Genomic DNA, 144179 nt, shown 5'->3' on the forward strand with positions numbered 1-144179 from the left:
CCTATCCATACTCTCCAGAGATGACAATAGACAATAGGCAATAGGTGCATGAGTAGGCCATTCGGCCCTTCGAGCCAGCACCGCCATTCACCGTGACCATGGCTGATCATTCTCAATCAGTACCCCGTTCCTGCCTTCTCCCCATATCCCTTGACTCTGTTATCATTAAGAGCTCTATCTAACTCTCTCTTGAAAGCATCCAGGGAATTGGCCTCCACTGCCTTCTGAGGCAGAGTTCCACAGCTTCACAACTCTTTTTCCTCATCTCCGTTCTAAATGGCCTACTCCTTATTCTTAAACTGTGGCCCCTGGTTCGGGACTCCCCCAACATCGGGAACATGTTTCCTGCCTCTAGCGTGTCCATGGTGCCTGACCTGCTGAGTTACTCAAACACTTTGTGTCCTTTTGCGAACTAACCAGCATCTGCAGTTCCTTGTTTCTCCTACTGACTCAATGATAATCCCTTATTCGGTTATAGTGGACAATCGGTAATAACGTACACCATCCACCCCACCCCCTAAATGCTCCATTATAACAAGGGTTTACGCTATTTACATCAAGGACACAGTGTGGCGTATACAACCCATTCTATGTGTACATACTCATGGTCTTATTGATACAAATTATGATATTGTAACTTTTCTAATGAAGTCTTTTCATGTTTCTGCTCTTTATTTCACCAGCTTGAACTCTCCAATTTCAAGTTAATAACATGATTGTTTGCTGCTACACAGGGGCAGTCATTTAACTCCCCGTAAAGATCACCTTATACAAATTTAATTTGGATCCTCATCCAATTTCAACCATGCCAGGAACTAAAGGACCGCCAGCTTTAGTCATTCCTAACCTCACTTACACTGATATCATCTGGCTACCTGGCAGAGGTTTCATTGAAAACCAGAACGGTGCACAGGCAATAAAATTGCCAAAGCATTGAGTACAATTGGGCAAAATAGTTATATTTACCAATAGACTCTATCTTGGCAAAGATCCATGAAAATAACCACAGGCCTGGAATTAAACTACAGACCTTTCCGGTGTAACATTTCAATACATTTTAAATTATTTGGGATTGATTCAAATAATGTGTTTATGCCGATATGTAGCAGTGTTTAAGATCGTAAGACATTGGACCAAACATATGCCATTTGGCCCATTGAGTCTCCACCAATTGATCATGGCTGATCTATTTCTCCCACACAACCCCATTCTCCTGGTCTTCCTGTGACCTGTCACACCTTACTAGTTAATCATTGGGTGGTGCAGCAGTAGAGTTGCTGCCTTACAGCGCCAGAGACCTAGGTTCGATCCTGACTGCGGGTGCTGTCTGTATGGAGTTTGTACGTTCTCCCCTTGACAGTGTGGGTTTCCCCCAGGTGCTTTGGGTTTCCCCCAGGTGCTTTGTGTCGGATAGTACTAGTGTATGGGGATCGCTGGTCAGCACGGACTCGGTGGGCCAAAGGGCATGTTTCCTCGCTGTATCTCTAAACTAAACTAAATGAAACCTATTAACTCCGCTTTAAAAATACCCAGTTCATCATCCTCTGGCTAAAGAAATTCCTCCTCATCTTCATTATAAAGGAATTTATTCTGAGGCTGGTCCTAGACTCGCCCACTACTAAAAACATCCTCTCCACATCCACTTTATCTCGGCCTATCAGAAATCTCTATGTTATACTGTCATTGCAAAAGCCTCTTTGCTAAATCCAGTTACATGACATTACTCTGTTGGATTTATCCTTATGGAATTGTAGATGAGAGTCAATCAGCTGCCAATATTCTCCTGCGGAATCAAGAGTGAAGAATGTTGAATTGTCAAATGTATCGGCAATGGCACAACAAAATTCCTACTTGCTGCGGCTTAACAGGCCCTTAAATTAATTAATAACAGTAATACCAGGTAACCATAAGAGTGCAAAAACCAACATCTGTAGTGCAACCAAAGACAAAGATCACATAAGGTCATAGTTGCTGAGGTTAATGTTGTGTAGTGTTCAAGAGCCTGATGGCTGCTGGGAAGAAACTGTTCTTACACCTAGTGGTCACGGTAATAACGGCTACGATTTTAAGCCTGCACCTCCTGTAGTCTCCTTTGATGTGACAATATCAGTAGATGTAATGCATTGGTCAATGTCTACCGCACTCAGTTATCTTCTTCACTCTTGGGCCAAGGCCCTGATGCAACCAGTCAATAAGTCATAGAGTCAAAGAGTGATACAGTGCGGGAACAGGTCCTTCGGCCCAACTTCCCCACACATGTCCCAGCTACACTAATCCCAACATGTCCCAGCTACATTAATCCCACACGCCTGCTTTTGGTCCATATCCCTCCAAACCTGTCCTATCCATGTACCTGTCTAACTGTTTCTTAAATGTTGGGATAGTCCCAGCCTCAACTACCTCCTCTGGCAGTTTGTTCCATACACCCACAACCCTTTGTTTGAAAAAGTTACCCCTCAGATTCCTATTAAAACTTTTCCCCTTCACCTTGAACCTATGTCCTCTGGTCTTCGATTCCCCTTCTCTGGGCGAGATTCTGTGTATCTACCTAATTTATTCCTCTCATGCTCTTATACACCTCTATAAGATCACCCCATATCCACCTGCGCTCCAAGGAATGGAGTCCCAGGCAACTCAACCTCTTCCTATGGCTCAGACTCTCTAGTCCTGGCAACATCCTCGTAAATATTCTCTGAACCCTTTCAAGCTTGACAATATCTTTCCTGTAACATGGTGCCCAGAACTGAACACAATACTCTAAATGCAGTCTCACCAATGTCTTATACTAACTGCAACATGACCTCCCAACTTCTATACTCAATACTCCGACTGATGAAGGCCAATGTGCCAAAAGCCTTTTTGACCACCTTATCTACCTGCGACTCAGCCTTCAAGTAACCATGCACCTGCACTCCTAGATCCCTCTGCTCTACAACACTCCCCAGGGGGCCACCATTCACTGTATCCACGATCTGTAAGAACACTGCATCTATTTTGTGGACGCTGTATGCCCAAGTTGTTTTGATGTCCATGCTAACAACATCACTTATTATGTATACTTGGCGATGCCAGTATATTTAATTTGTGTCCTGGAAACATCTTAAGCCTGAGTCTTTCCATGGAAGGCAACTAATGCTGAGATCCACATAATAATAAGAGCAAGCTTATATGCATTTCAGACTGTTCAATAAAAAGTGTCAAAACATTTTCTCTGTTTTGCCAAAGTGCTTTCACTGACATGCTCCATAAAGTATATTTTTCAATATGCTTTCAGAGGGCATGATCAATTTGTGCATATCGTAACATCTATTTTACATGTCAGAAAAGCAAAGCTTAGTAAGGCGATGTATTGACACCTGCAATACAGCCACTGTATTTTCTATGATAATTTCACCTACAGTGTAAGTTCAAAGTCTAACAATAAGTGACAAACTGTAATCTTAACATTCTGAGATATTCAAATATTTATTTCAGAATTTTATACAAATAATACGGTTACAAGTGTAATGCTTTTTTTTTAGTGCGTTTGAATAACATTGCTCAGACCTGTTTGTAGCACTGAGCATGCCCATTGCAAGAGGGCTCATATTACCCATTATCTAATCATGCAGCATAACGAATGGGTGGAACAACAGGATATCCTTCTGAACAAAATTGCACACACAGACAGTCTGAAAACAAACTCATTGACTGAACAAGATCAGCTAAGATTTCATATGTTCATTTATTTCGCAGAAAGACGATTGAACACACAAATTGGAATTTAACAAACAAATTTCACTTTGAACTCGCTGAACCGTAGAACTCTCCCCCGAGAACATGAAAAATATTTGCATCACCTCTGTTAATAGAATCAGTATTTCTTTTTCTGATCTGATTCTGGTTTGAACTTATGAACTTATGGGAACTCTCAGACTGGATGAAGAAATTTCTTCTCAGGTACGTCAGAGTTTTAATCAAGAGACAAGAGTGTTTAATTGTCATATGTACCGAGAACCGAACAATGAAATTCTTACTTGCAGCAGTATAAGGTCATACGGTCGTAAGGAATAGGAGTAGAATTAGGCCATTCGGCCCATCAAGTCTACTCCGCCATTCAATCATGGCTGATCTCTCTCTCCCTCCTAACCCCATTCTCCTGCCTTCTCCCCATAGGGTATTACAGGCCCCTAAACACTGTACTCATAGATTACATATAATAATCACGTGGCGGCGCCTAACGGCAGCGGCTGACTAGCAGTCTGTCCGTCTTTTTTTTCCCTTTTTTTGTTGTGTGTCGGTGTTGGGATGGTTTTTATATATTTTTTTTGGTTGTGTATGTGTGGGAGGGGGTGGTGGTGTGGGTGGGTGGGAACTTTTCTCTTCCTCACGGCGCGGGGTGCGGCTCGGCTGCGGGGCCTAACATCGCCCGGTGCGGCTTGGCCGCTGGACTTTACATCCCGGTGCGGCTTGGCCGCTGGACTTTACATCCCAGTGCGGCTTGGCCGCTGGACTTTACATCCCGGTGCGGCTTGGCCGCTGGACTTTACATCCCGGTGCGGCTTGGCCGCTGGACTTAACAGTGCCCGGTGCAGCTCGGCTGCGGGGCTTAACATCGCCCGGTGCAGCTCGGCTGCGGGGCTTAACATCGCCCGGTGCATCTCGGCTGCGGGGCTTTTCACCGCTGGTGCGGCTCGGCTGCGGGACTTAACATCGCCCGGTGCGGCTCGGCTGCGGGGCTTAACATCGCCCGGTGCAGCTCGGCTGCGGGGCTTTTCATCGCTGGTGCGGCTCGGCTGCGGACTTGAGATCGCCCGGTGCAGCTCGACCACGGGACTTAGCTGCGCAAGGCTTGGTCGCGGGCCTTTCATCGCCCGGTTCGGCCGCGAGACGTTTCAGCGCCCGGTGCGGGGACTGTGCGGGTCGGTCGGGGACGAGCTGTCTGTCCGTGGGCGTGGGGAAGAGAGTGGAAGTTTTGTTGCCTCCATCACAGTGAGGGGGTGTTTGGAGTCACTGTGATGGACGTTTGTGTTGGGGTTATGTGTCTTGTGTTCTTTTTTTTTCTATGACTGCTATGTAGTTTCGTTTGGTACTTCGGTACCGAACGACAAATAAAGCTCTGTTATGCTGTTATAAACAAAAAATAAACCCCCAAAAAAACAATAAATTAAAAACCCCAATACTAATGCAAAAAAGCCCAAAGTCCTCAGAGTAACTAAAGACATTCCACAGTTCCTGGTGTGGTTAATGTTGTGCAGTGTTCAAGAGCCTGCTGGTTGTTGGAAAGAAGTTATTCTTGAACTTGATAGTCACGGTTTTCAGACTCTATACCTTCTTCTTAATGGTAGGAGTGAAATGGGAGCATGGCCAGGGAGATGTTGGTCTTCGATGATGCTGGTTGCCTTTTTGCGGCAGTATTTCCTATAGATCCCATAGATGGTGTGGAGGTCAGTAAACATGATGGACCAGGCAGTATTCACCAATATTTGTAATCCCCTTTGTTCTTGGGCTCACGAGTTATCAAAACAGACAGTGATGCATCCAGTTAATATGCTCTCTATTGTATACCAATAAACTTAATTGCAAGTCGCTGAAATTTTAGTTTAGTTTAGAGATACAGTGTGGAGTCAGGCCATCTGAGTCTGAGCCAACCAGCGATCCCGTACACTATCACTATCCTACACATTAGGGACAATTTACAATTTTTAACTGAAGCCAATTAACCTACAAACCTGCATGTCTTTGGTGTGTGGGAGGAAGCCAAAGCACCTGGGGAAAACCCACGCGGTCATGGGGGGAACCTACAAACTCCATATGGATAGCAACCGTAGTCAGGATTGAACCCGGGTCTCTGGCGCTGTGAGGCAGCAACTCGACCACTACGCCACCGTGGTGCTCAGAACATTTGAAAGCAAGAATCTTCTGAAAAGCTAAAGCAAAGGCTGCAAATCCAAAGTAAAAGCAGAAAATGTTAGAGATAACCTACTGGTCGGGCAACATCATGGGTGAGAGACTCATAGTAACATTTCAGAACTAATAAAATTTATAAAGTAGTGAAAGGGTGAGGGGTAAAAATTACAAAGGGAAATCTATGATAAGGGTGGAGACCAGGAGAAAATTAATGACACAGATTGTTGTTCGCTGAGAGAGGGTGGTGAAGCTGCACTAATGCCAGCTAATATCTCTGGAGGAGTTGCAATTAGGAGCAAATTAGAGGAGAAAGAAACAAAAAAATAACAATGCTGGAACTGTGAATGCACAGAAATCTGAAATAAAGGAAAATGCTAGGAAGGTACAATAGATCAGACAGCATCTGTGGAGAGAATAAAATAGCTACATCGGAACTGACCAGAGATTGAAAAACAATATACTGAACATGTATAGGAAGGAACTGCAGATGCTGGTTTACACCGAAGATAGACACAAAATGCTGGAGTAACTCCGCGGGACTGGCAGGATTGAAGTCTAAAGAAGGGTCTCGACCCAAAACGTTACCCATTTCTTCTGCTGAAAATGCCGGCAATACTCAGAAGGCTGGACAATATACATGGAGAAATATACATGGAGTATGCTGTACACCTACAGCCACCACTGACGGTCATAAAATCAAAATGCCAATCCTACCCTCATCCCCACCTGCTGCTTCAGCGTTTCATCTGTTACCTACCAAGTGAATTGTCCTGATCCTTTTCTTAGACTATACTGAGGGAAGATATCTTGGCCTGCATATATTTGAATAGAACGTAAAAAATAGAAAAGCACAGCACAGAAGCAGGCCCTACAGTCCACAATGTTTGTGCTGAACATGATGCCAAAATAAAGTAATCTCATCTGCTTGTATATGATCCATATCCCACCATATCCGTGTTCCTATCTAACAGCTTCTTAAACACAACTATTGTATCTGCCTCCACCACTACCCCAGGCATCGCCTATCATGTAACCACCCTCTGTGTAAAGAAATTGCCCTGCACATCTGTGGTAAACTTTTCCCTTTTGACCATGAAGCTGTCCTTTAGCCTTTGACATTTCCACCATAGTAGAAATGTTCTTCCTGTCTTCTTCTTCTTCTTCTTCTTGCGTTTGAGGCAGCATGAGTTATGAAGCTGCTTCTGCTTCTGCTGTCTCTGTTTGTTGTCGTTCGCCTGACTGAGGTCAGTTGACAGGGCTCACCACGGGGAGGTCGACAACGTGAGCCCCTTCTTCCTGTCAACCCTGGCTATGCCATTGTCTACCCTGTCTATGCTGAAAGAAACATATTTATCTCAACTGCTTTGCATTTTTATTAAATATTTCCCAATACACTGAATAAAGCACTCCAATTCAGACTCTTCATCCACGTCCTACTTTATATTTTCAGGTTTTGCTTTCCCCCACATTTAACTCCTTAGGATTACAATTAGCAATATCAACGTAGTTTACATTGGGATCCCTTTCTGTAATACAGCCAGGATGCCAAAGGGTGATGGGGGCTTTCAATCTATTATTCAGCATCGATTGTTTCCATTTCCCGTCTGGTTACAACACACAAATATGAGCAGCAGCATCTGCTATTATCAGGAGGAATGATTGTCAATTTTTTGGCAACGCTCAATTATCCAAAATGACTTTATAGCCGGCAGTCAAGGAAGTGGTCTGCAGGCGGAGATTGCCATTTGTTTATGCAAAAGAAAGAATCTCACTGTGACGTGTCACATGGCATAATGAAGTATCATTCATTCATATTAAATACTTTGGAAGTGTTGTCACCCTGTGCACTATCTGGACACAGCAGACATCACAGTGGCCAGAAAATTAGTTTTGTGATGGTGATTGGAGAATAAATAGAATTTATACCAAGACCCCATTTGGATTCTTACGTACACGTAAGTGATTCTGAAGAAGAATAAATAGGATTTAATCTTACGTGTACGTACGTGTACGTAAGAACCCAAATGGGGTCTTGGTATAATGCGTCTTTCGGTAGATGTACCTTCAACAGTGCAAAGCTCACTTACTCTGGCAAAAGAAGAGGCCCCTGAGGTCTGAAAGGCTGCTAAAAATTATTCTGTCATTTGAAAAGGGAAGGTATAAAATGTGTAATTACAAGTCAGTTCATTTAACTTCAGTGGTGAACAGAATATTGGAACAAATTTTAAAAAGCCACAAATCTATCTAAGGCAGTCAGCATCATGTTATTAACCTGACTTGATTAACTTGATTCTTTTTTTTAAGGAGACTACAAGAAGGGTTGATAAAAGTATTCGGTGTCACCTGCATTAGTTTTAGCAAGTCTTTTAAGATTCCACTCTGATCAAAAAACAGAAAGCCCAAGAGAGAGTGAGTCCAAAATTTGCTCATTATCAGAAAGGGGTTCCATGGGGCTCAGTATTGGTCCGTTGCCTTTTGCAAAATATATTAATAACTTATATTGAAAGAAAAGGGACTTGTTAAAGGAGTTTGCGGATGGTACAAAGTTGGTTTCCAATGAGAAGAAAAGCTTCAGATTGCAGGAATGTTCTTGTCTGAAATGGGGGTGGCCCGAAGCTTGAACTGCCCTTTTTTAATGTATAACTGTACTTTCTCCCTTCACGGTATTCCAACACTTCGATACCTCCCCGATAACCTGTGCCAAAATATTACAATGAGAGAAACGTTGCCCAGATTTTGACAGTATACATTACAACTTTTCGCCACGTAATAAATCGAGGACAAACTGCCTGGTCCCAGTTACATGGCATCTTGACCCAACCCTGCCTTTAATTTAGTCCCGTCACGGCTCACATCACCGGTATCTCTTGCATCGCCACTCCCGCAGGCTAGTTTCTTCCACCTACCACAATCTCACAGGCGTTGTTACTTGTTCTTTCTCACCCTTTCCCCCTTGATTGTAAAACTGACGTCGTCTTTAATCATTCCCAATTGTGAAGGAAAACCATCGACCCAAACGCCTCTCCAACTCTCTCTCTCTCTCTCTCCGCATGGACGCTGCTCGACCCATTGAGTATTTCTAGCACTTTGTTCCGTCTTCACCTCTGCTGAAAATGATTGCAGCCAGAAGGGTCTCGACCCGAAACGTCACCCATTCCTTCTCTCCCGAGATGCTGCCTGACCTGCTGAGTTACTCCAGCATTTTGTGAATAAATCGATTTGTACCAGCATCTGCAGTTATTTTCTTATACTAATGATTGCAGCCATGACGGGCTGACATCTGCCAGGGAGGGGCTCCGCCAGTTGGCATTGAGTTGCACTCGGTGGGTTGTTGCAAGCAGTGGGTAACTGTTACAGGCTAGTGGGTTGTTGCAGGCTAGTGGGCTGTGGCAGGCTAGTGGGCTGTGGCAGGCTAGTGGGCTGTGACAGGCTAGTGGGTTGTGGCAGGCTAGTGGGCTGTGACAGGCTAGTGGGTTGTTGCAGGCTAGTGGGCTGTGACAGGCTAGTGGGCTGTGGCAGGCTAGTGGGCTGTTGCAGTTCAGTGGGCTGTTGCACGTGAGTAGGCGGTTACAGGCCAGTGGGTTTGTTGCAGGCAGTGGGTTTGTTGCAGGCTGGTGGGCTGTTACAGGCTGGTGGGCTGTTACAGGCTGGTGGATTCTGACATGCCAGTGGAGTATCACAGGCTAGTAGGCTGTTGTGGGCAGAGGGTTGCTACAGGCTAGTGGGCTGTTGCATTGGTGGACTTTTGCAGGCTTGTGGGCTATTAGAGGCTAGTGAGTTATTGCAGGCTAGTGGATTTGTTGCAGGCAATAGATTGTTGCATACAGCGGGTTTGTTGCAGGCAGTGAGTGGTTAGCTGCAGTGCAATGGGATTTGCGGGCAGTGAATTGCGAGCGGCGGGTGACTGCAGGCGGTGTTTCACTGCAGGCGGTGGGTGGATCGATTGCCCCTGTGCACATTGCATGTCCTGCTGCACACTGTGCTGCCTGCCACGGCGGGTGATGCATTGTTTTTGGCAGAGTGTCGGGTGTGTCCTGCCTCGCCGATCGCAGTGCCGAGGGTGCAGTACTACCTTCTTCCTGCTGCAGCTTGCCTTGACGCTGAAGTTGAGTGAGACAGGTATCCGGGCCCAGCTTGTTGTCCGGCTCCAGGTGGCCATTGGAACCAGTCGCCGCCGAGGCAGGTTGTCTGGTGCGAGGCGCCGCTATGGACACGCTCCGCGCTGCTCCGTAGACTGGGCCAGGGGGGGACATTCAGCGAGAGAGAGGGGAGAGGCAGGCGGGCGGCTTCCCAACACCTTCCTGCTGCAGGTGAGTTCTGTCAACCCCCTGCCCTGGCTGGGTCCAGCTGCTGGGCGAGGCGCCTGCACCGGGGGGGCAGTGGGGCTGACACTGGGGTGGGGATGGCACTGGGGTGGGGATGGCACTGGGGTGGGGATGGCACTGGGGTGGGGATGGCACTGGGGTGGGGATGGCACTGGGGTGGGGATGGCACTGGGGTGGGGATGGCACTGGGGGTCCGGTGGGGATGGCACTGGGGGTCCGGTGGGGATGGCACTGGGGGTCCGGTGGGGATGGCACTGGGGTGGGGATGGCACTGGGGTGGGGATGGCACTGGGGTGGGGATGGCACTGGGGTGGGGAAGGCACTGGGGTGGGGGTGGCACTGGGGGTAGCACTGGGGGTCCGGTGGGGATGGCACTGGGGTGGGGCTGACACTGGGGTGGGGATGGCACTGGGGGTCCGGTGGGGATGGCACTGGGGGTCGCAGGTGGGGTTGACACTGGGGTGGGGATGACACTGGGGGTCGCACTGGGGCTGACACTGGGGTGGGGATGGCACTGGGGGTCGTACTGGGGCTGACACTGGGGTGGGGATGGCACTGGGGGTCGTACTGGGGCTGACACTGGGGTGGGGATGGCACTGGGGTCGTACTGGGGCTGACACTGGGTCGCACTAAAGCTGACACTGGGGGTCGCGGTGGGGCTGACACTGGGGTGGGGATGACACTGGGGGTAGCAGTGGGGATGACACTGGGGGTAGCAGGTGGGGATGACACTGGGGGTCGCGGTGGGGCTGACACTGGGGGGTCCGGTGCTGAATCCGCAGGGCGACCGCTTTTAGAAACAATTAACCCACAACGGGAAGTAAATCATCTGCCAATGAAGGGTACGTGGCCGTGGTCGGTGGTGAAACACGGACCCGTGAGCCGGGCCGGGCCGGGGCGGGGCGGGCCGGGGGACAAGCCGGCACCTTCATCAAAGCTGCTCTACAAACCAAAGTGGAATTAAACAAGAGATGTTCATTTCTTTTTTAAAATACTTTCAGAGCCTGGCGTTTGCACACACGGTTATGTGGATTTGTGACTTGTGGCTTTTGGGAACGCTCTTGTATTTCCCGTAGGGGTCCGTCTAGTTTGAAACATGAAACATGAAACATGACCAAGTAGTGTAATTTCTCTCGGAAAGAGACCAATCCGTGTAACAGTGGGCTGGTGCGATTGATGCTTCCGACTAGCGATGTAATCTCCCCCCTGCTTCCCAAATATACTATTTTTATTTTAAATGTTAGCCTTGAAACCAGCGTTTGCGCGGTAGTTTAATCCTCAAGTCGAAATTGTGGTGCATTTGTAAAATAGTGATGACTTTTCCCTTTGTATCGCCGGTTGTACTTGAATGCACATTTTACTGAATGTAAATAGACTCCAAAAGCTGGAGTAACTCAGCGGGTCAGGCAGCATCCCCGGGGAGAAGGAATGGGCGAGGTTTCGGGTCGAGACCCTTCTTCAGACCTGAACGTAAACGTGGTATTGACTTTCACACACGTACCTGCGGTCGGATGGGATGGGAGGGGAGGGGAGAGTCAACAGTCAACAGTCTTTGCAGCGTTCAGGGGAGGGGACAAAAAGAGCTGGTGATTCACCCAGCTCTATTTATTTTTTATAGGCTCTCAGGTCAAAGTACCTAGATGATTTAACGTGGATGTTTAAATAAGGCTATTGTCTTAAGAATAAGGCTGCAGGAGTAGGCCAACGTTAGACTGTGGCAGGTTTTGCCACTCATCAAGAGTCCAGTGTTTTATTGTAATACTGGACCAAGTGGACCCGTTGGGCCCAAGCCTCTCCTGCATTGGTGCAGCACCCTCCCTCCCCTCCCCTCCCCTCCCCCCTTCTCCTTCCCCTCCCCCCTTCTCCTTCCCCTTTCTCCTTCCCCTCCCCCCCTTCTCCTTCCCCTCCCCCCTTCTCCTTCCCCACCCCCCTTCTCCTTCCCCTCCCCTTCTCCTTCCCCACCCCCCTTCTCCTTCCCCACCCCCCTTCTCCTTCCCCTCCCCCCTTCTCCTTCCCCTCCCCCCCTTCTCCTTCCCCTCCCCCCCTTCTCCTTCCCCTCCCCCCCTTCTCCTTCCCCTCCCCCCCTTCTCCTTCCCCTCCCCCCTTCTCCTTCCCCACCCCCTTCTCCTTCCCCACCCCCCTTCTCCTTCCCCTCCCCCCATCTCCTTCCCCTCCCCCCCTTCTCCTTCCCCTCCCCCCCTTCTCCTTCCCCTCCCCCCCTTCTCCTTCCCCTCCCCCCCTTCTCCTTCCCCTCCCCCCTTCTCCTTCCCCACCCCGTCTCCTTCCCCTCCCCCTTCTCCTTCCCCACCCCCCTTCTCCTTCCCCACCCCCCTTCTCCTTCCCCACCCCTTCACCTTCCCCTCCCCTTCACCTTCCCCTCCCCCCTTCTCCTTCCCCACCCCTTCTCCTTCCCCTCCCCCCTTCTCCTTCCCCTCCCCCTTCTCCTTCCCCTCCCCCTTCACCTTCCCCTCCCCCTTCACCTTCCCCTCCCCCTTCACCTTCCCCTCCCCCCTTCACCTTCCCCTCCCCCCTTCACCTTCCCCTCTCCCCCTTCTCCTTCCCCTCCCCCCTTCACCTCCCCCTTCCCCCCTTCACCTCCCCCTTCCCCCCTTCACCTCCCCCTTCACCTCCCCCTTCCCCCCTTCACCTCCCCCTTCACCTCCCCCTTCCCCCCTTCACCTCCCCCTTACCCTTCTCCCTTCTCCTCCCACCTTCTCAAGGTGAATCTTCCTTGCACTGCATATGAACCCTTTGCTGAGTGAATGGGGGTTTTTTGGATAATGAGTGCAAAACTGTCGGCAGCACTTCAAGTGCATTCTCACCAATGTACTTACTTCAAAACTGAAATCGACTCATAATAAAGACTAATATGCCAAAGGGCACAAATAAGATTGGTGGAGTAACTAGGCATTCCAGGCAGCATCAGTGGGGGTAAATGGACAGACGATGTTGCAGGCCACGACTCTTTTCCAGACACGAACCAAAAGCATCGTCTGATTATTTCCTCCACAGATGCTGCCTGGTCTGTTGAGTTTGTCTAGCACCTTGTCTTTTGCTCTAGATTCCAGCATCTGCAGTCTCTTGTATCACCAGCATGCCATTTACCTTAGTAATTTCTTGGAGCACTAGCACATTAGCTTTCGGTGACCTGTGTCCCTTTGAACATCAACTTTTCCCACGCTGTCAACATCTAAAAAAAACCTTTTCTCTTTTATGCGTTGAAGTGGACGACAATTTTCCTCGATTCAGACAAACCATGATTATTCAGCATTTCAATGACCGGCACACTTTATAGAGTCATACAGTGTGGAAATAGGCCCTTTGGCCCAACTTGACCAACATGCCCCATCTACACTAGTCCCACCAGCCTGCATTTAGCCAATATCCTACTAAATCTATCCTATTCAATTGCCTGTCTAAATGTTTCTTAAACATTGTGATTGTATCTGCCTCAACTGCCTCCTCTGACAGCTCGTTCCACATAACTACCCGCCTTTGTGTAAAAATGTTACCCCTCAGGTTCCTATTAAATAATTTCCCCCTCAACTTAAACCTATATCCTATGGTTCTTGATTCCCCTACTCTCAGTAAAAGACCCTGTGCATTTACCCTATCTATTCCTCTCATGATATTATACACCTATATATAATCACCCCTCATCCTCGGGTGTACTTCATTTGACATTTGTCTCATGGACCAGGTCTAGCTTGCAGCCCAACAGCTTGAACATTGATAGGCCCAGCGCAAATTGGAGAAACAGCACCTCATATTTCGCTTGGGCAGCTTACACCTCAGCGGTATGAACATTGATTTCTCTAACTTCAAGAACCCTTGCTATCCCTCTCTCTCCATCCCTCCCCCTTCCCAGTTTTCCGACCAGTCTGACTGTCTTCCTAATTACATTTTATCCCTGTTTACTTTGTTGTCACCTTCTCTTTTTTTTGAGATAAATTTTTATTGGAGATAGGTACATCTTTACAGTCATACATTTTTAAATTGATAATATTGTCAATTATTATTATATTGTCTCCAATACCTTTTGCCCCCTTTTTTTAAAAAAAACTAGATAGAACTAAAGAAATAGATGAAGTAAAGAAAGAAAAGAGAGAGAAGCAAAATAAAAACAAAAACAAAAACAAATTATAAAGATAAGGAAAAAGTTAGTTAAAGAAGAATGGAAAAATTTATTAAAATAACAAAAACTTCATTCGAGATATATACGTACATTTCAAAGTATAGCATTTCATCCATTCTTTAGTCCGAGTGCTAGTCAGGTTCCTGTGCTGAACCATTCTGACCCTTTAAGTAATCAATAAAAGGAGACCATATTCCAATGAATAATTCCTGTTTGTCCAACAGGGAAAATCTGATTCTTTCCACGTTTAAGGTCTCCGTCATTTCTATAATCCACATTTTGATTGTGGGGACCGTAGGGCCTTTCCAAAATTTTAGAATTAATTTTTTTCCCGTTATTAAACTATAATCCATAAAGTTTCTTTGTGTTGCTCTAAATGTTTGATTTAATTCTAATATTCCGAGTATAATTAATTTTGGATCTGGGTCCAATTGTGTGCTGGTTACTTTAGATATTATGCTAAAAATATTTACCCAGAATTTTTTAATTTTTATACAGTTTGCGAACATATGAAATAATGTAGCTTCTAAATGTTGACATTTATCACATTTAGGTGAGATAAGTTGGAAAATTTTATGTAGTTTTGTTTTTGAATAGTGTAACCTATGTATTACTTTAAATTGTATTAGAGAATGTCTGGCGTTTAGTGAACACTGATGTATATGTTGCAAACTTTCTTCCCAAGTATCTTTCGTAATTACTTGGTTTAATTCTTTTTCCCATTTTTGTCTGTATAAGTCCGTGGAGGGAATGTCACTGTCTAATAAGATATTATATATATAAGATATTAATTTTTCTGTATTAGGATGTTTGTTCCAACATTCATCAAGAATTTCTGAATTTCTAATTCGAAAATTTTGGGAGTTCGATTTTACATAATCTCTAAGTTGAAGATATCTGAAATAATCATTTCCACGAAGACCATAAGTCTGTTGCAACTCCTGAAATGTCAGAAAGGTGCCTTCCTTATAAAGTTGTCCCATATTTTTAATTCCATAATCCTTCCATTGTGTAAAACCCCTGTCTACCCATGAAGGCTTAAACAAAGGATTATTCACAATTGGAAGAAAAAGTGATAAATTATCTAATTTTAATGTCTTTTTTAATTGTTTCCAAATTCGTGTAGCACTAAATATTATAGGGTTTTCCCTATAAATTTTTTTGTTTAATTTAGACGTAGCAAATAATATCGAACCAATATCAAAAGGTAAACAATCTTCCTTTTCCATTTTTAACCAGTCTGGTTGATGATCTATTTCTTCCAACCAGAAATTCATATTTTTAATATTAACTGCCCAGAAATAAAACAAAAAATTGGGTAAAGCCAGGCCTCCATTTATTTTTGATTTACACAAGTGTCTTTTGTTTATCCTATGATTCTTATAATCCCAGATAAAATCATTAACAATAGAGTCCAATTTTTAAAAAAAGTTTTTTGTCAGATATATCGGAATTGTCTGAAAAAGGTATAATATTTGCGGTAAAAAAATCATTTTTATGGCATTAATTTTGCCAACCATTGAGATAGGGAGTGTTTTCCAATATTGAATATTCTTATGTAGTTTGTTCAATAATGGGGGGAAATTTGCTTTAAATAATGATGTATATATCTTAGTTACATAGATACCTAGATATTTAAATTTTTCATTTACTATTTTAAATGGAAATTGTTGTATTATCTGTTTATTATGTTCCCTTATTGGCATAATTTCGCTTTTATTCCAATTTATTCTGTATCCTGAAAATGAACCAAATTGGGTTATTAACTTTAATAGGTTTGGAATACTAATTTCTGGTTTTGTGATGTAAATTAATACGTCATCTGCGTATAGAGAAATTTTATTCACTGTATCCTTTGTGTTATATCCATGTATTTCCGGATGCCCCCTAACTCTTTCTGCCAGTGGCTCAATAGCAAGCGCAAATAATAATGGGGATAACGGGCATCCTTGTCTACAACCTCTAGATAGGCTAAATTTCGATGACAACCTTTGGTTTGTAAATATTCTGGCCGTGGGATTTGTATATAACAGTTTTATCCATGTACAGAATTTCTCCCCTAGCTGCATATTTTCCATCACCGAAAATAAATAAGACCATTCAACCTGATCAAATGCTAACTTTGATCTATTCTACATTTTCCTTGATCTGCATCTCTTTTGATGTCTCGTTTTGATACCTTCCCGTTCCTTATCGCTGTCTCCCTTTCCCCTGACTTTCAGTCTGAAGAAGAGTCTCAACCCGAAACGTCACCCATTCCTTCTCTCCAGAGATGCTGCTTGTCCTGCTGAATAACCCCAGCATTTTGTCAAGTCAAGTCAAGTCAAGTCAATTTTATTTGTATAGCACATTTAAAAACAACCCACGTTGACCAAAGTGCTGTACATCTGATTAGGTTCCAATGGAAAAAAAATGAAACATACAGTAGCACGCAAACAGTTCACAGCGCCTCCTCAATGAGCCTCAAACGCTAGGGAGTAGAAATAGGTTTTGAGCCTGGACTTAAAGGAGTCGATGGAGGGGGCAGTTCTGATGGGGAGAGGGATGCTGTTCCACAGTCTAGGAGCTGCAACCGCAAAAGCGCGGTCACCCCTGAGCTTAAGCCTAGACCGCGGGATAGTGAGTAGCCCCAAGTCGGCCGACCTGAGGGACCTGGAGTTAGAGAGGGGGGTTAGAAGATTTTTGATGTAGGGGGGGGAGTGTCCATTTAGGGCTTTATACGTGAATAGGAGGAGCTTGAAGTTGATTCTGTACTGTACAGGGAGCCAGTGGAGAGAGGCCAGAATCGGGGTGATGTGGTCCCTTTTACGGGTACCCGTCAGGAGTCTCGCTGCGGCGTTTTGGACCAGTTGCAGGCGGGACAGGGAAGATTGGCTGATCCCAGTGTATAGGGAGTTGCAGTAGTCTAGGCGGGAGGAAATGAAAGCGTGAATGATTTTTTCTGTGTCGTCGAATTGGAGGAAAGGTTTGATTTTAGCTATGGTTCGAAGTTGGAAGAAGCTGGCTTTTACCACAGCGTTGACTTGCTTATCAAATTTTAATGCAGAGTCAAATATCATGCCGAGGTTTTTGACATGCGGTTTGACTAGGCAGGATAGACTTCCAAGACTGCCTGTTATCAATTTGATGGAGTCGGGGGGGGGGGGGGGGGGGGCGAATAGGATGACCTCAGACTTGCTCTCATTTAATTGGAGGAAGTTCTGTGCCATCCAACATTTTATGTCCTCAAGGCAGTGTGAGAGGCTGTTTAAATTTGACTGGTTGTTGGGTTTCAGGGGGAGGTAAAGCTGAGTGTCATCGGCATAGCAGTGGAAAGAAATGCCGTGCCTTTGAATGATTTGGCCAAGGGGGAGCATGTATAGAGAGAAGAGAATGGGGCCTAGGATGGAGCCTTGTGGAACTCCGCAGGAGAGGCTAGCTGGAGCAGAGGAATAACTGCCTATGTTGACGGTGAAACTCCTATCTTTGAGGTTTACTTTGTTGTCACCTTCTCCTAGCTAACTTTGATCTATTCTACATTTTCCTTGATCTGCATCTCTTTTGATGTCTCGTTTTGATACCTTCCCGTTCCTTATCGCTGTCTCCCTTTCCCCTGACTTTCAGTCTGAAGAAGAGTCTCAACCCGAAACGTCACCCATTCCTTCTCTCCAGAGATGCTGCTTGTCCTGCTGAATAACCCCAGCATTTTGTGTCTATCTTCGGTGTAAACCAGCATATGCAGTTCCTTCCTACACAGTATGAACATTGAATTCTTCAATTTTAGGTCATCTCTAACAAATGCCCCCTCCTCCCCCTTCCCCCCCCCCCTTCCCTTCCCCCCCCCCCCTTCCCTCCCCCCCCCCCCATTTTCTCCCCCTGCCTCTCCCCTGTACCAAACCTGGATTTGCACTAATTTCTTACCTCCCCCTCCCCCTACATTCCTTCCTCTGACTTCACAATCACTTCAGTGTCAGTATGGAAGTAGTAGTGAGAGAATCTCCAGGTCAACATTGGGTCAGCACTGAGGAAGCTCCCAGACTGGCACTGGATCAGCACCACGTGAGCTCCTGGGGCAAGGTCATGTAACTTCCATGGGAGCCTCTTGGGTTGTAATTGGATTAACTGGCATGTTTGATTGACCAACAACTGTTAAGCCATGAAGGTGCGGATAACCAAGCTCTCTTTGTAAAATGCATTGAAACGTACAGAACAGTGAAAGGCTTGGATAGAGTGGACGTGGAGAGGATGTTTCCACTAGTGGGAGAGTCTAGGACTAGAGGTCGCAGCCTCAGAATTAAAGGACGTTCTTTTAAGAAGGAGATGAGGAGGAATTTCTTTAGTTGGAGGGTGGTGAATGTGTGGAATTCATTGCCACAGAAGTCGGTGGAGGCAAAATCAGTGGATATATTTAAGGCAGAGGTAGATAGATTCTTGATTAGTATGGGTGTCAGAGATTATGGGAAAAAGGCAGGAGAATGGGGTTAGGAGAGAGAGATAGATCAGCCATGATTGAATGGCAGAGTAGACATGATGGGCCGAATGGCCTAATTCTACTATCACATGATTATGATCTGCCACATTGTCCATCCCTCACTCAGCTGGTCACTATCCCTTTGATTCCATTCTACATCCCCCTTCTTACTTGGTCTCCCACTTGGATTTGTGTCATAAGCAAACTTTCAAATTTGGTCCCCTCAGACAAATCATTGATAGAGATGGTGATCAGCCATTACTGGGTCCCGGACTCAGACACTGCAATACCCTGTTGGTCACAGCCTCCCAACTCAATAAAACAGCTCGAAACTTCTTATGGTGAGCTCAAAAGAATTTTTTTTTTGTGCAAAATTAGTATTTTTAAGACATCTTACGAGTAATTTAAAAAAAAGTTAGGATGTAAGATTTAATGTATTCATTCTTGGAATATGAGCAACATTGGAAAAGTTGTCTTTCTAGCAACATTGGAAAAGTTGTCTTTCTAGCAACGTTGCAAAAGTTGTCTTTCTTTGGTCTTGGGAGATGGTGGTGGGTCACCATTGATGGCTAGTTCTATGATTTGAATCTAGCTATAAGGGGAGCAACAATGAATGTCAGCATAGTTGTGTGATTTGGTGGCGATGTTGGCCATGCTGGTCTCTTGCTTGTGACATGGCAGATGGCGGTGATCCTGGATTTGAGAAGCACTACTAAAGGAACATTGAAATGTATTGACCTGGCCTGGGCCTCCACTAGCATGTCAAATCTCTTTTTTTAATAAAGGGATTCAGATTGGAATCACAGGACACATAATTTAGATTCACTCCAAACTACAGAAAGAATGCAATCCATCTCACCCATGCAGCAAGTATAAACTGGTTGTTGCCAATAGCCCATGCCTTTGGCTTCTCATTGGATTTACTGAATGGTAACACATGCTACACATTACTGTCATAGATCCACTGGTATGAAATGGATGCTCAGGGTTGCTACAAACCACTGTTGAACATGGCTTGTAGCAACCATCTCAAGGAACCATCTGAACTGATGTGACCACATTTTGAGGCCATCTTCCACTCTTGTTTTTTCCCTCCATGCTTAAGTACTCCTTTGTTATTGAGAATTTTCTTTTAAGTTTATCGTCTTTTTCTTTCTGTTGGAATGTGAAAAATATTTTCATAATTAGTTGCCTCATGATAATCCCTACTCAGTCACACGTTTTGGACAAGAGGAGGAGGAGGAGAAGGAGCAGTGGTTGCACCAGAAGGAGAAATATGTCCACTTAACATTACTTTCCATGTGGAGCAGCTGGTAGAGCTGCTGTCCCACAACGCTGGAGATAGTTGTGTCAAAAATGCACAATGGTTGGGGCTAGTGATGAGTCACTGTGACTGCTTTCCTCCCAAGCACATGGCCAACTTATCCAATGGTAAAGTGGACCCAATGGCCTCCATTTTGAATAGTTTCATGATCGACTCTTCAGCTGCCCAACATGACATTTGAGTGTTGGAAGTCAGCAGGTATAGAGAAAGATTGCTTTTATATTCAGGTCCATTACCGATTTTCCGGCAACTGGTGATCCGGCAATTCCTTTAATCCGGACAAAATTGCGAGACCGCACTTAAAATCCCCGCCCCCCACCCCTGGGAAGTCCCCCTGCAAATGTGGTGCTTAGGCTGGGTGAAGTGGCCAATCTCAACCTCATCGGGACTTCCGCGCCAATCGGCTGATCGAATTTGCTCCCTGCGGCCGGTGCTGTGGAACTCCGGCCCGGCCGGAGTTGACAGATCCGTTCCCATAGCTGACTTCCGAGGCCGACTTTGTGAGCCGGTATCTTGGCATCCCTGGTGACCTAGGTGGACAGTTCCGGTACCATTGGACTCCTCTCGGAGGCCGTGACCTCCAATGGTCTGGCAAAATGGCTAATCCAAAAAGGCTCTGGAACCAAGGGTGCTAGAAAATCCGTGGTGGACCTGTAGCTTCTTTCACAAAATGCTGGAGTAACTCAGCAGGTCAGGCAGCATCTCAGGAGAGAAGGAATGGGTGACGTTTCGGGTCAAGACCCTTCTTCAGAGGGTCTCGATCCGAAACGTCACCCATTCCTTCTCTCCTGAGATGCTGCCTGATCTGCTGAGTTACTCCAGCATTTTGTGAAATAAATACCTTCGATTTGTACCAGCATCTGCAGTTATTTTCTTACACTACCTGTAGCTTCTTTCATATCTTTAGGAATTCCGAGGGCACTTTTGAAGTTTAGTTTCGCTTGTACTGTTGGATGCCATGTTAAACTATGTCCCACTTCCCTCCCAGATGGATATAAACAATTCTATGGTTCCTTTGAAGAACGTGGCACATCTCACCATTTGTGGGAAGTATTTATCCTTTGTCAATCACAAAGAAAGATTATCAAGTCGTTGACTCATTCACTTTTGTAACAAATTAGCTGCCACATTAAACAGTCATGACAATTTAAAAGTACTTTTACTTGTTTGGAGGTCATGAGAGACATTATAAAGTGTTTTATATCCAGCAATTTAAATAGGGCAAGTCATTAATAGAAATTATGGAATATTAACACAAGATGATCAAGTACTTCAAAATAATCTTTCCAATTCATTAAATCATAATTTAGGGACACACTGCACATTTATTTAAAAGTGAGGATATAAATGTTATACTTTTTATTGGTGAGCTGATGAAAACGATACATCTTTAGTAAGATATCCTGAGATACCTTCTGCTGGGTGTTTGAGAAAGAGTGCCAGAGAGTTAAAATTGAAGTGGAATTACAATAGACCAAATTATTATAAACACTCCTGAAATAGGCACAATCTGGAATATATTTTTATTCTTAATTGAGGGTTCCAGTGGTTTAAATATATTCTGAAGAGTATACAAAACCTAAACAACACAAAATGGTGTTAGGCATTGTGAAAAGGGATTTTTAAAAATAATTTCTATTGTGTATGTTTGGTTCTTATTTGACCTTTACATTTGATTTCTTTTCTCTGATTTCAAAATATCCCAGATTTATATCACTTTTCCTGATCCAATGCTGATGTTTTGATTATTTTTACCGGGCACTGTGCCATGTCACAACCATTTAACATGATGTATTCATGGTGCAGCAAATTAAACGTGAACTGTTGGTATTGCAGAACCCGTAAAACCAGTTTGAGTAATGTCTTCTGCATAACAAAATAAAGAATTTCTTTCCAACGGGACCCCACTACTGGCCACATCTTCCTATCTCCTCCCCTTTCTGCTTTCCGCAGAGAACGTTCCCTCCGAAACTCCCTGGTCAACTCGTCCCTTCACACCCAAACCACCCCCTCCCCAGGTACTTTCTCCTGCAACCGCAGGAGATGCAACACCTGTCCCCTTTATCTCCCCCCTCGACTCCATCCAAGGACCCAAACAGTCTTTCCAGGTGAGGCAGAGATTCACCTGCACCTCCTCCAACCTCATCTACTGTACCCGCTGTTCCAGGTGTCAACTTCTCTGCATTGGTGAGACCAAGCGCAGGCTAGTCGATCGTTTCGCTAAACACCTCCGCTCAGCACTTCAACTCCCCCTCCCATTCCCAATCTGACCTTTCCGTCCTGGGCCTCCTCCATTGTCAGAGTGAGGCCCAGCGCAAATTGGAAGAACAGCACCTCATATTTCGCTTGGGTACTTTATACCCCAGCGGTATGACCATTGACTTCTCTAACTTCAGATACCCCTTGCTTTCCCTCTCTATTTCCCCCCCCCCTTCCCAATTCTCCCACTAGTCTTACTTTCTCTGATTACATTCTATCTTTGTCCCGCCCCCTCCGCTGACATCAGTCGGAAGAAGGGACTCGACCCGAAATGTCACCCATTCCTTCTCTCCAGGGACGCTGCCTGACCCGCTGAGTTACTCCAGCATTTTATGTCTACCCTTGATTTAAACCAGCATCTGCAGTTCTTTCCGAGACATAAATCACTTCTATATTGCCTTATCGCCTAAATTCCTAAAAATTCATGATACTTTAACCTTGTTGCAAACAATAACAAAGACATCATTAGTCATCATGGCCCAAGAAAAATCATTCTATTCACAATCCAAATTAAATTCAGCTTACATACACACATAACCAAAAGACATCAAATTTTTCACAACCTCCTGCAAATTTGGAAAAATTGGGTTTTTCATTTCACATTTCTGGACACATTGACTTGATATTTAGCATTGCTTAATCTATTAGACTAGGTATCATGAATTTTTAGGAATTTGGGCGATAATGCAATATAGAAGTGATTTATGTCTAGAAAAGAACTGCAGATGCTGGTTTAAATCAAGGGTAGACATAAAATGCTGGAGTAACTCAGCGGGCAGGCAGCATCCCTGGAGAGAAGGAATGGATGACGTTTCGGGTCGAGTCCCTTCTTCCGACTGATGTCAGGGGAGGGGGCGGGACAAAGATAGAACGTAATCAGAGAAAGTAAGACTAGTGGGAGAATTGGGAAGAGGGGGGGGGGGATAGAGAGGGAAAGCAAGGGGTATCTGAAGTTAGAGAAGTCAATGGTCATACCGCTGGGGTATAAAGTACCCAAGCGAAATATGAGGTGCTGTTCTTCCAATTTGCGCTGGGCCTCACTCTGACAATGGAGGAGGCCCAGGACAGAAAGGTCAGATAAGTAACAGAAAAAAATAATCTTATTTTTGATGAACAGAAGTAATAATCCAATTGGCACCAGATTCAGTTTTATTTTATATTAGTTTTAAAGTAAGCATGGCATAATAGTCTAGTGTTCATGCCAGAGAGCAGAAGGCTACAAGTTACCACCCATTCCTCATTGAACAAAGTTTACTCGTCAGAATAAACATATTCCTTGAAATCCATCCTATATCAGTCTGCTGTACTGCAAATTAATTTTGTTCATTTTCTCAGCAGATACATCTTTATTAATGAAAATAATATTACCGTAAAATACAAAAGAGAAAAAAAGTGGGTAGAATCTGATTTTGGTTGTTAAAATTGCCAACCAGTTTTCTTTTGCACTGCAAGTTTGATTATAATGCCAGGCGGTAGCTTCTCAGGCTTTCAACTTTGGTATCTTTTGTATGTTTAATTTGAAAAGGGATGCTGTGTTTATAGAGTATGCAGCAGCTGAGAATCTATCTGCTCTTCCAATTGATTTGTTAGTAGAAGTCAGGCACTATGCAGATTCAATAGTGAGTTAGTTAGGACCCATCAAAATTGTTAGTTCTGGGCTTTGCTAACCGATATGTGGAAGGCAGCGAAAACAGAAAACAAAGATTAAAATATTCTTTAAATTAAAGTTGAGAGAGATATAAAAAGATAAACTGTGTCAACACCATTCCAAAGGTGTAATTTCCTGGTTTGGTTATTTCTATTTTTACTGCTGGAAACATTTAAATGCGCAGGATTTGCCAGGCATTTGGGGAAAAAAAATCCCTATTTAAGTGACCATAAATTAAAAAAGATATAGCATTAAAATAGCAGTTGAGTTCTTTATTGCTGTCTACACTATCAGAATGACAGATTGGCTAATGGTTTGTCACATGGTAAATTGCTTCTGGACAGTAAGCTCAACTGTGAACCTCTCAGAGAAGCAGAATGATATTTTGAAACATGATGGGTTCATTTGTAATGAAGACTACAGACACACCCCTACTTACGCAATGGGTGACTGAGGTAAACTCGCACTTGCATAAACAGTACTGTGCTCAGTCCCTAGTGCAATCAAGGCAGTTTGTAACTTCAACAACACTCTACGACCACTCAAGTTTACATCGGAAACCCTTCTTGCCCAGAAGGCCACCTGCTGGAGAATGTGCTCCAGTGGCAAGATGGAATTCAAGCCATCAATGACAGAAGTGCTAACCCAGAAGGCAACATGCCACAACAATTGCCCTGGGTGCAGTCGAACGATACTGAGCCAGTTAATACTCTCAGGGAGTTATTCCGAGCAACGGATGGTGATGTTGATTCGGACTGATTAAGTATTGAGTGTGGAAGCTGGGAGGTCATGTTGCAGTTGCATAAGACGTTGGTGAGGCCGCATTTAGAGTATTGTGTTCAGTTCTGGGCACCATGTTGTAGAAAAGATGTTGTCAAGCTGGAAAGGGTACAGAGAAGACTTATAAGGATGTCGCCAGGGCTAGAGGGTCTGAGCTGCAGGGAGAGGTTGAGGAGGCTGGGACTCTATTCCTTGGAGTGCAGGAGGATGAGGGGTGATCTCATTGAGGTGTATAAAATCATGAGAGGAATAGATCGGGTAGATGAACAGAGTCTCTTGCCCAGAGTAGGTGAATCGAGGACCAGAGGTTTAAGGTGAAGAGGAAAAGATTTAATAGGAATCTGAGGGGTAACCTTTTCATATAAAGGGTGGTGGGTGTGTGGAACAAGCTGCCGGAGGAGGTAGTTGAGGCTGGGACTATCCTAACATGTAAGAAACAGTTAGACAGGTACATTGTTAGGACAATGTACCTGTTTAGAGGTTTATTCATCAACCAACCTAGTATTGTTAAAACTGCTGTCCAGATACCAAGTGCTATTTTATGTTGTTGACATTTAACCAATGGTCATCTGGATTCTTCTGCTTGACTGAAATAACATTTTAATTGTTTATTCATCCTTTTTAACTGTCCACTAACCAACCCTAATTCCATGCCAGTATATTAGTCTTGTACCATTTGCTCTGGTTTTATTTTAAGAATTTCTTGTTATGCATTATTTCAAATGTTTACTTAAAGACTGACCACTTTGTATCAACTGGTTCACCCAGTTAAAACCTCAAAAATTTCAATAGATTTATCTTTTTTTAAATTTATACTGACTCTACCCCGTTAAATTATTATTTTCCAAGTGTCCTGTTATTGCTCGTTTAATAATAAATTCTGGCATTTTCCCCATACTGATGATATGCCCAGTCTATAACTCTAATTTTTTTCTCTCTACGTTCTTAAAACAAGCAGTTAAACATAATCGGAGAGGCCAAGAAACAAAATGTCCTCTTGTAGCATGGAAAAAATATTGACCAAGTACTGGTGACGCCCAAGGTATAGTCATTTGGTAAATTGAAACTTACCCTCACAGAATTCACAAATCACTCTCCAAAAATGTGAGGGATGGATAAGGGCAGCACCGTGGTGCAGCGGTAGAGGTGCTGCCTTACGGCGCCGTAGACCCGGGTTCAATCCTGACCATGGGTGCTGTCTGTACATTGTTAATACGTTCTTCCAGTGGCCGCGTGGGTTTTCTCCGAACGATTCCGGTTTCCTCCCACATTCCAAAGACGTGCAAGTCTGTAGGTTATTTGGCTTCTGTAAATTGTCCCTGGTCGGTAGAATGGAACCAGAGGTGATCGCTGGTTGGCGTGGACTCAGTGGGTTGAAGGACCTGTTCCCACACTGTATCTCTGAAACTAAAAACTAAAACTAAATGAAATTTGCTCTCACAAAATTTACCTGGAAAACGAGTAAATAAATAAATCCAAAATGGATTTTATTTTTCATCGCATTTTGTGACTCATGCAGATGCAGTGTTGTGTTAAGGAAATTTATGATCTACACCGTTTTCTGGGAACATAACTCCCCATAATGTAGGGATCGCCTGCAACAATAAAAGGAATAGCAGTGAAATATTGTGTTGTAGACAATAGACAATAAACAATAGGTGCAGGAGGAGGCCATTCGGCCCTTCGAGCCAGCACCGCCATTCAATGTGATCATGGCTGATCATTCTCAATCAGTACCCCGTTCCTGCCTTCTCCCCATACCCCCTGTCTCCGCTATCCTTAAGAGCTCTATCCAGCTCTCTTGAATGCATTCAGAGAATTGGCCTCCACTGCCTTCTGAGGCAGAGAATTCCACAGATTCACAACCCTCTGACTGAAAAAGTTTTTCCTCATCTCTGTTCTAAATGGCCTATCCCTTATTCTTAAACTGTGGCCCCTTGTTCTAGACTAGAGGCAACCATACAGGAGGTCATAGTTAGGATTTTTCTTATTTCATATTAATGATCTGGACGAAACTATATGGGTCCGAATTAGGATTCTTCATATATCATATTAATAATCTGGATTTGGGTGTATAGGACGTAATTTCCAAATTTATAGTTGACACAAACATTTAAGGTTCAATGAACTTTTAAACAGAATGTAATAGGCAAGGAGTAAACGTAGGCTGTTGGAATAAGTGAAAAAATGAAACTGAGTGTTGACAAGTGCAACGTGCTAAGTTTTGGTAGAAAGATTAAGAAGCTGCCACAACTCTAATATAATTTTAAAAACGCAGATGCTGTTATGCTGAAAAGCTCAGCAGATCAGATTCTAATTGGGAAAGAGATCAGACAAGGATCTGCAACGAATGTTCCCTCAGTTCCCACGGTTACTGTCTAACCTGCTGGGTGTTTTCATGCTTTGTGGCATAATTCTAAATTGGAGTATATGAGCATAGTTGGCTGAAAGTGGCTGTGGGCCATTTTGAGAAAGCAATTAAAAATGGAAACTGGATCATGAACTTTATAAATAGAGACACATAGAATGCAAAGTCAAGGAAGTCATGATGAACATTTATGAAACATTAGATCAGTCACAGCTGAAGAAGGGGCTCGAAATGTCACCCATTCCTTCTCTCCTGAGATGCTGCCTGACCCGCTGAGTTACTCCAGCATTTTGTGTCTACATTAGATCAGTCACAACTGGAGTATTGTGTGCAGCTTTGTTACCTTACTTTAGGAAGCATGTAAAGACTTAAGAGAGGATGCTGATGAGATGTACCAACATGATTTCAGCGACAAGGGAATTTAGGTAGAATGATTACGTTTTTAAAAATAATTTGAACAGAGCAGATTATGAGAAGATCTAATACATGTAATTAAAATCAAGAAGAGTATAGGCAAAATAGATAGAAGAAACTCTACTTATTGGCAGTGGGACTGCAAACTAGAGGACAAAGTGTGAAAGATGTTTAGCAAAGGCACAAAGAATGACATGGGAGAAATGAATTTTTCTGGCACAGTGAGTGGTTAGGTTCTGGAGTGGATTGTCAGGAGTAGTAATGGAGCCAGATTTCAATTGTCACATTCAAAAGGAGCTGGACAAGCATCTGAAAGGAATCAATTCATATGGGGAACAGTGAGTGGGTAGGCGAGTGGAACTGATTGGATTGCTCACACATTGAGTCAGTATGGAGCCTGTGATTCTGTGGTGTGTCACAGATTTCACCATTCCGCGTTACCTGAGCAAATAGTTTAGTTTATTGTCGCGTGTACCGAGGTACAGTGAAAAGCATTTGTTGCGTGCAATCCAGTCAGCGGAAAGACAATACATGATTACAATCAAGCCATTTTACAGTGTATAGATACATGATAAGGGGATAATGTTTAGGGCAAGGTAAAGTCCCTGGAATCATGTCGGTACATCTCATAAAGGTAAAGCCAGCAAAGTCCGATCGAGGATAGTCCGAGGGTCAACAAGGAGGAAGACAGTAGTTCAGCAGTGCTAAATGAATCAAAGTGGACGGAAAACGTTATTTAGTTCAGCAGTGCTGAAATAAATAACGTTTTCCGTCCACTTTGCAAGGAAATTCTTTCACCCAAGCCACAGGTGATTTATAAGTGGAGATAGGATCAAATTGATTTCTTCCACATTTTGTGATTTATCAATGTTCATTTTGAGGCATAACCAAAATTAGTAAAATGATTTCTAATTTTACTTGATATTTAGGTGTTTTATCATATCATATCATATATATACAGCCGGAAACAGGCCTTTTCGGCCCACCAAGTCCGTGCCGCCCAGCGATCCCCGTACATTAACACTATCCTACACCCACTAGGGACAATTTTTACATTTACCCAGCCAATTAACCTACATACCTTTTCTAGTTAATGTATTAAATATATAATGATAATAATAAAGCATGTTGTGGTCTTAAGGCATACAACAGCAAGAGTGAATTCTGCCTCTTTTCAGAATTCACTCTTGCTGTTGTATGCCTTAAGACAACAGGCATACAATTAATGCCTGTGGCATTGTGGGATGGAACACCAGTGAGATGGTTATGAGTGAATTAAAACCTTCATTTTGTTTCATAAATTTGGATTGTTTTGGAAGAAATTATCTGGAAAGTGCACTGTAACTTTCTTTCTCATATTGGCCATTAAGTACAAAAGACTAAAATAATCGTTCGGCGTTCATCAAAGTCACATTCGCCAGATTCCTTTGCATAGATTTTGTACATCTGAACTATTTATAAAATACTATTTATCAAAACTCATTGAATAATTAGTCATAATAGGTCCAATCACAACAAACTATTGAAAATCATTTTCACCTATAAATATATATATATTTTTAAATGCCGGCATTTTAAAATGATTTTCAATAGTTTGTCAATAGTAGACTATTCACCTATGGTATATTGAGATTACAGACAAATTCAATCTGAATTTTCTCTTTGCATTGCATTTATAGTGTATTATCTGTAATCTCGATGCACCATAGGTAAATAGTCTGCTTGTGCTATTTGACAATAGACAATAGACAATAGGTGCAGGAGGCCATTCAGCCCTTCCAGCCAGCACCGCCATTCAATGCGATCATGGCTGATCACTCTCAATCAGTACCCCGTTCCAGCCTTCTCCCCATACCCCCTCACTCCGCTATCCTTAAGAGCTCTATCCAGCTCTCTCTTGAAAGCATCCAACGAACTGGCCTCCACTGCCTTCTGAGGCAGAGAATTCCACACCTTCACCACTCTCTGACTGAAAAAGTTCTTCCTCATCTCCGTTCTAAATGGCCTACCCCTTATTCTTAAACTGTGGCCCCTTGTTCTGGACTCCCCCAACATTGGGAACATGTTTCCTGCCTCTAATGTGTCCAATCCCTTAATTATCTTATATGTTTCAATAAGATCCCTCCTCATCCTTCTAAATTCCAGTGTATACAAGCCCAATCGCTCCAGCCTTTCAACATACGACAGTCCCGCCATTCCGGGAATTAACCTAGTGAACCTACGCTGCACGCCCTCCATAGCAAGAATATCCTTCCTCAAATTTGGAGACCAAAATTGTACCTTTGCTTATAATGTTCCAATTGTCAAGCAGTTTTTTCTCTCATTACTTGCCTGGCCTCTGCTCCTGTTGCTGCTAATTGTAGTGTATTTGGTTACTTTGAGGATAGTTTCAGACACAATATTCAGTAAAGTCTGTACTTCAACCAACTACATTTAACTAACATGGATAAAAGTTTGTGCTTAGGATTATTACATTATCATGTTATTTTCTTGAATGTAAATAAAAATGTTGTCATAGACAGAGACATGGAGAGATACAGCATGAAAACAGGCCCTTTGACCCACAAAGTCCATATAGATTATTCTACACTTTATTTCCTCCACATTCTCATCAACTCACCAACTCCAAGTCAACCCACACGCCCACCCTCTGCCCCCTGATTCTACCACTTAGACACTAGTGGTGATTTACAGTAGCTAATTAATCTCACACTTTCGGGATATGGGAGGAAAGTAGAGCACTCGTAGAAAACTTGCAAGGAAGCATAGAGAGCAAGCAAACTTCACACGAAGAGCACCCAAGGTCAGGATCAAACCAACCTCAGAGGCACAGTGAGTAATTGGCTCTACTAGTTGGACCATTGGGCCGCCATCATTTTGCACTTTATCCCCCGAGGTTTCATACATCTTCTGAAGGCTTTCACAGCTTCTTGAATTATTGTATCATAACCTTAAAACCCCTCCAGCTACTTTGTTCGACTGTGTACTGTCAAGAACCTGAACATTGAAGGGTCAGTAGTCCATTATACTCAGCGCTGTCATAACCACTTAAAACTCTACTGGAGAAATGAGGAACGTCCTTACAGTTTTACTTTTTATACAAAGTTGATTTCTATTCTTCAGTTTGAATGATGGTAGAATGGCAAAAGTGGAATTATCAATGCTGTTTATTCCTAATTGTTTACTGTATGTCGTGTTGTTACTTGCGAGCAAAGCACCAAGGTGAATTCTTTGTATGTGTGTATACATACTTGGCCAATAAAATTTATTCAATTCAATTCAATTCAATTCTTATATCTTGTCTTAACGTGGTTTAAGGCGTTCTTAATGTGTAGGAAAGAACTGCAGATGCTGATTTAAATTGAAGATGGACACAAAATGCTGGAGTAACTCAGCAGGACAGGCAGTATCTCTGGAGAGAAGGAATGGGTGATGTTTCGGGTCGAGACCCTTCTTCAGACTGAAGTTGCTCCAGCATTTTGTGTCTACCTTCAAGGTGTTCTTAAGTTCCACTACCGTACCATCATCATTAATAATTGACAAGCCTGAAATACCACTCTCATAAATCAAGCTGACCTGATGATCCATAAAGCTTGTGGATCTCAGTGGAAATAACAATTTTTGATGATGACATCCTATTTATAGTATTTTTCTATTTCCAAATTAGAGCAAAAAGGAGTACAGTATAATCAGTATTTTTTGAAATCTAAGTGCCAAGCATTTAGGTGCTTACTTGACGATGTTATTTTGCCAGATAATTATATTCTTGGTTTCATTTATAATGAAGAACCTTTAATAACTGGCTTAATAATAATAAAAGGGGAACCCTTAATAACTGAAAGTTTAGAGATACAGCATGGAAACAGGTCCTTCAGCCCACCGTTTCCACACTGACAATTGATTACCCATTCACACTGGTTCTATGTTATCCTGCTTTTGCAACCACTCCCTACACACTTGAGGCAATTTACAGGGGCCAATGAGTTTACAAACCCACATGTTTTTGGGAGGTGGGAGGAAACCAGAGCACCCACAAGGAAACCCATGTGGTCACAGAAACATAGAAACATAGCAGCATAGGTTCACCAGATTAATTCCCAGATTAAGTCAGAGAGTGGTGAATGTGTGGAATTCTCTGCCTCAGAAGGCAGTGGAGGCCAGTTCGTTGGATGCTTTCAAGAGAGAGCTGGATAGAGCTCTTAAGGATAGCGGAGTGAGGGGGTATGGGGAGAAGGCAGGAACGGGGTACTGATTGAGAGTGATCAGCCATGATCGCATTGAATGGCGGTGCTGGCTCGAAGGGCTGAATGGCCTACTCCTGCACCTATTGTCTATTGTCTATTGATGGCGGGACTGACATATGATGAAAGAGTGGGTCAGCTGGGCTTGTATTCACTGGAGGAGAGGGGATATAAAATTCTTAAAGGATTGGACAGGGTAGATCTAGGAAAAATGTTCCCGATGTTGTGGGAGTCCAGAACCAGGGGTCACAGTTTAAGAATAAGGGGTAGGCCATTTAGGACTGAGATGAGGAAAAACTTCTTCACCCAGAGAGTTGTGAATCTGTGGAATTCTCTGCCACAGAAGGCAGTGGAGGCCAATTCACTGGATGTTTTCAAGAGAGTGTTAGATTTAGCTCTTGGGGCTAAAGCAATCAAGGGATATGGGGAGAAAGCAGGAATGGGGTACCGATTTGGAATGATCAGCCATGATGATCATTCCAAATCGGTACCCCATTCCTGCAGCCATGATCATATGCTGGCTGGCTCGAAGGGCCGAATGGCCTACTCCTGCACCGATGTTTCTAGAATGTTATAGATGTGGACTCTCCATTCATGATGTCACTGAAAGGGAACTGCCTGATGTTATTCAAGGGTGCGGTGCATTCTACATCTTGTTAAACTTTTCCATAGGCTGGTCTGTGTATCAGGTTAACAATCGCTAAAGCAAACAAGACCGCCTATTTAGAAATTAGCAGGTGTCAACGTGTTTCTTTGTTTAAATTAGGAATATGTGGAAAGAAGGTGCCAACACTGTAATGCTTTTTAAACTGCTCCAGTTTTTTAAAAACTCTTAAATCTTAATCTTAATGACATTGACTGGAATAGACTCAATTTTCCAGGGAAAAAAAGTCTGTTTTAATCCATTGCAAGTCTGTGGTGATGTATTTCTTTTTGTTTAGAAGCAGATTTTATTTCTGTAGAGTACATAACACTGTAACCAAGAGTCAGCCAAAGCAGAGAGATGCCTCTTGTGCTTTGAGTTGACTTTGATGTGTTACTGGTGAAAGTACCTATCCAGCCTATGTCTTTCCCACATTGCATGTGAAGAGAGAGTAAGCGGAGAGAGTAAGCGGTGGTATTAGTTGTCATGGCTGGTAATGCAGGAAGTGATAATGGACAAACAAGTTTGATGTGAACTGACAGTCATTGCCACAGTGAGGTCATGATTTATGTAAATATATGTGCTCCTGTTTCTTGGCCTACCAAAACACTTTAAATTCAATGATCACTGAACACCACTGCCAGCATTTTAGAAGATAAGTACTTATTTGGTAGAAGACTTTTATTTCAATTCTATTTCATTTGCAATAGCATTGTTTAATCCACTTAAGGTTTGTCTGTTCCCTTGCTCTCCCAGATATAATGACATTACAAATTGGATTGCATGTCAAAAAGACTATTCAATATGAAATGCTGCAATTATGTGAAATACATCCGTTAAAAAAAAAAAAAAGTTTATATTATTAAGTTGACAAAGTCAAATGATTTGGCTTTGTGACATTTTGAAAAAGCCTATTTATCTGTTTGGGTCCCGAGCAATTATCAGCAAATCTATTGTTAAAGGCAGTATGTGAGGAGGAAGTGATGCGGCAGTAGGGTATACAAAGCAACACTGTCCATTTGCACTTCAGACATGTATACGTTGTATTAAATGAAGCAGTAGATGAGGTAGGACTGATCAACTCTCCTGTGTGCTGTGTCCTCATTGTCAGTAAGACAGCAGATGTCCAGAGACATTTAAGAACTACTAACGTTTCCAGTTAATCATTTTTAAAATAGTTTAAAATGTTTTATAGAATTAAAAACACATTGAAACTTTTTTTTAAAAAAGAAAGGCCGTTTTGCCTTCGAGGAAATATTTGCTCTCCAGGCCAAATGTGGAGATATTTGCTGGGTTCCAATCCCGTACTGGGTATGACCGGCAATGGATTGGGGAAAATGGGCTTCCCGTTGTAATGTGACGAGTCCAGCAGGCTTGGCATCTGCTGCTGAACCTCGTGAAGTTCAGCAGTGGAGCGGGGTGGTAGATAGAGTCATAGAGTGATACAGTGTGGGAACAGGCCCTTCGGCCCAACTTGCCCACACCAGCCAACATGTTCCAGCAACACTAGTCCCACCTGCCAGCATTTGGTCCATATCCCTCCAAACCTGTCCGATCCATGTACCTGTCTAACTGTTTCTTAAACATTGGGATAGTCCCAGCCTCAACTACCTCCTCTGGCAGCTTGTTCCATACACCCACCAACCTTTGTATGAAAACGTTACCCCTCAGATTCCTATTAAATCTTTCCCCCTTCACCTTAAACCTATGTCCTCTGGTCCTCGATTCGCCTACTCTGGGCAAAAGACTCTGTGCATCTACCCGATCTTTTCCTCTCGTGATCTTATACACCTCCTTAAGATCACCCCTCATTCCCCTGCGCTCCAAGAATGTACCGACATCCCATCAGTCAACATGTCACAGCTCGACAATGGGTCCCTCACAAGTCCAAGCCTCACTTGTGGGGGTGTAAGTTGACCTTTCTCAGTTCCCTGGGGAAACACCAGCCTTAACCAACATGATTAGACCCAATGTGCGCTTGAGGTTAGATGCAGGTGACGGGGCGAAGTGAACCTGCTGGGCGACAGTCCTGATGTTGCCACAGGTGCGGGAGCATTGAGCAGTATTGGTCGATAGGTTATGGATTTTGGAAGATGTTTTCACAAATCTTGACCACAAGAATGGTGGCGTTAAATGTTGAACAGTCTGAAGATCCTTCTACCCAGAGATGCTGCCTGTCCTGCTGAGTTACTCCAGCATTTTGTGTCTCACTTCGGTGTAAACCAGCATCTGCAGTTCCGTCCTACGCATTAAATGTTTGATGCCTTGAAATCCAGATCCTCAGAATTTGACTCTGCCATTGACTCTAAGCTATCTGTTCCACTGCCTTTGTAGTGGTCCCCTCGCATGGATCACATGTCACTTCCATTCCACCTCCTGCACATCGATTTCCAGTGCCATGTTTTACTGAACACTGAGACATCTTGCTGTCATTCTTCACTGTCTTTTGTGTCATAGTTCATTTCGGAATGTAGACACGCACAATTACTGGACTAACTCTGTGGGACAGGCAGCATCTCTGGAAAGAAGGAATGGGTGACGTTGCTGAACGAGACCCTTTTTTATTGTGGAATGCTGTCAGCACTTACACAGCTTAATTCACTTGTATTTAGGACACTTTGGCACCAGCTGCTTTTGTATAAATTTCAGAAGTAAAGATTATGCGCTAAAAGCTCATTACGACCGGGAATCCATGTTTGAGGGCTGAATATTAGCCCAATGAAATGTTATTAATCATTCATTGTATCTCCCTTATAGTTGTGCATGACTGTTTCCCTGCCAATATTTAATTGTCCAAAGATATGCAGATTCTGCAGCAACATAGACATCTATTTTGGAATAGGATTGTTAGGCCTGGATTTGTTGCTCTGGTCTGCAACACACTGGTACTCTTGTTCCCATTGTTCTGTTGACTGTAGGATCTCAAAATTCTTTGCTCAGCCTGTCTCGGGCAGGCCAGAGCAATGGCCAAGCATAAGTCTGTGTCGATATTGCATTACTTCACATTTGCCACAACACTCTTTCTCTCACCTCCTCCCGAGTGTGTGCTATGACTCAGCGAGGAGAAAAAGGCTTGTACGTAGAGGCAGGAATTTGGACAAAACGATAACCGTGTTTAATGTCAAATGCTCAACATATTACTGGTTTGTCATTCTTGATTATCAGTTCAGTGCTCAGAGGAAATTTATTTAGCACAGAGGAAATGTTGTATCAAAATAACTGGCAAGATAGTGTTGTCTGCCTCCATGCTATTACATTTTTTTGGGAAATGGGGTCAGATTCTTGAGAAAATGAAGCTGTAAATAGCTCAGCCCTGCTCGAAGAGAAACTCTGACCGCGACATAGCAAGAATGGTCATCTTTTAATACTTTCCTTTAATATATGTTAACATTTATTAATTGTTTTCATTTTCTGCTGCTTGATAAAAATCATAGACAATAGACAATAGGTGCAGGAGTAGGCCATTTGGCCCTTCGAGCCAGCACCGCCATTCAATGTGATCATGGCTGATCATTCACAATCAGTACCCCGTTCCTGCCTTGAGTTTGTTTGTGCTGGGAATGAAATATTCTTACACATTGGAGTCGTGGAATATACCGCATACTCCGAGAGAGAATAGAACCCCTCAGGAATCGGAGAGTGGAAGCCCTCAAGCATCAAAGTGGTCAACTCTTGTGTGGAGCCACAGGAAATGGGCAAGGTCCTCAATGAGTATTTCTTCTCGGTTTTTACCGTGAAGAAAGACAAGGACTGGGGGATCTTGGGGCAGTTAAATGGAAGTGGCTTGAGGGCAGTCAGTGTACGGTCGAGGAGTTATTGAACGTCCTGACGCGTATGAAGGTAGACAAATCTCCCAGAAAATGTAGGTGTGCTGGCTGAGATTTATTGCGCCCAGGATGTGGCCAGGCCGCCTAGAACAGAGGGACTTGGCGGGGGGGGGGGGGGCGCTGTTTGTGGCCATGTTCGGCGGCAGGCCTGGTTGTCTGCTGCGAAAAGATAAGACAAAGAACTTTTGAATCTTTGTTGGCGCCAGAAACTTTGCATACTGCCTAGGTAAAGTCTACGGTATGATTTTACTGCAAAAACAAAGAATTTCACTGTACATGTGGCAATGATGTATCATTGAGTTATCATTAAATACGGGAGAGGTGCCAGAAGACTGGAGATTGGCACATGTTGTGCCTCTGTTTATGAAGGGCTGCAGGGAAAAGCCTGGGGCCTACACACCAGTGAGCCTAACGTCTGTGGTTGGAACATTACCAGAGAGTATCCTGAGGGACAAGAAATGCATGTATTTAGGTGGACAAGACTGATTAGAGATAGTCAGCATGATTTTGTTCGTGGGAGATCATGTGTCACGAATCTGATTGAGTTTTCTGAAGATGGGACTGAAAAGGTTGTTGAGAGCAGAGCTTGTAGACCTATAATAGAGATTTCAGTGAGGCATTTGATAAGATTCTGCATGGCAGGCTGCTCTGGAAGGTTAGATCGCATGGGATCCAAGGAGAGATAGCTGACTGGATAGGAAGGAAGCAGAGGGTGATGATGGTGGAAGGTTGCCTTTCGGACTGGAGGTCTGTGACTGGTGGTGTGCCTCAGGGTTTGGTGCTGGGCCCATTACTGTTTGTCATCCACATCAATGATTTGGATGAGAACGTACAAGGCATGATTAGCAAATTGGCCGATGACATAACAGTGGGTGGTATTGTAGTTAGTGAAAATGGTTGCGAACAGTTGCAGCAGGATCTTGATCGGTGGGCAGGTGGGCTGAGGAATGGTTGATGGAATTTAATATGGAGAAGTGCCAGCTGTAGCATTTTGTGTAGTCTAACAAGGGCAGTTCCTACAGAGTGAATGGAAGGGCTCTGGGGAGTGTTGTAGATCAGAGGGATTTAGGAATGTGGGAACAGAGTTCCTTCAAAGTGGCATCACAGGGAGATAGGGTGTTCAAAAAGGCTTTTGCCACATTGGTCTTCATCATTCAGAGTATTGAGTATAGCAGTTGGGAGGTCATGGTACAATTGTGTAAGACCTTGGTGAGGCCACATTTAGAGCACTGTGTTCAGTTTTGGTCACCACACGAGAGGAAAGATGTTGTCAAGCTGGAAAGGGTACAGAGAAGATTTATGAGGATGATGCCAGGACTCGAGGGCCTGAGCTATAGGGAGATATTGAGCAAGCTAGGACTCTATTCCTTGGAGTGCAGGAAGATGAAGTGTGATCTTGTAGAGGTGTACAAGATCATGAGAGGAATAAATCAGGTAAATGCACAGTCTTTTGTCCAGAGTAGGGAATCGAGAACAAGAAGACATAGGTTTAAGGCGAGGAGGGAAAGATTCTCTGTGGAACACATCAGATCCTATCCACTCACATTTTTATCCCCATATTTTCCTTGTGTTGTTTTTGGTCTTTTACAAATCAACAATTTATTCTTGACTCCTCTGCCAACAAAACAGTTTATTTCAAACAGTCTCATCCTACCTACCACATGCTTTTATATAACTCTATGAGACTTGCCTCACCGTCTCATCTTTCTAAAATTAAACCTAACTTCTCTTGTCAATCCTGATAAATAACGTCGCTCTTCTTTTGAATCATTTTGCTCCATGATTCCAAAGCCTCTTAAAAAGAAAGAGCAATTTCGGCTCAACGGTCAATAAAGTTAACCATAATCATGATGTAGAAGTGAAGCAATCTCTTATCCTGTACCTTCTACACCATAACTTCAATTTCACAATCAAACCTCCCAAACATTCCAGTCCAAATTTTTGAATAGAAACATAGAGAAATAGAAAATAGGTGCACGAGTAAGCCATTCAATATGATCAGGGCTAATCATCCAGAATCAGTACCCTGCTCCTGCTTTTTTCCCCATGTCCCTTGATTCCGTTAGCCCGAAGGATCTATATCTGACTCTCTCTTGAAAACATCCAGTGAATTGGCCTCCACTGCCTTCTGCGGCAGAGAATTCCACAGATTCACAACTCTCTGGGTGAAAAGGTTTTTCCTCATCTCAGTCCTAAATGGCCTACCCCTTATGTTAAACTGTGACCCCTGGTTCTGGACTTCCCCAACATCGGGAACATTTTTCCTGCATCTAGCCTGTCCAATCCCTTAAGAATTTTACATGTTTCTATAAGATCCCCTCTCATCTTTCTAAATCCCAGTGAAAAGAAGCCCAGTCGCTCCATTCGTTCATGTTTGACTGAAATTGGTCAGAATGTGAATTCCAGCATCTTTTGTCTCCTTTCCAGTTCTCGAACCTGAAAGGCCAACTCTATCTCTTTTCCCACAGATGTGGCCTGACCTGCTGAGTATTTCAAGCATTTTCTCCTTTTATTTTAGATTTGTGGCATTTGCATTAAAAAAAAATTAATTCCTTTATTCTTTGCTAAATTCCATCAAAAGGATGACGTAGAATTGTTAGGCCAAATAATGTGGCTCTTCACTGTGAATTGACTGCAAAATCTCCCTCAGAAGGTGATGTCTATTTCTGTCACAGTGGCCCTTTAATCACATTAAGTATTAGCCCTCTCTGACTCTGAAAGATATCAATAAAAAATGATGCATTTCTTTCCCCATAGATTTGAATGGCCATTTTGAAAAATATCACTTTTATTGTACTTTTGTTTTGCTCTCTCCCTATTTCTTTCTGTGTGTGAGTTGAAATTTAATTCACCCACAATTACTTTTCAGTCTTTATAATGCAGCAGCTCCCCAGTACTATTGTTTATGGAGACACCCTCTTGGCATACTTCTGCTGGTTAGTAATGCTTTGTGTCCCTTGCTGCTAAGACATGGCACAAATCATCATTGCTACTAAACAGGTACGGTTTAACTGCTGGTGGATTTCTCTGTAATCAGGAAAGTTTACTTCTCTGATAATATTCTTGTCCTGCCCCCCCCCCCCCCCTCTTATCTAAAACAAATCCAACATTTTTAATGTGTACTGTATATCACTCTCACTGTCTCTCCCCCCCTCTCTCTTCCCCCCCCCTCCCCTCTCCCCCCTCGCCTCTCCACCCACCCCTACAAATAATGTCGAGCATTTCTGCCATCTCCAAGTACACTCCAAACATTGATCAGGCAAGATCAACATCATCCGCTCCTCCAATTTTAAGATTAAACTTTGATTTCCTGGATCTCAGTAAATACCAAGCACACTTTGATAGAATTTAATACCATTCAATGAGGAATATCAACAATTATTGGTGAACATTAGGTATGAATTATATATGTAGGAAGGAACTGCAGATGCTGGTTTAAATCAAAGATAGACACAAAATGCTGAAGGAACACAGAGGGACAGGCAGCATCTCTGGAGAGAAGGAATGGGTGACGTTTTGGGTTGAGACCCTTCTTCAGACTGAAGCATGAAGCATACAGTCTGAAGAAGGGTCTCGACCCGAAACGTCACCCATTCCTTCTCTCCAGAGATGCTGCCTGTCCCGCTGAGTTACTCCAGCATTTTGTGTCTGGGTATGAATTATATCGCCCTTTGACTACAGATAAGGCTGGTTCCATGTAAAATTATACAACAAAGAAAAAACAACAGGAAAGGCCTGCATTGCATGGATTCAGAACTTAATGAACCACCTATATAACTTATTCTATTCTGTTAGTTGCATCATTATGAGAACAAAACAGGTTTTCCTTAAATCTAATGGTAGAAAAGTTAAGTGAAATTTAGGACTATGTTTTTATGCAAGCATAAAGAACATTCTCAATATTTTCCTCTTCCTTGTAGGCCAGTGTTGGAAGCTGAGCAACACACCCATTAACAATGGCGAGTGAAGACAAAGTTGCCATCCTTTCTGACGACGAAGAGGAACAGAAGAGGAAATATATTCTTGCCGAGCCTTTCAACACCCTGTCGGCTGAAGCAAGGAATGAATCATCTCTTACTCCTGCCCACTTAGCAACAGAAACATCAGAAGCAGATGGACCAGATTGGTTGGAGCGGCATTGTGTAATAATTAGTAATGAGCTTCTTGTTTCCAAAGTGTTCTACTTCTTCTTTTATTCTGGCTACGGCTCGTTAATCCCATTGCTGCCAGTATATTATAAACAGCTTGGCATGTTGGCCAGCCAAAATGGGCTCTTGGTGGGAATACGATATTTTATAGAATTCTGCAGTGCGCCTTTCTGGGGTGTAATTGCGGATCGATTTAGAAAAGGGAAGATTGTCCTTCTCTTTTCACTCATGTGTTGGATTGTATTTAACCTTGGAATTGGTTTTGTGAAACCTGCCACAATGATATGTGAATCGAGGAAGCCAGTGCTGACCACAGTGGCTCCAAACGCAACTACTCCCTTGGTATTATCCACGGCTATACCTACAAACCAGTCCGTTCAAAACAACGCCAACAAAAGTCGGATACAGAGAGATATTTCAGCAAATCAGCCTTTCAGATATTTGGGGAACCTCGGTTTTTCGTTCCCCATGTTCAATGCAGACGCAGGCCAGATCTTGCAGGAAAGATCTGCTCCAGATACTGACAATCTGACAGCAACAACCAATCCAAACGGCACGTTAGACACTACAGTAGCCAGTAGCACATCTGCCACAACAGTGAAGTCAGACAAGCAGATCACTTATGACTTGAGAGAAGTTGAAAATATATTCCTGCTCATTTTGTTGGTTGTCATCATCGGAGAGTTCTTCAGTGCCCCGGCGGTCACTATTGTGGACACGATTACCCTACAATATCTTGGCAAACACAGAGACCGCTATGGGTTGCAGCGGATGTGGGGCTCTCTGGGATGGGGCGTTACCATGCTGGCAGTGGGCATCTCAATTGATCGCACTCGCATGAATGTTTCTATACGAGGCGATGGCTGTGAAATCACAGATTACAAGAACTACAGAATAACATTTATTGTTTTTGGCATCTTGATGTCTGTAGCATTGATTGTATCAACCCAATTCAAATTTGATTACAGTCATTTAAGAACTGACGAGAACCAAAGAGAAGATAGTATTGAAATTCAGCAAGTGGCTCAGAGCCCCTCGCTGGACAATTCTGAAGCTAACAATAGTGCTCGACGCCCCAAGGAGAGAGGAAAAAAGACATTTGAATTTAAATGGCTGCTGAGAATGATTTGCAGTGTGCAGTATGGCTCTGTGCTGTTTGTAGCCTGGTTCATGGGCTTTGGTTATGGCTTTGTGTTCACATTCCTCTACTGGCATTTGGAAGACTTGAACGGAACTATTACACTCTTTGGAATCTGCTCCGTCCTCAGCCACATCTCAGAACTGACTGCCTACTTCCTGAGCCACAAGCTGATTGAGCTGGTTGGTCACATTAGGTAAGCTGCTACCTCACTTCCCACTTACTTGATGTATTTGAGTTTATTTTATTTTCACGTGTACCGAGGTACAGTGAAGAGCTTTTGTTGTGCGCTAACCCAGTCAGTCATGTGGCGCATGCTTCATGTTATAATGGTATTCCGAAGGAGGCTACAATTTGCCATATGTTTATAGATCATAATTTTGCATTACACAAAAAAAGTGCCAGAGAAAAGGAAGTCCCAGGTAATCACAAAATGCTGGAGTATCTCAGCGAGTCAGGTAGCATCTCTGGAGAGAAGGAATGGGTGACGTTTCGGGTCGATACCCTTCGGACTGATGTCGAGGGAAGGGTCAGAACAAAGATAGAATTTAGTCGGAGACAGTAAGTCTAGTGGGAGAGCTGGGGGGGGAGGAGGGTATGGAGAGAGAAAGCAAGGGCTATCTGAAGTTAGAGAAATGTTCATACCGCTGGGGTGTAAACTACCCAAGCAAAATATGAGGTGCTGTTTCTCCAATTTGCGCTGGGCCTCACTCTGACAATGGAGGAGGCCCAGGACAGAAAGGTCAGATTGGGAATGGGAGGGGGAATTGAAGTGCTGAGCCACCGGGAGATCAGGTTGGTTGAGACGGACTGAGCGAAGGTGTTCAGTGAAACAATCACCGAGCCTGCGCTTGGTCTCGCCGATGTAGAGAAGTTGAAACCTGGAACAGTGGATACAGTAGATGAGGTTGGAGGAAGTGCAAGTGAACCTCTGCCTCACCTGGAAAGACTGTTTGGGTCCTTCGATGGAGTCAAGGTAAAGGGACAGGTGTTGCATCTCCTGCGGTTGCTGGGGAAAGTACCTGGGGAGAGGGTGGTTTGGGTGTTTAGGAACGAGGTGACCAGGGAGTTTTGGAGGGAACGGTCTCTACGGAAAGCAGAAAGGGGTAGAGATGGGAAGATGTGGCCAGTAGTGGGATCCCATTGGAGGTGGCGAAAAGTCCCAGGTAATGATGGACTTTAGGGCTGAGAGCTCTGGTGTTCCCCAAAGGGAGCATGGCTTTTCAAACTAAATACAGAAACTATCTAAACTCTTATAAAGAAACTATTGTGGAAAACATTTGTTTATCTAGGTCTAAAAACATGAGAATCAGATTTATAATTTGATTTTTCCTCAAGTTAGATAAAACATCTCTTAGAATGTAGGGCATCGAACGTGTCTGAATTTTGACATTCCTTTAGATCTGTCTAATCCCATCTTCCTGGAGGCTTCAGTGGTTTCTGGGGCAATCATAGTTTAAGGTATAAATCTGAAAGAGGAACTCACCCACTTCAAACTACATCCTAAATTTGATGAGAGCTGTTGAGAAACCTTGTATCAGGCCATGATCAGATAGCTTTATCTATTTGAAGGAGCCTGTGAGCCCCCATTTTCTGGTTTTGAATTTCTGGTTGCAGCCTTTATTGTACTGGCTATGTTCCAAGAGGAAGAGAAGAGTTTGCTCACTGTCCACTAGCTACAACACAACCTTCAACCCTCCACTAAAGTCTGAGATATATACTTCCTGTACCTCCCCCGGCAGCAGGACATCCCCCACCACACTCTTTGCCCGTGACAATTGGGTGTTATATGACACGGGCTCTCTCCTTTCCCCACAGTCAAACTCTGAAGCTGACTCCCACCTGTCCCATTCCTGATCTTACACCTCTGTGAAAATAATCTGTGCCTCCCCTCTGCCACGGGTCATAACTTGCAACTATCAACCTTGGTTATAATTTTCCTTAGGAAGACCCTCAGTTCAGTTCAGTTTAGTTTATTGTCTCGTGTACCGAGGTACGGTGAAAAAGCTGTTGTTGCGTGCTATCCAGTCAGCGGAAAGGCAACACATGATTACAATCGAGCCGTTTATAGTGTATAGATAGATACATGATAATAGAATCACGTTTACTGTAAGGTAAAGCCAGCAAAGTCCAATCAAGGATAGACCAAGGGGAACCAATGATGTAGATAGTAGTTCAGGACTGCTCTCTGGTTGTGGTAGGATATCATATCATATCATATCATATATATACAGCCGGAAACAGGCCTTTTCGGCCCTCCAAGTCCGTGCCGCCCAGTGATCCCCGCACATTAACACTATCCTACACCCACTAGGGACAATTTTTACATTTACCCAGCCAATTAACCTACATACCTGTACGTCTTTGGAGTGTGGGAGGAAACCGAAGATCTCGGAGAAAACCCACGCAGGTCACGGGGAGAACGTACAAACTCCTTACAGTGCAGCACCCGTAGTCAGGATCTGTAAAGCAGCAACTCTACCGCTGCGCTACCGTGCCGCCCATATGATTCGGTTGCCTGAAAACTGCTGGGAAGAAACTGTCCCTGAATCTGGAGATGTGCGTTTTCGCACTTCTATACCTTTGCCTGATGGGAGAGGGGAGAAGAGGGAGTGGCCAGGGTGCGACTCGCCCTCGATGATGCTGCTGGCCTTGCCGAGGCAGCGTGAGGTGTAAATGGAGTCCTTGGAAGGGAGGTTGGTTTGAGTGATGGTCTGGACTGCGTCTAGAAGTCGCTGCAATTTCACGCGCCTGACCTCCCACTTTGATAGGAACCCATGCCAAACAAAGTGAGGTTTCACCACACCACAGCGAAACACACTCCTACTACTAACATCTACTTTCAATGTAACATTAAGAATAAGGGGTAGGCCATTTAGAACGGAGATGAGGAAAAACTTTTTTAGTCAGAGCGTTGTGAATCTGTGGAATTCTCTGGCTCAGAAGGCAGTGGAGGCCAATTCTCTGAATGCATTCAAGAGAGAGCTAGATAGAGCTCTTAAGGATAGTGGAGTCAGAGGGTAATGGGGAGAAGGCAGGAACGGGGTACTGATTGAGAATGATCAGCCATGATCGAAGGGCCGAATGGCCTCCTCCTGCACCTATTATCTATTATTCATGATGTTTCCAGCTTTTGAAGTACTTACTGCTGTAATTTAACTATTTCTTTGCAATCCTCACAATTATTTCCTTTGTCTCATAATTTATGCAACACAGAAATAGGCCCTCTGGCCCAACTCACCCATACAAACCAAAATGCCTATCTAAGCTGTGCCGATTTGCATTTGGTTGACCCATATCCATCTGAACCTCCCTCATTCATGCATCTGTCCAAATGTCTTTTACCCGAAACAGCACCTAATCATATTCTCCAGAAATGCTGTCTAACCCACTGAGTTCCTCCAGCAATTTGTCTTTATTTAAAAATACTGTTATTGTACGTGGCTCAACGATTTCCTCTGGCAGCCTGTCCATATACATGCCACCCTCTGTGTGGAAAAAGGTGCCCCCCAGATTCCTATTAAATCTTTCCCCTCTCACTTTAAACCTATTCTCTCCAGTTTTTTGGGGAGAGGGGGGGGGCTGGGGAGAAAAAGACAATGTGTAATCATCCTATTTGTGCTCCTCGTGATTTTCCACATCTCAATGTCTTAAGCTCCAGGGAATGAACAATAGACAATAGACAATAGGTGCAGGAGTAGGCCATTCAGCCCTTCGAGCCAGCACCGCCATTCAATGCGATCATGGCTGATCACTCTCAATCAGTACCCCGTTCCTGCCTTCTCCCCATACCCCCTCACTCCGCTATCCTTAAGAGCTCTATCCAGCTCTCTCTTGAAAGCATCCAACGAACTGGCCTCCACTGCCTTCTGAGGCAGAGAATTCCACACCTTCACCACTCTCTGACTGAAAAAGTTCTTCCTCATCTCCGTTCTAAATGGCCTACCCCTTATTCTTAAACTGTGGCCCCTTGTTCTGGACTCCCCCAACATTGGGAACATGTTTCCTGCCTCTAATGTGTCCAATCCCCTAATTATCTTATATGTTTCAATAAGATCCCCCCTCATCCTTCTAAATTCCAGTGTATACAAGCCTAATTGCTCCAGCCTTTCAACATACGACAGTCCCGCCATTCCGGGAATTAACCTAGTGAACCTACGCTGCACGCCCTCAATAGCAAGAATATCCTTCCTCAAATTTGGAGACCAAAACTGCACACAGTACTCCAGGTGCGGTCTCACCAGGGCCCGGTACAACTGTAGAAGGACCTCTTTGCTCCTATACTCAACTCTTCTTGTTATGAAGGCCAACATTCCATTGGCTTTCTTCACTGCCTGCTGTACCTGCATGCTTCCTTTCAGTGACTGATGCACTAGGACACCCAGATCTCATTGAACATCCCCTCTTCCTAACTTGACACCATTCAGATAATAATCTGCCTTTCTATTCTTACTTCCAAAGTGAATAACCTCACACTTATCTACATTAAACTGCATCTGCCATGTATCCGCCCACTCACACAACCTGTCCAAGTCACCCTGCAGCCTTATTGCATCTTCCTCACAATTCACACTACCCCCCAGCTTAGTATCATCTGCAAATTTGCTAATGGTACTTTTAATCCCTTCATCTAAGTCATTAATGTATATCGTAAATAGCTGGGGTCCCAGCACCGAACCTTGCGGTACCCCACTGGTCACTGCCTGCCATTCTGAAAGGGACCCATTTATCCCCACTCTTTGCTTTCTGTCTGTCAACCAATTTTCTATCCATGTCAGTACCCTACCCCCAATACCATGTGCTCTAATTTTGCCCACTAATCTCCTATGTGGGACCTTGTCGAAGGCTTTCTGAAAGTCGAGGTACACCACATCCACTGACTCTCCCCTGTCAATTTTCCTAGTTACATCCTCAAAAAATTCCAGTAGATTTGTCAAGCATGATTTCCCCTTCGTAAATCCATGCTGACTCGGAATGATCCTGTTACTGCTATCCAAATGCTCAGCAATTTCGTCTTTTATAATTGACTCCAGCATCTTCCCCACCACTGATGTCAGACTAACTGGTCTATAATTACCTGTTTTCTCTCTCCCTCCTTTCTTAAAAAGTGGGATAACATTTGCTATCCTCCAATCCACAGGAACTGATCCTGAATCTATAGAACATTGAAAAATGATCTCCAATGCTTCCACTATTTCTAGAGCCACCTCCTTAAGTACCCTGGGATGCAGACCATCAGGCCCTGATGAAGTCCCAGCCTGCCCAACCTTGCCCTATCTTTGCAGCCTTAAGTAAAGGCATAACATTAGCCACCCACCAGTCTTCCAATGCGTAACCTGTGACTATTGAAGATGCACATATCTCAGCCGGGGCTCCTGTAATGTATTCTCTATCTTCCCACAGTGTTCTTTGGATATACCTGATTAGACCTCGGAGATTTATCTACCTTTATACGTTTTAGGACATTCAGCATCTCCTCTACTATAAAGTACACTATCCCAAGATATCCCCATTAACTTCCCATGTTCCCTCATCTCCGTGGCTTTCATGGTTCAAACAGAGAAGTATTATGCATTGAAGACATTGCCCATTTCCTGCAGTTGCACACATCCATTTTGGTCTTTAAAGGCTATCATTGTCTCTCTAGTTACTAATTTCTGGCATTATTTTCCTTCACTTTTATTTTTGGATTATCATCTCCAGTTGAAGTAATTCATTTTTTCAGAAAGGCCAAATGGCAACTCTGACTGACTAGTTAATGTGTGTTTGTTATATTAAGTTGCAACGAGTTGACTCATCTGTTTGGATGAGTTTGCTATTCTCGGCTTAGAATATCACCACTTCAGGCATTTCACTTTCAAGGAAGTGTTCGCTGGGTCCTCACCTGGTGGGCGCAGGGAAATTGTATGCCACTCTGTTCTTCTTCTTCTTCTTCTTCTGTGGTTGTTCCCAGTTGCCTATTTAAGCAGCTGGGAACCTCCCTTGAATGATAGAAGGGCATATTGCTAGCTGCTTAAATGGGCCACAGCTAATCGGGTTTCCGTTGCCAACACTGTCCAACGCCTGGCGGAACTTGGCCTCGCCCTCAACAACCAATTCCCATTGACTAATGGCATGGGAATATTTCTAGCTGCTTAAATAGGTACCAGGGGCTAGCCACAGAAGACAGAGAAATGAGTGGCACAAAAACTGCAATGCAAAAACGTAGATTAACCTGACATGGAATTTTCATGGATTCAATGCAAAGCAGTCAAGTTTTTGTTGAATAGCACACCGGTAAACCAGTGTTCAAAGCAGACAACAGCAAAGCCAACTCCGATTCCGATTTATTATATGTATTCCACTGGCTGATTCTAGCTCTACTAAACTGGGAGAAATGAGGCGAATTCTACCTCTTGCATTGTCAACCCAGATCATCTAACTCGAGATATACAAGAAATTAAACATGGTATTTTACATAGAAACATAGAAAATAGGTGCAGGAGTAGGCCATTCGAACCTTCGAGCCGAGCCTTCGAGTTAGATGTGGCCCTTGTGGCTAAAGGGATCAGGGGGTATGGAGAGAAGGCAGGTACGGGATACTGAGTTGAATGATCAGCCATGATCATATTGATTTTCCTGGTCTATGAAACACATGTCTTAATGTTAAAAGTATGAGAACAGTTATTCTTAAAATTTGAGAGCTTGTTGACTGCATTTGCTGTTAATAACAAAAATTGACTTGCTTCAGACCATTCTGTTTTGTTAAAAAACGTGTCACAAAATGCCCATTAACTGAGAAAAGAAATTAAGTACTGAAAATCAAGAAGGTAGTGTGCCTAGCACACCTTTTATTTCTTGCCAAACTGCCAAATGATCTATCAGATGGGCTGTATTCACAAAATGCTGGAGTAACTCAGCAGGTCAGGCAGCATCTCAGGAGAGAAGGAATGGGTGACATTTCGGGTCGAGACCCTTCTTCAGACTGATGTCAGGGGGGCGGGACAAAGGAAGGATATAGGTGGAGACAGGAAGATAGAGGGAGAACTGGGAACGGGTAGGGGAAGAGAGGGACAGAGGAACTATCTAAAGTTGGAAAAGTCAATGTTCATACCGCTGGGCTGCAAGCTGCCCAAACGAAATATGAGGCGCTGTTCCTCCAATTTCCGGTGGGCCTCACTATGGCACTGGAGGAGGTCCACGATAGAAAGGTCAGACTGGGAGTGGGAGGGGGAGGGGGAGGGGGAGTTGAAGTGCTCAGCCACCGGGAGATTAAGTTGGTTAAGGCAGACTGAGCGAAGGTGTTGAGCGAAACGATCGCCGAGCCTGCGTTTGGTTTCGCCGATGTAAAGAAGTTGACATCTAGAGCAGCGGATGCAATAGATGAGGTTGGAGGAGGTGCAGGTGAACCTCTGTCTCACCTGGAAAGACTGTTTGGGTCCTTGGATGGAGTTGAGGGGGGAGGTAAAGGGACAGGTGTTGCATCTCCTGCGGTTGCAGGGGAAAGTGCCCGGGGATGGGGTGGTTTGGGTAGGAAGGGACGAATATCAGATGGGCTTGATAATGAACCCCGGAACAGAAGCCAGGTGGTTTTTGATCTAAACCATCATATGTGCACCTTAGTGGACCTTCTGATCCTTCAGAATACCTGGATCAGAAGAACCTTCCCTGATCCTTCAGATCCTTTCCATGTTATAGGAAAGATATTGTCAAGCTTGAAACAGTTCAGAGAAGATTTACTAGGATGTTGTCAGGACTAGAGGGTCTGAGCTATTGGGAGAGGTTGAATAGGCCGGGTCTCTATTCCTTGGAGCACAGGAGGATGAGGGGTGATCTGATAGAGGTGTATAAAATCATGAGAGGAATAAATCGGGTAGATGCACAGAATCATTTGCCCAGAGTAGGGGAATCGAGGACCATAGGACATAGGTTCAAGATGAAGGGGAAAAGATATAATAGGAATCTGAGGGGTAATTTTTTCACACAAAGGGTGGTGGGTGCATGGAGCAAGCTGCCAGAGGAAATAGTTTTTTAATTTAACAATTTTTTTTTAGAGATACAGCGCGGAAACAGACCTTTTCGGCCCACCAGGTCTGCGCCGACCAGCACTCCCCACACATTAACACTATCCTATACCCACGAGGGACAATTTTTACCAAGCTAATTAACCTAAATACCTGTATGTCTTTGGAGTGTGGGAGGAAACCGAAGATCTCGGAAAAAACCCACGCAGATCATGGGGAGAACGTACAAACTGTACAGACGGCGCCCTTTGAGGCTGCGACTATCCCAATGTTTAAGAAACAGTTAGACCAAGCGCAGTCATGTGGGACAAGTGGAGCTGGGACATGTTGGGCTCAAGGGGAAGTTGGGCCAAAGGGCCTGTTTCCACACTGTATCACTCTATGACACTATGACTCTAATACCTGGATCAAAAGTGCCTTCCCTGATCCAAATGATACGTTTTCTGCCAACACCAGTCAGTACATGTTCCTGAGAACCAGCAGAGATCTGTATTTCAGGTAACAGAATCAACATGGTACTTTCTAATGGGGCTACCAATTAAACAAAGACTATATCAAAGCATTTCATTGTACCATAGGGTACACGTGACGATAAAGGACGATTGAACTATTGAACAATTCATCGTTTTAAATAGTAGTTTTCCCATTTTACTCATCTTCTTTCATTCATCACCTTAAAATGTGATACCCATCCTTCTCTGACTGTGAATAGCTTCTCCTTTTAATGTTTCTCCTTTTAATCTATCAAAACCCGAGTTATTCTGATTATCACCATCAAGTCACCTCTCACATTTCCAGTGAAGGGTCTTCACCCATTCCCTTCTCTCCAGAGATGCTGCCTGCCCCGCTGAGTTACTCCAGATTTTTGTGTCTATCTTTGGTTTAAACCAGCATCTGCAGTTCAATCCTACACATCCAGTCTTTTCGCATTGTTAACATCCCTCATCTCTGACTCCATTCTAATAACTGCATCTATGCTAAATCATTCTGATGCTTCATGAGCATGAGACAGTGGCACGGCTGGTAGAACAGCTGCCTCACAGCGATGGGATTTGGCTTTGATCCTGACCTCGATGCTGTCAATGTGGAGTTAGTTTAGTGTAGTTTATTGGCACATGTACAGGGATGTCTCATGTCTAGTTTATTATTGTTACGAGCTGCAGTGAAAATACTTTTTTGTCATGTGCTATCCAGACAATGAAAAGACTGTACATGATGAAGTATAATCAAGCTGTCCATGGTGTACAGATATTGGATAAAGGAATCATGTTTAAAGCAAGATAAAGTCCAGTAAAGTGATTAAAGATAATCAGAGGGTCTCTAATGAGGTAGATGATAGGCCAGGACTGTACTCTAATTTGTGAAAGGATGGTTCAGTTGCCAGATAATAGCTGGGAAGAAACTGTCCCTGAATCTGGAGGTGTGCATTTTCACATTTCTGTACCTACTGCCCGATGGGAGAGGGGAGAAGAGGGAGTGACTGGGGTGAGACTCGTCCTTGGTTTTCCCGCGGCCTTACCAAGGCAGCCTGAAGTGTAGATGGAGTCAACGGGAGGTTGATTTACGTGATGATCCAGGCTATGTCCACGATTCTCTGCTATTTCTTGTGGATAGAGCTGTTCCCGAATCAAGCTATGATGCCTCCCGATAAAATGCTTTTTACGGCGCATCTGTAGAAGTTCGTGAGAGTTCTCGGGGGGTGTGCCGCATTTCCGAAGCTTTCTAAGGAAGTCAAGGTGCTGGCGTGCTGTCTTGGCCATTGCATCAATATGGCTGGTCCATGGCAAGTTGCTAGTTCCCCCTGTGACCTTGTGGGTTCCCTCCAGGTGCTCGGCCTTCCCCATCCCAAAGACGTGTGGACTTGTCGGTTAATTGCCTGCTGTAGTTTGCCCCGAGTGTGTAGCGAATGGATGTGAAGGTGAGGTAACATTAGAACTAGTGGGAATGGCTGATCGATGGTCGGCGTGGATTCAGTAGGCCGAAAGGCCTGTTTACACAGTGTATCTCTAAGTACTGAGTAAGTGTGTTACGCAGAGCTAAAGATAACACTCCATCTGATGAGTAATGTTTTAGCAAATAATCTTTACATTTTTGTGCTTTGCATCTCTATGAATAAACTTGTCTTCCCATATAAGAATTTATCTACATCTACCCCTTTTTCTCTTGCTCTTTATTCCTGTACCCTCTAAAATTGTATCACTTGTTTTACGATGACTCTTCCCATTCTCCCTTTGAAAATGTTTTACTTCACACTTCAGAGCATTTCATCAGCCTCATATCTATGCAGATTGTTGTTTTGCTGGGAAAGCAAATAGGATGGATCTTTGCTATCCTTTGTTGATGGGAAATAATATGCAGCTACCAGCAGTGGTGGTACAACAATGCTCCCAAGGTCATACAATATGGCACAAATAGTTCTTAAATGTACACGCACACAATATATACCAGTGTCTGCACATTTCAAGAATGTGCCTTCCTGATGCCTGTTAGAATCCTTATTGTTCGCTACGCTCCTAACCTTTGTGTTATCTGTGAATGTTAGTGGCTGAAACCTGTGTGTTGGAAGTTATTGTTCACATTTGACTTTAGTGGTGACACAAGAGTCTGCAGATACTGGAATGCTGAGCAAAAAACAAACTACTCTGTGGAGGGAAATGGACAGATGCCTTTTTGAGTTGGCATCCTTCTTCAAGACTGGAGTAGAGGGGAGATAGATAGTTGAAAGAGGTGAGGGGAAGGGGTGGGCAAGAGGTAGGTGAATCCAGGTAAGAAGGGAGTGGATGGCAAATGAGTCAGATGGGGAAGAGAAGGGGGGAGATAGACACATGCAGTGGAGTTGACAAGTGGAGAAAACAAAAGGTTGTAGATGTTGGCGAGAAAGAAGTGTGAGGAGGGATGGTGGGAAGATGGGAATGGGAGTGGAAGTGGTTGGGGGGAAGAGAGGAGGAGAAATGGAGAATCCAGAGGTTGTAAGGATGGCAGAGGATGGGAACATTTCTGGGTAACGGGGGAATGCAGAGAAAGATGCGTACAGGAGGACCTGGGTAGATGAGAAGGAGGAAAGGGGTGTAATGTGAAGTTGGAGGATTCAATGTTAATGTCATTCAATTAGAAACATAGAAACATAGAAAATAGGTGCAGGAGTCTGCACCGCCATTCAATATGATCATGGCTGATCATCCAGCTCAGTAACCTGTACCTGCCTTCTCTCCATACCCCCTGATCCCTTTAGCCACAAGGGCCACAACTAACTCCCTCTTAAATATAGCCAATGAACTGGCCTCAACTACATTCTGTGGCAGAGAATTCCACAGACTCACCACTCTCTGTGTGAAGAAATGTTTTCTCATCTCGGTCCTAAAAGTCTTCCCCCTTATCCTTAAGCTGTGACCCCTGGTTCTGGACTCCCCCAACATCGGGAACAATCTTCCCGCATCTAGCCTCTCCAACCCCTTAAGAATTTTATATGTTTCTATAAGATCCCCCCTGAGTCTTCTAAATTCCAGCGAGTACAAGCCTAGTCTATCCAGTCTTTCTTCATATGAAAATCCCGCCATCCCAGGGATCAATCTGGTGAATCTATGTTTCTATGTTTCTAAACTGCAGGCTACCCATGGAATATGAGATGTTATTCTTCCTGTTTGGGAGTAGTCTTGCATTGATTCCCTGTTTTACTCATCCGTACCCACACACCTGTCCCCTTGTACTTTACCCTGTAACCACACGAAGGGCAACACCTCACCCTACACCTCCTCCCTCTCCTCCATTCAGGGATCTCATCAAGCCTTCCAAATTTTCATGCATCTCCTCCAACTTTGTCCTTTGTCTATTGCATTTGGTGCTCTCAATGTGGCCTCCTCCACATCAGTGAGATCAAATGTAGACTAGGCAACAACTTTGCCAAACACATGCTTTGTCTGGCAAAGTAGGCTGGAGTTACAGGTTGCAAGCCACTTCAGCTCCTTCCCATTCCCATACCGCTTGCCCCCCTCCAGACACTCCTCGTCTCGACCCTCTCTCCCTCCATCTTATCTGCCCTCGGTCACCTCCACTGCTCGAGCGAAGCCACACCCAAACTGGAGGAACAGCACCTCGTATACCTCTTGGATAGCCTACGGCCGAACAGCAGGAACACTGAATTCACAACTTCAGGTAAACATCCTCCCCCTTCTCTCGCCTCTGAAGTACTAATGCCTTCTCACGCACAGTCTTTTTCACTCCTCCTCCTTCAGCTCATCAACCATCCATATCCTCTCCAAGTCCCCTTTCCCAATCTCCATTCCCCAAGTTCCAATCTGCCCACCATTCCTCCCTCTGGTTCTACATGTTACCTTCCTTTCCTGGCAGATTCCGCCATCTGCAGCCCTTTCTCACCCCCACATGGCCTCCACCCTTTATAACCATCTCCATCCTTCTCTCCCCCACCTGACTCATTGCTAGTTTTTACCTGGATCCGCCTATCATTTGTCACCCCTTCCCCTATGCTCTCCCCTTCTCTTACCAGCTAGCTCCCCTCTGTTCCAGTTTTAAAGAAGGGTCCTGACTCGAAACATCAACTGTCCATTTCCCTCCAATTTGTTTTCTGTTTGACATCAATGATGCACATTGAACAGAGAAACAGATGAAAAGAATTCACACTTATGTTGGGAAATTGTGCTTTCTGCCTTTCCCCTCAGATAGTGCGAGCACGTTCAGGTCCCCAGAAAAATGTGCAAAATGGGACAACTGTTTGTTAGCAGGTGTGGTGTTTGTGCACACAGGAGATGGTGCTGTGAAGTGGGTACAAGCAGTAGTTATCTGCAGAGGCAGCAAGTGCTGTACCTTGAGCAAGACACAAAATGCTGGAGTAACTCAGCGGGTCAAGCAGCATCTCGGGCCGTGGATAGGGGGGGTTTCTGGTCGTCACCTTCCAGATCCCAACCTGAAATGTAGTTTAGTTTGGTTTAGAAATACAACATTGGAAGTAAGCCCTTTGGCCCATCAAGTCAACGCCGACCAGCGATCCCAGTACACTAGCACTATCCTACACACAACGGACAATTTACAATCCTTTACAGTTGACCTAAAAACCCCTACGCCTTTGGAGTGTGGGAGGAAACCAGGGCGCCCGGATAAAACCCACGCAGGTCACGGGGAGAGCGTACAAACTCCCAACAGACAGGACCCGTAGTCAGGATTGAACCTAGGTCTCTGGCAACTCTACCACTGCGCCACCCACTCAAAATGTTGCCTATCCATGTCCAGAGATGCTGTCTGATCTGTTGAGTTACTTCGGCGTTTTGTGTTTTGCTCAGGATTCCAGCATCTGCAGTTCCCTGTGTCTTTGCATTGTTGACTGCTGGGAAGCATGGTAGCGATGTAAAGGACTCTCTGTTTGTCAGTACAAATACAGCAGCAGGAAAGCCTGCCTGGATGTGCAAGAAGACATGGGGAAGGCGAGAGACGCAGTGCTGCCATCTGCATTTGGGAACCCAACACCTGACGGCGTAGTCCAATCAACTCCTCTGTTGTGGGAGGCCCCAAGCTACTGGGAAACGCAGGCTGATCAATGGGCCTGTGGTCTTAGCAGCACTGATTGGTACAAAGTGGCCCCAATGAGTGGTGGGAACACCAAATTAGTTCTCCATAAAGCTGACCGTTAAAGAATAAGGCTGAGAGATGCTGTGTGCAGGACATTGATGTGTCAGCGCTAATGCCTATACTTTCCGTTTGATCCCTGAACTCCGTATCCGATGTGCTAGCTTTTCTATGCATGAACAACAAATGTCGTAGGTTGCCCCCCTCCCCCAAGCTAAATCTTCAGCTGGCAGTGGAGGAAATGTGCACAGCTACCCATGTCACCACTAAGCACACAACAGTTGATGGTTGGACGGCGTGGACTTGGTGGGCCAAAGGGCCTGTTTACATGCTAATCTCAGCTGAACTGAAGCTAGAAAACATGACTCTGAAGAAGGACCCATTCCCTCCACAGATGCTCTCTGACCCACTGAATTACTCCAGCACAGCACTTTGGGTTTTGCTTTATGATTCCGGCATCTGCAGTTCCCTGTGTTGCCAGAAAACATTAGCTGAGCTAGGGTGAACCGTACGAGTGGTCAGCCCAGTTTTCCACTGGATGCTCTCTCACCTGAAAGTTCTCATTTGCACAATCTGCTTGGAAACCAGTTCTTGAACACATCTTTTGCACCATACCTGTAGGTAAAACCCCATTTCCCGCACTAACGCTGTGTTCTGGATCATTTAATTCAGCGATTGAGCTCATTCTTTCAAACCTCCAATGCCATCTTTTAAAAAGTATATAATTCCAGCAACATCACTTCATGCACATTTACCTCTTCAGAAATGTCAAAAAGTTCCAGGCTCTTTTTAAACTGCTATCATCTAGAATCCCAAGAGCTGCTGGTATTTGGGTTAAGTGAAGCATGGTATGCACAAGCTCATTTGCAAGCAAGCATGAATAGTTCAGGTCTAAATGTTCTCAAGCTGTTGTTTAAAATCTGGAGATGAGTCTTTTTGTGATGGTGGCCTTGCTACTGTCAGCAGATCTACAGTAGATCTACAGCAGATTTAGCCGGGGGTTATTGGAAGGTAGCTGCTGACTTCAAGTCAGTCTGAAGAAGGGTCTCGACCCGAAACGTCGCCCATTCCTTCTCTCCTGAGATGCTGCCTGACCTGCTGAGTTACTCCAGCATTTTGTGAATAAATACCTTCAATAATTCCTTTATAATGTACCTCTTCTTGCTATTTCAGCCAACTTTATGAATTAGAATCAGTTGAACTGGTTTTTTTTTTAAAAGTTCATTTCAGTTCAACAGATGGCAAGTTTTTATTGCTTTAGATTAATGTATTACCGCATGAGTTCAAAGAATACAGTACTTTATTTGCAGACCAATTTAATCAGTGGAGATACAAGGAACTGCAGGTGCTGGAATCTTAAACAAAACACAAAGTGCTGGAGCACCGGCCAGACAGCATCTCTGGAGAACATGCATAGGTTACATTTCGAGTCGAGCTAAAACGTCACCTGTACATGTTCTCCACAGATGTTGCCTGACCTGCTGAGTTAACGCAGCAGTTTGTGTCCCTTGCAGAACGCAGAACAGTTGCACCGAACACCTCTTTGTATACTGCAGCAAACCTCTAATCTGAAGTACGTGCTCTTCCCAAGCCCAGAGTTATTATTTTCCAAGGTCACCATTGCCACTTCATTAATAATAGATTCAAGTACTTTACCTACAACTTTACCTACAAAAAGTTGGGAGCCTCAATCACCTCGTGGCACCACGGGAGAAGAATGAGGAGGAGATAAGACTTTGCCTTCCATCACAGTGAGGGTGTGCCTAGAGCAATCACTGTGATGGCTGTTTGTGTAAAAATTGTATCTGTGTGTCCTGTGCTTTTTGTTGTCTACTGCCGGACCCTGACGTGAGAGGACGCTGGCGTTGTTTATTCGCCGCTTTTCCGTTAGGATAGTTTGTCTGTTTGTTTTTATGTTGATTGTTTTTGTAAAGCGCTTTGAGCACCCGATAAGGCGCTATATAAAATAAATGCTTATTATTATTATTATTATTATTATTATTATTATTATTATTATTATTATTATTATTATTATATTATTATATTATAACTAATGAGAAAATAATGTTGTCATCAAACTAACAGCATTCCCTGTTTTGTTTTCTCTTCCAATTTATTCTGGTGGAGTATTGGTTGGGCTGTTTTACAAGAAGAAACAGAACAAAAAATGACGAATTAGTCATCCTCAATATTGATGGTCTCCCAGTATCCACCTCCCCTCACATCCGGAATCTTGGAATCATCTTTGATCAAACCCTCTTCTTCGACAAACACATCAAACACATCACAAAGACAGCCTTCTTCCACCTCAAAAACATTGCCCGTCTCCGTCCATCCCTCTCCTTCACAGCTGCAGAAACCCTCATCCACGCCTTCATCACCTCCCGTCTGGACTACTGCAACAGCCTCCTCTATGGCTCACCCTCAAAAATCATCAGTAAACTTCAATACATTCAAAACTCCGCTGCCCGTCTACTCACCCACTCCCCGATCCGTGACCATATCACCCCCGTCCTTTACAAACTCCACTGGCTCCCCATCCCCCAGAGAATCCAATACAAAATCCTCCTCATGACCTACAAAGCCCTCCATAACCTGGCCCCATCCTACCTGACTGACCTCCTCCACAGGCACACTCCCACCTGCACCCTCCGCTCTGCTGCTGCCAATCTCCTGTCCCCCCCCCCATCCGGACCAAACTCAGATCCTGGGGGACAGGGCTTTCTCCATCGCTGCTCCCACCCTATGGAACTCACTACCCCAAACCGTCAGAGACTCCTCCTCACTCACCACATTCAAAACATCACTGAAGTCTCACCTCTTCAGCACTGCCTTCAACCACTGAAGGTCACCTCACCTTCTGTCTCCTTTCTCTGTTCGTTTACTTATTTATCTATTTATTCACTTCTCTATGTTCTAGAAATCCCTGTAAAGTGTCTTTGAGTGTTTGAAAAGTGCTATATAAATGTAATGCATTATTAATTATTATTATTATTAAGGAAGTGAGCAAACGGAATGAGCAAGAGAAAAAGAAGGAAGGGCAAGATTAAAGCAGCACCTAAAGTCAGCACTTATTTATAAAATAACACTTCAATTTATAATGTAGTAATGCCACGAGAAATTGATCGGTCTTTTCCAAATTATCATTAACATTGGGATACAATGTTAGATTTGTTGGAAAAAAATATATAGCTCTAAAGAAAGGTGAACAAACCCCAAAATGCCCTGATAACCAAATGTTGGGCTTTTGCAGGAGATGGCAAAGAGTGCAGATAGATAGGTTGTCATCTTCCAAAATTCCATAGATTATGGAATGGTTCCCATTAATTACACGATAGCAAATTCTACTCTTTAAGAGAGGACAAAGAGAAATAACAAGGAGCGCTGTGAATACATTAGTTTGTCGTTAGTGATAGGAAAAGTACTGGAATCTATTATTGATGAGGCAATAATAGTGACCTTGTAGGATTGAGTCGAGTTCATTTAGATTTATCACAGGAACATCACTTTGACCTGTGTGTAGGTTTTTGAGGTTGTAACTAATGAAATAGATAAGATTGAAAGAATTGAGGTGATGTGTTTGGATTTTCAGAGTAGGCGTAAAAGGATGATTTTCAGGTTGGGAGCACGTGACTAGTGAATGCCTCTGGGATCAGTGCTGGGGTATCAGCTGTTCACAATCTGCATCAATAATTTGGGTCGGTAATTGAGTGCAGTGTATGCATGAATGTTTCCATTACAAAGCTGGGTAGTGATATAGGATGTGAGGAGGATACACAATGGGTTTAGTGTAGCACTGACGGATTAAATGGATAAATGAGTACTTGGCAGATGGAATATGTGGACAAATCTGAGATCATACAGTTTGGTAGCAAAACGAAAAGGGAAGGGTATTTTTTTTAAAATGGTGAGAGACAGAATTGTTGGGGGATTTGTATGCAAGCTACTGAAAGTTCACTTTCAGGTAAAGTAAGCAGTTAGGACATGACAAGGTAAGCAAATGACATGTTGCCCTTTATTTTGTTTTGAGAACAAGAGTAGACTCATTTGACTACAGTTCTGTAGGACGAGGGAGAGAGAGAGCTCTAGGCTGGAATATTTGAAGATACACACAAAATGCTGGAGTAACTCAGGAGGTTAGGCAGTATCTCTGGAGAAAATGGGTAGGTGACGTGTCAGATTGGGACCCTTCTTTAGCCCAGCATCTGTAGTTCCTTTTTATTACATCTGGAATATTGTTTACAGGTCTGGGCTAGTGGGAGGAGTGGCACCGAGATTAATCAGGTTGATTGCTAGGATGACGGGTTTGTCACATGTACAAGGGTCTCGACCAAAATGTCACCCATTCCTTCTCTCCAGGGATGCTGCCTGTCCCGCTGAGTTACTCCAGCATTTTGTGTCTATCTTCGGTGTAAACCAGCATCTGCAGTTCCTTCTGACACGTTTGGTAAACTGAGTCTATTCTCTTGAGTTTAAAAGAATGAGAGATGATCTCTTTGGAGCATAAAAATTCCTGAGGGATTTTGACAGGATTGATGTGAGCATGATATTTCCCCAGCCTTCTAGTTATTAATTCAGTTTGGTTTTATTGTCATGTGTACCGAGGTGCAGTGAAAAGCTTTTGTTGCATGCTAACCAGTCAGCAGAAAGACAGTACATGATTACAATTGAGCCATTTACAGTGTATAGATACATGATAAGGGAATAACGTTTAGTGCAAGGTAAAACCAGCAAAGCCCGATCAAGCACAGTCCAAGAGACATCAAAGAGGTAGATCGTAGTTCAGCACTGCTCTCATATTATTCATATTATCAAGTAAATGAAGAGATCCGAAGTTAATACAGGAAAGTGGAGCTGTAAAGTATGATCGCCCATGATCTTATTGAATAGGGTCGAATGGCCTACTTTAGTTTAGTTTAGAGCTACAGAGTCCTTAAGCCCAGCGATCCCCGCACATTAACACTGTCCTACACTCACTAGGAACAATTTACAATGTTACCAAGCCAATCAACCTACAAACCTGTACGCCATTGAAGTGTGGGGGGAAGCTGAAGATCTCGGAGAAAACCCACGCAGGTCACAGCGAGAACGTACAAACTCTATACAGGCAGCACCCGTAGCCAGGATCAAACCCGGGTCTCTGGCGCTGTAAGGCAGCAACTCTACCGCTGTGCCACCATACCACCCCTTCCTACTATCCCTTTTGTTTATGTGTTCTTATCAAATGCATACTATCAAATAGCCTACATAATTGTGCATGACTATGTTTGTGTTCCAGGGTACTGTACATCGGCCTGGCTTGTAATACAGCTCGTTATTTGTATATCTCATATGTGGAAAACCCATGGTATGTCCTTCCCATGGAGGTATTGCAAGGTAAGATGGTGCAAAATATTGGAAAACTGAATGTAGCAAAAAAAGTAAACATTATTCTTGGACATTTCAGCACAAAAATTATCAGATAATTTCAACCTAAGAGATGAGCAGAAGGTGATGAAGATAATGGTCCTCATGCCATCACTTGTTGATTTAACATGTATTTTAATTTTTTCATGCATAGCAAGTTATCTGGAACTCATTACTTGAAAGGAATATGGAAGCAGATTTGATAATAACACTCAGAATGAAAATGGATAATCCGTCCAAGAGAAATATTAACATGGTTGCAGAGGTAGAGCAGGGAGCGGGACTAATTGGATAGCTCTTTGAAAGAGCTACCATTGGCACAGCTGACTGAACAGCTTCCTGTGTTGTCATTATGATCCCCTGTATAAAATGCAAAGTTTGAATCAACTTTTAGCATTGGAAAAATGGGAGTAAGCCACAAGCATTGAAATTGGATTCATTAGTCCCGTATTTTTGTGCACAGCATGCACCTAAATACAATCGAACTCTGGTTAGATCATGCTGGCGATCATTTCATGCACGCACTGAAGAATTAGCCCAGACTTCTTGAGTTGAGATACAGCGGTGATGGTTTTCTGATATTAGTTACGCACCTAACGACATCACTAGTTCTGCACAGTTCCTCCCTTGTGGAGATAAAGTGAAGCGTTTGGGTGCAGCTTCCAACCCTCAGCGAATGCCCTCAGCACATCATGCTGCTTCGTTGCATTTGTCTATTTAAAACAACATTGATTTTATCAGGATACGTTAAAGCTTCCAAAATGACTGCAGGCTACATGGTTACTATCCAAAGTTTACAAGAGTGTGTTTAAAGTAACAGAAGTGCTACTTAGGAAACACAAGGACTGGAGCGACTAGGCTTGTATACACTGGAATCTAGAAGGATGAGAGGGGATCTTATCGAAACGTATAAGATTATTAAGGGGTTGGACACGTTAGAGGCAGGAAACATGTTCCCAATGTTGGGGGAGTCCAGAACCAGGGGCCACAGTTTAAGAATAAGGGGTAGGCCATTTCGAACGGAGATGAGGAAAAACTTTTTCAGTCAGAGAGTTGTGAATCTGTGGAATTCTCTGCCTCAGAAGGCAGTGGAGGCCAATTGTCTGAATGCATTCAAGAGAGAGCTAGATAGAGCTCAAGGATAGCGGAGTCAGGGGGTATGGGGAGAAGGCAGGAACGGAGTACTGATTGAGAATGATCAGCCATTATCACATTGAATGGCGGTGCTGGCTCGGGGGGCTGAATGGCCTCCTCCTGCACCTATTGTCTATTGGAACAGCAGATGGGCTCAAATCGTGAGATAAGCACAAAGTGGTGGAGTAACTCAGTAGGTCAGACAGCATCTGTGGAGGGAGAGGATAGGTGACGTTTCGGGGTGAGACTCCAGGCTGAAGAAGGCCCTTGACCCGAAACTTTGCCTGTCCATTCCCTCCACAGATGCTGACTGAACGCTGAGTTACTCCAGCACTTTGCGGAGTGCTACTTTGTTTGGCTTTTAGCTGCTGAGATACTCAACCCAAGGTGACAGACTGGTAGCAATTCATTACTGAAGATGTGGCTACAGCATAGGGTGGCTCAAGGACCTCCAGGCAGGAAATAAAGACCTGCTACCCATGAAGTGGCTACATTGGGATGAGTATTTAGAGACGCCATATCCTACCTGGACCTGTGATGACCAATTTATTTGCAGGCTTCTGATTTTTCAAGGCTGTCATCTCAGAAATTAAAAAAATTATGGAAAGGTACTTGGACCCTCTCTTGTGACTGGATCTCTCTCTCTCTCTCTCTCTATGGAGATCAAAGGCACGTTTCTCTCAGCTTCCTCACCACGGGAACGTTGCAAGCAGCTGTGACAGATTTCCGCTTGCATCCCAGTCTACTGCTCACAGTAGCATCAGAGAAGCCGCTTATTGTGAGCACAAAGAGATAAGTTCACAAACTTACATTTCACTCGCAATGAGGTGACAGCTTGAATATTGGGAGTTGCAGGCAACCAGATAGTTATGCAGCAATTGTTTTGGAATCTGCACCCAGTTGAGCCTCAATCCTTCATATTACACTGGTCTTTTGTTTTATTAGTTATTCATGGAGGTTGGACATCTTTGGCAATGCCAACATTCATTGTCCATCCGTTATTGGTCTAAACTGGAGAGGCATTTAAGGGTATAGCTACATTGGCGAGTTTTCAAGTGTTGACAGATTGTGTTTGTACCCGGACTGTGTAAGGCTGGCAGATTGCCTTTTGAAACAGAATCTAGGATTGATCCATTGTAGCATTATGTACATTTGGTCTATTTTGTGATTTAAAAAAAAAAAAACGGAATCCATTAGAGATGTGTATACAACAGCAAAGAAGGGTGAAATCCAATTTCTGTCAATCACATCCTTTGACATTAAAACAAAATTTGGACAGGTGTGTGGATAGGAAAGGTTTCGAGGATATTGGCCAAACACAGGCAGGTGTAGGACTAGTGTAGTTGGGTATCTTGGTCGGCATGGGCAAGTTGGGCAAAGGACCTGTTTCCACTCTGAATGACTCGGTATTGCATGTCTGATTAACTGAACCATGAATGATTTTCTGCAATCACCACAGCGTCTAATTAGAAAATAAGTGAAATGTTGACAAGATGTGTTTGTTTGCAGGTGTTACCCATGCAGCAGTATGGGCTGCATGCATCTCCTATCTGAGTGCAGCAGTTCCTCCTGCATTAAGGACGTCTACTCAAGGAATTCTACAAGGGCTCCATTTAGGTTTAGGCCGAGGCTGTGGTGCTATGATTGGAGGAGTAATGGTGAACGCCTTTGGTGAGTCATATAATGTATAACCCGTACAGGCATATTTAGTTTTTGAGTTTTTAGAGATACACTAACACTGTCCTACGCACACCAGGGATAATTTACAATTAAGCCAATTAACCTACAAATCTGTACGTCTTCGGGATGTGGGAGGAAACCGGAGCACCCGGGGAAAACCCACGCAGGTCACATGGGGAGAATGTACACACTCCGTACAGACCATACCCGTAGTCAGGATCGAACCCGGGTATCTGGTGCAGTAAGGCAGCAACTCTACCGCCTCATATCAATAGCTGGGAGAGTTCTTCATTATTTATTTGGTGAAGCTGCTTTTCACCCGAATGACCTTGTCCGCAAGATGCTTTAAATATTCATCAAATTGAGATGCTTCAACTAATTTGGGAATTGGAGTGTCATTTTTACTGTAAAAATATTGTATGGATACATTCTCTCTCGCAACTTGGGAATTTACTAAATTTAACATTCAGAATGAGCTTGTTGTTAACATCAAAAATCTTTCTCTTTTACATGCTGTTTCCTTGCGAATTGACATCTTGCCTCTGCTAAATTAACTTTCCTGATGTTTCTCAAAATAAAAACTATGCATATGGTGCGTTTGGAAATATTAGGTGGGTCATATTGTACAATAATATTCCAACTGTTAAAATAATATTTAATAATATTATTATTATTATGAATAATGATAGAAATAGGGGTTTCTTAGAATAGATCATTGATGTTTACACCAAGGACTGGCCAGATAGGGTGGCTCATGGAACTGAGGGCAGGAAGTAAAACCATCTTTGAATACCTACGTCCAAGGCGAGAATGGGTGATGCAAGGCCACAAATGTAATCAAACTATTATGCTGACTATTTGAGTACAACTTGGCTAGGATGCCTGATGACAATCGATTTCAAAATATCAACTTAAAGTGATGGACACAAAATGCAGGAGTAAATGTTCATATAATATTCCAATATTACTATGACTATAGACTATGGAACTGGTTAACTGACTTTTAATGGAGGGAAGGGGAGGGGCTTCACAGTTCACAACGATGTATCCCTCTTGGGATCACACCATCCCTAGCCAACAATCGACCACCCTGCCTGATGTCATCTATTGGTGGCCCTAAGTTGTCCTGGTCTTTCTAGTTTCCAGTTCCTTCCCCTACAATCGGTCTGAAGAAGGATCCCCACCCAAAACGTAACATATCCATTTTTTCCGGAGATGCTGCCTGACCCGTTGAGTTACTCCAGCATTTTGTGTCCATCTTTATATATACAAACCATATATAAACCATATATACAAACCATATATAAACCAGTATCCGCAATTCATTTTAATTACATTTTTTATCAACTTAAAATGACCATGTTAGCTAAGTAAATGCGTTGCCAAGACCATTACTGAGCCAGATTGACCAGGAAAATCCCCGCTTCACTGGTCAGTTCCTGCTCACTCAGTTGATCAATCCATGACAGTTGTTATGTGAGGCTGGCTGTGAGATGAATAAGTTTATTGGCCAAGTATGCATATACAAGGAATGTGCCTTGGTGCTCCGCTCACAAATGACAACACAAACATACAGTTAACAATTAAGAATAAAGCATAAACACATCAAAACAATAAGGATACAACATAACGGTTTAAACATGTGGGTGAAAATAAAGCAGAGCAAAAAAGAGACTAAAGACTTTGGTTATTGAGTAGAACTCGTGGAAAAAAAAGCTGTTTTTATGTCTGGCTGTGGCTGCTTTGACAGTCCGGAGTCGCCTTCCAGAGGGAAGTGCTTCGAAGAGTTTGTGGCCAGGGTGAGAGGGGTCAGAGATGATCTTGCCCGCTCGCTTCCTGGCAGTGTACAGTTCGTCAAGGGGGGGAAGGTTGCAGCCAACAACCTTCTCAGCTGTTGCAGCCTCCGGATGTCGTGCTTGGTGGCTGAGCCAAACCAGACCATGATGGAGAAGGTGAGGACGGACTCAATGATAGCAGTATAGAATTGGACCATCATTGCCTGTGGCAGATTGTGTTTCTTCAGTTGCCGCAGGAAGTACATCCTCTGTTGGGCCTTTTTGACTGTGGAGTCGATGGTGGCCCCCCATTTAAGGTCCCTGGAGATGATGGTTCCAAGGAACTTAAATGACTCCACAGATGTGACTATGGTGTTGTTGATGGTGAGTGGGGGGAGGGGAGGGGGATCTCTTCGAAAGTCTACAATTAGTTCCACTGTCTTGAGAGCATTGAGCTCCAGGTTGTTGCGATGGCACCAGGATGCCAGCTGTGTTACTTCCAGATGTGGGGTTTCATTGAGTCATTTACTCTATTGTGTCTGTAGCAGTCCTTTGGTGAAACTATCCATTTATTTCCATCCTTAAGGATTGCCCTCCCTTGCAAATTTCATCCAATTTTCTCTTGGAAGTTTTCATATTGAACCTGTTTCCGTGATCCTTTCAGGAATTACTTTGCAGATCGTGATCTAACAATCCCTATAGGAAGATAGACACAAAATGCTGGACTTGAAGAAGGATCTCGACCCGAAACATTACCCATTCCTTCTTTCCAAGGATGCTGCCTGCCCCGCTGAGTTACTCCAGCTTTTGTGTCCACCGTCGGTTTAAACCAGCATCTGCAGTTCCTTCCTATACAATCCCTATAGGAATACTTGTACATAGGAACCATAAGCAAAAATGACATCACCCTCAGCTGTGACAGCCCTGCAAAGTTTAATCACACAGTCTTGCCCATTAGAAATGCTCACTGAGGAATGATACCAGGTGAACATTGAAATCTTGGTCACCCCGATTCTGGCCTCTCTCCATTGGCTCCCAGTACGGTATAGAATCAACTTCAAGCTCCTCTTATTCACATACAAAGCCCTAAACGGCCTTGCCCCCCCCCCCCCCCCCCCATCAAAAATCCTAACCCACCATTCTATCTCCAGGTCCCTCAGGTCGGCCGACTTGGGGCTACTGACTATCCCACGGTCTAGGCTTAAGCTCAGGGGTGACTGCGCTTTTGCGGTTGCAGCTCCTAGACTGTGGAACAGCATCCCTCTCCCCATCAGAACTGCCTCCTCCATTGACTCCTTTAAGTCCAGGCTCAAAACCTATTTCTACTCCCTAGCATTTGTGGCCCTCTGAGGGGGCTCTGTGAACTGTTTATGTATGTGCTGTTATGTTTGTGTGCCATTGCATGTTCGTTCTTAGTACCTGAACTGATGTACAGCACTTTGGTCAACGTGGGTTGTTTTTAAATGTGCTATACAAATAAAATTGACTTGACTTGACTTGACTTGGTGAAAGACTTCTGGAAATAGCAGGTAAAAAAAAAAGTAATAAGAGCTAAACAGAATAATTGCCCATAGCTTTGAGTAATTTTGCCACTTCTATTAAAACTGTTCCAGTGAATTCAATTTGTGGTCCTCCTTTGCAACTTTTTACACTGTAATAACAATTGATGTCATCCTTCCCCATTTTATATTTCTATGTCTGTGAAATAATCTAATTTGCACAACATGATTGGCACAGTCTGGTGGGCCAAAGAAAGTGTTTTTTAAACAGTTGAAGATGAGTTTGACCTGGGTTCTTGACTCGTCACTTACACAAGGTCTGTAAAAGACATGCTTTTGCATGTGTGCGGTCATTACCTGGCACCATGTCAGCATTAAAGTCAAGTTTTGTTTAAGATTTCCATACAAATGGCCCATAAAGCTAAGAAGAGCCAACAAGCTACTTCTACCCTGCTTCCAGCAGCCAATAACCAGCTCCATCATTTTGCTGACATTGAGGAAGAGGATGCTGTCTTGATAACATGTTACCCAGCACCTAAAAGTAGCCCGTCGCGCCATTGTTTGAGATCAGGCCCGCCACAGTGATATCATTTGCAAGCTTGCAAATGGAGTTGGAACAGAATAAGGCCAGACAGCTATGAGTGCATAGGGCAGATGTAGTAAGAGGCGGGGATTGAAGCTTTGCGGGGAAACAATTATTGCAGATATTTTGTTACCTGTTCTTACCGAAGCAGGAAACATGTTCCCAATGTTGGGGGGAGTCCAGAACCAGGGGCCACAGTTTAAGAATAAGGGGTAGGCCATTTAGAACGGAGATGAGGAAAAACTTTTTCACTCAGAGAGTTGTGAATCTGTGGAATTCTCTGCCTCAGAAGGCAGTGGAGGCCAATTCTCTGAATGCATTCAAGAGAGAGCTAGATAGAGCTCTTAAGGATAGCAGAGTCAGGGGGTATGGGGAGAAGGCAGGAACAGGGTACTGATTAAGAATGATCAGCCATGATCACATTGAATGGCGGTGCTGGCTCGAAGGGCCTAATGGCCTCCTCCTGCGCCTATTGTCTATTGTCTATTGCAATTTACAGCTCAAAGTCGAGGATCAAGATGCTGAGGGTGATGCTGAGTCCTAGGTCCAGGAGTTTGGATATGAGTGTGTGGTTGGAATTATGGTGTTGAAGGCAGAGCAGAGCTTATAGGCAATAAGTAGGAGTCTTATGTAGATGGCCAGATGTTCCAGAAATGAGTGTAAGGTCAATGAAGTGGCGTCTGTCGTGAACCTTGTGTGGCAGTCGACACATTGCAGTGAATCAAATTGGCCTTCACAAGTTCTTCAGTGATCGGAGCAGAATTAGGCCATTCAGCCATCATGTCTACACCGCCATTCAATCATGGCTGATCTATCTTTCCCTCTTAACCCTATTCTCCGCATAATGAAATAATTAATTCATTAATTCTTTCCATAACCTCTGACACCCCTCCTAATCAAGAATCGGTTGAAGGTGCGCCATAATAAACCACAAAGCACTTCATGGCGGTAGATGTCGGAGCCACCCGACAGTAGTCATGAAAGCATGCTACTTTGATTTTCTTTGGCACTGCAATATCAGTGGTCTTCTTAAAGCAGGTGGGAATCTTGGATTGGGAGAGGGTAGGGATGTCCACGAATACTCCTGCCAGCTGGTGCGTGCAGGTTTAGTTTAGAGATACAGTGCGGAAACAGGCCCTTCGGCCCACAATTTTTACATTTACCAAGTCAATTAACCTACAAACCTGTACGTCTTTGGAGTGTGGGAGGATCCGAAGATCTCGGGGAAAACCCACGCAGGTCACGGGGAGGACCTACAAACTCCGTACAGTACAGCACCCGTAGTCGGGATCGAACCCGGATCTCCGGCGCTGCATTCGCTGTAAGGCAGCGACTCTACCGCTGTGCCACCGTGCCACCCTAGGTTCTAAGGATGCAGCTGGGGACTCTATCCAGACCAATGGCTTTGCTTATGTTCATTCACAGGAAAAGTGGATCAGCAACGGTGATTGCTGCAGTGTACGGGTGCACCCGAGGCTGTCAGAGCAGGTCACATCATTTCACTGCCTTCTGTGCCAAGTAAGCACAGAATGGACTGAGCTCATTGTTGGCATTGTTGCCAGTGATTCTACTCGGTTTCACTTTGTTGCCACGATGAACAGTGTCTGTGTGGTGAGTCTGGATCTCTAGCTTGGTCTGTATTTGTATCTCGGCATCTCTGATGGCTTTGTGAAGGTCATGCCTAGGTTTCTTGCATTGGATGCAAGTAGGTTATGAATAATTAATGCTTCATGGCACATTAGCACCAAATACTTTTTGCAAAGCGTTCACCAACAGGGACTCTCTCACTCATTTGTTATCTACAATTCCATTCTGTGCCCCCCATTTGCATGCTTTCTCAAAGGTGCTTGCTTAGATATGGTTAATTAACGAAGTGGACATGTGGGAGCAGTATTTGACTTCCACGTCATTGGCTTTATTTGGGAAAAATCAACGAGAAAAGGGAGGATTTGTGGCATTGATGATAGCTTTCAAAACCAACTTGTCTCTTCCTGTGGTTTGCACGAAGGTTCTCAGTCCTGAAATATTATCTGTCTTTCCCCTTCCCCTTCCCCAGATGCCACTGAGTGGTTCCAGCATTTTCTGCTCTTCTTTTGGACTTACAGCATCTACAATTTTGCTTGATTTTCGTTTACTTTTGTTATTGTTTCTCTGTTTTATGTGAAGTGCCCAGTGTTTGGCTTTACCACAGGGAAGATGGCAAATAAAGTTTGGCCAATTCCTTAGTAGAATATTACAAAGCAACATTTCATGTAGCAAAGAGAGAGTGTGTGTCATTTTAATAAATAATAAAGAATAATTAAACTTGAGAGATGAACAGAAACTCAAAATGGACGGGAATGGATGGATGCTTGGTTCCAGATCAGCTGATGTAGGTACTTATTTTATAATTGATAGGCAGTATAGTGGATGGTCAGCCATGGGCTGTTTGGCCGGTTTCTTGCCTCTTATTCAGATTAAGGGGAATCGATAGGGTGTCTGTACAGAGTCTTTTACCCAGAGTAGGCAAATCAAGAACCAGAGGACAATACAGTAGGTTTAAGGTGAGAGGGGAATGATTTAATAGGAACTCGGGGGGCAACGTTTTCAACACAAAAGGTCATGGGTACATGATACAAGCTACCTGAGGAGGTAGTCGAGGGAGGTTCTATCACAATATTTAGAAGCTATTTGGACAGGTACATGGATAGGAAAGGTTTAGAGGTATACTAGACCAAGTGGACCCGTTGGGCCCAAACCTCTCCTGCATTGGTGCAGCACCCTCCCCTCCCTCCCCCCTCCCCCTCTCCCCCTCCCCTCCCCACTTCCACTTCCCCCTCTCCATCCCCTCAACCTCCCTTATCCACCCCCCTCCCTCCCTCCCTTCCCCTCCCTTCTCCCTCCTTCCTAGGAGATAGGTTTAAACTTTAAAATGTGAATAACTTTAAAAATACAACACCGATTTCAATAAAACTACTTGCTTTACCATTAAAGCGATGACGGTGAGTAAGGTGGGCCTAAAATTGTCAAGCTATCGTGTACCGTTTTGGCTGTAGTTCGGTCACAAACAAACAAATGAGTTTTAGTATATAGATATGGGAAAACTGCAGGCAGATGGGACTAGTATAGATGGGGCATCGTGGTTGGCATGGGCAAGTTGGTTCGAAGGACCGGTTCCCATGCAGCACCAGTATGACTCTGTTACCAGTTCAAGTCACTTTTTGCGACCAAGTGCAGAAATCAGGGCTGATACTCCAATTAGAAGAATGCTGCTTTTATAAAACCATAGCCCTGTCAGCTCTCTTAGACCCTTTATTGTTATTTTAACAAAGAACAGAGGAGCTATCTAATGGTAGGTAGACACAAAATGCTGGAGTAACTCAGCGGGACAGGCAGCATGTCTGGAGAGAAGGAATGGGTAACGTTTTGGGACGAGACCCTTCTTCAGGTATTTATTCACAAAATGCTGGAGTAACTCAGCAGGTCAGGCAGCATCTCAGGAGAGAAGGAATGGGTGACATTTCGGGTCAAGACCCTTCTTCAGACTGATCTTTTCTTACACAGACCGTTCTTCAGAGCTATCTCATGTTCTGATCATCATTTATCCATCATGGTTGTCATGATATTGCTGTTTGCAGAGGTATACAAAATGGTGGATTTAAATGCAGATTATTTTGTTGCATTTCTCAGTACCGACACATGAAGAGTATGTCGTTGTAAAGCAATTTTGGAAGTGCTATAAAAAGTTATATCATTTCATTCTTTCGTATTGGGGCAGCAAATAATGAACTAACCTAAAATACCAATTGAATTCAAAGGGTTTTGTGCAGTGTGATTTGGTCTGGAGGATTACCACGTTTGACTTCAAAGCACATTACTGGGTGTTTCACCTGTGTACTAGGATTGATGAGTGAAGCAGACAAGACATTGTGTGATTCTGGGTTTCAGGTGCTCAACAAACATTCCGTGGCATTGGAATGGCCTCTTTGGTGATCCTCCTGCTTTTTGCCTTGATTCAGTGGCTGGCAGTGCCTGATGAAGATGCAGGTATGTACCAATATCACACTTTTATGAGTAAGATCACAAGCAAAGTGAGTTAGAATTGCAATTCAATATTACCCATTGCTTTCCTGTGTCACTGTCCTCGGCCTGACAAGTATTTTGCTTTTGTCCTATCCATCCATCTCCCCATTCCTTGCCCCTTCTTTTTCTCTCCCCCTTTCTCTTTCTCTACCCCTCTGCACTCTCTCACTAAACGGTTATCAAGTGGCAGCAAAAGATTGATTTATTGATTGAAAGATATCGTGTTAAAACATGCCTTTCGGCCCACCGAGTCCATAGGGGTTCTATGTTATCTCACTTTCGCAGCTATTCCCTACACACTAGGAGGAAGTTACAAAGCCCATTTATCTGCAAACCTACACGCCTTTGGGATGTGTGAGGAAACCGGAGGACTCGGATGAAACCCGTGCAATCACAGGGAGAACATGCAAACTCCCCACAGACAGCACCTGAGGTCAGGATCAGATCTGGGTCTATGGTGCTGTGGGACAGTAGATCTACCAGCTGCGTCACTGTGCCATTATTAGCTCTAATTAGCTCTAAATAAAATCCCTCCTGACCTCTTTATTTGATGTGCCGGTTGCTGTCTTATGACAAAAGATAATTGTATTACATTTCATTATTTTCCTAAACCACATGTTCCTATACCATGTTGTTCACAAATAAAAACAATGTTTGCTCAGCCTGTGAATGAGAGTTCTCGGTTCTGGAGAAGGTCCCATACCCAAAAAAAACAAATGTATCTTTCCGCAGATGCTACCTGTCAGGCTGAGTTTTTTAAAAAACATTTTCTCCTTTAATCTTGCGGATTTCTAGCACCTGCAGATTCTTTGATTTTCCTTTTCTGCATCTTATTGTGCTTGATAAATTGATAAGGGGGGCAGAGGTTTGCCCTGGGATTCTTGTGCTAAACATGTAACATGGTAGAAGTTAGCTGCTTCTATGTTTTTTACATGTTTTTTGGATGGCAATAAAGGCTACTCTGATTCTGATTCTGATTCTATTGAGCCAATTTAGTTCAACGCGCCAAATTATCTTTGGCTGCATAATGGTAAACGCTGTATTTCATTAAATGGGTGGATCTGTGATGGCTTTTCATCTCGTCTCTTTTTGACTTTTGTAGAGAAGAAGATGCTGGCAGAACGGATTCCAGTTCCATCTAGCCCTGTTCCCATAATGACCATCGATCTCGTACAACAACACTCAGATAGCATGATGCCCCACCTTGAAACTAAACTCCCTCTAAAAAAGACCAAGTACCAAGAGGAGCAGGAAGATGTTACAAAACCAGCCTGGGCCATTAGTTCATCACCTTGGGTCACTGTTGTGTTCGCCCTTTATCAGGTCATGGAGATGGCAAAGATGGCAAAGTCGAATTCAACTATTCAGCATCATGTTCTACAGGTGAATTTCGCCGGGGAGGTGGGGGGCCAGGGAGATGGGGGGCCGGGGAGGTGGGGGGCCAGGGAGATGGGGGGCCGGGGAGATGGGGAGCTGGGGAGGTGGGGGGCCGGGGAGGTGGGGGGCCGGGGAGGTGGGGGACCGGGGTGGTGGGGGGCCGGGGAGGTGGGGGGGCCGGGGAGGTGGGGGGGCCGGGGAGGTGGGGGACCGGGGTGGTGGGGGGCCGGGGAGGTGGGGGACCGGGGTGGTGGGGGACCGGGGTGGTGGGGGGCCGGGGAGATGGGGGACCGGGGTGGTGGGGGGCCGGGGAGATGGGGGACCGGGGTGGTGGGGGGCCGGGGAGGTGGGGGGCCGGGGAGATGGGGGACCGGGGTGGTGGGGGGCCGGGGAGGTGGGGGGCCGGGGAGATGGGGGACCGAGGTGGTGGGGGGCCGGGGAGATGGGGGGCCGGGGAGGTGGGGGGACCGGGGTGGTGGGGGGCCGGGGAGGTGGGGGGGGGCGGGGAGGTGGGAGGCACTGTACTCCTCCCACCAGTGAAGCTTGGCTTCCACATGCTCCTGTTAAGAAAGCTCAAACTTCTCTCAGCCTAAGTTCTGTGGATGTTCCTTCACCATTTTGAGCTGTCACAGGCCAAGAATTTCTGGGTTTTGTGAGAATGTTACATTTGTGTTCAAGACTATGGGAACGTTCTTTATTTAATTTTATTTAATTTTCCTGGTCTCCTGGTGATGGATCTTGGAGTAGAGTATCTGTTTTGAGATTTAACTATGGGATATGAAAATGACACTGGCTACCCATCAGAGCCACCCCAATGCTGGGGTACAATGGCCAAAGAGATGATTCGTATCCTGCCTGTGGATTTGGTGCATTTTGCAGAGGGTTGATGATGTGTTTCCACTGACTGCTGTAGGTAGTCCATGACTCTGAATCATACAAGATGGCCGGGATTCCCATTGCCCCATTGGAAAGGGATCGAGGGGTGATCTTCAAACACTTTTCATATATATTTTTCATATTTATATGAAACATATAAAATGCTTAAGGGATTGGACAGGCTAGAAGCAGGAAAAATGTTCCCCATGTTGGGGGAGTCCAGAACCAGGGGTCACAGTTTAAGAATAAGGGGTAGGCCATTTAGGACTGAGATGAGGAAAAACTTTTTCACCCAGAGAGTCGTGAATCTGTGGAATTCTCTGCCACAGAAGGCAGTGGAGGCCAATTCACTAGATGGTTTCAAGAGAGAGTTAGATAGAGCTCTTGGGGCTATCGGAATCAAGGGATATGGGGAAAAGCAGGAACGGGGTACTGATTTTGGATGATCTGCAATGATCATATTGAATGGAAGTGCTGGCTTGAAGCGCCGGATGGCCTACTCCTGCATCTATGTTTCTATGTTTTTTCCAGACGGTCAATGGCTCTGCTGACGCACTGGAGAGCTGAAAGCAAACCTATCATCATTATGTCTTCCTCTATATGACATGACTTTTAAGATATGAAAATGGCCTTCATTTTCCAGGTTGTTTAATGGAGCTGTATTTTCAGGGGTTGTGTGCTGGTACTGGGGCATGATAACATTGCATTTAGAAAATCCATTTGATAGAATCTACACTGATTAATGATTAAGGGAAATCATTTGGCAAATTTGGTTGTAACTTAGAAGCTTGTTATGGGAGAATAGGTAGATGTGCACTTGGAGTTCTGCAAAGCCTTTGATTAGGTTTGTATTCCCCTGAATTTTAAGGAAAGCATGATGATCTAATTGAAGTATTAAACAGTTCTTAAGGAGTTTGACATGCTGAATGCTCAAATAAATTTCTCCCATGTGGTGATTCTACAATGTCACAAGCATTAAGGGATTAATTAGGCATCTCAAAATGAGACAAGAAGTTTCTTCAGTGGAAATGTGTGCGACTTTGGTATTCCCTGCCCCAGAGAGGATGCTGTAGCTGACTGTACGTAAGCGTTGGTCGATAAGTTTTTCAATGCAAGGGATCTGAGATTAGTGAGGAAAAACCGATTTGAAGTAGAAGATCATCAGAGGTTTTATTGAGGGGAGAAGATTGCAGGTCCTTCTTTGTCATTTGCTAATGTTCTTTTATGGCTGTACAGTAGTCTTGTTTTGCTTAATTTTGATTCAAAACAATTAATGAACTTAGTCATATGCAAATTTCCTTTACCAAGACTAAAATATTGTGTTTATTAATTTATTGTTGATTGAGTAAGCAGCAAGTAATGTGTCAACTGTGATTGTCTACACAAAAAATATAATGCTGGAAACTGTCAGATGTCATTAGCTGAACTCGGTGCTTGCTTTTGACTTAGTTCACCCATATCTACATGGCAAAGGCATTTGAAGGTGTACTGGATAATGATGCTCCCACAGATAGGGAAGGAAAATAAACTGCTGCCTGCTGAACTGCAACCTCGTTCCCTCGGTCTACCCAGATCCTCCCACACCTATTATGTCCAGCCTCTGTTGTTATCTCTACCCACCCCTTCCCCACCTGATTCCATCCACGAATCCACCCTTCTTCAACTGGATCCACTTCTTGTGTGCCAAATTTTGCCCCTTCATCCCTTCACCTTTTTATATTGGCTATCTCCCCCTCCACTCTTTCAGTCCACAGGAAGGGACTTGACCCAAAAAACATCGACTGTCTATTTCCCTCCACAAATGCTGCCCGAGTCCTCCAGCAGTTTGTTTTCCCTATGGACTCCAGCATTCACAGTATTTGTGTTTCCAATGGAAATAAACTGCAACCGATGTTTTAACTGAGTAAGTTGCCCTGCAGGTCACATCTTAACTTCAAAATATAATCTGTCATTTTTGTATTTATTAACAATTTCAAAATATTTTCCTGTCTTAAAATTGCAAAATATTCTGCTGGGCATCATAGAAGCATTACTCAACAATTATGAATGCAGAGTTACTGACACATATGATCAAAGGTATATTTGAGGAGGGAGGTGTTGACCAATGTGTAATAAGCTGAAAGAGAGATTTAGGAAGGGAATTGATTGACCTGATGGCACGGATTCTTAAATTTCAACGATTCTTAAATTTAACAGCAATCAAATGGGCAGGAAAGGAAGATAACCCAAGATATTATTGGTTTGGAGCAAATTACAGAACTAGAAAAGGATGAGACCATGTGGGATTGGTAATAAGGCTTAGAATTTTGAAACTAATGTGTTGTATAAATGGGAGCCTGCAGGCATGAACATTATTGGAGACCAAGTCTTGGTGTAGGTTTGGACACTGGCAACGAGAGTTTTGGATAACGTTGCGTTAAAACAGAATGAAATGGGGAGGGCTGACATGAAGCCCATTGTTCAAATCTAAACCTAACAAAGAGGTGGGTGAAGGGTTGAGTGGGAGATGAGATAAGACAAGAATGGAGTGAGGTGATGTTACTAAGAGATAAATAAGTTAACTTGTTGATGGCACAGTTATGATAATATATAATTAGTTTGAACTCTTATAATTTTGAGGAGCAGAATTAGGCCATTTGGCCTATCAAGTCTACTCCGCCATTCAATCATGGCTGATCTAACCTTTCTTCTCAACCCCATTCTCCTGTTTTCTCCCCATAACCCCTGCCACTCTTAGTTTTAGTCAGAGGTTATGAGCTTTATGTTGATGAAATTATAATGGTACACCAAGATTTTTCTTGACTCAGCATTCTTGTCCACTGGATTTTGATTAGATGTTGATGAAGTGGTCAATGGTGGGAGAAGAAAGCTGGGTAATTCTAAAGTCTGATCATCTTTCTAATATTTATTTAATGTGGAGCATGTCAGGAATGTGCATTGTACCCTGGAGACTGCAGTTGTTACTGTGGTAATGAGATGGACAATCTCCAAATTATTTTATAGATCATGAGAGGAATAGATCAGGTAAACGCACAGAGTCTCCTGCCTAGAGTAGAGGAATCGAGAACTAGAGGACATTGGTTTAAGGTGAGGGGGGGTAGATTTAATAGGAACCAGAGAGGTAAGTTTTGTTTTACACAAAGGGTGGTGAGTGTATGGAATGAGCTGCCGGAGGAAGTAGTTGAGGCACGTATTACTATCATAATGTTTAAGGAACTTTTAGCCAGGTACATGGCTAGGATAGGTTTAGAGGGATATAAACCAAACACAGGCAGGTGGGACTCGTGTAGATGGGACAGGTTGGTCAGTATGGGCAAGTTGGGCCGGAGCACTGTTTCCACACTGTATGACTCAAATACAAGTTTTAATAATGCACCCTGAAGCTGAATGGTGTAGTTCCTTTTAATTCCACACCATCTCTGAACAGCCATCCACCCTGACCACTGATAGATTTGTTTGAATGGTTGGAAAGAGACAGCATGAAAACGCCCCTAGACCCACAGAGTCAGAGTCGGCCACAATCGATCACCCGTTCACACTCGTTCCACACTATCCCACTTTCACATCCATTCCCGACACTCTCCAGGTAATTTACAGAGGCCAATTAACCTACAACTTTCACAGCTTTGATAGCTCGGAATTGCATGCTGGGGAATAACCCAGCCTGACCCTCCCTATGTACGTCTCCTTGCCCTTATTTCAGCAGTTGTTTTGGCCAGCTGAAGGTGTAGTAAGCAGCTGGTTTATAGCAACACCCTGCACCGCAAAAAGTAGAGGATTTGCCTAAGCCTGGGAGTGAACCTGAGGGCTTGGAGCAAAATATTTGAATTTCGCTGTACCTTAATTGATACATGTGAAAATAAACAAATCTTGAAAATATATGAAGTTGTTTAAAATTGGGAAGTTTAGCATTTTTGGAGATGTTGGTACCTCTGCTTCTCAATTTGGCCAGCCTGGAGTTATTGAGCTGTAAATCTGATTGAAAACTGCCAGCAATCCTATCTATGAGATGCCATTGCATCAGTAGGCATCTGGATGCTACAAATAAAGGCAACTTCCAGATCATTTTGCAACATTTTTTTTCATGTTTCTTTACAACATATTTCACACATTTGGTCTATGCCAGCTCACAGAGACAAAGCCCACTCCCGCAATTTATTTCTGTAATCTCTTCTCCCCACATTGCCATCAACTCCCCCAGGTTTCTTCCACTCATTTACCCTCCAGCAGCAATTGACATCGACCAATTAACCTGGCGAGAACTGCATGACTTTTAGACGTGGGAGGCGATCGAAACACACGCAAACCCGTGCAGCCGCAGGGAGAAAGTCCAAACCACACACTCTGGGAGTACTCCGGAGATCAGGATTGAATCCTGGTTGCCGGAGAGAAGGTAGCAACTTCACAGGCTGTGCAACTTTGCCATCTGGGGCTTCCTCAGAAGGGAAAAGGTTCCACTTACCACGCGGGCAGTCGGCTTGATGGCGCGACAGCTGCTCGACCTACGAAGCCGTCTTCGCAGGTTTCAATCCCCCGCCCTAAATAACTTGCACAAAGAACAGCACAAAACCCACCCGTGCGACTTGGCACCCCATTCCTGGATTGTGCTGTCATAATCATCTTGTCCTCTTGGTAAGCCAATCAGGCAGAGCAGCCCCTGTCACTGATTGAAGGATGCTACACAGTGGATTATGTACAATACGTTACATTGGCCTGGGGTTCATTGAAGAAGTCTGCCAACTTTCACACAACACTACGTAATGACCAGATTTGTCCAAACAATTTTTCACACCTGTAGGGATGGATGTAGCTTTAAATTTTGCTCACACCACAAATTTCTAGCAGCAAATATATTGGTCTGCAGAAAAAATGGGAAAATAACAGATAGGAGCAGAATTAGGCCACTCAGCCCATCAAGTCTACTCTACCATTCAATCATGGCTGATCCATCTTTCCCTCTCAACCCCGTTCTCCTGCCTTTTCCCCACAGTAATCAGCCATGATAATGAATGGTCATCAGGGAAAATGCATTAAATGCTCGAATATATCTACAAACCTTTTTATTGTATGTTTTGGTGATTTCAAGCAAAAATGAAAGAGGGCTCTGTCAAACCCAGTGGGGATTTTTACACTCTGGATATAATTTTGTTTTGCAGATGTAATGGGAGTGCGTTTAAGAATTCCTCTCAAATGGATTCCTTGATACAATTTTTATGAGAGCAGTCAAAACAATTCAAATTTAATGACCGAGCCAACAAGAAAAGCAATTTACTTGTGACTCCGTTGCAAAGCCTTAGCCGAGAATTAGAATGGATGTGCGCTCAGTCATTGTGACAAAATAACCACTGTAAAAGCTTCAATTGCACAGCAGAGGGCAATGCAGTGGGTGCACTGGTTTATAGCTTCTAAAATCTGCTGTTTGGTCGACAGTAGATTTAATGAGGAAGCTGGTGAAATACAATGACCGTACATTCAAATTGCATGAGGTTGTGATTGAAATTATGATTCATCTAACTACCTTAAGTACCAGTCACGTCAACAGTTCATAAACTATAATAGCTTAAACATATCAAGTCAATGGGAGAGATCCTTGGTAAATATATATCTATCCATTTATCTGCACTTTGAAATTGCCAGCTACAATTTAAATTGATGTTTATATTTTCATTGCAGGAGGCTAATGACACCCCAGTATCTCCGGACCCTTGGCCATTAGGAGTCTCAGCACAGTCTGAAACTTCACCTGCTGGCAGCAAGCAAACAAAGACAGACGTCTCTGTCGCTACCTCTAATCTGGATGAGGTGGACAGCACAAACCAAGAGAAAGGAGTCAACCAGCCAGAGTTGCCCAGGAACTTTATCTCCTTACCAGGAAATGGAAACCCAAATATTAGCCCAACTTCCCCTCACCAAACAAGTGCCCAACCAAGTCAGAAAGACGTTTCTTGATTCAGCTTAAGGATCACCAAGCACTTAATTTAAAAGCAATGTATTCGGCCTTCCTGGTGGACTTTAAAAAGAAAACAAGGCAGCAGAAAAATGTTCAAGATTGCATTGTTTTCACAGTATGCCCTCATTATCGATAAGGCACTAATGGCTAATAACGTATATTTCAAAAATGACAAGGTACTACCATGATTTATTTGTGTATTTGGAATATTAATAGCAGACGCAAGTGCCTGTTCATATACAAAGGACATACCGTAATATGAAAGTCTGACTATCCAAAATGCTCAATGTTTGCCTCAATTTTTTTTAAACCTGTATTGAGCTCTTACAATGTAGTTATATTGATTCAGGATGAAACAAGCATTGCACTTACAAACCAAGATATCATTACAATAGACACAAATATACAACCAGGAAACAAATTGTCACAGTGAAAGATTTTCTTTAAACATCTCATTCAGCTCTGAATGAAAATGTTAAAAAAAACTGAAGTCTGTATGAATTCCTTGCTATTTTGGAGCAAGGAAGCTGATTGGTGTTCAGAATATGTTTGTCAAAATGATTTTGGTTATCCCTTAAGTATGTGCCCGAGGTGCTGATTAAAGGAAGCTGACCCCTATTAACGAGCTGTGGCACGAGGTAATATCTGCATTTCAACTTGAACGATGGTAATGTGAATTAGGAAAACACCTGTGCAGTTTTCATTAGAAATTTTGAAATGATACATTAAATATTTTAAGTGTACAGTTCTGGGTGATATGAATCCAATTTGCTGTATAAATGGACTGAGGAAAGTCATCCTCAGGTTTCAGTAGCAAGCGTAGATTAGAATTTTCTCTGGTATTTAACGAAGAATCAACAATAGATGTAAGCTAGATATTTCAATTTAAAAGTTGGCCAAAACGAAAGGGGGCTATAACAGCTGCTTCTCCCACTCCAGAACACAAAATAAATCATGGCATTCTTTGCCACAGAAGGCTGTGGAGGTCAATGTAAGTGGATATTTTTAAGGCAGAGATAGATAGATTCTTGATTAGTACAGGTGTCAGAGGTTATGGGGAGAAGGCAGGGGAATGGGGTTAGGAGGGAGAGATGGATCAACCATGATTGAATGGCGTAATTCTACTCCTTATGACCTTAAATTACAAGTTAAACTTTTCAAAAGGTCCATTTATCTCTGAGGCAAAGGAAGAAAAAAACAGTGGCCTGGATTTTGCTGATCTTGAGACAATTTGTCCACAAAGACCTGCTGAACACTTTTCAGACATCAGTTGCCTTCAGAAAAGGGATCCTTGAAATCCAGATGTATTAAGGTGGCTAACTAGCACAATCACATTACAATAATTCTCAAGCACAAAAAGGAAATATTTAACATTTTATAGTACTAAATAATGAAACACCGTAAGAGGCAGAAATTAAAATGTCATAAACTTTATTGAAAAAATAAAATAAAAATTATGATATTGATGAGAGAATTACAATTACAAATAATCTACAAAATCAGATATTATATGGATAGGTTCACTAAGCAGTAACTGTGGCTTCATGTTCCCTTACTGACTTCATGAGATCTCATGCAACAACGCAGGCTACTTTTTTGACTATTTTACTGCAAGATCTCATTTAAAATTTTAAATACGTAAAACCTTCATCAATTCAGTTAGTTTCCCTGATTACACGGCATCTGGTGTGAAATATGACACGAATTTAGTGATTTTTACATTAACAATAATCAGACCCGCATATGTTTTCACTGCGAGTTTTCCAATGCAAGGCAAGTGAATACTGATGGTTTTACCATTGTAATCATCCCACAAAATTTAGGCCATCAACATTGAGTTGCAAATTATACACAGGTTACTCAATAACACAAAGATACAGAGTTAAGTTTGCACCTCTTTGTTTATATTATCTAAAAGGGAATGCAAATTTTATAGGCAAATATCTTGGAATACAATTTTATTGTAAAATCTCAGCAGTATTTTCTACATATTGCTAAGGGAAGTAGATTATAGTTTGAAAATAACTTAAAAGGAGCAATAAGTCAAAATACAAACAGGATAGTCTTGGTGGTGGGTGGGGCTGCAGGGAGATTCAATATGAAGGCAACTTGAGTGTAAGAGAGGGACTTAGATGATAAAGGAACTCAAATGTAATACTTGATAGCTGGTAGTTACGCACGTCTAGGAAATTAATGCAAGGGATATCTGAAGAATGTTTTACGCCGGAAGGTTTTTTAAAAAACAACAATTTCATGCTCATGTGGTTGGAAACCTCCTTCCTGTCAATAAATGGGCTTCGAATCATAGTCTGTAATGTTATTTGACTCAATTGCAAACTGAATATTTGAATGGGCAGTAATGAGGATTGACTCATTATTGCGCAAATATAGGTAGGGTATTGCATTTGTACAGTTTGTAAAATAGTTAGTGCCTTCTGTCTATTTAATTAACACAGTATGTAAAAAAAACGATAATTGATTTTGTAGTGGCTTTTTGCGTGTTGATATTTTGAGATTGTTTCTATAGAATTATAAACTTATTAAATTGTACAGCAATTGTGTTAGTGCTGGGAAAACAAAATTGTTAAATTGATAATTTTATTAATAAAATGGTGCATAAAACTATGAGATTGTGTTTTATTTTGAAAACTAGTTAATTTGCCATTGCTAACGAAACAGAAAAATATTGATGATGAAGAATTTTGTAAATATTGCTTTTGAGACAAATCCGAAATGAAAACCCAAATCCAATCGTGTAATCAGGATGAAACAAGCTAAAATTGCAGAGTTATATTAAGGCAAGACGTGGACATAAGGAACTGCAGATGCTGCAATCTTGCGTAGAACAGGCAATGCTGCAGCAACTCAGCGAGTCAGGCACCATCTCCAGAGGACATCATTAGGTGGCGTTTCTGTTCGGGATCCAGCCGAAGGATTCCGACCCCGAAACGTCGCCCAAACATGTTCTCCAGAGATGCCGTCTGACTCGCTGAGTTACTCCAGCACTTTGTGTTGGTATCGAGGCAAACGTTGAAATCATAGGGCATTGATCTTAACATTTATTTGATGATTACATTGGGAAGTAACTTTTTTAAATTCCCTTGAGTTGGTAAGCTCTCGGCCATTACAATCAACGAGCAATGCTGAATTGGTAACACTAATTTTTAGTCCATCCACTGGAGGGCGCTGTCATCTCAAAATTGTCACACAAATGTGTGCTCTTCCCAAAGGTAGGAAGATGATTCAGTTAATTACAACAATCCAGACAAGACAACCATGTCACCTCATTATTCTGCACAACAGCAAATAAATCTTCACAAGCTTAATGGATCATATTTTGAGTCATGAAGAATAGATTCTATCTACATGGAAACAGCTGATGTTAACAACGCCATTAAAAAAAACATAATCTTCCATTCTTCATTAGTCTCCAATAATCTTACATATTAAACTCATTAATAATCATAACTTTCCTGAAAGTCAGAATCATATGAAGAATAACATAATTAAAAATAATTTTTCAAAAATGAGAGTGTTTTTAGATTCATGAACTCCAAAGAATTCACAACTTTATTTTTGACATAAAACAAAATGTTTAAAACAAGTCATTTGGTGTTTGTATTAAATTTAGTCTGCCATTTGAGATTTTGATTTGAATTTCACTAAAGCTAATGTCAAATAATATTACATCATATGGAATGGGGGGTAATATGCTAGTTTAGATTGAGAATTGGTTTGACAATTAAAATCATGAGAGGAATAGATCGGGTAGATGCACAGAGTCCCTTGCCCAGAGTAGGGGAATCGAGGACCGGAGGACATAGGTTTAAGGTGAAGGGGAAAAGATTTAATAGGAATCTGAGGGGCACCGTTTTCACACAAAGGGTGGTGGGTGTATGGAACAAGCTGCCAGAGGAGGTAGTTGAGGCTGGGACTATCCCATCATTTAGGAAACAGTTAAATGGATAGGACAGGTTTGGAGGGATATGGACCAAATGCAAGCAGGTGAGACCAGTGTAGCTGGGACATGTTGGCCGATGTGGGCAAGTTGGGCCAAAGGGCATGTTTCAAAACTGTGTCACTTAAAGACAAAAAGCACAATGTGAACATGTCTTTTTCAGACTGGTACCTGGGCCCCAGCTGTTCATAATTTATAGCAACAACTTGACTGAGGGTATCAATAGTAATATTTCCAAAATTCCTGACATTGCAAAACTAATTGTAATTGTGAGTTTGGAGAAGGATAGAAAGGATATATGGACAAACTAAATGAGTTGGCAAGATCTTGGCTAATGGAATACAGTGTGGAAAACAGGGCATCAACATTGGTGCACAAAAGAACAGAATATATTCCGAAAAGATAATATTGAGAAACGTACAAGGGGATATGGGTACACAGGTTATTGAGAGCACACGTGCAGATACAGCAAGGGGATATGGGTACACAGGTTATTGAGAGCACACGTGCAGATACAGCAAGGGGATATGGGTACACAGGTTATTGAGAGCACACGTGCAGATACAGCAAGGGGATGAGTACACAGGTTATTGAGAGCACACGTGCAGATACAGCAAGGGGATATGGGTACACAGGTTATTAAGAGCACACGTGCAGATACAGCAAGGGGATATGGGTACACAGGTTATTGAGAGCACACGTGCAGATACAGCAAGGGGATGAGTACACAGGTTATTGAGAGCACACGTGCAGATACAGCAAGGGGATATGGGTACACAGGTTATTAAGAGCACACGTGCAGATACAGCAAGGGGATACGAGTACACAGGTTATTGAGAGCACACGTGCAGACACAGCAAGCAATTGGAAAAGCAAATAGTTTGTTGGCCTTCATTACCGAGAGGATTTGAGTATTTAAGTAAAGATGTCTTACTGAAATTAAACTGTTTCAAATTCTATAGTGTTGGTCTCTTACCTTAAAATGTACATGAACGGCACAGAGGGAATACAAGGAAGATTCGCCAGACTAGTTCCTGGGCTGGCAGATTTGCCATATGAGGAGATAGGAACCTGTATTCTATACTGCCGAAAATATGAGAGATAATAATCTCACTAAAACTTAAGTGAGAGTTCTTGCATTGTTCAACAGGTTGGATACAGGGAGAAAGACTCCCCCTCCATTTGAAGATTCTGGAATCAGGGATTAGGACAGGGATGAGGAATTACTTCACAGGGAGGGTGGCAAATCGTTGGACGTCAATCCGAGAAGCCTGTAGAGTATCAGTTATTGAATTAAATCAAAACGGAGAATGGTAGATTTCTGAAGATATGGGGACATGGGACAGTGCAGAAAAACGGAACTGAAATAGATGTTCATCCATGGGTTTGATGAACAGTGGAGCCAGCTTGCAGAGCTAGATTGGCACCATGCCTAATTCTTATGTCCTTGACTTTGAGGAAGCTAAATAACAAAGCATTTTAATTTATTTTGTACAAGTTAGATTTTCAAAATACATGTCTCAAATCCAAAGATTATGTAATGCACATTGTATTCCTGTTCTTTTACTTCACAATGTTTTGTGCAAAATAATTTATCTGAGGATAAGAAGGTGAAATGGCAGTAAGGTACTTAAATGACTGCCATTTCAAACTGGAATTTGAATTTAACTTTAAATTGTTGAATTATAATTGTGCAAGGAAATTCCAGATGATATTCCATTTCATTTTATGCACACATTTTGATTCTTCTAAAATAAAGATAAAACTCCATCAGGCTGACCACCATTTTTTTATTATCCTACCTGTGTGTTAAGACATTTCTCAATTCAATCCGAAATGACTGACTCCTTAATCTGATGCCAAATTCTAGATTCAAACCTTTAAACAGCATAATCTTTATTTAATTTTCTAATAATTTAATAGAAAATTACTTTCATCTAATGAGCTCTGATTAATCCCTTTTTAGTACAGTTTTAATTAGAGCACTGTGATTTAGAACTTGATCTAACTCTGATTATATTTTTATTAAAATAATATTAAAATAATAAAAATAAGACAATAAATTGTTATCTGAATTGAACGCAAGATAAAAATGGTGTCCAAATGAAATTAATCTTAAAATTGTGAAAATCTGGGAATTTCTTGAACAGATATTATTCAAATATTCAAATCTAATACTCCAAATTAGGTTTAAAATTCAATCCATTTAGACTAAGTACCGGCAACTCTCTCGAGGGGAAATTCTCTTGATTAACCCTATGAAATAAAAGAGCAGGAATACAATTTGCTCTACATAATCTTGGGCATCTGAGATATCAGCACAAATACATGACTAATCCTCATGTTTAAACACCAAAAGGAACCTGCGAATTTTAATCTCTTCTTAAAAAAAATTAAGGAAATCAGAGAAGGAAACAATTCTCGTAATGCAATGATATGTTCTCCTTGGATCATATTTCATGATTGCTGAAATGGCTTCCACATCTCGATCACATTATTTATGACAAGAATCCATTTATCCCACCAACTCGGGGCAGGGTCGATGGAAATGTGGATAGTACCCAATCGATTAAGGCTGCCCTCCAATTAACTAGCTGGAGGTTGGTAAAAAGGAGTAGCAGAACACTGGTCTTGTTTTGTCAAAGTCTGTGCTCAAAGCAGAGGTTCTCTCTGCAGCAGAGCAGAGCCTCTGCCCCTACGGGTGTTGTAATGGGAACAACTAAAAGCACTGGGACTGTGCTTGCAGTGTGGATGACTGACTGCCATGTTTACATTGCTCTTCCTTCAACCAGAAATCTTTTGGAAGTACTAATCTTCATTACAAGTAATGAACAGAGAAGCATCACCTGTGATGACCAGAATCAGGCTCTTCAAGACCTCAGAATTCGATTAGATACTTGTGACAAACCAGTTATCTTTCAATAGGACAGAAGAGAAATCCGCTGGGTGAATTACACGTCATACAAATCATACAGCAATACAAACAAACTTGAGGTACCCGAGCATACTCGAGCATACCCGACCGAGCAGGTCTGCAACCTGGCTAAGGGCTGGCTTTTTTTTTCCCCTCGAGTCAATAGTTGACAAAAAAAAATTGCAACTTCAATAATAGGGTCAGTGCTAACCAGAACCACATGCATTAGTGCAAATTGTTTTTCAAAAAAGAAAACACAAACCCTTCTACCACGTACGGATTCACTGATCATCTCATCTCCTTGGTCTCAGTCTATTTTTGTGCATCCGTGTGCAAGAAATAACCAGACCAGATAATTCTCCGTACACTTATTTGGTGCATTGGTTCGGAATGATGACTCAGAAAACTCATTCAGAAGCAAGTGAAGCAAGAGTTAATTGACAGTCTCATCGGCTTCGTGACCTTCGCCTACAGCCATCACCTCACCGTTCTGCAAGTCTGAACCGCTCTCCTCATCTGCTTCAAACAGTTGGGCTTCCAAGAAAGAGCCCCCAATGCCATAATATCGCTCATGCATCCACATCTCCTCGTGCGTCAGATGTGACGCTCCCAGGATAAAGTCTGCAAGTCTAGAAATTAGAATAAAGGAGAAAATGAAGAGAGGTCTGCACCAGCCCCAGTGGATCCAGGGAAAGAGGATTCACCGACCAGTGGGCTGGGAGTTTCACATTAGCTTTCCATCAGGCAAGGAAAAGAAGCAAGGCAGGGGGGGACACATTCAATTCCAGCACATCCCCAGTAAATTGTAGGTCTGGCAAAATAGGACCATGCAAACTGCAGGAATACCACCGCATATTTTGCTTGGGTAGCTTACAACCCAATGGTATGGACATTGAATTCTCCAATTTCAGAGAACTAAGCTACTAACAACAACCCCACCCCTCCACTCCGCCCTTCCTTGTGCCTCACCTAGATTTGCATCCAAATACCAGCAGTATTCTACATTACCCTGCACTAATTTGTCAGCAGTGAGTATAGAAGTTGGGAGGTCATGTTACAGTTGTACAAGATGTTGGTGAGGCCGCATTTAGAGTATTGTGTTGAGTCCTGGGCACCATGTGATAGGAAAGATGATGTTGTCAAGCTGAAAAGGATGCAGAGAAGATTAATGAGAATGTTGTTAGGGCTCAACGGTCTGTGGTCTAGGGAGAGGTTGAGCAAGCTAGGACTCTATTCCTTGGAGAGAAGGAGGATGAGGGGTGATCTTATAGAGGTGTACAAGATCATAAGAGGAATAGATTGGGTAGACACACACAGGGTCTCTTGCCCAGAGTAGGGGAATCGAGAACCAGAGGACATAGGTTTAAGATGTACAAAAAAAGATTTAATGGGAACCTGAGGGGCAACTTTTTCCACACAAAGAGTGATGGGTGTATGGAACGAGCTGCCGGAGGAGGCAGTTGAGACAGGTACTATCACAACGTTTAAGAATCATTTAGACAGGTACATGGACAGGACAGGTTTAGAGGGATATGGGCCAAACAAAACCAGGTGGAACTAGTGTAAGATGGGACACATTGGTTGGTGTGTGCAAGTTGGGCCGAAGGGCCTGTTTCCACGCTGTATGGCCAGGCCAGCATAGAATAGTAGGTCACGTTTGCAAACCATTTTCACTGAAAATGTGTTTTATTTACACAATATTTACACAATATGCGAACCAGTTACTTCATCTTCCCATTTCAAACGTTAGGCTACAATTCAAACATTACAGAATCAGTTTCAGGTTCATGACGTGCAGTGAATGTGCTTTAATGTCCTCAGACAGCAAATGGAAATGTATCAGCCTGAGGAAATGTCTCTTGTTCTAGATAAAAATTAATACTTCCAATTTACTTCCCCGAAAATTACAATTTACAGAAAATGTAATTGAAAGCCAGGGCTTAGGAGCACAATTTAAAATCTTAACTAGATTTAAAATCTGAGTCTGAGAACAAAAATGTTAAAAAATTTAAAAAAATTATGAAATCTATTTTTGTTCTTTGGATAACTCAAGGGCTTCCCAGATAAACCAATAGCTTGGTTTATCTGTGAAACGGTTATTCTGAAATTAAATATAGTGCCTAATTTATGAACAGAAACATCCCACAAATAGAAATAACCAATTAAGTCATTTTTTAGTGTGGTGCTCACTAAGGGATAAATACTAGCCAGGAAAATCTACTGAAACTATTTCATGGAATTATGTAAAATATTCTATGTCCTCTTAAACACAAAAAAATGGGACCCAAGTTTAACACTTAATCAAAATCATGGAATTCAATAGCATCTGAACTGGTAAAATAAAGGCTTATACAACTGATCCAATGTGAAAAGAAAATCAAAGATAGACAAAAAAAAGCTGGAGTAACTCAGCGGGACAGGCAGCATCTCTGGAGAAAGAATGGGTAACGTCACCCATTCCATCTCTCCAGAGATGCTGCCTGTCCCGCTGAGTTACTCCTGCTTTTCGCGTCTATCTTCGGTTTAAACTAGCATCTGCAGTTCCTGCTACACATCAAAGGATCAAAGCCCACCATAGCCACCAAAGAAATTAAGTAAACGAAATACTTTTAAATTTAAATAAAAGTCTAGCATCTAAAATGTGTGCTGTGGCAATGCTGAGAGTGTATAAATTCAGAGACTTTATTCAGGTTGGAATCCAGATCTAGCAGGCTTCTTCAAAGGGTAAGGTGTCAGATATCGAGACACAAAAGATAGGTGCTTTACCACAGAGGATGGTGGTACAAGGTTGGTTGTTCTATAAACCACAATCAGCATGGACAGATGATCAAACATCCGCCATGGCAATTCTCAACACAAGTCTCCTGCAAGGACGCATTGTCAGATTCATACTCTACTCCTCATACACTCTCGACTGTGCGGCCAAATATTGCTCCAACCCCACTTACCAGTTTGCAGATGACACCACCTTTAGTGGGCCGGATCGCAAACAATGACGAGGCAGAGTGCAGGAAGAATAGAGAGAGGTTAGTCATGTGGTGCCAGGACACCTCTCCCCCAATGTCAGCAAGACGAAGGATTTTGTCATTGACTTCAGGAAACCGGGGGGTGGACACTAAAGTGCCTGTCCCAGTTAAGTGCATTTTAAGGCAACTGTCAAAGTCGTAGCAGATCGCCAAAAGTTTATTTTACCCTACGACAATGACCACGACAATGTCGAGTCAGGTCGATACAAGTTACTTTTTTTGTGAAACTAGCACCTGGCTAAGAGATTACACCGTCTTCGGAAACATCGCAAAATTCCCACGCTTACCTGACCGTCAAACTGTCGCCTCCAATCTACCTGTCAAATGTCCTGACGGTAAATAAATTGGTTAAACAAAACTATCTTCAGGTATCTTCAAATGCCTTTTCTTAATTTAATATTACGTGCTTCTAAATGCATCTGCTACAACCTAGCAAACCTGGGGAGAGCATGCGACAGCGCCCGCAATAATCTACACTACCTGTCAACAAGCCAGCTGTCGCCGAGAAATTTCTATCTGGAATTTTTTTCTGCAACGCGCCAAGATCCGCTACGATTCATTGAAGACTCCTCATGATCATGCCCGCAACACCCCGGCAAAACGTTCGACGACAGCCTAGTCACCGGCAGTCGCCTTAAAATCACCTAAGTGGGACAGGCACTTTAGTGTCCACCCCCTGGTTTCCTGAAGTCAATGACAAGCTCCTTCTTCTTGCTGACATTAGGGGAGAGGTGTCCTGGCACCACATTATTAATCCGTTTAAAAAAAAAAATCATGAATAATCAATTAAAGTGATTAAATTTCGAAACTCTCTCTTCTCTAAAGCTATTACTAGAATGGGATGGTACAAGAATTCAGTGCTTTGTAAATACATGTTTAGTAACTTTTCAGCTAGTCTATCCAGTAAAGCTAAGCAAAAAAACTAAAGATGACCAGTTTAGGACTAAATAACTAAGATAATAATTAGGACTAAAACTGAGCATTGATGAACTTGAAACTTTTGACATTGATCGGAAGAAACATGTAGTTGGGATGACTGCCAATGGGGGCCAGTGTCATTATGCTCGGTCAAAAATCAGGCATTTCCCAGTGATTGAGTCATTCGCATGATATTCACTTAGCCATGGTTGATGGAATCATATTGAAATCCGCAAGACATTTTGAAGATATTGAAGCAAGAAATTGCTGCCCTGGAAAGCAAGTCAAAATGCCCAAGCCAAGAAAGAATGAGTTTTAATTTGAAAAGGGGCAAAGTGATTGATTAATTAATAATGAATCATTTTTTCAAAAATTAATTAATCAATCAGTTAATCAGAAAGCAGCCCTCGTGTATACATCCCATGCAGTATCAATGCTGCTTTAGTGGAGATGGTCGAGAGTTTCAAATTCCCAAGTGTAAATATCACCAACATTTTGTCCTGGTCCAATCCCATTGACAATATACCATCCCACCCATTATATGTAAACCTCAACAATGAAACACACAGACATAGACCACCACAGATACATAGACAGCCTCAGGCGCACACACAGACACACACACACAGACACACACACACAGACTCGCACACAGACTCGCACACACAGACTCACACACAGACTCACACACACAGATTCACACACACTCACAAACTCAGACTCACACACAGACTCACACACACAGACTCACACACACTCACAAACTCACACACACACAGACTCACACACACAGACTCACACACACACAGACTCACACACACACAGACTCACACACACACACACAGAATATTTGTAAATGTTTCAGATACATTCTTCCCCAACAAGAGAATACAGAGGCTAGATGTAGCATAGATGCACAGCATTAAAACATCACAGAGCACACAGATAAACCTGCGGTCTGTTGGACTGTATAATTTACCCAATACTTTCCCCATCATAGAAACATAGAAAATAGGTGCAGGAGTAGGCCATTCGGCCCTTCGAGCCTGCACCGCCATTCAATATGATCATGGCTGATCATTCAGCTCAGTAGCCTGTACCTGCCTACTCTCCATACCCCCTGATCCCTTTAGCAAAAAGGGCCACATCTAACTCCCTCTTAAATATAGCCAATGAACTGGCCTCAACTACCTTCTGTGGCAGAGAATTCCACAGACTCACCACTCTCTGTGTGAAGAAATGTTTTCTCATCTCGGTCCTAAAAGACTTCCCCCTTATCCTTAAGCTGTGACCCCTGGTTCTGGACTCCCCCAACATCGGGAACAATCTTCCCGCATCTAGCCTCTCCAACCCCTTAAGAATTTTATATGTTTCTATAAGATCCCCCCTCAGTCTTCTAAATTCCAGCGAGTACAAGCCCAGTCTATCTAGTCTTTCCTCATATGGAAGTCCCACCATCCCAGGGATCAATCTGGTGAACCTTCTCTGTACTCCCTCTAAGGCAAGAACGTCTTTCCTCAGGTTAGGAGACCAAAACTGCACACAATACTCCAGGTGCGGTCTCACCAAGGCCCTGTACAACTGCAGCAGAACCTCCCTGCTCCTAAACTCAAATCCTCTTGCTATGAATGCCAACATACCATTCGCTTTCTTCACTGCCTGCTGCACCTGCATGCTTGCTTTCAATGACTGGTGCACCATGACACCCAGGTCACGTTGCATCTCCCCTTCTCCCAATCGGTCACCATTCAGGTAATACTCTGCTTTCCTGTTCTTGCCGCCAAAGTGGATAACCTCACATTTATCCACATTATATTGCATCTGCCATGCATTTGCCCACTCGCCTAATCTATCCAAGTCACTCTGCAGCCTCCTAGCATCTTCCTCGCAGCTAACACTGCCACCCAGCTTCGTGTCATCCGCAAACTTAGAGATGTTGCATTCAATTCCCTCGTCCAAATCATTAATATACACTGTAAATAACTGGGGTCCCAGCACTGAGCCTTGCGGTACCCCACTAGTCACTGCCTGCCATTCCGAAAAGGACCCGTTTATTCCTACTCTTTGCATCCTGTCCGCCAACCAATTTTCTATCCACCTCAACACTGAACCCTCAATACCGTGTGCTTTAAGTTTGTACACCAATCTCCTATGTGGGACCTTGTCGAAGGCCTTCTGAAAGTCCAGATATAACACATCGACTGGTTCTCCCTTATCCACTCTACTAGTTACATCCTCGAAAAATTCTATAAGATTCGTCAGACATGATTTGCCTTTGGTAAATCCATGCTGACTTTGTCCGATGATTTCTCCACTTTCCAAATGTAATGCTATCACATCTTTAATAACTGACTCTAGCATTTTCCCCACTACCGATGTTAGGCTAACTGGTCTATAATTCCCCGTTTTCTCTCTCTCTCCCTTTTTAAAAAGTGGGATTACATTAGCTACCCTCCAGTCCTCAGGAACTACTCCAGAATCTAAAGAGTTTTGAAAAATTATCACTAATGCATCCACTATTTCTGAGGCTACTTCCTTAAGCACTCTGGGATGCAGCCTATCTGGCCCTGGGGATTTATCTGCCTTTAATCCATTTAATTTACCTAACACCACTTCCCGACTAACCTGGATTTCCCTCAGTTCCTCCATCTCTTTAGACCCCCGGTCCCCCGCTATTTCCGGCAGACGGTTTATGTCTTCCTTAGTGAAGACAGAACCAAAGTATTTGTTCAATTGGTCTGCCATCTCCTTGTTCCCTATGATCAATTCACCTGTTTCCGACTGCAAGGGACCTACATTTGCCTTAACGAATCTTTTTCTCTTGACATATTTATAAAAGCTTTTGCAGTCTGTTTTTATGTTCCTTGCCAGTTTTCCCTCATAATCTATTTTCCCTTTCATAATTAAGCCCTTTGTCCTCCTCTGCTGGACTCTGAATTTCTCCCAGTCCTCTGGTATGCTACTTTTTCTGGCTAATCTGTATGCTTCATCTTTTGTTTTCATACTATCCTTGATTTCCCTTGTTAGCCACGGATGCACTACCTTTCCTGGTTTGTTCTTTTGCCAAACTGGGATGAACACTTGTTGTAGTTCATCCATGCGACCTTTAAATGCCTTCCATTGCATGTCCACCGTCAACCCTTTCAGCGTCAATCGCCAGTCTATCTTGGACAATTCACGCCTCATTCCCTCAAAGTTACCTTTCTTTAAGTTCAGAACACTTGTTTCTGTATCGACTTTGTCACTCTCCATCCTAATGAAGAACTCTACCATATTATGATCACTCTTGCCCAAGGGGCCTCGCACAACAAGACTGCTAACTAACCCTTCCTCATTACTCAATACCCAGTCTAGAATGGCCTGCTCTCTCGTTGGTTCCTCGACATGTTGGTTTAGAAAACCATCTCTCAAACATTCCAAGAAATCCTCTTCCTCAGCACCCCTGCCAGTTTGGTTCACCCAATCTATATGTAGATTGAAGTCACCCATTATAACTGCTGCGCCTTTAGTGCATGCATTTCTAATTTCCTGCTGGATGCCATCCCCAACCTCCCTACTGCTGTTAGGTGGCCTGTACACAACTCCCACTAGCGTTTTCTGCCCCATAGTGTTTCGTAGCGCTACCCATATCAATTCCACTTCCTCCAAGCTAATGTCTTTCCTTTCCACTGCTTTAATCTCCTCTCTAACCAGTAACGCTACCCCACCTCCTTTTCCTTTCTGTCTATCCCGCCTGAATATAGAATATCCCTGGATGTTGAGCTCCCAGCCTTGGTCACCCTGGAGCCATGTCTCCGTAATCCCAACTATATCATAATCATTAATAACTATCTCCACATTTAATTCATCCACCTTATTACGTATACTCCTTGCATTGAGACACAAAGCCTTCAGGCTTGTTTTTACAACTCTCTTACCCCTTGTACGATTATGTTGAAAAGTGGCCTTTTTTGATTTTTGCCCTGGATTTGTCTGCCTGCCACTTTTACTTTTCACCTTGCTACCTGTTGCTTCTACCCTCATTTTACACCCCTCTGTCTCTCTGCCCCAGCTCCCATCCCCCTGCCACATTAGTTTAAATCCTCCCCGACAGCACTAGCAAACACTCCCCCTAGGACATTGGTTCCATTCCAGCTCAGGTGCAGACCGTCCTGTTTGTACTGGTCCCACCTCTCCCAGAACTGGGTCCAATGTCCTAAAAATTTGAATCCCTCCCCCTTGCACCATTTTTCAAGCCACGTAAAAATACATCGCAACCATAACTACAGTTTGTGTGTAACAACGGATACTGCCTGGTAACGGAGTGAGGGTCCATGGGATTGATACTGCCCCACTTACTTTTTTGGTGTAGTGATCTTTGATACCATTTCCCATGCAGGAAAATCCTGACTCCTACAACAGAGGCGAAGGTCCTCAAGAGCCTTCTTGGTCTCCATTTCAGTCTGTTCTCTGTATTCCTCTTCAGTAATGAAATGAATCTGTGGCTTTTTAATAAATTGTTTAATATTTCTGTAATTGAAAACAAAGCATTGAAGGTAAAGTACACAATGAATTTTGTGTTTTTTAATGCTCAGTTTAGTTTATTGTCACGTCTACTGAGGTTCAGTGAAAAGCTTTTCTTGCGCGCTAACCAGTCAGCGGAAAGACAATACATGATTGCAATCGAGCCATTTACAGTGTCTAGATATATGATAAGGGAATATCATTTAGTGCAAGGTAAAGCCAGTAAAGTCCGATCAAAGATAGTCAGTCTGAGGGTCACCAATGAGGTAGATAGTAGTTCAGGACAGCTCTCTGGTTGCGGTAGGATGATTCAGTTGTCTGATAACAGCTGGGAAGAAACTGTCCCCGAATCTGGAGGTGTGCGTTTTCACACTTCTAGACCTTTTGCCCAATGGGAGAGGGAAGAAGAGGAATTGGCCAGAGTGCGACTCATCCTCGATTATGCTGCTGGCCTTGCTTGCTATTCAAGACAGAGCTGGACAGAGCTCTTAAGGATAGCGGAGTCAGGGGGTATGGGGAGAAGGCAGGAACGGGGTACTGATTGAGAATGATCAGCCATGATCACATTGAATGGCGGTGCTGGCTCGAAGGGCCGAATGGCCTCCTCCTGCACCTATTGTCTATTGTCTAAGGCAGCGCGAGGTATAAATGGAGGCTAGAATCCAAGGATCTTGTTAACCTGACAGTCTTGTTCACAATATTCCCTCTCACGTGGTGGAGCTGTACCATTCACACTGTAGTTCTGACGCCAGTGATCTATGTGATGTTGGTGGTGTCCAGTTTGTCAATTAGCCAGTGGCTTTGGCTTCTCTCACCAATTTTGCTTCTGCAAAATGTTGCCATTTTATCTTAGTTAAGCAGGTCATCACATAGGCCAGAGCACCAAATTCACGATTCACGATTCAAAACTAAATTCAAACATAGCCTTACTTCCAATCACACATGGATGTGAAATATTCACACTCTTCTAATAAAAACTTCTTGTTATAAAGAGAATAGATATAAACTTGTAAAGTAATTTCATTTTGAAGCAGAAGATTCGACCTGAAACGTCGCCCATTCCTTCTCTCCAGAGATGCTGCCTGTCCCGCTGAGTTACTCCAGCATTTTGTGTCTATCTCGGTTTAACCTCAAACCATTTGATTGTCACATAATATTGTTGTAACCTCCCAGCTGTTTGCACACCTTGCTCTGCCCAAATTGATTGCGTTGTGTTTTTTTTACTCTCGAATAGAGTGTAATTCAAAAGAATTTAATTGGTGATTAAGCTTCTTCACATCTTTAAATCACAAACTTATACAGGAGCATTTCAGCACAATCATGCAAGCACCAAATATGTTTCAAAACTCACCTCCATGATCTGGGTAGAAATAAGAAACAAGAAACAAGGATGCTGGTTAACACAAAAGGACACAGTGCTGCAGTAACTCAGCGGGCAGGCAGCATCTCTGGAGAACATGGAAGCTCTAGAGATGGTGCCTGACCCTCTAAGTTACTCCAGCACGTTGTGTCCTTCCATGTTCTGGGATTTCTCTTGGCATTACAACTGTTTTTTACACTGGATTTATCTTGAATAAAGAATAGCTCATTTCAGCCGGTTAAAAATTAAACTTGGAAGCCTAATTTTAAGGACAGTTTGTGTTTACAAAATATGAATGTGTAAATATGGCCACATGATTAAGATACCCGAATAACATCTCTTTTTCAATTAGTTCCCATGAAAATGCTAATTCTTATAGAACTGCAGAATAAATTATGGACAAGGGAAAAAATATGAAAGTATCGTCTGGCAACTTAAACAACAAACATAAAATCCCAAAATGCCTTCTGAATAGTCCAAGTCTGAAGAAGAGTCTCGACCCGAAACATCACCCATTCATTCATATCATATCATATCATATACATACAGCCGGAAACAGGCCTTTTCGGCCCTCCAAGTCCGTGCCGCCCAGTGATCCCCGTACATTAACACTATCCTACACCCACCAGGGACAATCTTTACATTTACCCAGCCAATTAACCTACATACCTGTACGTCTTTGGAGTGTGGGAGGAAACCGAAGATCTCGGAGAAAACCCACGCAGGTCACGGGGAGAACGTACAAACTCCTTACAGTGCAGCACCCGTAGTCAGGATCAAACCTGAGTCTCCGGCGCTGCATTCGCTGTAAAGCAGCAACTCTACCGCTGCGCTACCGTGCCGCTTCTCTTCTCCGGAGATGCTGCCTGGCCCGCTGAGTTACTCCAACTTTTTGTGTCAATCTTGAGTTTTCTAGTGTTAGACCTAACTTATTCGCAATATTTCTTATGCAATAAAGTCAAATACTCACCTGTAAATGTAGCTGATCAAGTTAACTGGATGGTGGATGTTGTTTGCACATAAGAGAATAACTATTACAGTGTAGGCACATTGACTGAATGTGACACCTCGATATATCATCAGCAATGCTGTCAACTGCAAAGTCCATGTGAGCAGATTTATACTTAGTTCATTCGACAATGGCCCGTGCTTGTAGCATATAACATAGCTAATGCAACCAAGTACAAAAATATAACCTGTTTTGGAGGTAAAAGAGGGAAATAAATGAGATGTTGACAAACTCCCATCTGTAATAAGTGTTTGATTTCTGATATAAACATGAAATATGTCACAATTAGCAACAAACAAATTAATTAAAAAAGTCGATCGACAATAATCAAGAATATCATAATTTGGCTTACCAACAAAATATTTCCGATATAGGGATAGGTTTAAAACGCTTAAATAAATTGCGAGCAATGAGACCGAACCACTTCCAGCCAATAGAAAGAAGAATGTCCTGGTCTACAAAAAAAAAAAATTATATTAAATGGATGACATTCACAGCAATGGAACAGCTGATGTGTTACTATGTCCCCTTCTGTATCTTTGCCTCATGTGCATGTTCTTTATGCCTTTACACAGAGGGTAAGTCAGGCAGGATTAGAAATAAACCAATTTGACATGATGCCAATTTGATATTACTGCTAATATCCACTTTTAAAAATAAGCACAAATGAAAGAATTCCAAAAATTATTTTCAAAACATGAGAATGCTGTGGATTCAATAAGTTGCTCTCATCCTCTCACTTTCCATCAGATTCTCTCATCCTCTTTGCTTCCTATTTGTTGTGCATGTCTAGGCTTCCACCTTTCATGTCCCTGAAAACTGGCCTTATAGTTTTCTTTTAATATCTCTCTCCTCCCAATACCTTAATTTCTCAAATCCCTTGCCCAGACGATTCCTACAATGGCTAAACATTAAGAAAATGCACATTTAAATAAATGAAAGCAAAGAGGTTGCAAATAGGCACAAGATATGGTCTACATAAAATAAAACATCTGAGTTGCAGCTTCAATTACCTGCTGGCATGTGGTCTATGATAAATTTATGACATTTTGCTTGAATAAATAATTTCTTTAAATTATGATCAAAACTGCGAGTTTGTGATCTTTTATTTGCAAAACCAAGGATCAGCATTTCCTCATCAATGACATTTTAATTTCATGAAAACACCAGACGACAAAGCAGAAAATACTGCAAGGAAATAGCACCTCAGTACCATGCTTTACAGGAAAGTGTTTGCATACAAAATATTCAAAGTAAAAACCACAGAAAAGGCGACTTTCTGGTTGATTGAAGTGTACTATGAACTTTTTTTGCCTTTAATAAATCTGTTTTTGTTCATTAGATTTTGTGAACTATGTCCATTTCTTTTTGGTCTCAGACGGCGCTGTCTATATGAAATTTCCTGTTGTAAACTGGCATCAAATGTTCATTTAACATTTCAATAGAAAAGTTTTAACCTCATGGTTGTTCAGCTACATAAATCATCAATCTGATTGATTAGAGGTAAAAAGTACTAATCAGACAGCGATTAAATAAAATAGATTGATTCACAGAAATTATTCAGATTTATAAAATTTTGCTGTAAAATACATTTACACATCCTGGATGGTCTTCAAATTACTGAGATTTTAAAAAAAATCTCCACTGGTGATCAAACACAATCATACAGGTGCTGCAATGGGACAACGGCTATTTTTGCTACTGTGCTGCTTTGTCTCATTTGAACAAACACATGGCATGTGAAGAAAAGACAAAGTGCTGAAGTATTTCAGCGGGTCAGGCAGCACCTCTGGAGAGCATGCTTTAGGCAGTATCTTAGGTTGGGATCCTTCTTCAGGCCGATTGAGTCTGAAGGAGGTTCCTGACCCGAATCATCACCAATTGATGTTCTCCAGAGATGCTACCTGACCCACTCAGTTACTCCAGCACTTGTGCCTTTTATTGTAAACCAGCATCTCTCGCATCTGCAGTTCCTCGCGTCTACACATAGCACCATTCCCCACATTGCAATATACCAACAGATAATAATCCTCCTTTAGAGTAAGTAAGCCGGTTATTGGGGAGGCTAGAAATAATAGTTATAACCTCAAAACAAGAGATCAGTTGTTCCTGATCAACATCAGATCGTACTGCTTCATACAAGGGGAACTGGGATTATGCAGCTATGACCCAAATAAGCTTTTAACACTAATAATGGAAAAAGCATAGAACTAAAGCTATTAGGTTTGTAAGGGTGCAGAGAAAGAGAAGTAAATGAACCTTGAACTAGTTGAATGGCAAAAGAGGTTTGAGAGGCTAATTGGCAATTTCTGTTCCTTTCTGCTCAACAGATGTGCACACAAAACCAAATTAAAATACTCTATTCTTTTCAGTGTACTAATCGTTGAACATATTCAATATTACTTTGCTCACCACCCACATATCCATCACATTCTCCTGCGACTGTTCCTGGAAGAGATTTGGAAATCAAATGAGAGAGAGACAGAGGGGGAGGGAGAGGGTAGGAGAGTTGGAGGGGGAAGATAGATTATTTTAAAAAAGTGATCTCTACTTCCTCAGTGTCCCAAAGATTAATCATTGCCTCCACATCCACTCTTCGATACATCTCAGCATCCCTTGCGTTTAATTTGAATCCCTTCTCATTCAATGAAACTCCCGCAGATATAAATCTGGCCAGCAACAAACACTTCCCAGAAGACAACCTGCCATTGTAGGTGTAGGAAGGAACTGCAGATGCTGGTTTAAACCGAAGGTAGACACAAAATGCTGGAGTAATTCGGTGGGAAAGGCAGCATCTCCGGAGAGAAGGAATGGGTGACGTTTTGGGTCGAGAAGAAGGGTCTCGACCCGAAACGTCACGTATTCCCTCTTTCCAGAGATGCTGCCTGTCCCGTTAAGTTACTCCAGCATTTTGTGCCTGTCTTTTGTGGAAGGCCTCTTGTCTCTGAGACAAGGAGCTCTGTACTTTAGCCACATATCAGCCCTTGAGCATGTGACTGTAGTGCGTTCCTTTTCTTGGCTGGATGCTCATCTCAGCATTGTACTCACGCCATCACACCCTTCTTCAGTCTTGAACCGAAACATCACCCATTCCTTCTCTCCAGAGATGCTGCCTGTCCCGCTGAGTTACTCCTACATTTTTTGTCTTTCTGCCATTGCAGGTACCAGTCTAATAGACCTTCTTTAAAATGCTGTTCATGCATACACAATTCCAACAATCTGGCCTGCTCAGTCTCTCCGAGTCTTGCTGGTGTTGGATTGCAAACTCCTGGGCGTCATTCCCATTCATTCCCCGTAATACTTTGGATTCACTTTTTTTTACTATTACAAGGCATTAGAATACATTTTCTGGTGAAGCTGGCGAGATCCGTTTGACTTAAAAGGGAATGTGTGGCCCTAGACCACTGTGAGTTGAACAAAAATGCAGGAAATTGAAGGTAATGCCCCGGTAGTCATATGATTGACCGCCAGCAACCACAACCATCTTCCTTTGTGCAAACTGCAACTCCAACCATCAGTGTTTTTCCCTTTGATGCTTATTTAACCAGGGATCCACTTTCTGCCTTGGTGTTAAGAGCAGTCACTCTCACCTGAACTCTGAAATTCTGCTCTTTGGTCCATGTTTAGTTTAATTTAGTTTAGAAATACAGCGCGGAAACAGGCCCTTCGGCCCACCGGGTCCGCGCCGACCAGCGATCCCCGCACACGAACACTATCCAACACATACTAGGGACAATTTACAATTATACTAAGCCAATTAACCTACAAAACCTGTCCTGTCCGGTGTACGTGGACCTACACCGGAGACGTAGCTTACCAAATTTAACTCCCACATTATTAACGCCCGAATAATTGCTGAAGTCTCAAATCTATCGCTAATCTAATACGAGGAAAGCCACCCTAGAATCTCCAAACTTACCATCCAAAAATGTATTTGTTCCATTCCAATGAGCTCATCCTTAACTAAATAGAAAGTGACTGAGAAGATGGCTTTTCAAATGAGCAGTTAGGCTATAGACAGGGCGAAAATTGCTCTGACCAGGTGCTAGCACTCGTTACCTACACTGAAACAGGTAGAATCTTATATTGATGGGAGTTGGAGTAGACAATTCAATAAGATCAAGATTGATGTTTTGTCTCAGCACCATTTTCTTGCATTAACCCGGTGTCACTTGATTCCCCAACTATCAGAAAATATTAATCAGTCTTAGATGGTCCACCAGTTTTATCCTGATTACACTTTAACACTTTGGTTTTTGATACAGCCAAGTGAATTACTGATCAAGCAATTGATCGGTGATCAAGCAATTGATCGGAGATCAATTACGAGTCAACCAGTGCTGGAGGTCTTGTCACATTAGCCATAGCTGACGTGAATGCCAATTTTCTTCCCTGCAAAACATTGCTGAATAGGATGGGGTTTTTTCCAACGACTTGACAGTTGTATCATTATTACTATGGAGTTTTATTTTCATTTAAATTGCTTGTCTGCCAAGGTGAGATTGGAATTGCTTTTTGTATTATTGGTCCAAGTCTTCTGATTGTCAATTTAGTAAATAAAACATCTTTTGTGTAACCATGCCAAAGGGGTTAGTGAACAAATTTAGCCACAATCTTAATGAACGATGGGTACATTGCCTTGGTCCAGCTTCTACTGCTTATGAAGATAATGTGAGAAGAAAAATATTTACAGGCGGGAATTTTTAGCAACTGATGCAGTTTAAATATTTACATCCACATACAAACTTAAAAATAAAAGCACTTCTTACTTGTATCATTCTTCTACAAACCAAGAGAATAAGGACTAATATTGCAAATACAAACTTAAAAATAAAAACACTTCTTACTTGTATCATTCTTCTACAAACCAAGAGAATAAGGACTAATATTGCAAATACAAACTTAAAAATAAAAACACTTCTTACTTGTATCATTCTTCTACAAACCAAGAGGATAAGGACTAATATTGCAAAGATTCCTAAAGTAACTCCACAACAGTAATAAAGCAGTTCACTCCTGAAAGAGGTGGGAAAATCACACGATCATTGTCAAAATAAGAGCCATGTGCAGCAAATTGTTAAACTATTTATAATCACAACAAACTACCTTATTCAGACCTATAGACATAGACTCCAATTTTTCAAAGCAAAGTGTAATTAAATATTTTACAGCCACAGCAAGACTAGTAAAATGGTTTGCAGAGAATAATGAGCAATTATGGAAAAAATAACCTAAATTGTCTTAAAATCCATGCTAACTTTGTTTTGAGCTTCTTATTTGTTCATTTTTTCTCTTTTGTAAAATGTGTATGAATATTAGAAACATATCGCGTAGAATTTTTATCAATACAATTTGATTTAGAACAATTTTAAGCTGATGAATTTGTTAAATTGTGCAGGTTTCTATTCTGCTTAAAGATTACACTTGTGCATTTGTATTGGTTCATTATTGTCACTTGTACCGAGATACAGTGGAAAAAACTTGTTTTGCATGTTATCTAGCTAAATTGCACCATACATCAGGTAGGGCAAAAGAAAATAATAAATCAGTGCAGATTGATTAGTAGGACTAGATGTTACAATCCCTAAGGTTTGCACTACAATTGACTGGTGTTGTTCTTGGGGGTGACCACTAGGTGATGTTGCTACCATTCAGACACATCTTCAGTTGTGTACCTCAACGTCACTGGGTGTTTCGGTTACAGTTACAGAGAAAGTGGAGATTTAAAACAACATATGAGGCAATTTGGATATAATTACAATACCTGCTAATGGGTCTTGCAAAGACGAACAGGATAATTCCAGTCACAAATAGAATAATCAGCTTTAATTCAAATGCTGTAACAAACAATTACATAACATTCAATTGATTTAACATGGTTATCTTCCTTTAAAGATAAGTGCATCTCACATTAACTTTCAACTTTTGTGGAGCCAACCCCATTCATTTTTTTTCTGGTAAAGTTTGCATTGCTCCCTTTACCTTACGAGAAACTACGAATCATCGAGTTACCTCAGAGGCTAGACACAAAATGCTGGAGTAATTCAGCGGGTCAGGCAGCTCATCTGGAGAAAAGGAATGGGCGACGTTTTGGGTCGGAACCCTTCTTCAGACTGAAAGATAGAGGTGGGGGCCGTGGGGGGGGGGGGAGGGGGGGGGGGACTGGATGCGAGAAAAGGTCAGAGCAAATCAGGGTAGGCAACAGATGAGCTCAGGTAGGGTGGATTCCATAATGGTCCATTGCTCAGAAGCTAGAAATTTTGAAGAGGAACAGATAATGTTGAAAACTCTCAGGAGGTTAATTGTAATCTATAGAGAAAGAGAAAAAGTTAGTGTTTCAGCCTGGTGACATTTCACCAGTGCTGGCACGGGATCACCAACCTGCAATGCCACCTCTTTCCCTCTCCTTGAAGGTGCTGCTTGACCTCCTGAGTTTCCAGCATTCTCTGGTTTATGTACAAGCTCTTGTTTAGTCAATGTTTTCAGTCAACAGAAAGTTTTCTGATCTAAAAGAAAATGTCCCTTCCAACAACATCCCAACTAGTACAAAGCAATATATATGTATCCTGATATTCTCAGAATGAATTTTATGATATTGAATAAAACATTCCTTACATATGATCATAATACTAATTTAATCAGCTTTAGAAAGGTTAACAAATTTTGTTGCAAAATTTCGTACTGATATAATTGCGGGAGCATCTAAATGAAACACTGACACCTATACATAATTCTTACTTTCTTCACATGATTCATATACCAAGTGAAGATTACGTAACAAGTGTTAAAATACAAATTACAAATGTCTATTTTGGCTCACCATTATATTCACACATAAAAAATGTAACTGTCTTCCCTTGTATTGTGATGAATACATATCTGGCAACAAACTGATAATACTGAAAATATTGTAAGTCACAGAAAAAAATGTTTTGAAGAACAAGCTACTGTACTTAGAAATAAGTAGCTTCAAGAACAGAAAGGAAATTCAGTGGCATTAATGCTACGCTAATAATTACCTCTAAAGTAAAGACAGACGCAAAATGCTGGAGTAACTCAGTGGGACAGACAGCATCTTTGGATGAAGATCCAGCCTGGCTACATTATCATTGTCCATGGAAGAAGATCCAACTGGCCACATTATCATTGTCCATGGAAGCAGTAAGGCTACCATACAATTAAAATGGCATCCATTTTTTTGAGGCAGCATGTACAGAAAAGAAACAGAAAAAGTAAAATTATGATGATCCACTTCCCTTTTGTTCAAAAATTCAGATGGTTTTACATCTGGCTCAACAGTGCTGTTTCCCATGCTCCCTTTAAACACATCTTGGTCTCGATTCCCGCACTTCTTTTAAACTCACCAGTGCACTGTTTCCTGTGCTCCCTGTAAGCTCATCAGTGCCATGATTCCCACACTCCTTTTAAACCTATAGGGTCCCATTCCTACTCCTCCTAGTTCATAAGATCAGAAGTAACAGGCGCAGAATTAGGCCATTCGGCCCATCAAGTCTACTCCGCCATTCAATCACAGCTGATCTATATCTAACCCCATTCTCCTGCCTTCTCCCCATAACCCCGACTCCCGGTAAGTTCACTGGATAATTTATTATACTACTGTGCCACACTGTAAATTGCCACTATGTTAGTGTATGATTAAAAATATTATCTAATAGTTTGATCATCGGGTATCAAATATTGATATATTTGGCACGCTGTGGACGCTGAAACCAATAAACCAAACTGTTGATGGAACTCAAAATGGCCAAGCAGTGTCTGTGGAGGCAAAGCAATGGCTGGCGTGTCAGGTTGAGACCTTGTATCAAGACACCCTACGTAAGTGGTGAGAGGCAGTGGTGAGACGAGGCCTAGTGGTTCAGGTTGTGATGAGAGAGGAGGATGGACAGATGGTGGGCGAGAGGGAGGGAAAAGATGGGAATGGTAAGTCATAGGTAGAACCAGCTGAGTTGGGGGATGAAATGCAGATGGACCCATGGTTTGCAGATGGAGGGAGATTTGATGCAGAGGTAGGCAGGGTATAGGTGAAAACATGCACGTAATGCTTTTAGTGCAGATGGAACAAACTGGGGAATGGAATTGTAATAAAAGGCACAAAGTGCTGGAGTGACTCAGTGGAGAACATAGATAGGTGACGTTTCGGATTGGGGAGCCTTCTTTAGACTGATTATTGTGGGAGGGGAGGAAGAAAGCTGGAAGAGAGGAGGGCAGGACAAAGCCTGCCGAGTAATAGGTGGATACAGGTTAATGGGGGGGGGGGGGAGAGTAGGTGATAGGCAGATGGTTGGACAAAGGGCAGAGATGAAAAGACAAAAGGTATGAGATTAGGATAGAAGAGTTATGACCAGTGCAGCCAGGGGAAGGAACATAGGTTGAAGGGAGGATGAGAATTTTACTCCAATATTTGGTAACTAACCTATAACAACTCCCCCCTTCATCTCGTCCCTTTGTTCACCCCTCCATTTCCCAGTGCCCCACCTAGACGCACCGATTTCTCCCCTTCCCACTCCTCTGCCACCTTCCTCTGGTTGCACTATTCGCTCCTCCTTACTTGAAATATACAGTATGGAAGCAGGCCCTTCGGCCCACCAAGTCCATGCTGACCAGCGATCACCCCTTCAAAGTAGTTCAGTTTTATTCCACTTTCTCATTCACTCCCTACACATTAGGGGCAATTTTACAGACGCCAATTAACCTACAAACCTCTGAGATTTGGTAGGAAACCGGAGCACCCAGAGGAAACCCACTCGGTCAGAAAGAACTTGCAAACTCCACACAAGGCAGCACCCGAGGTCAGGATTGATCCTGGGTCTCTGACACCATGAGGCAACGGCTCTACCAGATGAACCACTGTCCTTAACTCACACCTCTTGTTGTTTCATCTCTGGCCTTTGTCCAACATTATGAACCCCACTGCCCCCCTTCAACTGCATCCACCTATCACTCTCCAGGCTTTGTCTTCCAGCTTTCTTCCCTTACCCCCAAGCACAACCAGTCTTAAGAAGGGTCCCGACCCGAAACATCCCCTATCGATGTTCTCCAGAGATGCTGCCCGACCCACTGAATTATACAGCACTTTGCATTTTTTTTAAAACCAGCATCTGCAGTTCCTTGTTCAATTTTCAGTTCTAGTTTATTGTCATGTGTACCGAGGTACAGTGAAAAGTATTTTCTTGCGTGTTAACCAGACAGCGGAAAGACAATACATGATTACAATCGAACTATGTCTACATGAATGGGAAAAGTAGATCAAAGGAGAAGAAACCCGGCAGATTGGGGTGTGGGTGATGGGCGAGTAGAACTAGGTCAGGGGAGACGAATGATTTGGTCTAATGGTGATGGGGGTGATGTGGAATGTGGAATGGAAAAGACAAACAAAAGAAGAGAGAGACTAGTTATACCAAGTACTCCTACTGGCCCATCTAAGTAGCTGGGCCCTTTCCCCTGACGTGGTCTGAAGAAGGGTCTCGACCCAAAACATCACCTATTTCTTTTCTCCAGAGATGCTGACTGACCCGCTGAGTTACTCCTGCTTTTTGTGTCTATGTTCGGTTTGAACCAGCATCTGCAGTTTCTTCCTACACAGATGGTCAGCATCATCTCTTCACTTTCTCTACGCTGATGCAGAGTTCAATCCGAAACATCGACCATCCTTTTGCCTCCGCAAATGCTGCTTTGCCCACCGGGTTCCTCCAGCAGCTTGTGCTTTGCTCCAGCACCTGTAGTTTTATTAGATTCTCATAAAGCTTGAATGCATTATCAAGAAAAGAAATACACGCAACGTTAATAGAATGGTGAAGGGACCAGAAATCTTTAAAACTTACATGGCCTTGTTACAGTGATGGAGTACTCTGGATAGGACATCAAGGGCTTTAGTTTGAAACAAGCTTTACTATCGAAACGTTCAACACTTATGTTGAATTCCGAGGTTACTTGTTCATTAGATGATACGACTTGATAGTAGAAGTATACAATGAGGTCTTTCAGTGTTTCTGATTTATTAAAAATATTTTCATCTGAAAGATATGTAAGGTGCAGTTGCTCCGTACAGCTAATTTTAATCTAGAAATGAAAAAAGAAAATAGATGAGATCAACCGTTTCCAAAGCATCTCTGGAACTTAAATAATTATCCCACTGCCAAACTACCTAAGAGTACCGTATGAAAATAGTGAAATCCAGCTGTATGTTTTTGCAAGTCCAAGAATAAACAAAAAAAACTGAAAAGATTCCAGTCTTGATTTTATGTTTTACTAGAAAATGGTGGGCCCAAACCTCTCCTGCATTGGTCTAGCGCCCTCCCCTCCCCCACTCCCCACCTTCCCCCTCCCCTCCCCCCCACTCACCCATTCCATCACCACTCAACCCCCCCTCCTCCCCTCAACCCCCCCCTCACCCATTCCATCACCCCTCAACTCCCCTTATCCCCCCCCTCCCCCGGCCCCCTACTCACCGACTCAATCCCCCCTCATTCCCCCCCCCGTCATTTGCACCATCGCAAAGTGGAAGTATCGTAAGTGGAAGCATCGTAAGTCGGGGAGCATCCGTATAGATCAACGGGCCCCAACTGCACAATCTTGATTTGTGCACAAATTTCTTTGATTGAAATATCATGGTTAGACAGGACAGGTTTGGAGGGATATGGACCAAACGCAGGCAGGTGGGTCTAGTGTAACTAGTGTTGGCCGGTGTGGGCAAGTTGGGCTGAAGGGCCTGTTTCCACACTGTATCACTCTATGACTCTAATCACACTGAATTATTCCAAAATTTGCAATAGCTGCCTTAATCGTTTGACATTTAGGAAGGTGTTTAAGTGCATTCTATCCTATCCATAAAATGGTAAACACAATATTTTACTATTAAGAGTTTGGCTGTTCCAAATTAGCTCTACCTGAAATTCTGTTTGATGTACTGATCAGAAAATGAAACACTTTCTATTTTTGACCTTAATCGGCACTTCCTCAGATTAAACCTGTGTAAAATGTGCCATTGCATTGTTAATTTGTTTAGAAACAGATGGAAATTTAAAATCATTCTTAAATTTGAAGTCCATTTTCAGAAAGTTAATACTCAACAATCTTCTGAAACTAAGGGGCATTTTGAGATATTTGCTATCTTAAATAGGCATGGAACCTGAAATGGAACTGAAATACATACGGTTTCTACTTTTTTTTAAGTGCAAAATTCATAAAATCTTGATCTGTGCACGAATTTCTGATTGAAATATCATGGTTGATCTGGGCAATTCTCAGTGAATTGTATTGGAAGAAAAGCAGAAAAATATGACAGCTATATGATTGTGTGGACCACAAACAGCAATGGTCAGACCAAAAGAACTTCCCCGATTTTGTTTTGAAGCATAGGTTATTTTATTTTCATCTGGAAAACAAGATTGAGCTGTTGTTATTGCTCTCAACTATAGCCAGTGATCTGAAATGCTAATCTGTTTTCTCCCTCCATTAAAACTGCCTTGCCTACTGAGTGTTATCATCACCTTCTTTTTCCAAGGGTGATAGAACAGTTTAATATCTCATCTGAAATGTGGAACCATAAAAAAGCTCAATTCCTTCACAGCACATGGAGTGCAAATCTAAATAACGTGGTTGGGTCTCTGGAATAGAAATTGAACCACGTTCAGGCTCAAAAGATGATGGGTAGGAAAGAACAGCAGATGCTGGTTTAAATCAAAGATAGACACAAAATGCTTGAGTAACTCAGCGGGACAGGCAGCATCTCCGGAGAGAAAGAATGGGTGACATTTCAGGTCGAATCTGAAGAAGAGTCTCAACCCAAAACGTCACCCATTCCATCTCTCCAGAGATGCTGCCCGTCCCACTGAGTTACTCCAGTATTTTGTGTCTATCTTCAAAAGATGAGTGGTTAGCTGTATAAGGCCGCAACCATGGGTGTTATTAAGAGTTTTTAAGAAAATATTTTACAACATCAATTTCTGGTGCTGAAAATTGTCTCTTCAGTCCATCTATCTATTTCTGGTTTTTTTTCTGTTGAATCGGCATAAACAAATAATTCTGGAACCTATGTAAACAAAACATCCAAAGTTCAAGGTACTTTTCTCTCACACTCTACTTTACTTTAGAGATACAGCGTGGAAACAGGCCCACCGAGTCCATGCCAACCAGCGTTCACCCCGTGCACTAGCATTTATCCTACACAGTCGGCACATTTTACAATTTTACCAAAAACAATTAACCTTCCAACCTGGAGGTCTGTGGAGTGTGGGAGGAAACCGGAGCACCCGGTGAAAACCCATGCGGTCACAATGAGAACGAACAAATTCCGTACAGACGGTGGTCAGGATCGAACCCAGGTTAGGCAGCAACTCTACCACTACATCACTGTGCCGCCCTCATGTCAAACCGATATAACTAAGTTTATCAGTCTTTGTGTTGTAAACTTTGAGATTCACGTAATATATCTTACCTTCACTGCTGACCAATTATCAGTGAACACAGGCTTTTGAGTAAATTCATAACAAAAGAGCTTCATTCTGTTTCCTATATATATATTTCCTTCCTTTAACATCACTGTAAAGAAAACACGATGAAATATTAAAAATAAATTCCATACTAAATGTACAAAAGTAAGCAATAAAATTAAATTATGAACTGTTGTGGCATTATTTTTATCTGTTCCTCTAAAGAATCCATAAAAGGTCATACAGCATGGAAACAGGCCCTTCGGCCCAACGTGCCCATGCCGACCAAGGTGTCCCATCTACACTACTCTGACCTATTAAGTGTTTGGCCCATATCACTCTGAACCGTTCCTATCCATGTACATGACCCAGGTGAAGGCCATTTTAAATGAATTCTCAAATTACAATTAAATCTCCTAACTTTCATAAAATTATGGTCTTGTTTCTTTCTGGCATTATTTCAAGAGTATTGAAGAATGTTTTTTTTAAATGTTTTATTTTTATGACTTGCAATGGATTTCTAAATGTGGTAGCCTTAATAGCATCTCCTAGTTATCATATTATTTAAGGGTTAGAGTGATAGAGTGATACAGTGTGGAAACAGGCCCTTCGGCCCAACCTGACAACAATGTCCCAGCTACACTAGTCCCACTTGCCTGCTCTTGGTCCATTACATTTGCTTGGTTCTTTACATTGGCTTCTTCATTTCCTCAAATAGCCCTTTGACATTGAGAATGACTTGTTTCTATTCCAATTGTATGGTTTCTGTTGTTGCTAAGATAACCAATGAGGACTATGTGGCACATGGATTATGCCGTTGATGGGGCAGGTGTTTGGCAGAATGACTGGGATCATAGTTTGGGAGGAGCTGTGCCTCTTTCACTTATTATGCTGTGCTTTTGTGTACTGCTGACTCATAGTCTCAAGTTGAGAATGCTTCAACACTGTCATCTTGAAGCATCCTCATCTGCTTCAAGTGGCCATGGTCCAGGGATCCTCAGGAGTCAGTGGGGGTGGCACATTTTTCCAAGGAGGCTTCGACTGCATCCTTGAATCTTCTGCCTGGTATCACCTCTTGCGATAGAGCTTGGAATAGACAGTTTTGAGAGTTTAGTGTCAGGCCTACAAGGGCCATAGCCTGCCCAACGGAACTAACGAAGGACCTCACTGCAGTTGATGTTGGCCTGGGAAAGGACGCTGACATTAGTTTACTATGCTTAATATAGCCAAACTATAAAATCCAGCAAAGTTGGAGGATTATGGAAAGCTGGAGTAGATGATTACACCTTTTACTGCAGATGGCCAAATGCCATGCTAGTAGATAAAAAATGATGGTGAATTTCAACACCGATGTCTATAATTGTTGAGCGGTAGCTTAAGGTTTAACTTTACAATCATCAAGTGTACCGAGGTACAGTGAAAAGCTTTGTTTTGCATGCTATCCAATCAGATCAGATAATACTATACATAATACAACCACGTCAAACTCAAGTACAATAGGAAGAGCAAAGGGGAAGATACAGAGTGCAGAATATAGTACTTAGCATTGGAGCGCAACTTTGGGGGACAAAGTTCAGTGTCTGCAAATGGGGTAGTGGTGAATCGGACAGTACCATGAGATATGGTGGGCCGTTATTGCTGGAGCGGTATGGTACTGCACGGCCAAGTTGGTGGGCAACCTTCATTTTGCAGATGTTGAGTGCATCACCCATCCTCTAATATGCTCCAGGGCACAAGTTGGTTACGATTTGTATGCAAGCCAACAAATGTGCACAAATACAAGTGTTTTTTTGCATACCACAGATCTATTACGGTGATGATGTAAGTTGAAGTTACCCAGTTATCTGTACATTAGCTGCTCTCTGGTGAGACGCATGTTTTTTGGGAGTTTTTTTTTAATCAAAAAATGTATTCAATTATTAAAAATAATATTTACAATGCCTTAAAATAAAACAGAACCCGCCACCATAATACAAGACAAACAAATATACTAAATAAACCACTATACAACTATGTTACAATCCTTGTCAATGATGCATTCAACCCCCCACGGTGCCCGTAGTCCCTACCCAACACCACCTGGGCGCGGATGTAATCCCGGAAAAGGGGGTGAGACGCATGTTGGAGGCATTGCCGCGACAAAGATTGAAAGATGCATCTGGGCAATTTGCAGCGTTGCTAGTTAATAGACTGCACTGGGAATGGAGATGTTATTGAACTTGTTGGGTGAAATCACAGTTATGCATCGTCATGAAGCAAACAAAAGATGGAATTTGTCTCCATTTTATGTTTCTTAACATTGTCACCTGGTTGTGAGATAACCATATAATTTGACTTACGATTACTTTGTTACACAACAAATTTTCAATTTTCTGTTGATATTTTGCAGGTCTCTTAGATAAAAAGAGGACCCAGTCTTCTGGGTCCAGGTAATTCTTTCCAGTAAAATTCTAAGAACCTTTGTGCATTTTGTAACACTTTCAATTGACATCACATACGACTCCCACCCCATGCAGGACACTGTCACTGCACTGAGTAGCTCCTTCAGTGACAGACTCCTTCACCCCAAGTGCGTGAAGGAGAGATATAGGAGGTCCTTCCTTCCCGCTGCTGTGAGACTGCACAACCAGCACTGCTCCCAGCAGACGAGTCAACAATAACAGCTAAGAACACATGGAAACTGATGACAATTTATGTATCTTTTATTTATAATGAATGATCTCTTGCTCTCTTGCTATCCACTTTGCTGCTGTAACACTGTAAATTTCCCCGGTGCAGGACGAATAAAGGAATGTATTATTATTAAATCTTTCACTTCCACCTGAAGCAACAGGATAAACAATGGGATCTCAGTCAGACATTACATCCAAGAAAATAGTACAACTGCACTACGAGTGCTGTCTGTATGGAGTTTGTAGTTCTCCCTGTGACTGCGTGGGTCTTCCCCGGGTGTCCAGATTTCCTCCCACACTCCAAAGATGTACAGATTTGTAGGATAATTTGGTTCTGTAAAAACTGTAAATAGTCCCTAGTGTGTAGGATAGTCCGAGTGTACGGGGATCGCTGGTGGGCGTGGACTCGGTGGGCCGAAGGGCCTGTTTCCGCCTTGTATCTCTAATCTAAACAAAACTACTTCCTCTAGTTTCTTGAAAAAAAGTATAATTTCAATAACTTGAAAAATATTACGACATTACTTTGAACGTTACGCTTAACTGCAAACATTTTTCCACTCTGCTGACCGTCAAGCAGTCAGTTCAGGTATGGCCTGAGTAAATGACTGATAACTTTGTAATGAGCCTCCCCAGCTTCAGAGGAGTCCACCAGTATGACAACTGTGCGCTCTGTTTTACAAAGACAAGGCTCACACCTGCTTCACCTGACTCTGACAAAAAACCCAAGGGTTTCTCAATTAACCAAATGGGCTCCACGGCATTCATGGGCAAGGCGAGGTCTGCTTCCTAATCACACCTCTTAGTGCTCGGGCATGGCAGTCAGGGTGAGCTCAAGGGGTAAGAGTGTTTTATTGTCATATGTCCCAGATAGAACGATGTGTATGTATATATATATATATGTATACACACTCATACACACACATATATCTTCATACACACACACATATATCTTCATACACACACACATATATATACATACATGTACATATATATATATATACATACATATATATACATACATACACACGCGTATACACACACACACACACACGCGTATATATACATACACACATGTATATACATACACACATATACACACACATATACACACACGCATATACACACGCATATACACGCACGCATATACACACGCATATACACACACGCATATACACACACACCTATACATTCATACACACATGTATATACATTCATACACATATATATTCATACACATATATATACACATTAATACATTAATACACACACATATATATTCATACACACACATATATATTTATACACACACACATATATATATATACATATATACATATATATATATATATATATGTGTGTGTGTGTATGAATATATATGTGTGTGTATGAATGTATATATATGTGTATGAATGTATATGTGTGTATGAATGTATATGTGTGTGTATGAATGTATAGGTGTGTGTGTATATGCGTGTGTGTATGTGCGTGCGTGTATGTGCGTGCGTATATGTGTGTGTGTATATGTGTGTATGTATATACATGTGTGAAACTTATTTGCAGCAACACAACAGAAGATGCCTATCTTCAATATATATATATACACTGAACTTTTTGTTCTCTTTATTATTTTGTTAATAAATGTGTGTGTACTATGTTAATATTGAAGATAGGCATCTTCTGTTGTGTTGCTGCAAATAAGTTTCATTGTTCTGTCTGGGACACATATGCTGCTAGTGCTACTTCTGCCACCACTGTTACTACAGCCACTGTTACTGCTACTGCTGCCACCACTGTGCACAGGTCAATGTCCCTGCAAGTACATGTCTTGTGTGTGGCTGGTGCGGCCTGCACTCTGCACCCCCTCCCCCCTCGCTCTCTCCCTCTCTCACTCTCACTCTCACTCCCCGGGCAGCCTGTGCTTTTGCTGCAGGAAGTCACACTGTTATATATTTTTTGTTACCTGGGAGAGGTTGGTCTTCCCCTTCCTCCGCTCCGGCAGCCAGCCCACGGACGGGTGCAATGCACAGCAGCAACAGCAACAGCAACAGCAACAGTAGCAGTGGCGACATGGCGAGGGTGTTGCAGAGCCGCCACCGCCGCCGCTTCATGTTGCCCGCTGCTCGATGGCGCTGACCCGCACTGTGTGGAGGTGGGGGTGTGTGTGCGCGCCTTCCGCACCCACTCCCCGGCAACGCTCGGCCTCTTCCGCATTTCACCATCCCCCTTCCCTTTCCTTTCCCCACCCCCTTTCCCCCTTCCCTATCCCCCTATCACCATCTCTATCCTCTCCCCTCCCCTTCCCCATCCCTATCATCATCCCCACCCCCTTCCCCACCCCCTATCCCCCTTCCCCACCCCCTATCCCCCATCCCCACCCCCTATCCCCCTTCCCCACCCCCTATCCCCCTTCCCCACCCCCTATCCCCCTTCCCCACCCCCTATCCCCCTTCCCCACCCCCTATCCCCCATCCCCACCCCCTATCCCCCACCCCCTATCCCCCTTCCCCATCCCTATCCCCCTTCCCCATCCCTATCCCCCTTCCCCATCCCCCTTCCCCATCCCTATCCCCCTTCCCCACCCCCCATCCCCACCCCCTAACCCCCATCCCCACCCCCAATCCCCACCCCCAATCCCCCATCCCCACCCACTATCCCCTATCCCCCTTCCCTATCCCCCATCCCCACCCCCTATCCCCCATCCCCACCCCCTATCCCCCATCCCCACCCCCTATCCCCACCCCTATCCCCCATCCCCACCCCCTATCCCCCTTCCCCACCTCCTATCCCCCTTCCCCACCCCCTATCCCCCTTCCCCACCCCCTATCCCCCTTCCCCACCCCTATCCCCCATCCCCACCCCCTATCCCCCATCCCCACCCCCTATCCCCCTTCCCCACCCCCTATCCCCCTTCCCCACCCCCTATCCCCCATCCCCACCCCCTATCCCCCTTCCCCACCCCCTATCCCCCATCCCCACCCCCTATCCCCCATCCCCACCCCCTATCCCCCTTCCCCACCCCCTATCCCCCATCCCCACCCCTATCCCCTATCCCCCATCCCCACCCCCTATCCCCCATCCCCACCCCCTATCCCCTATCCCCCTTCCCTATCCCCCATCCCCACCCCCTATCCCCCTTCCCCACCCCCTATCCCCCTTCCCCACCCCCTATCCCCCTTCCCCACCCCTATCCCCCATCCCCACCCCCTATCCCCCATCCCCACCCCCTATCTCCCTTCCCCACCCCTTATCCCCCATCTCCACCCCCTATCCCCCATCCCCACCCCCTATCCCCTATCCCCCATCCCCACCCCCTATCCCCCATCCCCACCCCCTATCCCCCTTCCCCACCCCCTATCCCCCATCCCCACCCCCTATCCCCCATCCCCACCCCCTATCCCCCATCCCCAACCCCTATCCCCCTTCCCCACCCCCTATCCCCCTTCCCCACCCCTATCCCCCATCCCCACCCCCTATCCTCCATCCCCACCCCCTATCCCCCATCCCCACCCCCTATCCCCCATCCCCACCCCCTATCCCCCATCCCCACCCCCTATCCCCCATCCCCACCCCCTATCCCCCATCCCCACCCCCTATCCCCCATCTCCACCCCCTATCCCCTATCCCCCTTCCCTATCCCCCATCCCCACCCCCTATCCCCCTTCCCCACCCCTATCCTCCATCCCCACCCCCTATCCCCCATCCCCACCCCCTATCCTCCATCCCCACCCCCTATCCCCCATCCCCACCCCCTATCCCCCATCCCCACCCCCTATCCCCCTTCCCCACCCCCTATCACCCTTCCCCACCCCCTATCACCCATCCCCACCCCTATCCCCCTTCCCTATCCCCCTTCCCCATCCCCCATCCCTATCCCCCTTCCCTATCCCCCTTCCCCACCCCCTATCCCCCTTCCCTATCCCCTTCCCTATCCCCCTTCCCCACCCTCTATCCCCGTTCCCCACCCCCTATCCCCCTTCCCCACCCTCTATCCCCCTTCCCCACCCTCTATCCCCCTTCCCCACCCCTATCCTCCTTCCCCACCCCCTATCCCCATCCTCTATCCCCCTTCCCCACCCCCTTTCCTCTCCCCACCCCATCCCTATCCTTTCCCCCCTCCCCTCTCCCACCTTCCTCCCTCCTTCAAATCACCCCTCATTCTCTTCCCTCCCTCATTCTCACCCATCCCATCTCTCGTCCTCTCCACTCATCTTCTACCCCTCCCCTCTGTCTCCTCTCACTCACTCACCCACCCCCACCCTTCCCCTCTCCCACCTTCCTCCCTCCTTCAAATCACCCCTCATTCTCTTCCCTCCCTCATTCTATCCCATCCCATCCCATCTCTCGTCCTCTCCACTCATCTACTACCCCTCCCCTCTGTCCCCTCCCCTCTATCTCACCCCTCCCCTCTCTATTTCCTTCCCTCTCCCCTCTCTTTAACCCGCTCCCCTCTCACTCACCCCCACCCTTCCCCGACACACCCGCCTACCCCTTCTGGGCACCCCACAAGGCGTCCTTGTCCGGGCCTCACCCTCCGAGCACCCCCCTCTCAACTACACATTGCCCTCCCCTCTGCGCAAATTGGAGGAACAGAACTTCATATTTCGCTTGGGCAGCATACACCTCAGCAGCATGAGTATTGACTTCCCTAAGTAACCCTTGCTTTCCCTCTCCATCCCTCCCCCTTCCTAGTTGTCTGACTGTCCTCCTCATTACATTTTATCTCTTGATGCGTCATTGTCACCTCCTAGCTAACAATGATATATTCTAAATTTTCCTTGAGCCGCATCCCCTTTGATGTCTCGTTTTCACACCTTACACTTCCTTATTTCCGTGCCTCAGAAGGCAGTGGAGGCCAATTCTCTGAATGCATTCAAGAGAGAGGTAGAGCTCTTAATGATAGCGGAGTCAGGGGGTATGGGGAGAAGGCAGGAACGGGGTACTGATTGAGAATGATCAGCCATGATCACATTGAATGGTGGTGCTGGCTCAAAGGGCCGAATGGCCTACTCATGCACCTATTGTCTATTGTCTCTCTCTCCAGTAAATCTCAGTCAGAAGAAGTGTCTCAACCTGAAACGTCACCCATCGCTTCTGTCCAGAGGTGCTGCCTGTCCCGCTGAGTTACTCCAGCATGTAGCGTCTGTCTTCAATGTAAGCCAGCATCTTCAGTTCCTTCCTCCACTGCTCCTCATATACATCCATAGTGCAGTTCAAATCAATGCATTGGAAATGGACAGCTTCCCCGCTGCCACGGGGATGGCAGAGTTGCATATCCTCCCTTGCCTTGTCTACGCTGCCAAATCCATCTGGAAGGATGGAAGAGCGGTGGTGGTGCTGCCATTCTGATCTAGGCAAGGCTGACCACAAATCAAGTCCCTGGAGTAGGTGTAGGAACCTGGTCAACAGGATGAGGTGCACTTGCTGTTGCTGGTGTAGGTTACCTGTTACCTGGTGCAGGTATGGCTCATTTCCCACTTCTCCACCATGGCAGTTACCCAAGGCACCATGTCGTCAGATGGACTGGTGATCCACAATCCACTTGTTCCCAGAGAGTCAGGAAAAATATACCCAGCATTGCCCTCATCCTAATGGCAGATTTGTTTGTGGTCCTGGCCTTGTGACCGTTATTCCAATCAATTAAACCTCGCTACATTACCTGTCCTTTGTTGAACAGTTCTTTCTGGAAAATACTTTTGACCGTAAGTCCATCAGACAGAACAGAAGGTCCTGTGGGCACTGCTGGAGACGGACACAATGGATCCTGCAGGATGGTTCCCGGAGAAGATGATCTAGGACAGGCGATCCATTTAAGGCAGAGATCCTTCCTATACATAGATAGATTCTTGATTAGTACGGGTGTCAGAGATTATGGGGAGAAGGCAGGAGAATGTGGTTCAAGGTTTCAAGGTCAGTTTATTGTCACATGTACCAATTAAGGTACAGGTAGGAGGGAGAGATAGATCAGCATGATTGAATGGCGGAGAAGACTTAATGGGCCGGATAGCCTAATTCTACTATCACTGTTGAACTTATAACTAAACCTAGTAAGGAAGTCTTTGAAAGCGTTATGCTGCTCAGGGGCACGGTCACCTATGTACAGGACAGGGGCGACAAACACTTACCTAGTTATATTGGACCTGGAGAAGGACGTGATCAGAACTATTTGGCAGAGTGTCTCATCAGACCATCAAGACAAACATTATAGAACCGATAATACCATGAATGTATAGACTGAACAACATGTCCCTTAAAGTAGTCGGCTTTTCCTTCACATGGTTGAGGCACAGTTGAGGCAGGTACTTTCACAACGTTTGTACAGGTACACGGATAGGATAGGACAAGAGGGATATGGGCCAAATGCAAGCAGGTGGGAGTCGTGTAGATGGGACATGTTGGTCGTCTTCGGCAAGTTGGGCCTCGGGCCTGTTGCCACGCTGTATGCCTCTATGACTATTTCACACTGGGCCAATTCAAGTTGCCAGACAGCCAACGATTCTGGGAAGAATTGCCAGCTGTTGGGCTCTTGCAGCCCAGCTACCTGGAATTGCCAGCTGTTGGGCTCTTGCAGCCCAGCTACCTGGAATTGCCAGCTGTTGGGCTCTTGCAGCCCAGCTACCTGGAATTTCTGCACTTGCTTGGCCAGAGGACAAGCTGGGACGCACAATTGATTTTCCACTGGACTTGTCATCGAGTCCAGAGGCGGCACCCTGATGCACGGGGGAGCCAGAGGCAGGGTGCACCAGGAGAAGGGGCTGGCTATTTACACTTAGGCTGAGGAGGAATGTTTATGTTGAGAATGGTTGGGATTCCCCACCCTTAGGCAAGGTCCCAGTAAGCCGCATTAGGCTGAAGGTGGCTGCGAACCACGGCCATACACCATGGCTTGCCTGTTGCAGAACCTGGAGAGGGAAGCCGCCGATCCCGACCCCCACTCGCCCCAAACACTGGGAACCGGAGAGGAGGTGGAGGGAGTGGGCGATGGCGGCGGACGCTGGACAAGGAACAGTAGGAAGAACCAGGGGGGCCTTACCTTCCACACCTTCATGTCTGGCTGTGGGAGGCACCCTGGGCATGGAGGTTCACAAGTTATATGAGTAGAATTAGGCCATTCGGCCCATCGAGTCTACTCCGCCATTCAATCATGGCTGATCTCAGCCAAATCCCATTTTCCTGCCTTCTCCCCATATCCCTTGACGCCCGTTCTAATTGAGAATTTGTCTATCTCTGCCTTAAAAATATCCACTGATTTGGCCTCCACAGCCCTCTGTGGCAATGGGTTCATGATTACCATCTGACTAAAGATGTTCCTCCTCACTTCCTTTCTAAAAGAGCGCCATTTAATTCTGAGGCTAAATTTAATTCTGACGATGGCTGGCTGGGCAAGGAGAGGGGCCACGGCTCGCGGGACTGGATGGAGGTGACGGTTGCAACAGGCCTTTATGGCCAGCTGCAGATGGGATTGTGACATGGTGCTAAAACCTGGCGACTATTACGTGTGGAATCAGTGGGCTGTTTCTTTGCATTCTGTGCTAACCGCGGATTGGACTTATGTATGACACGAATCTCACTGGTCTGTGTGCAAAAAAAGAATATCACTGATAATAAAGGAACCATTGAACTTGACCAATTTGTGCTTTGAGGACTGATCTAGCTGGATCTTCAGTCACTTAGGAAATCAAAGGAGGTATTGCTGGAGAGAGGACAACAGGACTGGTGTCTTCCCCTGTCTCCCTACGCTTGCAAAGCAGTGAAAACTGAATCACTGCAGGTAGTGAGAAATCCTGACTAGAGATTCAATAAATCGCAAATGATCAATTCTGCGGTGAATTGCATTTACTCAACGATGAGATATTGCAGTAACTTTGATATATAAGCTGGCACTTCAAAACCCCCTGTTTTTCAGCTCTTCAGTCTTCAAGCTGTGATCCACATTACTCACACTTGTCTCGGGGTCCGTGTGACGAGGCACAAGGTCTGATGACTGTCCTCACCAGCCTTTGTCTCAGTGGTCCTCATCCTTATTTGTGGTGATGACTGATCAGGTCACCAACAGACTACAGTACCATCATAGCCAAGAGCTATTGCCCCTATGATAAACCACTGCAAGCTTCTCCTTTGACCCAACACTAATTTCCAAATTCCTTACCCCCTACGTTCCTATCCCTTCCCCCCCAGCCTGCGGTAACAGGATTTCAGTTCTTTCCTGCTAGATATTTGTTTTGGCTGTATAATTTAATTTTCATCTTTATAAAATCACAATTTTCCGTTTTATTTCATCACAATGGCATTACACATGAAAGGCAGTTTCAATTGAATTACATATTCGCTTTTCAAATGGGAAAGTGCCAACTTTAAAAATATCCCCATTCGTGTCTCTTCAATTGAAACGAATTAACTGCAAATAAACATGAAATGCCAAAGTTAAACAAATAAATCCCCCAGTCATACAACCGGGAACGTGGGAATGTCAATGACAATGTCTTGAGGCCTGTCCGTATTACAGTCAAGGAGATGCAGGATATCCAAAAATGTATGCAGGTAGATAAATCTCCCATACCTAGTCAGGTAAATCCAAGGACACTGTGGAAAGCTGGAGAAAAAATTGTAGGAGCCCTGGCTGAGATATATGAAACATCAATTGGACATAGCTGAGATGTATAGGTATGTAGGTAGGTTCATTGGCTGGGTAAATGTAAAAATTGTCCCTAGTGGGTGTAGGATAGTGTTAATGTACGGGGATCACTGGGCGGCACGGACTTGGAGGGCCGAAAAGGCCTGTTTCCGGCTGTATATATATGATATGATATGATATGCCTGAAGACTGGAGCGTGGCTAATGTGTTTCAATTGAACAAGGAAAAACTTGGGAATTATAGACCAGTGTTAAGAAAGTTACTGGAGAGGATTCTGAAATAAGATATGCATGCATTTGAAAAGGTAAAGGTTGATTAGGGAAGGTCAGCATGGTTTTGTGTGTGGGAGATTGTGTCTCACAAATTTGATGGAGTGATTTTCAAGTATATAGTTCCCTGAGAGTGGCTCTGCAGGTGCATAGGATGATGAAGATGGTTTTTGGCAAGCTGGCCTTCATCAGTTAGGGAATTGAATATAGACGTTGGAAAATTATGATACAGTTGTACGTGACGTTGCTTAGGCCACACGGGGGAATATTGTATTCAGTTTTGTTCACCCTGAGGTTCAGAGAGAGTTTGGGCAGGCAGGAACTTTATTCCTTTGGAACAGAGGAGGCAGATGAACGATCTTATAGAGGTGTATAAAATCATGAGGAGAATAGAAAGGATGAATGCACAGAATCTTTTACCCGCGGTAGGAGAATAAAGAACTAGAGGGTGTAGTTTGAACGTGAGACGGGAAGGGTTTAATAAGAACGTGAGGGGCAACTTTTTCACACAGAGGATGTTGGATACATGGAATGAGCTGCCAGATGAAGTCTGAAGAAGGGTCTCGACCCGAAACGTCACCCATTCCTTCTCTCCAGAGATGCTGCCTGACCCGCTGAGTTACTCCAGCATTTTGTGACACCTGTGATGCCAGATGAAGTAGTTGAGGCAACAGCAATATTTAAAAGACATTTGGACAGGCACATGGATAGAAAAGGTTCATAGGGATATGAGCCAGATGCTGGCAAATGGGACCAGCTTAGATGGGGCATGTTGTTTGGCATGAACAGGTTGAGCTGAAGGGCCTGTTTCCCTGCTCCATTACTCCAAAGTAAAGTGAAACTATTCAGTCTTTTAAGCATTTGGGCCATTCAGAAAGGTCATGAACAATCCTTTATTTCCACTTAACATTTCCAAACTATTGCCATATTTCTATGCAAAACCTATGTAATAGGTGGAAGAGGTGCACTTATATATCTGATATTAAGATTGGTAGAGTTTAACTCAATCATGACTCAGCCCCTGATCTGATACATAAAATCATGTGTCCTCATTAGTGACATTTTGTGGATGCAATGTGGGTGCTCTTAGCTTAAAGGGAAAAGCAAATCCAGTGGGTGTACTTTTTTACTGAACATACTTTTGCTCAAGATAAACCTCTCAAGCTGATTTGACCTTTAAACAAGTCAGCTTTTTTGCTGGCTGCAAACCCAAACTATTCAACCATGTTTTTGCTTGTTCATTTAATCTGCTGCCACAATATTAAGGAATATCAGAATCGCTTTACCATTCTGGCAGGCATGTGAAGTTGTTGATCATTTATAGAGGCACTATCAGTCAGTTATCAGGGAAAGGGAGCCCCAGTGCTGGAATGGGGAATTATTGCATGAAAGTCAGAGGCTTCTCTTCTCACAAGCATGCTACTTAGCAAATGTCATGCCTCCAGTTGTGGAGTCAATAGGTAGTTATTGAGTCACGTCTCCTTACTCTATACTGGCAATAATGATGCCCTTTTAAAACAGGTAGGAACTTCGTACCTTGGTAATAGAAACATAGAAACATAGAAAATAGGTGCAGGAGTAGGCCATTCGGCCCTTCGAGCCTGCACCGCCATTCAATATGATCATGGCTGATCATCCAGCTCAGTAACCTGTACCTGCCTTCTCTCCATACCCCCTGATCCCTTTAGCCACAAGGGCCACATCTAACTCCCTCTTAAATATAGCCAATGAACTGGCCTCAACTACCTTCTGTGGCAGAGAATTCCACAGACTCACCACTCTCTGTGTGAAGAAATGTTTTCTCATCTCGGTGAGAGGTTGAAAATGTCCGCAAGAACTCAAGCCAGTTGGTCCGCACAAGTTTTAGGAACGTGGCCAAGTACATTATCCAAGGGTTCTTCCTTGTGAAGCATCTTCTGACATCCGCCTCGGTGAATGAGATTACTATGCCATTGAGGGCTACGGGGGATTGAGAAGGCAGATTAGTGTTTTCTTTTTTTGAAGCGAGTGTAGGAAGTATTGAGCTCATCCAGGAGTGAAGCCATGCTTGTCGTGGGAGCTGCCTCTTGATTCAGCCTTGTAGGATGTGATGGCGTGCAAGCCCTGGCACAATAATTTCTTGTGTAGGAAGGAACTGCAGATGCTGGTTTAAACCAAAGATAGACACAAAAAGCTGGAGTAACACAGCAGATTAGACAGCAGTTTTGGAGAAAAGAAATAGATGACATTTTGTGATCGAGACCCTTCTTCAGACTTCTTTCTTACTTGTAAGAAATCTATTTTGCATTTTGAGTGAAGCAATCTGCTTTGATATAGTACCTAGGAAGGTTGTTGTAAAGATGTGTAACATTCTCTTATTGAAATTAATGTTCCCCATTAAGGGACAGAGTGGGGACATGGAAAATACTTGGATGTGGCTTTCTGATACCAACACATGATCTTTATTCTTCTGTTTTTTATCCAGCAGCCAGAACTGGGTTGACCAGCTGGTCACCTGTTGGGAAAACGTAAAACATGAGGCTGCAGCTTGGGACCTTTGGATTTGGTTGGGATGGAAGTTGTGAGAGGGTGTGATGAGTTGGAAATGCTGCATAGTAAAAGGCTACCAATTGTGCTCGTGAAGCCAAGTGGATGGATTGGGGCAGAGGGTAATTGCAATGCTGATTGCAGCAAAAGCGATAACTAGAATCATCAGGATGGAGAAAAAAACTGAAAGGATGTTCTAACGTCTCTTGGCCCACACGCATTGTCCTGATCTGAAACGCCGTCTGTCCATTTCTTTGTACAGATGGATCCACTGAACTTCTCCAGCAGCCTGTTTTTTTGCTCGATTTTAGCATCTGCAGTCTCTCGTGTCTCCTATGTCTCATCAACACCGTTCTTTTTCCTTTTTTACACCTCCCACTACCTGCCAAAAACAAGGAGCAGGAGATTTTAATTATTGATACCCACAACTACCTTCCTGCGATCATAGGTGAGTTCATATTAAATCAGGTTTTTGCCAGCTCCAAGCATGCAGGTCTCTGGGTCTACTGCGCTGAGATAATATTGTAATTAATATTATATGGTCCCTGTAGAAGCCTAAAATTAGCCAAGAATGAGGGTTAGCTCACTTTACATAATTACTGTCATGATCCAATCCCTGTGCTCCTCAATCACTTTCAGCTGTAATACCTTTTCCGTATTGAGCAGAACAATACAAAGTATTTTAAGTGACGATCTGAATCCAGTGAACTAATAAGTGACATGATTAGCCTCATTATGTTGTCCCAATAATAGATGCATATATAGGAGAGGAGATAAACAGATTTGCTATCCTCACTGTTATGACAGCTACAATTAAGCATTGATTCATTATTATTTGGGATTTATTTAACTTTTCATATACTTTTTCGCCAATGCAAAACTTTCTCTGGATTTTTCTTCCCTATTCTACGAAGCACTTTGCCTTTCTCTACATTGAATTTTACCTGTCCGATTTCACTGTCCATTTTTAATCCTCTTCAACCTTGTTGTGTTGAAAATCTACAAGATGAATTAGTTCCATATCATCTGCAAATTAACCATTATGCTGTAATTTATTTATGAAGGAACTAAATAATAATATCCCTGTGATAACAATTCTGAGCCTGATGGCAATTGCTCTACCACCATTTCTGGCTGTTTTGTTCAAACAGCTATGAATCCATATGAAACATGTGAATGTGAAACTTTCCCACTAATTCTCACTGTGTTTATTTTGATTATCAGCTTTGCCAAGGGAACTGGAATAAAGTGCTGACTGAAATCCAACCACGCCAAAGTCATTACATTACCTCGATTGAGTCACAACATCACTTCTGATATCAAAGTAGGTCAATTGGATTGACGTGACGTCACCTTTATCAACTAATTTTCGGTCATTGTTATGATTTGTTCTATACGGCTTCAACAAGGGAGTTTTAGGATGTGAATTCTAAAGGATAGTGTGTGACAATAGACAATAGACAATAGGTGCAGGAGTAGGCCATTCGGCCCTTCGAGCCAGCACCGCCATTCAATGTGATCATGGCTGATCATTCTCAATCCTGCTTTCTCCCCATACCCCCTGACTCCGCTATCCTTAAGCGCTTATCAAGAACAAGGGAAATGATAAAGTGAGGTTTAAAAGGGTCATTGTTATGATTTTGTTCTATGCGGCTTCAACAATTTAATCTTCAAAACGATAATTGTATCTACAAATAATCAAAAGTGCAAACCAAATCAAAACCCAATCAAGCAAAATTACCTGCTCCATGCCATATATGTTAATTCAGTGTAGGATCAATGCTGATTTAGAGAGTTAGAGCAGATTCCAGCACAGCATTTTTCAACCAAAAACAAGCAGCATAATTTGCATTACATGTAATTTGTGATTGCAATTCTTCGATCTTTTATGCTGGTGCAAAATCTATCCACAATTTCTTTATCTATTGATATATCCATGGACTCATTTCCCCCAACGCTTTGAAAACTCCATCAAATCTTTATTTGGCCACAACCTTAAAATTCCAATCTGAATTTTAAGAATTCAACCTCACTTTTTCATTTCTCTTGTTCTTGATAATCACACCCTATCTTTTAGAATTCTCATCCTAAAACTCACTCTGTTCCTTGTTCTCAAAAAAAATCTCAAAATCCGTCCCTTTAATTCAGCTTTTCATGCCACCCCATGGATGTGGTTCCCCTGGTGTTTGTTTCCCTTGTGCCTATTTCTGAAGGACCTTCAGACATGTAGGTTGTTTTCACCTGAGCTTCTCTTGTCCCTTTCAATCATGCTTATTAGATTCTCACTGGTGGTTAAATTTTGCTTTCAATTCTTCAGTTATGATATGTTATTTTAGGATTATCACTTAATGTTAACCAGTTTAATCCAAATACGACACAAAACGTACGTATTTGTATTATGTATTACATAATTGAAATATATTAATATACTAGACCAAATGAACCCATTGGGTCCAAACCTCTCCTGCATTGGTGCAGCACCCTCCCCCCCCCCCCCTCCCCCCGTCCCCCCTCCCTCCTCCCACCTCCCACCTCCCTCCCTCCTCCCTTCCCCCTCCCCTCCCCATCACCCCTCCTTCAACCCCGTCCCCCTCCCCTCTTCCTCCTCCCCTCCCCCTCCACCTCCCTCCACCTCCCCTCCCCTCTCCCCTTCCCCCTTCCCCTCCCCCCCGCTCCATCCCCCTCAACCCCCTTATCCTCCCCTCCCTCCTCCCCCTCCCTCCCTCCACTCCCCCTCCCTCCCCTCCCTTTCGAAATCCCCCCCTTCCCCTCCCCATTCCCCCCCACTCCATCCCCCTCAACCCCCCTTATCCTCCCTCCTCCCCCTCCCTCCCCTCCCACCCCCCCCCCTTCCTAAGAGATAGGTTTAAACTTTAAAATGTGAATAACTTAAAAAATATAACACCGATTTCAATGAAACTTCTTCCATTAGCACCAAAGGGACGACGGTGAGTAAGGTGGGCCTAAAATTGTCGTGCTATCGTGTACCGTTTTGGCTGTAGCTCAGGAACAAACAAACGAGAGTTTTAGGATATAGATTATAGTATTATTAAATTATGTATAATGTAATATATATAATATTTAATATATATATATATAATATGTATCATACAAAAACATATGTTTTAAAAAGTGTGATCCCAACAATGGATACTAGGGGGCAGCAGTCTCAGAGTTCAGACTTTAGGGAGGAAGGTGATTAGAGTCACAGAGTCCTACAATGTGGAAACAGGCCCTTCAGCCCAATTCGCTCACACCAACCAACATATCCCAGCTACACTAGGCCCACCTGCTTGCATTTGGCCCCTATCCATCCAAACCTGTCCTATCCATGTACCTGTCCAAATGTTTCTTAGAAGTTGCGATAGTACCTGCCTCAACTACCTCCTCCGGCAGCTTGTTCCATACAACACTTTGCGTGAAAATGTTACCCCTCAGGTTCCTGTGAAATCTTTCCCCGCTCACCTTAAACCTTTGTCCCCTGGTTCTCGATTCCCCTACTCTGGGCAAGAGATTATGAGTAGCAACATTTCCACATTTCCACATTTCCACATTTTTTTCACTAGTTTAATTTACTGCAGTAAAAATAAATGTATGTACAGCAGCAAAGGCACGGTGGCGCAGCGGTAGAGTTGCTGCCTTACAACGAATGCAGCGCCGGAGACCCAGGTTCGATCCTGACTACGGGCGCCATCTGTATGGAGTTTGTACGTTCTCCCCGTGACCTGCGTGGGTTTTCTCCGAGATCTTCGCTTTCCTCCCACACTCCAAAGACGTACAGGTATGTAGGTTAATTGACTGGGTAAATGTAAAAATTGTCCCTAGTGGGTGTAGGATAGTGTTAATGTGCGGGGACCGCTGGGCGGCGCGGACTCGGTGGGCCGAAGGGCCTGTTTCCGCGCTGTATCTCTAAATGTAAATCTAAATCTAAAAAAAATCTAAAACTAGTTACTATTAAGCAGATGACTATTGTTTTACTTTAATTCTTTCAGGGAGTCAGATTGTAGTAGCAGGAGTTGGAGTGGAACTATTCATCTAAAAGGGTGGGTTCTGAATCCAACATCATGGCAAGAGATGTGCAGGAAGGAACTGCAGATGCTGGTTTAAAACAAAGATAGACACAAAATGCTGGAGTAACTCAGTGGGTCAGACAGCATCTCTGGAGATAAGGAATAGGTGACATTTCAGGTCATTACCCTTCTTCAGACTGAGAGTCAGGGGAAAGTGAAATGAGAGATTAGACGGTGATATAGAGACTCATAGAACAAATGATGAAAGGTATGCAAAAAAGTAATGATGATAAAGGAAACAGGCCATTGCTAGTTGTGGGCTCGGTGAAAACGAGTTACAGACAATGAAACTCCACAAGACGACTTTGAAACTAGTCCAATGATTTGGGTGGGGGAGGGATGGAGAGAGAGGGGATACAAAGGTTACTTGAAGTTAGAAATATCAATATTCATATCATTGGGTCGTAAACTGCCCAAGAGAACTCCGACCTGTGGAATACTCCTCCTGCAATCTGTGGAAATTGAGGACACAAAGAACTGTAGGTGCTGGAATGAGTAAAACACAAAGTGCTGGAGTAACTCAGCGAGTTATGCAGCATCTCTGTGGAACATGGATAGGCGATGTTTTAGGTCGGGACCCTACAGTGGAAAATGAGGGAGACTTCCAGCATCCCTGGGAGTAGATGTACAAGAGATGCATCCAGCTGATTGAATACATTGTGCAACTGAGCCATGGTTGGACTCGCCATGGAGCACCTGGAAGGCTGAGGACACAGTATGTTTAGCAAACGGGTCACATCACAAGAAGTGGCTGCAGAGGTGGAAAAGCAATGGGTGAACACCAGGAAGAGTAGCACGTGTTGGCAGGTGATGCAGGAAACCCAAGTGGCCATCCAGCCCTGAAAGAGATAATACTGGGTTGGATACTGTTCGGGGGAGGGAATGAGTTGGGGTGAAAGCAGCAACAGCTGGGCATCACAGTTTGCTCTGTCACACAACAAGGGAGAGAAAGGACTGAGAACTATGGTGGTAGGGAACTCGATTGAAAGGCGTGTTTGTGGCTGTGAATATAACTCGTGAATGGTATGCTGTGTCCCTGGGATGAGGTCCTGCAACGGGAACTTAGGGAGCTAGGTAGGAGATCAAAGACCAGGACTTCTCAGGCTGCAATCTCTGAATCAATTCCAGTCCCATCATCTCCTGACATTGTTAATACGAAGATAGGTATTCACTGGCAGATAAGATTAGGAGTTTATGAATGTACTTTATGAGTGTACTAAGAGCAAGAGGATAACCAACTAAGAATGGGACTCATTTTGGACCAAAGGAGCATTCTGGGCTTGGAGTCCAGAAGATATGGGTTGAGACTTAAATGAATATTTATCATCTGAATATCATCTGAACAAGAGGAGTTGAGTATAGTTGTACAGGGCCCTAGTGAGACTGCACCTGGAGTACTGTGTGCAGTTTTGGTCTCCAAATTTGAGGAAGGATATTCTTGCTATTGAGGGTGTGCAGTGTAGGTTTACTAGGTTAATTCCCGGAATGGCGGGACTGTCATATGTTGAAAGACTGGAGCGACTAGGCTTGTATACACTGGAATTTAGAAGGATGAGAGGGGATCTTATCGAAACGTATAAGATTATTAAGGGGTTGGACAAGTTAGAGGCAGGAAACATGTTCCCAATGTTGGGGGAGTCCAGAACAAGGGGCCACAGTTTAAGAATAAGGAGTAGGCCATTTAGAACTGAGATGAGGAAAAACGTTTTCAGTCAGAGAGTTGTGAATCAGTGGAATTCTCTGCCTCAGAAGGCAGTGAAGGCCAATTCTCTGAATGCATTCAAGAGGGAGCTAGATAGAGCTCTTAAGGATAGCGGAGTCAGGGGGTATGGGGAGAAGGCAGGAACGGGGTACTGATTGAGAATGATCAGCCATGATCACATTGAATGGCGGTGCTGGCTCGAAGGGCCGAATGGCCTCCTCCTGCACCTATTGTCTATTGTCTATTGTCTATTGTCACGCAGGAGAAAGATATTGTAGTTGGAGATTTCACTTGCAACGGTGAAATTCTAGAGCAGTTTAAGATTAAAAAGAAGGAAGCATTAGAAGGAAGCAAGGCAGATCAAAAAGTTAGATGGAAGTTTTAATGGAAGGCAGATCAAAAAGTTAGAACCATGAATATTGGATGCAAACTGCATCCAAAATTGGCCTGGTAACCGGAGACAAAAGGTGATGATTGAGAGCTGCCTTTTTTATTGAAAGTCACAAAGACCAGTTGAAGACCAATGGTGTTCCACAGGGATTGACGACGACATTCTTGCTGTTTTATGTATATTAACAACCTGGATGTGAATATACAAGGTATGATTTGTAACTCTGCAGATGACGCACAAATTGGTGGTGTTGTTAATAGTGAGAAGTCAGGCTACAGAGTGAAAGTAGACACAAAAAGCTGGAGGAATAGCGGGTCAGACAGCATCTTTGCAGTAAAGGGATACAAAAAGCTGGAGTAACTCAGCGGGTCAGACAGCATTTCTGGCGAAAAGCGAGAGTCTTTTAAGCTGAATATCACCACAGGGAGATATTGATAAGCTGGTAAATTGGGCAGGACAGTGGCAATTGAATTTAATTCTCTCATGTGAAGTGATGCATTTTGAAGGGGGTGGAGGGGGAGGTCAAATAAAGGTAGGACATCTCATAAATGGTACATTGAGAACCCAAGGGACATTAGAGTACAGATCCCTGAAGGTCAGATCAGATCAGATTAGCTTATTGTCATGTACAATAGGTTGCAATGTAATTCCTTGTTCATATGAAGCTCACAGAATAAACAGTATTTGTACAGTAATGATAAATATAATAACAAGTACAAAACAGCCAAATGGTGCAAGATTGTAGTGCAGTTTGAAGTAGTGCAAACAATATTAATGTACAATAATAGATGAATTAAATGAGGTTAGGGGGTTTGACAGAGGTGATTGGTTCTGGAGCCTGGTAGTGGAGGGGAAGAAGATATCTGAAATTTCAAACTCTTGTATCTTTTCTCAGAAGGTAGAAGAGAGAAAAGGAAAAACTTTTCCCCACGACAGAGGGTATTAATTTAAGGTGATGAGTAAGTTCAGAGAGAATCTGAGAAACAATATTTTTGCCCTCGGGGTTGTTACAATTTGAAGAGAACTGCATGAGAAAGTGGTGGAGGCAAGTATTCTCCTGACATTTAAAAAGCATTTGAATCACCAAGGTATAGGAGGCTACAGATCAAGATACGGTAAATGGGATTAATATAGATAGGTGCTTGAGGGTCAACATTGACATAGTAATTCAAAAGGCGTGTTTTTTGTGCGCATGATACCATAACTAAACAACTTGTGTGTCATCTTTGAAGTTGAGAAACTCAAATTGATTTACATGCAATTTCAATCTGCAGAAAAAGGACTTACTTCTTCCCAGAAACATGATGATGTGACATTCCACAGTACAGTCAGACACAGTACAAAATAATATATTACACTTTATTTAATATAATGCTCCTCTTAGTCAGGTATGCGTCTTCTGGCTTATTTGAGAAAATGTACTGGAGGTCTGTTACTAACCCACAAGAAAATAATTAATTTGAATATCCGTAGTACAAAGATTCCCTGGAAAAAAAAATGTGAAAAATCTAGCAAGTCAGACAGCACCAATGGAAAGAGAAACAGTCAACAGTTCAGCACCCTGATCATTTTGTCACATTCACTGGTGTGCCCATTGAACGAAGAGTTTAATTCCCTTTCCACCCAATTACTCCCCACTGCCTCCATCCCCTCCCTATAATCCCAAAAAGAGGCCCGAGGTAGTGTTGCGACACAAATCATTGACCATCACTTTGCTTTCTGTGAATGCTGCCAGACCTGTTGAGTTCCTCCATAATTTTGTTTCCTGCCTCAATTTCACATCTTCTGTTTGAAAACTTTGACAGGTAACCAATATTTTTCTGGGTTTGAATATTCAGCCAGGTATATGTAAGGGTCCAAAATTTACTCTTTAGTCAAATTGTAAAATTTTCACTTTTGGTATGATCAATAGACAATAGGTGCAGGAGGAGGCCATTCGGCCCTTCGAGCCAGCACCGCCATTCAATGTGATCATGGCTGATCATTCTCAATCAGTACCCCGTTCCTGCCTTCTCCCCATACCCCCTGACTCCGCTATCCTTAAGAGCTCTATCTAGCTCTCTCTTGAATGCATTCAGAGAATTGGCCTTCACTGCCTTCTGAGGCAGAGAATTCCACAGATTCACAACTCTCTGACTGAAAAAGCTTTTCCTCATCTCAGTTCTAAATGGGCTACCCCTTATTCTTAAACTGTGGCCCCTTGTTCTGGACTCCCCCAACATTGGGAACATGTTTCCTGCCTCTAATGTGTCCAACCCCTTAATAATCTCATACGTTTCGATAAGATCTCCTCTCATCCTTCTAAATTCCAGTGTATACAAGCCTAGTCGCTCCAGTCTTTCAACATATGACAGTCCCGCTATTCCGGGAATTAACCTAGTAAACCTACGCTGCACGCCCTCAATAGCAAGAATAGCAAGAGCTGTTAGGCTGAGCAATTTTGCTAATGTGGGATGTCCAGCCTTTAAATCATGGTCAGAATCTATATCCAGGAAGAAAACTAGTTCTGGGCTCATTTCTGACCTCAGTGTCAATTGACTATTGTAAACAACCCATAGTATGTAAGGTAAGGGCAGAATCCAGGGGGTGGGTGATGGGAATGATCAGACAATAACAAAGATGGATTAAAGAAGGGTTAGTGTAAAAATGGATGTTTGATGCTCCACACTGACTCAGTGGACCGTGGAGCCTGTTTCTGTGCTGTCTCTCTGTGACATTTATTAATGCATTAATGCCTTGCAGCAATTTGTCATGGGAAACCAGATACTTTACAATTTGTTCATCAGCAGAAACTACTTGACAATCTGCATCCCACCATGTGTCTCATGAAAAATTAGAGCTTGGCATTAACCTCTCCATAATAATAAGTTGCTGGATCTGCACACTTAATGTAAACACATCTCCACTGAGTTAAAGGCTGTCTTTTTTTCATGTGGTAAACACTCTGTTAAACAGGGGAGCAGGAACATAATGTGAACCACTGGAAAAGGTTGAAAAGTTTAGGAAGGAACTGTAGATGCTGGTTTAAACCGAAGATAGATGCAAAAACCTGGAGTAACTCAGCTGCATCTCTGGAGAAAATGTATGAAGAAGGGTCTCGACACGAAAAGTCACCCATTCCTTCTCTCCAGAGATGCTCCCTGTCCCCAGCTTTTTGTGTCTATCTTTCGTTGAAAAGTTGTTATCTTACTAATTTTTCGAAGAGGCTTTTTACATTTTGATTCTTTGGATCAGAGAATTGGCCTGTGAAGAACACTTAAGGAAGTTTGGCCTAAACTCAATTTTAAAGGAACAGGAGGAATCTCATTGAGAGGAAATTCCTCCTTCCCTCTGCCTCTATTCTGAAACTCTGCCACTTAGTTCTGGATTTCCCCACGGTGAAAAATAACCTTGCAGCTTCTAACTTGACAACTTCAATGAACCTGGCAGCTCAATCTTTCTTCATAAGTCAACTCTTCTGTTTCAAATTAATGAATCTTAATCTATGGATAAGGATCCCAAAACTGTGCACTACTCTAAGTGTGGTCTCAGCAACGCCCGTTTTATTTGCCTTTCTAGTGCCTTGGCACATTTAAATGCTAACTTTATGTATTTCATGAGTGAGTACCCAGATGCCACTGCTGCATTCTGCAAACGCTCCATTTAAACACTTTTCTGTTCTTCCAACCAAAATGGAGGGCCTCTTGTTTCCCCATATTATTCCCACTCTGCCCATTTTCTCTTCATTCACTTCATCTATCCAATTCTCTTTGCAGATTCTTTGCACTTCCCACCATTTGTTTTCTTGACTCTTTGTATCATCCACAAACCTGTTAGTCTCTTCATGTAAGTCACAAATATAGATTGTAAATATTAGAGAGTCCAGCACTGATCTCTTCTGCACTCGGAAAGTGACAGCCTGCCAATCTGAAATTGATCCATTTATTTTAACTACCTGGTTTGGATTTATTAATCAGCCAGTTATCTATCCCTACTAATGTATAATCTTGAGTATAAACCTTTATATACGGAGAAATAAGAAACTAGTTAGTTGCTAGTTTACAAAAGACAAGACAATGTGCTGGGGTAACTCAGCATTTCAGGCAGCATCTCTGCAGAACATGGATAGGTGACGTTTCATTTCAGGGCCCTTGTTCCGACTGATTGATAGATGACATTTCCATCAAGACCTTTCTCTGGACTGATAGATTGGAGATATTTTGGGTCGCGACCCATCCTCAAACTGATGATAAGGGATAGACACAAAATACTGGAGTAACTCAGCAGGACAGGCAGCATCTCTGGAGAAGGAATGATAAGTGATGTTTTGGGTTGGCATCCTACTTCAGACTGATGACATGCTGGGTTGGGACCCTTCTTCAGACTTTCCATCAGTCTGATGAAGGGTCCTGACCTGAAATGTCACCTATCCATGTTCTCTAGAGATGCTGTCTGACCTGTTGAATATCTGATATGGGATCCTTTTTGAGTGTTTTCTGGAAAGTCAAAGCTCAACATCTGTGGTGCCATGTTATCCACTCTACTCATTACAAGCTGTGAAAACATTCTGCCAAACAACAATTTCCCTTTCATGAAGCAATGATGACACTGCCTGATTACACAATGATTTTTGATATGTCCTGCAACAAATTCCATAACAATGGCTTCCAGCATGTGCAAGGCCTATAATTTTCTATTTTCTGTCTCATTACTTTTTGCAGAGATAGCAGAGACTCAGTTGCTGAATATATTCAAGGAGTAGGCCAATGGATTTTGGGACACTGATGGGTCAAGGGATGTGGTGATTTGATGGGAATATTAATGTGGGCCACAGATTCAGGTGTGATCGTATAGATTAGCAGAGCAGGCTCCGAATTCTACACAGCCTTCTTCTGCATCTATTTCCCATGTATTTACTTTGTGTACACTGTCTGTTTTGTTCCAAACTCCTTGTCTCTCACATTAATTTCTATTTCTGTATATAATTTGACTTTAATTTTCAGCTTCCTTTTTTCTCAGTCATTCCTGTTTGTGTGGCTACTTTGATTGTAGATTGTTAAGAACATAAGCCAGCATCTAACCTCATCATTTGCATCTCCAGCAATTAGCAATCCAATCCACGGTTTGTTTATGGGCAATTTATGGGTAAGCATGTATATATTTTTATGCTTGTATGTATATACGGATTGGATTGCTAATTGCTGGAGATGCAAATTATGAGGTTAGATGCTGGCTTATGTTCTTAACAATCTACAATCAAAGTAGCCACACAAACAGGAATGACTGAGAGAAAAAAGGAAGCTGAAAATTAAAGTCAAATTATATACAGAAATAGAAATTAATGGGTCCACTTGGTCTAGTATATATATATATATATACTAGACCAAGTGGACCCGTTGGGCCCAAACCTCTCCTACATTGGTGCAGCACCCTCTCCTCCCCCCCCCCCCTCCCCTCTCTCCTCAACTCCCCTCTCCCTTTTCCCCCACTCCCCCCCTCCCTCCTCCCCCTCCCCTCCTTTTAAACTTAAAAATGTGAATAACTTAAAAAATATAACACCAATTTCAATAAAACTACTTGCATTATCACTAAAGTGACAATGGTGAGTAAGGTGGACCTAAAATTGTCGCGCTATCGTGTACCGTTTTGGCTGAAGTTCAGTCACAAACAAGATAACAAACGAGAGTTTTAGTATATAGATATAAAATATGACACGGTCATTCTGACATGGTTTTTTGTGTGTGTGTGTTTGTGTGTGTGTGTTTGTGTGTGTGTGTGTGTATACTTACCTTATATGTATTTATTTACTTATACATACTTATATGTGTGTGTATATATATATATATATACATATAAAACCATGTCATATTGAGTATAAACAACAACCACACTCTTTTGGTGATGTGTAATTGGAACATTTTGGTTTTGAATACTGCACGATACCACTAAGCAGATTCCACTTTCTCAGGCTGTGTTTTAAGCAAATGCACGATTGACCTTCTTTCCGTATTCTGGCATCCCTGCCAAGTGCTTAAAAAATCCATATACATGCAAACCTCCCACTTTCTTCAGGAGCCCCACGGATTTGGAACACCGACGCATCCTGAGGATGTGTACGTTCCCCTATGATGCAGTGGGTCCCCGTCTAGCTACAAAGCTAAATAGCTGTTGATCATGCAAACCGAAATTCACAATATTTGCAAAATGATACCACACACACAAAAATATTCCTTTACATTTTAACATCTGCACCGCCAGGCAATAAAGAATCATTTGCAGCTCCTTGCACAAGCCAGGGAATACTATTAAACGACCGCTGAGTTCATTAAGCAATAATTTTAAAACATTTGTTAAAAACAAATATCTTTTTTTCCAACGTGGGCGGCAGCGTAGGAGTATGTGTGGGAAAGAGTCCCATGATAAACGCCCCCGCCCACATGCATGATTGAGATTCCAGTCCCTTTTGAGTTGCTGCTAACTTATACAAAGCGGGAGGGGGGAAACAGCTGGACGCCCTGTCAGTGTTGTTAGCTGGAACACGATCCGGATCCCATGAATTCACAGGTCGAAGGGTTGTCGAAGCTGGGTGCAAAACAGAATTTAAAAAGCTGAAGAAGGCTTGTTATCTCCCAGCTCTATCTGCCGCTGGTGAACCACACAGCTTACTCAGAGAGACGTTGGCGTTGGATCCTGTGGCATTTGTGGGCAGGTGTAAAACGTCAAAGGAGAGGGACGGTCAGAGCAGTTTTTATTTTCCTCTGAAACTTTTAAATGCTTAACATTTCGAGCAGTACCTAAAAGGTAAACCAATGAAAAAAAAAAGTCACTAGGAGGGACCTCTTTGGGAGGAGTTGAGGTATTCAGTAGTCTTCAAAAGACAACCTGATCTTTATTGATCGCAAGAAATGAAGGATGTGGTGAAGAGCCATTTGAATGATTGTGCAATGCTCCATTACTCAAAGTGATCCCTGTGAACGCACGCAGCACACATACATTAAAGGCAATAACAAATGGAATGGAAACATCTGAGATTTGATATCACGGCTCTTTCACCTCTACTATGACGACTGTGAACGTGGCCAGGTTGAACATTGTGAATGTGCAACCCAGAATTGAACTACAGTCCCTTCATGTTACGAGGCGTGGCGGGGGGAACTTGTTTGTTTATAAGTTCTAGGAGCAGAATTAGGCCATTCTGTCCATCAAGTCTAGTCCGCCATTCAATCATGGCTGGTCTATCTTTCCCTCTCAACCCCATTCTCCTGCCTTCTCTCCATAACACCTGACACCCGTACAAATCCAGAATCTATCTAGTCCTGACTTAAAAATATCAACTGACGGCCTCCACATCCTTCTGTAGCAATGAATTCCACAGATTCACCTCACACTGAAGAAATTCCCCATCGTCTCCTTTCAAACCTATCACACACAAAAACTCGTTGGAAATGTACCACTGAGCCATCCCAATAACTTTATCTACCACTGCATATTTGCATTTCAAGCGATACAGTCGCGCGTTTTTAATCGACTATCCCAATGTGTCACGACACGAACAGAACCGCTCAACTCTCAAAATAATGATGACCTGACAGAGCCGAGAAAGAAGCAGTCCTTTGAGATTCGGTGGAAGCGCCCACAGACTGGTTTTCCCATCACTTCAGTAGGCAAGCAAGTTCAAATGAAATTGCTTGAATATGCCTTCGAAAGAATAAATCCCACGCATTTTTGCATAAAAGAAACTTGTTCAAACTAAAGCGGCATTAAGAAAGCACTATTCCAGAACAAATAACGTGCCTCTTTCTTGTTTTGCTGTTTTAATGGTGAACTACATACTATTAATTTATAATAAAATATGTATGAACTGCTTACATAAACTGACAGAGTATAGAACACTGACCGGTTTTATTAAACGCTCCCTCCTGTCTTTAATAGGAGGCCGTCTTACTGTCTGTTCACGATATTCACTACAATAAAATGAAAGTTGATCAGGATTGTGATATAATTGCAATTTAAATAATCGAGGAAAAGATTTAATAGGAATCCGAGGGGTAACTTTTTCATACAAAGGGTGGTGGGTGTATGGAACAAGCTGCCAGAGGAGGTAGTTGAGGCTGGGACTATCCCATCGTTTAAGAGACAGTTGGACAGGTACATGGATAGGACAGGTTTGGAGGGATATGGACCAAGCGCGGGCAAGTGGAACTAATGTAGCTGGGACATTGTTGTCAGGTGTGGGCAAGTTGGGCCGGCGGTCCTGTTTCCACACTGTATGACTCTAAAACATATATTCATGATCTCACCTCTGGAATGAGGGTTAGACTGGGGGTGGAAGCGTGAATAGACAGCATTCTATTTGTGGCTACAACGCGTATTGAAACTTAATTGTCTTTATTCAATCCGGCCTCATTGAAAGTTAATATTCCAAAAAGTCAATATTACATTAGCAAGACATCAATAATGATAGATTGGTCTTTGGCTAATGGAAAAATCAAGACCTGAGGGGATTTGAAGCGGTTCTAGGTTTGTTGCATTCAGACAGTTCAGCCAAGTAACCACTGAGACACCAGGAACTGCAGATGCTGGAATTTTGAGCAAAGCATGAAGTGCTGGATGAACTCAGCGAAGAAACCCCAAACGTGGCCGATCCATTCCCTCCATAGATGATGCTTGATCACTTCAGTTACTCCAGCATTTTGTGTTTTGCTACATTGATCACCAAGTTGGTTTCATCTGAACTGGTTATCTCCACCGTTCGGCAGTGATGCTTTTTTTTTTACCACGTTACGTCCTTCTGTTTGATCCAATTCCAACACGTCAACCCGAGGCAACGGGGCTTCATTTTGTAAATGATATCCCTCTACAACAACCCAAGCATAATTTCCCCTGACTCTGCCCTCCTGACTCTCAGTCTGATGAAGGGTCGCAACCCTAAACGCGACCCATTCCTTCTCTCCAGAGTTACTCCAGCTTTTTTTTGTGTCTATCTTCTGTAATTGTCTCCATTTGTGTACATTCGTTGGCAAATTAATCACTTATCCTAAACAAATTACCACGAGGGATCCAACCCCAAAAAAATAATAGGTCATCGATCTGTAGTTGTCCCAGCAAGGAAGGCGTTCTTTCTTTACAACTGCCCCCCCCCCCCCCCCCCCCCCCCTTGCAGTGGAACACGGTTGACTGAGAACACCTGTAACCTTGATAACCCAGGGTGCGGGGTTGTGAAACTGTTACATTGTGGAGGTGGCCCGCCTCCTTACTCATCATCTAACACGCCTGAGAAAATTGCTGGGCGGCTCACGGCCTCCCACTACACCCTCTCGCCCCCTCAGCTTCCTGCACCTGTCTCGGGCAACATTGCCTCACGTGTGTGTTCAGAGACACATCACTGTGAGAAGGGAGATACGTCCTGCGAGTGTGCACAGTTTGACAAGATAGCTCAGTTTGGCAAGATAGCCCAGTGCTCCAAATATCACTTTTGAAGACAGCTATCTATGACTAACTAAACACTAACAGAACATTTAAGAGGTTCTGATACGGGGGAGGGAACACATAATATAATTATTATGATAAATACACAGCACTATCAGAAATAATTAAGTTTGTAGATTTCAGATATTTATCACATCATGTAAAATATAATTTCCTTTCCAAGTGCAACTGAAGATTAGTTTTCGTCTTTAATTCTTCTTACTTATTTCCTAAAGCTGCTTAGATAATTGAGTAACGGATTTGTTTGGTTTCAAGTTCGTATATTCTGCTTGACGTGAGCTGATTCTAAACTACAGGGATGTAATTTTGTAATAACAAGGAACTGCAGATGCTGTTTTGAGCCAAAGATGTACACAAAACGCCGGAGATCGTGGATAGGCAACGTTTCGGGTGGCAAACCTTCTGACGACGTTCTCCAGAGCTGCTGCCTGACTCGCTGAGTTACTCCAGCATTCTGTCTTTCTTAGGAATGTAATGATATCTTGTTTGTGTGTGGCAAACTTGGTTGTGTAAATGAGCGGATCCCGCAATTGGCCATTTAAGTAAATGTACTGGTTATAAGGTACATTATTGCTGCGGGCGCTGTAATAAATATTAACATGTGGTGTCTCGTAAATGTACTTCCAGCTCTCTATACTGCTCAGGCAATGTGCCAGGTACCCAGTCCAGCGAGACACGATGCAAAGAAACCATTTGGCTGAAAGAAAAATAAAAGACCTGCATTTATATAGCCTCAGCCACGATGTCATCTGGCACATCTTTAGAGCAAATTAAGAACTTTTGAAGACAACTCACAATTGGGAAGGTTGCAGCTCGTTTGCACGCAATAAGTTCCCACAAATAGTTATCACTTTTGTTTTACCATTATGGCTGTGGGATTAATATTGGACAGGATAAAATGGAACCTTTTCATTGGCTATGGGCAGTGTTAGCAAAGCCTGAAGGGCATAAGGCATACTTGCTCATTTAGCTTTAAGTGACCTGTTTAGACTTAGGTTTAGATAACCTAAACATGTACATATTGTCACATGTACCGAGGTACAGTGCAAAGCTTTGCATGCTATTCAATCAAAGCAGATCACAAGACACGTACAGTCAAACCAAACTTGTGTACAATAGGCCACAGTTTAAGAATAAGGGGTAGGCCATTTAGAACGGAGATGAGGAAAAACTTTTTCAGTCAGAGAGTTGTGAATCTGTGGAATTCTCTGCCTCAGAAGGCAGTGGAGGCCAATTCTCTGAATGCATTCAAGAGAGAGCTCTTAAGGATAGCGGAGTCAGGGGGTATGGGGAGAACGCAGGAACGGGGTACTGATTGAGAATGATCAGCCATGATCACATTGAATGGCGGTGCTGGCTCGATGGGCCGAATGGCCTTCTCCTGCACCTATTGTCTATTATCTATTGTCTAATAGGAAGAGTGAAGGGAAAGATAAAGAGTGCAGAATATAGTTCTCAGCATTGTAGCACAATAGTTACTGAGACAAAGTCCAACGTCTGCAATGAGGTGAAGGATAATTGGACACTACCCTAGCCGATGGAATGATTATTCAGAAGCCTGATGACAGAGGGGAAGAAGCTGTTCCTGAGTCTGGTGGTGGGTTCTTACAAACTTCTGTATTATCTAGATGTGGGATGATTGGGTGTGGGTGCAGAGACGATTTACGAGGATGTTGCCGGGACTCAAGGATCTTAGCTATAGGGAGAGGTTGAGCAGGCTAGGATTCTATTCCTTGGAGAACAGGAGGATGAGGGGTGTACAAAAAGAGTATGTTATAGAGTGCACAAAATCATGAGAGGAATAGATCAGGTGGACCCACAGAGACTCTTGTTCAGAACAGGGGAATCAAGAACCAGAGAACATAGGTTTAAGATGCGAAAGATTTTATAAGAATCTAAGGGTTAACTTTTTCATGCAAAGGGTGGTAGGTGTATGGAACGAGCTGCCAGAGGAGGTAGTTGAGGCTGGGACTATTGCAACGTTTAAGAAACAGTTAGACAGATAGATGGATAGGACAAGTTTAGTGGGATCTGGGCCAAACACAGGCAGGTAGGACTAGTGCAGATAGGACATGTTGACCTGTGTGGGAAAGTTGAGCTGAAGGGCCTTTTTCCACGCTGTGAGATTCAATTACTCTATTAAAGTGAGGCCAAGAGAACATTAGGCTTCATTCCACAGCCAAGTTAGGGGATTCCACCAGAATGAAGGCAATTAAACCATTTACCAACGAACATGCCATTACCAACTAACAACTAACAGCACAAAATGAATTAATAATGATTGCTTAAACATTCAATTTAAGATGTCACCGCAGCAGAGTCACAGCACTTCTTTCACATCCCCATATGGTTGATTGTATGATGCCATCAATAACATTTACTTTCAAGGACTGAGCAACATTGGGAGCCAGAGACACTGCATGAGACACTGCATCTTGACATTTTATCGTGACCCGCCTTGCCATTGGCTCTAAAAGGCTGACACCAAATGTTCCGGATGAAACATTTTACATCTATTTGTTTTATGGGCTGTCGGAGATGTTGAGATTATTCCTAGCATGTTGTTTGTTGTCTTTTTAAATGGCTTTTAAAAGTTCCCTTTAATGCCTCAGTGTATAAGAGTTGTAAATCTCAAATCAGTTAACTGTCAAATACTGTTGATGTGAAGGTTTTTAAGATGGAAAATTGTCACAAATTTCTATGCAATTGCATAAAATCTGCAGCACAAAATCAGTCGTTTGGCCCAATTATCCCGGGCTTTCCTCATCGTCTTTGCGTGCCTTCCTCTGCTCAAAAGACAGACAGAAAAAGCTGGAGTAATGTAGCGGGTCAGAGATATATTCTGCCTGACCCGCTGAATTACTTCGGCAATTGTGTCTGTCTTTGGTTTAAACCAGTATCGAGCTGTTCCTCCTGACACATTTCCTGTACTCCAATTATCTCTTCCCACACTATTGGTATTTCTTCCACTTCTCTTTCTCTCATCAGTGCCGTAAGCTTCCCCTTCAATTGCACCAATAGTCTCCGTTTCAGCCATTACCATTGGAGATGAGCTCCATAGGCTCGCTCTTCTCTGGTCAAAGTGACTCCTTCAATCAGTCGATTGAACTGATTCGTCAGTTCTCTTTTCATTTTCATCTCCCACCTCCCATCTCTCTCTTTTCATCTCCCACTCATCCATTGTGCCAGCCCAATCAAGTGAAAATAGCTTCTCCGTAACTATCTTACCACTTTAGATCTGCACTTCTATTGCAAAAAGGAAAGCTTTCAACATTGTTTGGCTCTTCACAACAGTGGTCGGCACAGTGGCGCATCGGTAGGGTTGCTGCCTTACAGCGCCCGAGACCCGGGTTCGATCCTGACTATGGGCACTGTCCACGTCGAGTTTGTATTTTCTCCCCGTGACCGCGTGGGTTTTCCCCGGGTGCTCTGGCTTCCTCCCACACTCCAAAGACGTAGAGATATGTAGGTTAATTGGCTTCGGTAAAAGGTTGCAAATTGTCGCGAGTTTGTAGGAAAGTGCTAGTGTACAAGGATCACTAGTCAGCGCGGACCCGGTGGGGCGAAGGGCCTGATTCCGCGCTGTATCACTAAAACTAAAAGTATCTTTTCATCACCAATAATAATACCTGTGTAAATTTTTTCCAAGCTTCCTCCAGTATTTCACCCTCATTTTTGTATTATGAGGATTAGAAACCGGTTGCATTTTGGAGCTTAATATTTTATTTAAAACTAGACCAAGTGGACCCGTTGAGCGCAAACCTCTCCTGCATTGGTGCAGCACCCTCTCCCCCCCTCTGCTCTCCCCCCCTACCTCCCCCCCCCACCCCTCTCACCCCCCTTCCCCCTTACCCTCCCCCCGCTCCATCCCCCTCAACCCACCTTATCCTCCATCCCTCCCTCCCCCCCTTCCTCCCCCTTCCCTCCCTAAGAGATAGATTTAAACTTTAAAATGTGAATAACTTTAAAAATAATAACACCGATTTCAATGAAACTTCTTCCATTAGCACCAAAGGGACGACGGTGAGTAAGGTGGGCCTAAAATTGTCGCACTATCATGTACCATTTTGGCTGTAGTTCAGGAACAAACAAACAAACAAACAAACAAACAAACAAGTTTTAGTATATAGATGGACACACATGAAAATATAGTGTGTCAGTACTGGCATGGAGCATTTAAGGTGAATGATTTGTTTCTGTGCTATTGGTGATTCTGACTATTTCTGCTACTTTTCTGGTGGTCAGAAAAGAAAGGTGTGGTGGGCCGCAACCTGTAGAGGGAAGCTGCAGAGCTCGGCCCCTGCATGCCCCCCGAGGACCAGATAACCGGTGAGGAGGATGGAGGAAACCAGCGACAATGGCTACAAAAGCAAGGGCCGGTTAGAGAATGAACCAAGGCCTTACCTTCCGCACCCTCAAGGCCAGTTGCAGAGTCGTCCCCGGGGCACAAAGGCTGAGGGTGACCGGGTGGGGGCCCTGGGGTGGACGGAAATGCACCGAGGAGTTCCATGTAACCTGTTCCTATCCCAGTTCACAGACTCGCCAGCCGCCTGCCACTCTTGCATGCTGGAAGAGTCTGTGTACCACGTCTACATGGAGTGTGTGAGGTTGCAGCCCCTGTTCCAATACCTAAAGGGGCTGCTCTTTGCCTTCTGGCTGCACTTCTCACCCACCATCTTCATCTTTGGACACCCTGTGCTTAGGGGAGAGGATAGGGCTGAAGATGTCCTGGTTGGGTTGATCCTAGGCCTGGCCAAGCTGGCCATCCGTGAGTCACGGTGCCAGGCGGAAGAGGGCT

The 144179-nt window shown here is 43.4% G+C and overlaps 2 protein-coding genes across 3 annotated transcripts; one reads left to right on the top strand and one right to left on the bottom strand.

The window, feature by feature from the left end:
* Positions 1-9896: 9896 nt before the first annotated feature.
* Positions 9897-82116, top strand: LOC144596037 (major facilitator superfamily domain-containing protein 6-like). 2 transcript variants are annotated; one of them, XM_078404115.1, is made up of 7 exons: positions 9897-10199; positions 40224-41785; positions 60448-60545; positions 63219-63380; positions 71174-71272; positions 72411-72691; positions 79235-82116. In XM_078404115.1, the coding sequence occupies exons 2-7, from the start codon at positions 40260-40262 to the stop codon at positions 79508-79510; spliced, it is 2442 nt and encodes an 813-aa protein (XP_078260241.1). In that variant the 5' UTR covers positions 9897-10199; positions 40224-40259; the 3' UTR covers positions 79511-82116. The 2 variants fall into 2 exon arrangements, with proteins under 2 accessions (XP_078260241.1, XP_078260242.1); XM_078404116.1 differs by lacking the exon at positions 9897-10199 and adding an exon at positions 35494-35619.
* Positions 82117-86402: 4286 nt separating this feature from the next.
* LOC144596320 (nuclear envelope integral membrane protein 1a-like) lies at positions 86403-114414 on the bottom strand. Its single transcript, XM_078404567.1, has 9 exons — positions 114284-114414; positions 109657-109760; positions 107042-107279; positions 102964-103036; positions 102125-102215; positions 97552-97654; positions 97161-97386; positions 94666-94836; positions 86403-87012 (listed from the first exon to the last, which is right to left on the bottom strand). The coding sequence occupies exons 1-9, from the start codon at positions 114390-114392 to the stop codon at positions 86817-86819; spliced, it is 1311 nt and encodes a 436-aa protein (XP_078260693.1). The 5' UTR covers positions 114393-114414; the 3' UTR covers positions 86403-86816.
* Positions 114415-144179: the final 29765 nt, after the last annotated feature.

Source organism: Rhinoraja longicauda, chromosome 8 (assembly GCF_053455715.1).
Source record: "Rhinoraja longicauda isolate Sanriku21f chromosome 8, sRhiLon1.1, whole genome shotgun sequence".
NCBI classification, from domain to species: Eukaryota; Metazoa; Chordata; class Chondrichthyes; order Rajiformes; family Arhynchobatidae; genus Rhinoraja; species Rhinoraja longicauda.

Bases quoted from the DNA above. Each gene is read 5' to 3' on its own strand.
- LOC144596037 (XM_078404115.1), top strand. From the start codon at position 40,260: ATGGCGAGTGAAGACAAAGTTGCCATCCTTTCTGACGACGAAGAGGAA. The intron at 63,381-71,173 runs GTGAGTCATATA...TCTGGGTTTCAG, and splicing joins AGTAATGGTGAACGCCTTTG to GTGCTCAACAAACATTCCGT. The intron at 72,692-79,234 runs GTGAATTTCGCC...TTTTCATTGCAG, and splicing joins TTCAGCATCATGTTCTACAG to GAGGCTAATGACACCCCAGT.
- LOC144596320 (XM_078404567.1), bottom strand. From the start codon at position 114,392: ATGTCGCCACTGCTACTGTTGCTGTTGCTGTTGCTGTTGCTGCTGTGC. The intron at 103,037-107,041 runs GTAAGTTTTAAA...TGTTTGTTACAG, and splicing joins CATCACTGTAACAAGGCCAT to CATTTGAATTAAAGCTGATT. The intron at 94,837-97,160 runs GTGAGTATTTGA...TTTCAATTACAG, and splicing joins TTGATCAGCTACATTTACAG to AAATATTAAACAATTTATTA.